Source organism: Eschrichtius robustus, chromosome 13 (assembly GCF_028021215.1).
Source record: "Eschrichtius robustus isolate mEscRob2 chromosome 13, mEscRob2.pri, whole genome shotgun sequence".
Lineage (NCBI taxonomy): Eukaryota > Metazoa > Chordata > Mammalia > Artiodactyla > Eschrichtiidae > Eschrichtius > Eschrichtius robustus.
The window spans coordinates 72,285,164-72,429,342 of NC_090836.1; the positions used below are offsets into that span (position 1 = coordinate 72,285,164).

Here is a 144,179-nt window from a genome sequence, read left to right on the forward strand (position 1 = left end):
TTCAATAAGTGGTGCTGAGAAAACTGGACAGCTACATGTAAAAGAAGGAAATTAGAACACTTCCTAACACCATACGCAAAAATAAACTCAAAATGGATTAAAGACCTAAATGGAAGGCCAGGCACTATAAAACTCTTAGAGGAAAACATAGGCAGAACACTCTATGACATAAATCACAGCAAGATCCTTTGTGACCCAGCTCCTAGAGAAATGGAAATAAAAACAAAAATAAATAAATGGGACCAAACGAAACTTAAAAGCTTTTGCAGCAAAGGAAACCATAAACAAGACGAAAAGACAACCCTCAGAATGGGAGAAAATATTTGCAAATGAAGCAACTGACAAAGGATTAATCTCCAAAATGTACAAGCAGCTCACGAAGCTCAATATCAAAAAAACAAACAACCCAATCCAAAAATGGGCAGAAGACCTAAATAGACATTTCTCCAAAGAAGATATACAGGTTGCCAACAAACACATGAAAAGATGCTCAACATCACTAATCATAACAGAAATGCAAATCAAAACCACAATGAGGTATCACTTCACACTGGTCAGAATGGCCATCATCAAAAAACCTACAAACAATAAATGCTGGAGAGGGTGTGGAGAAAAGGGAACCCTCCTGCACTGTTGGTGAGAATGTAAACTGATACAGCCACTATGGAGAATAGTATATGGAGTTTCCTTAAAAAACTAAAATCGAACTACCATACGACCCAGCAATTCCACTACTGGGCATATACCCTGAGAAAACCATAATTCAAAAAGAGTCATGTACCACAGTGTTCATTGCAGCACTATTTACAATAGCCAGGACATGAAAGCAACCTAAATGTCCATCGACAGATGAATGGATAAGAAGATGTGACACATATATGCAATGGACTATTACTCAACCCTAAAAAGGAACGAAATTGAAGTACTTGTAATGAGGTGGATGGACCTAGAGTCTGTCATACAGAGTGAAGTAAGTCAGAAAGAGAAAAACAAATACCGTATGCTAATGCATATATATGGAATTTTAAAAAGCGGTACTGATGAACCTAGTAGCAGGGCAGGAATAAATATGCGGATCATATAGTAGCTCTATTTTTTATTTGTGGTTGACTATGTAACTGAATATTTGGGAGATGAAAACAAGGTTGTGCTTTCAGGTGAACTCAGGGGATTCCCTTAACTAACATATCAGATTGAAGAGTTGCCAGTTCCACACATATGAAAGCCAAAGCAACTGCATCTGAGATTCCTTTAGAAATCATTCCCTGACCTCTCTTTCCCACTGGCCACGCTGCTCACACTCACTCCTGCCCTTAGACTGTACCTCTTCTCTATCCTCCCGTAATATTTTATTATTTCATTTAACACGCAGTTTATAATCGTGAGTTGTAGACCCACAGAGATGATGAACTCCTTAAGGGCAGGGAGTATGCTTTGTTCTTCTTTGTAAACTTGTTACCTAGTATTTAATAGTTTGAGTTAATTAATATATCTCTATGCTATGGAATGTTGCTTGAATGAATTGAATGGATGAATGAATGAGATGGTCATAATTTTGGCTAGGTAGTTCTTTCCTTCAGATAAGGCAGCCAGCTCTCCAGGACAGTTTTCATTTTACTATCTCCAAGCTGGTTTTGTTTTCCATCCTGATTATTTAACAGATCATATAAATCTGAAACACAGAGAAGTTAAGGTTATTGATATAGAAGATCACTCAGTAGCGCTAAATCTACAATTCCAGAAGAGTTGAAGGAATGAGACAGGTGGCCCGGTGGCTAAAAGTTTAGTCCTTTTTGTCAAAAAGACCCAGATTAGAATATGGATCCTCTTATTGACAGGGTATCCTTAGGCAATGAACATAATTTTTTCAGAGCGTCTGCTTTGAATAATGCCTATTTCACAATATTGCTGTGAAATAAGTTTGAACCAATGCTTTGCATATATTAAATAAATAATCTTAGATATATTTTAAATATGAGCACTATAGCTTTTAAGTAATTATAAATCAGACTAAAATATGTCATAAAAGAAACAAAGAAAGATGAAATGGAGTCCATATGACAGAGTGTATTAACAAATAAATAATAACTCATGGAGTTAAACTAGGAGGTAATTTCATGATTGGGTAAATATATCTACAAAATAGCTGGGGCCATAGTGAGTAAATACTCATTTGTGACTGAGACAGACCCACTTTATGATTCTTGTATTACTTTAATTATTAAGGGTTCTCCATTTCACTTTTAAAATTGTCAGGGTTTGGACAGTGAATTGTGGGGTTACTATATCATGGCACATGTGCTAATCTGGAACATTTTAGGAGGAACGTTTTGCACAATCTTATAAGCATTGTACCCTGAAATTTGCACAGGCATGTGTAGGAAGAGTTTCATCTTCCAGTATACAAAGATCTGGGTTGGTCAGCATTTCTGTTCCATCCAAATAATCAATTTTTATTTTATCCAAATAGTCAAGCGCATCTTGAATGTAAATATCTTTTTAGCAATTCACTTTAATGTTCTCTTACCACACAGAGTTAAAAATGTAACTCGGTTAGAAGCAGAATATACCAAATAACTCCTTAGGGTTGGATTTTTACTTGCTTTTTTCCTCTTTCACCTGCCTCTGATAACTTACTTCCACATACACTCATTTAGAAAAAGGATGTTTCCATTTCCATGGATTTTCCGAAAATCCATTTTTCTGGATTTACCATTATGATCTGAGATTCAGAAAGTTGGAAGACATAATGAGAAATGTTCATTTTCTTTCTTTCTCCCTTTTCTATAGAGAACACTTTTAAAATTTATTATGATTTCCAACAATCCCCTTTCCAACAATTACTCAATACAGGAGAAAAGTGTCGATAGGAAATTCTTCATTGTCATTTACCAGTCTTCTTTGTTGGCAACATGACAACAGTAACGTTACTTCAGGTGATTTCTACAAGTCTTTTCTCAGCTGTCATCTAAACAACAAAACAAGATGAAATAAAACAAACACAAATTAATTGCACAGTTATCCATAAATACAAAAAATCTTTGTTATCAAAGATAAATTATAATTTAGAAAGCAAACATGCAAATTATATTAAATAGATCAATTTTTGAAAGTACATTTCTTCAAAGTATTGTGCAGCTCTTTTCTCACTATAACTGTTAAAACGTTAGTGGTGAAATAAAGCTATATCAGACTATGCTAATGTACATTTTGAACTATTACTTATGGAAATACAGATAGAGATTCAGATCACATTATGAGAAATGTAATAATTTTCAAATAATTTTCACATTATCAGAAATTTATGATGGAAAGAACTCTAGGGAAATTTGCTTGGTGAATTATATGCACAAATTTATAGTTATTATAATTCCAAGAAAATTTGAAAGATTCAATAGTATTTCAAAAGATTTTAATCAGTGATGATGGCTTCTTGGAGGGTGAAAATGATTGTGAAATATTATTGTGCTAACCTATATCTGTAAGTACAACTAAAATTATGCTGAGTTGGACATTGACAGATTTCATATTCTTGCCTTGAAACAACTATCCACAGTCTGTTTAAGCACAAAACTCAGTAAACTTATAGGTAATGAGTAACTATTTTACTATAGTTTTGTACAATCTTAATGTTCCAGGTATTCAGAGCATTTGAAATAACAGCATTATCATAGAAAAATACATTAACTTTGTCCTCATGTTTAATAACCATTTGTTAGGAAATATCACTTTTAGAGTTTTTAATCAGTTATAGTGAAAATGAAGTGAGATGTTTTTATTTTAAAAGCTTTCCACCTTCTGGCTATTTGGCTTGGTTTTAAGTTTTGGATTTTTAATGTCTTTCATATTACAGATTAGATGTATGTTTGTTGACCATTTTTAAACCAGACTGTAACTCTTTGGTTTATTCTATATGACACTCTGCTACATAATCATTTTGGGCAGACCAACTCTTCACAGAGACCTAGAAATATCCAAAATTCCAAACTGAAATTATCAAAGGGTTGAAGTTAATGGTGGGACAAATGTTTCCAATATGCTTCCATTTCCTTCTTTGCATTTTTCGAGGCATTGAATCTTAGTATACACACTGGGATAAACTAGGGTGATTATAAAGGAAGCCTCCCTTTCTTCCATTTGACTAATCATCCAAAGAAATGCAGTTCCAGAAAAAACAACTATAAAATATGCCAGTCTCCCAGAGTCACCTTTTCAAAAAACAACTCTTACTCTGTATCTTCCCTTCATAAAGTGAAAGCTGGCTTCCAGCTCCCTCTTCAATCTGATTTCACACCCTGCTCTCCTTCGAGCTTATACTGCAGCCACATGAGTGACTTTATTCCTTTATGCTTGCCATGCTGCATCAAGATACCAAACTGATACCTTTAGCAAAAGTGCTTTTCTCCCTGTCTTTTACCTCTTATCTGCCACTCATCCTTTAGATCTCCGGTCAGGCGGTCCTTCCACAGGGAAGACTTCACTGACCTTCCGTTTGAGGTCAATTCCTCACTTTAAAGATTTTCTAGCACTGTGTACCTCTTTTGCAACATTGTAGAAGTTGAAATTAGCCATTAGTTTGTGTGATTACTCGATTAATATATGTTTCCCCCAGTAGAGAAGACTAGAAGAGGGCAGGGATCATACTGGCTTTTGCAGCTTTTGTGCAATGCCTGGCTCAGTAAACATTTGTTGAATGAATAAATGAAAAAACTCAGGTCCGTGTGTTTTATGGAAGAGGGAGAGTTTAGGCTATGATGGTTGCCTAGAGAAACTGGAATATTTTTACCTTTTGGGTCCAGAAGTGAAATGGTGGGGATATAATGTACTGCTCAATATAAAATTCCAAAGTTGCTAATAGAAAAGTGACAGACACACAGAATAATTAGTAACATGGCCACTTGCAGCTAGAAGAGAATGCTAGCCGTCTAGAATGGTTCCGGTTATATTCTGGGGTAAAATAAAAAATTTCCTTTCTAATTTACTCATCATAGCTTCCATTAATCCTTTATATTCTGGGTGAATCATGACATTTTCTCCAATCCACCCCAAACTGGGTGGTCTTAACATTGCCAACAATCTTTGTACACCACATTTTTATACAAGAGTAACTGTGTGTATTTCTGCATTATGGTTGCCATGGTTAGGGAATATTTCCTGAGAATGGTCTTTTAAAGTAGCTATCAAAATCAGGTAAACAGCTGTTTCAGAGTTGATAAGGCTGAGAATGTAGATAACATGCAGACATTGTTGCCAATGACTACAACAGTCTCAGGAGATCATGACTATTATATTTTCAATAAGATAATTAAAAATACCAGGCAGATCAATCTCTAAGGTACATGCTAGCAATCCTATCCATTACAGAAGCGGAAGCATACCCCTTAAAAATCAAAATTATATTCAAATATAATAAAATTTGTTGGATGTATAAAAAGAAAGTTCAATGAATAAAGAAGAGGAGAGAATAGTGTGGAATAGAGGCATTGGAGAAGTAGAAGGGAAAAAACTCTAAAATTAGAGGAAGATAAGAAAAAAAAGAAAACATGAAACTCATGTCATTAAGAGACTTCATGTCAAATTTAAAAAATAAAAATGTGAGCACATCCCTTCAGTAAAAGAATAAAATTATATTTCAAAGTACTATAATTATGCCTTGATTAAGTCAGTTCTACCCTTCTCTCAAGTGCAAAATTAATGACATAATTTCAGTTATTAAAGGATCAAATGGTTTAAAGATTTGTAAGATCTTCACAGAATATATAAGTCAATATATTACAAATGTGCAGCTTTTAAAAAAGCTATAACAAACTCAGCCTTTTAAAATTTAAAGTGTATAATCTTAATTTAGACACAGATTTATAAACCAAATACTTCATATTGTAAGCTAAATTAATCTCATCACTTTCTCTTAAATGTAGTCATTAGATATTGTTTACATATACATTATATATATACTAATTAAATTTCTTGCACTTTGAATGTATTTACAATTCCAAGGGTTATTTTTTTATTTTGTTTTTGATTTTTTTTTTTTTTTTTTTTGCCCTGAGATGCTTAATATTCAGGACTCCCTTGTCTTTATATGAAAATTATATACAGTTGACCCTTGATCGACATGTGTTTGAACTGCGAGGTTCCACTCATACATGGATTTTTTTTCCATAAATATGTACTATAGTATCACACGATCTGTGGTTGGTTGAATCTGTGAATGTGGAACGACAAAGGGCCAACTGTAAAGTTATACTTGGATTTTTTGCTTTGCCAGGGGTTGGTGCCCCAAACTACTGCATTGTTCAGGGGTCAACCATATACTGTTATGGACTGAATTGTGTACCCCCCAAATTTATATCCTGAAGCCTTACACCTCAATGTGACTGTATTTGGAGATAGGGCCTTTAAGGAGGTAGTTAAAATTACATGAGGTCATAAGGGTGGGACCTTAGTCCCATAAAACTGGTGTCCTGATAAGAAGAGGAAGAAACACTAGAGATCTCTCTCTGTCTTCCCATGTACACATGTGCAGAGAAAAAGCCATGTGAGGACAGAGAAGGAACGCAGCCATTTGCAAGCCAGGAAGAAAGGTCTCACCAGAAACTGGCTTTTCCAGCACCTTGATCTTGGACTTTTAAGCTCCAGAACTGTGAGAAAATAAATTTCTGTTGTTTAAGCCACTCAGTCTGTGGTCTAGTGTTATGGCAACCCTAGCAGTCTAATACACATAGCATTTTATTTTATAACACACTTGAACTACAGCCTAATGTTAGCACATGTTAGATTTAGCACAGACATACATACTTAACTAAATCAAAGAGATAAAAAATTAAAACTTGAAAATATAGCAGTGATATAGTTTTGTATTTTATGATATAGCAATATCATAAAGTAGCATACATACATTGAAGATGTTAACATTTTTTAATTAAAAAATTTAGTTTATTTGAAGAATCTCTGGTTCTTTGGAAGTGTTTTCTATCAAATTGCCTTTAAGTAATATCTGTGTACAATGTTTGACTGTCTTCTCTCATTTAGTATTTGGACAATATCCTCGTGAAAGTGATGAGGCAAAGTGGTAAGGAACAGAGAATTAAGATTTATTAAGTATCTACTGTAATAGATGAAATTTTTCCTTAAAAAGAAAAATCTTATTATATATTAAGGGAAATTATAGCTGACCCTTGAACAACACCGGGGTTAGGGGTGCTGACCTTCCACATTGTCAAAAATCCAAGTAGAATTTATAGTCGGCCTTCTGTGTATGTGGTTCCTCCATATCATCAATTTCACCTCCACATATTCAACCAGTTGGGGATCATAGAAAGTTTCAATTACTTACATCCAGGCAAGAACGTCTTTGAACAATATGGATCATTTGTATCAGAACTGGTCAGAAACAGAGCTTGAGAGGTTGAAGGACAGATCAGATTGAGAAGTCCAGGTTTTGAGAGTCACTAGCATATAAATGGTAACTGAAATAATGCACATGGGTGAAACCACCTGGAAAGAAAGAATAATGCAAAACAAAGCCACGGAATATAGTTGTTAAAAACATGACCACTGAAACCAGAAAATCTAGATTCAAATCCTGACTCCACCATTTACAAGCTATATAAAATTAGTCAAGGTTAATTTGGGGCTAATAAGTGTACATTGGTCTTAGGATTTTTGCAAGGATTAAGTGTAGTTATAAATGTAAAGCACTTAGAAGAGTGCCTAGCTAAAAGTAAGTATTCAGTATATAGTGTCTTGTATTAGATTGCAAGGAACAACAAAAGGCTACACTAACGCTTTAGGGGCTCCAAAATTGAAAGATGGAGAAGAAACAGCCAGAGGTAACAGGTAAAAGCAGAATATATAAATTCTAAGGAAGACAAATGAAGAGGGTGTCTCAAGAAGAGAAGACTCTTAGGACTTCAACTTCTCACCGAGATTTACCCTCCAACCTCAAAGAACTAACTCCAGATGAAATAAATGAAAAAACAGCCTCCAAGATATTGGATATCAGACAATAAAGATAATGATCCCTGCGAAGATGGGAAGCAAATGAGCCCTACAATTACCCAGCTTCAAAGAGATTCCTGGCTGGTGCAGGGAAGGGGCAATCAGGTGATACCAACAGATGAGACGGAGCTGAGAGTTTGAGAACAAGGTGGCCAGAATTCACATGACAGAGCACCACAGAGAAGAGAGCTGTGCATAGAGAGAACCCTAGACATCTGCAGAGGCCTTCCTTGAGTACTGCAGAGCACTGATCAGCACTCCTGAATGGGAGGATAGCACAGCTGGGGATGATTTGCCTGAAAGGATTACAGGATACATCACCTGAGGCTCACACAGGATGGAGAATGAATGCCTTTTCTCATCAACCAGACTGGGAAGCCTCGTAATTCATGGGACTTTACAAAGAGTACTCAGAAGGCTTTGCCTGAGTAGTGGGGATATTTAGTCTAAAAGGCTGCTCCTGTCTAACATTTTCTGAAAAACAAAACTAAAAATAACAAACTGTTTCCGACGAATTTAACTTTATTCCAGAACAAAGCTCAAGAATTGTAATGAGAATATTTAGCTTCCAACAAGGTAAAATTCGCATTTGGCAGCCAATGAAAAATGACCAGACATGCAAAGAAGCTGGAAAATACAACACATAATAAGAAAATCAATCAAAGTGAACACAGAACTACCAAATGTTATCATGGGCCGATAAAGACATTAAATTAAAACAATTGTAACTATACTTTAAACGTTCAGAAAACTAGAGGAGAGTTTGAAATGTTAAATAGAAATATGAAAGATTAAAAAAAAGACTAAAATCAAACCTCTAGAGATGAAAATTATAATGTCTGAGATGAAAAGTACACTGAATAGGAATAACGGTAATTAAAATGTTTTAAAAGACAAGATTAGTGAATTTGGAAACTAGCATTTGAAACTATGTAAAATGAAACACAGACAGAAAAAAATACTTAAAAAGATGAAAATATCATCCGTGAGCTGTGGAACAACTTGCAGTAGTCTGATATACATGTAATTTGAGTCCATGTAGGATAGGAGAGGGAGGGGGCAGAAAAAAATTTGAAGAAATAATGGCCCAAAATGTTGTGAATTCAATGACAACTATACACCTACATACATATCCATACATATGCAATGGAACGTTGTTCAGCCATTAAAAATATGATCTTGCCGTTTGTGACAGCACAGATGGACCTGGAGAGCTTTATGCTAAGTGACTTATTAGAGAAAGACAAATACTGTATGATTTTACTTATATGTAGAATCTAAAATAACCTCATAGAAACTCATAGAAAACTCATAGAAACAGAGATCAGATTTGTGGTTTCCAGAGGCAGAGAGTGCAGCATGGGGGCATTAGGTGAAGGTGGTCAGAGGTACAGCCTTCAATTAGAAGATAAATTTATTCTGAAGATATAATGTACAATAGTTAACAAGACTGTAGTGTATATTCGAAAGTTGCTAAGAGAGTAGATCTTAAAAGTTTTCATCCCAAGGGGGGAGAAAAGTCTGTAACTATGTTAGGTGATGGATGTTCACTAAACTTATAGTGGTAATCATTTCACAGTATATGCATATATTAATCATTATGTTGTACACCTTAAACTTATACAATGTTTTATGTCAATTATATCTAAATAAAACTGGAAAAATATTATGGCTTTTAAAAATCAAAATTTTGACTTTACATAATAAATATCTAAGAATATGTTTACTTCTCTCTATACAATGCATCGTGGTATCACCTCTTCCACTCCCTGCCTGAATGCAGTAATGAGTACTTAAGGAAATGGGTAGTGATTTGGAAACTAATCCATATTTATTTTTAGGATATTGTGTCCTCTAGCCTTAAAATATTGAAAGAGCATATTAATGATTACTACATACAGATATACTGCCCAGTTGTAAGCTGTTGGGTTTTCAGATTCTATTTTCCTTGTTTATTCAGATAGTCAGTAGGAGGCCTGGAATTGATGTTCCTTAGAAACAGTTGTTCATTCAACTTATTCACCTCTTCAGAGAGAGAAATCAATTTTTATAGTCATATACAAATACCATGAAGACATCAGTACACTTCATTTTCAGAAATAGTAAACCATAAATAGCATAAGTGGGTTTTATATTTCCTGTATTGATGTGTTTAAAATATCACAAGAGTACTAGTTGTAAAAGGTAAATTCAGTCAAGTGAGTCCCTAAAATCTGTATCACCAGGAAGCTAATTCACTCATTCAAAAAACATTTGCATATTTGGTACACGTCACTAACATATAAAAGTCACTAACTTTGCTTGTGCTGTGAAGGATACTAAGACAACAGACAGAAGGATAAGTGATATTCTTATCTTCAACAAACCCATAATCTACTAGGATTGTTGAGAAGTCTCCATAGTAAACTATAATGAAATGTCAGAAGGAAGTAATGGCAATAAAAGAGATATAACCAATAATTTAGAGAAGCCAGTGTGTACCAGTGTATTCAAAGATTATTTTATACTATAGGTGACATTTGCATCGAACTATGACAGGTTAACCATGAACAGGCAGAGATCATGAAGAACATTAAAGCTGAGAGGGAAATGATAAAATTTAGGGAAGAATAATTGAGGGACAATACTTAGTTCCCATGTAGCTGGAATATAAAGGATTTAGAAATGTTTAAACTTATCTACAGTATCATAGTTCATGAAAAATAGGGAAACATTATCTAAGGTACCTGAGTTGGAGTGACAAATAATCCTTTACAAAATAATAGGTAACAATATAGCATACAACAGTTTGAACCCTACTCAGATCATTTTAGTGCTCTCAGGCCTGACTTCCTCAGTCTAATAATATATATTGATGGATTCTGAGATAGTAAGGTCCAGTGTTAAAGCACAAGAGAATCTGGAAACTGCTCATTAAAGTAAAGAAGTAGAAATATTTCCGCAAGATCTGTTATTTTATGAAAAAAAATGACTTGGGAAACATGTACTTAAATAAGATCTTTATCTCTAAAAATGTATCTCACAGGGGAATTTTCTCTAATGTCATATTTCCTCAAAGAAGGGAGTCATATGATCTGCTACCAAATCTGTTGTGGAAGTCTCCACCAATAGTTAGCTCTAAATGTAGAGATAAAAAAATAAATAAATAAGAGCATGTCTCCTCAACGACTATTTCATACTTTCCTGTGCCCCTTAAATTTTATACCACTCTCATTTCAGCTGATAACACTCCTCATCTGTAATTGTAAGCATAGACATCATCAAATAGGAATTTCCTTCTTTTCCCGTCAGCAAATCTGTAAACTTACTTGTACTAAATCAGTCTGCTCCAAGTTCCCGTCTCTTATTAAGTGTCAGTGCTGGTAGCAAAAGCTAATGAGCCCATTTGTGTCCTTTGTCCCATTGTCTCTCATCTTCTCAAGAACCTCTTTTCATTACTATACACCTTTCTCCTGAGTTCTCAATCTATCCTTCTTTAGTCAACTATTCCTATTAACATTCAACCAATCTCTAATATTTTCCATTAATAATGCTTCTCTTGGCCCCACATCTTCTTGCAGTTACTCTACCATTTCTCTGCTACCCTGAATTTCTAAGCTTCTTAAAAAACAAGGGTTTACATATGACAGATTTATTTCCTTATCTCCCATTCACTCTTCAATCCTCCAATCTGGTCTCTGACTCGATCTCCATATTGTCAAAGGCCATGGACACTCTCCTCTCATCAGCACTCATCACAGTTGTTAATTCCTTCCGTCATTTTCTTTACCCTGTATTCAAGACATACATATGCTTCCTCACCTTCCACCCCAACCCAAGGTTCTTTTTTTTCTTCTCTGGTTATACCTATTAGACTCCTTTACTAGCTCTTTTTGTCATTACCGCTCTGCTCCAGGCTCAGGGATGAATGGACAATATGTAATTTTGCTGTCATAATTGCTCTCCTAATAACCAGGGTGCTAAAATGCCTAACATTTTAATGAGGATGCATGACTGAGTCTACTTGGCAGATGAATTATTTAGTTGGAGGGCATATGTTCTCAAATTCAGGGGTTATTCATTCACTTTTTCACTCAACACATATCATTTAGCACCTGCTACATGTCAGGCATTGTTATAGGTCCTGAGGATAAAACAATAAACAAGATTGACAAGATCCCTGCCTTCATGGAACATGAGAAGGTAAAGCCTGGGTAAGAGAATTGGAGATGTTTTGTAGAATTAAAAGCTTTATCAATATGGGTCAAACATTGGATTTTCATCAACTCATAGAGAATCTAAACTGCCCAGGTTAACCTAGTGTTTTCATCTAGGAATACATGCAAAGACATGATCTACCTGATCATGCCATGTCCGTATACCTCAAGGAATTCTTGCAATCAAAAACCAAGGGAAGATTCCTGTTCATTTTAAGATTTACCTTTTTAGGCAGACTTGGAAGGAATAGGACCTGACGGTTAAAAATAAACACCACTAATGGGATAATTGATTTGATTTAAAAACTACTATTTGGAGCAAAAAAAATGCAGTCCAACCTCCAAGATCAGCCCTCCATCATATTTCCTGCTAAAAATAGAGGTGAGCCATCCTGCTAATGAGAAATTTAGGCACAACTTGTGTAAAAATATGCCAGGACCTCAATTACAGAGTGTTTATGGAAGCAGGTGCTATAAGAGTATCAGGAATGTGACTTCATCTGATTTCTCAGCACTATGAGGCGTCCCACTCCCGTGTCCATCTCTCTGGGCTTGTGGTTCTATATGTGAATAACATGATTTGTTTCAAATCAGAGACTGCCACTCATTTTAATAAATAAAAATGTCAATTAGAATAAAATTAAAGAAGCTTTTCTTAGTGTGAACCTAGCTAGATCCCTTAATCTTTCTTTGCCTCTCTTTTTTCATTGAGAAAATATGACTGATAATGTCCATTCTGTCTAACTCATCAGGTTGTCCTGAGAGAATTATGGGATAAGGGTTAAATTTATGAGTTCTTATTAAATTATAAAATACATTAAAATATGAGTTACAACTATGACCATTTCATTATAAGGATATTAGCAATAGTACTGCATACTTTCCAGATTAAAGGATTTTACCTCTTTAAAAATGCCTTTATCTTTACTTATACTTTATTATTGTTTTCAAGTATACTTGGAAACTGCCTTAAATCCTTTCTGAGGCATCTTAAATGTTGAAAATTCAAATCAGTCTGAACAGCTAATTTGAACATGCATATGTTGTGGAAAGTGCAAGTTTATTCAATACACCTATTTGATGGAGATTTTGACTACAAGTTGTCATGAGAGTCAAATTAGATAGCCCTAGTCTAGATGATGCTAGCTCTCTTTAAAAGATATTTCTTTGAGTTTGACAAATAGCAATTACTAAGCATAACACCAACAGTGATAAATACTCCAATTTCAGCCTGTCAAAAATGAACAGAAGAATCGAGAGGAAACGCATGATAGGAAACATCTGGTCCCTTTCAGTCCTGCTGAGAGATGATGAGGATGTGCCTTTTGACAATAAATAAATAAATCATAAAATAAAACCTTAAAAGGCAGGGTTATTTTTTTTCATATTACCTTGTTGAACAAAAGGGTGACTATAATTTAAAAAATGAGATGGATGTATTCCAATGGTTAAAACACACTAAAAAAACTTTGAATAATTTTATCTCCATATTTTAATGAGAAAGAGATTAATAAGAAACCAAAGATAGAATTTTATTTAAAGGCCAGAACATTACCAAGGTATATCGAGGAGAGGTAAGATTCTAACCCAGTATCTGGTGACTTCTTTATGTTTTTATTTATTAGGAAACCTTTCATTTATAAGGTAAATTTAGGCATTGAAAGATATTTTCACTGAAAGTTCAGTTATTTTTAAGTGTTCAGTATTAAAGCAGAAAATGGTATGTAATTGGTCTGTATTCAAATGAAGGTTAGAATTGTGAACTAACTCCTTTCTGTCCCCTACAAAGTAAGGGTGCTGAAGGTTTTCCTTTCCACATCACTAGTCTTCTTTTGTACTATCACTGGCTTTCTAGGTATCCAGGCTCTCTGTTTGGCATGAGGTGCACGAGTGGGAGTGAGAAGATTCAATAATATTCTGGGACAGTAGCAGGAAGATTGATGATATTGGTGATTCCCCCAGTGTAGTGTCGGACATCACTCCTGTTTAGCTGATCAGCTGATGATACACGGCACTTAGAAGTACAAGAATTCTTATGTCTCACCTTGGATGGTGTGCTATACTCATTGGCAGGGTGATGGGATGGGCTTCTGAGGCTGCCTCAGTTTACACAGGAGCTCCTTGGCAAATCTCATGTGGAGACTTGACAGTTCTCAATGTTGACTATCAGGATTTTCAGGTCTGGTCCTCTGACCACAAATCCCTCTCCTTGGTCCGATCTCTTCTTTTCTCTCCTTGCCCAGCTTGGAGATTTGGGAGATGTGGCTCTTTTGTTATTGCTCTTATAATATGTTGTATTTGGCATGATATTCATGCTCTGCTCCCATCAAGACTTAACCTTTTGAGTTCCAAAATACCCAGCTCTTACAAATGAGAAATTAACTTTCAAGATTATTGTCTCTGTTTTAAGCTTTAAGAGTCTATTTTGACACCCAAGCTAGATTTTGAATATTCTCTGTATGCACACCATATTGGAACTCCACGTTTTCTACTTTCAACGTTTTAGTAGGGGGAGGGCCTCGTGATAAAAAATAATAAAAATAGTAATAAAAAAAGAGATTAGAGGGATAAATTGGTTAATATATCAAAAATATTCTCCCACTACACATAGTGGTGTACCTTAGAAAACAAAATAGCAAAACAGAAACAAACAAACAAAACCCATAATGTAGCAACAATGTGGTGGATCAGCTGATGCTATTAACTCACTAATGATAGCATTTAGTTATTATTTTTCTTTTAAGTATATAGCTCTTGCATAAACTTCAATGTAATTTAAACACAAAGGGGAAAAATGGAAAGAATTTTGAGCAGGCAGTATTCAAAATGAGGGAGCTAATCTATACTGTTTCTCATGTTTAAATAATAAAGTAGTAGACTTACTTTTTTAAAAAATTGTCTAAAAATTTTTTTGGTACCCCAATTTTTGGCAAATTTGATGGGTTTTAACAGGGCGGATGTCACAATATTAACACCATGAATGGACGTGCACAGTCCAATCAAAGGATGACTGCTTTAATGTTGGAGTGGGGTCCTGGGGCTCCTGATGTGCCAGGTATTACCTCTTTAGTTGCTGGATTGAGAAAAGATCAAGGATTCTAGAGAAGTGGAACCTGAACCAGGGTAACTGAAGCAGTAGAAAACTCATTGGGCTTTGCACAGCAGCTGTTTATTCAGCTATTTATTAACAACCCATACCAATGCCTACTAGCTGACCATCAGCTTTGGTTATCAGCCTATGACAATATGAATTTTCCTCACAGCCTCAGATGTTAGCACCATCACATGGCTCCATTTTTCTAAATCAGTAATATCAGGCTCAGTCCTACCAGCTCTTGAGCCAGGCAGGAAGTTCACTTCAGTCTCTGCCTATGCGGTGGGGAGGGGAAGTGCTTACACTGTTCCTTCATTTCTTCTACCTACCCTACTTATATCAATACTTCTCCTACCCACTTCCCCAGTCTTCTCTCTCTAGAATGTATATGATTGTTGTGGGGTGGAAGTAGCTAATCTTATTCAGAGAGGCTGCCATGTTAGGAAGCATAGCATTGAAATGATATTTTGATTCCTCCATTCTTTCCCTCTTGTGGCTCAAAGCCCAGCATCTTTTTCTGCCCTTCTGGGAGCATCCAACTTTACTCCTCCAGCAGTGGGCTTATAGCAAAGGATTATTATTTACCGGGGTAAGGATTTGGAGTTAGCTAGTGTTTGGAGTATTTGGACTTTTGAGGGACTTTTGCTAATAGATATAGGGAAAGGTGATTCTTTGAGTTTGTGGAAAGGAAAAACACAGCACAGGAGAAAATATATATTTTTTTGTCTTTATAATTCCCCCAAGTACACAACAACCCATCCTAGTCACTAAACTCTTAGCCTTCAAGATCAAGGATTGTGTTTTATTTGTGTATCTTCTCTTCTTAGAGCTTTGCCTCACACAGGTGGCATTCAGTGAATATTTGTTGAATTAATTAACTAAACAGAAAAATAATCTTAGCCTAAAACTCCTAAATGGTTTATTTCCTGGCAATTGTGAGCATTTTTTTGAATGAGCTACTAATTTTTTTTTTTTTTTTTTTTTTTGGCTGTGTTGGGTCTTTGTTTCTGTGCGAGGGCTTTTCTCTAGTAGTGGCAAGTGGGGGCCACTCTTCATCGCGGTGCGCGGGCCTCTCACTATCGCGGCCTCTCTTGTTGCGGAGCACAGGCTCCAGACGCGCAGGCTCAGTAGTTGTGGCTCACGGACCCAGTCGCTCCGCGGCATGTGGGATCTTCCCAGACCAGGGCTCGAACCCGTGTCCTCTGCATTGGCAGGCGGATTCTCAACCAGTGCGCCACCAGGGAAGCCCTGAGCTACTAATTTTTAAAGCAATCATTAAAGTTGTTGTTTTCAGAGGTTTGTTTGATAAAAGGGAGTTAGTAATTCTAAAACATTAGCACTATAATAAAAAGCAGGTATGAAAGGCCTTGTTCACCCAAGCTTTGAACTGAGTTTAAATAACTCAGTCAATTTTTTGTAGTCAGATGTATTTCTAAAAAGAGATAAATAAGCACTATAATTACTATCAGAGCCCTTCTGGTATTATCAGATAACAATTCAATGGATAATAAATAGCATATGATTACCTGATTTATCTTTTAGTCCCCTTGATTGTCCTTGCTATTTTTTAAAATGAGAACTAAGCAGCATGGAAAACTGAAATTTAAAAGACAAGTAATTATTCTGATTTACTCAAACATTAAAAGCTCCACCAATAATTACTCTTAATATGTTTTCATTAATTCATTTATTCATCATTCATTTGACAGAAGAAATTGAATTTTTATTCTGCAAAACACTTTCGTGTCTTTGTAATAGCCATCTCTCTTCTACTTATCATAGCTTAAGTTGGCTTATGGAATTTATATTCAGAGCCTTAACTAATATTAAAGGAATAGCATAGAGAATTTTATACGTACAGACATGGATGACTTTCCTTTAATGAAGACTGAAGGAGAGAGACTGAGGGAAATGCTGGGAGTTGGAAAGTTTCCTGGTAATGCTCTAGGACTTGCAAAGTGACAGCAGGCTAAGCCTAGAAAAAGGCAAATCAATTATCCAGAGAGAGTTGAGGAAGAGCCTTTAATATGTTAGACTAGCACTGTCTCATAGAAATAAAATTCAAACCAACTAAAAAATATTAAATATTTCAATAGTTACATTAAAAGAAGTAAAAAGAAGCAGGAGAACTCAATTTTGATATTTAGCTTAATATGTCCCAAATAGTATCATTTCTATATGTAATCAATATAAAATTATTAATGAGATATTTTACTTCTTTTAAATACTAATTCTTTGAATCTGGCATTTATCTTTCACTTACCATCTCAATTCAGACATTAAAAATTTTTATCAGAAATACGTGTTTGATATTTAGATGTCATACAATTTACAGTTGAAAAAGTATATTCACATACCTAAGTTGTTCCAACAGTTTTTCCAATAACTGAATTGAAGGATTTAAGTTTAAATTAATTAAAATAAACGTTTCAGTTTTCAGTAGCACTAGCTGCATTTCAAGTGGTGAATAGCCAGATGTGGTTACGGCTTCCCATACCGCTTACTGCAGCACTAGATTGAGAAATTTGAAGTAACAAAGGCAGCCTTAGAAAGAGAAACATTATGAAATGCCAGAGGCAGATAGAGAAAAGAGCAGGGTGTATAAAATTTACAAGCCAGGTAATCAGATGCTGAGTAATCCAGTACTGACTCTGTTAAGATCCACTTGCTCAATATTGCCCTTTCCAGTTAAAATATTCATAGCAAGAACAGAGTATGGTTTGAAGCAAATTTTCAAATCATTTAAAAAATGCTACTGCAAGAGCACAGAGAAATCTTGGATATCATTTAGTCCAATTCATTTTATAATAGTGAAACATGTCCAAAAAATATTATCCATTTATCTGAGTCTCAACCAGTTAAGACAAAGGCAGAGCTAGAATCTAGACCCAGGTTATACTGTGTTTTCTTTTTTTTTTTTTAACAACTTTATTGGAGTATAATTGCTTTACAGTGTTGTGTTAGTTTCTGCTGTATAACAAAGTGAATCAGCTATATGCATGCATATATCCCCATATCCCCTCCCTCTTGGGTCTCCCTCCCACCCTCCCTATCCCACCCCTCTAGGTGGACACAAAGTACCCAGCTGATCTCCCTGTGCTATGTGGCTGCTTCCCACTAGCTATCTATTTTACACTTGGTAGCGTATATATGTCCCGGACACTCTCTCACTTCATCCCAGCTTACCCTTCCCCCTCCCTGTGTCCTCAAGACCATTCTCTACTCCCGCGTCTTTATTCCTGTCCTGCCCCTAGGTTCATCAGAACCTTTTTTTTTTTTTTTTTTTTTTTTTAGATTCCATATATATCTGTTAGCATATGGTATTTGTTTTTCTTTTTCTGACTTACTTCACTCTGTATGACAGACTCTAGGTCCATCCACCTAACTACAAAAACTCAATTTTGTTTCTTTTTATGGCTGAGTAATATTCCATTGTATATATGTGCCACATCTTCTTTATCCATTCATCTGTCGATGGACATTTAGGTTGCTTTCATGTCCTGGCTATTGTAAATAGTGCTGCAGTGAACATTGTGGTACATGACTCTTTTTGAATTATGGTTTTCTCAGGGTAAAAGCCCAGTAGTGGGATTGCTGGGTCATATGGTAGTTCTGTTTTTAGTTTTTTAAGGAACCTCCATACTATTCTTCATAGTGGCTGTATCAGTTTACATTCCTACCAACAGTGCAAGAGGGTTCTCTTTTCTCCACACCCTCTCCAGTATTTATTGTTTGTAGATTTTTTGATGATGGCCATTCTGACCAGTGTGAGGTGATGCCTCATTGTAGTTGTGATTTGCATTTCTCTAATGATTAGTGATGTTGAGCATCTTTTCATGTGTTTGTTGGCAACCTGTATGTCTTCTTTGGAGAAATGTCTATTTAGGTCTTCTGCCCATTTTTGGATTGGGTTGTTTGTTTTTCGGATATTGAGCTGCATGAGCTGTTTGTATATTTTGGAGATTAATCCTTTGTCAGTTGCTTCATTTGCAAATATTTTCTCCCATTCTGAGGGTTGTCTTCTCGTCTTGTTTATGGTTTCCTTTGCTGTGTAAAACCTTTTAAGTTTCATTAGGTCCCATTTGTTTACTTTTGTTTTTATTTCCATTTCTCTAGGAAATGGGTCAAAAAGGATCTTGCTGTGATTTATGTCATAGAGTGTTCTGCCTATGTTTTCCTCTAAGAATTTTATAGTGTCTGGCCTTCTATTTAGGTCTTTAATCCATTTTGAGTTTATTTTTGTGTATGGTGTTAGGAAGTGTTTTAATTTCATTCTTTTACATGTAGCTGTCCAGTTTTCCAAGCACCACTTATTGAAGAGGCTGTCTTTTCTCCATTGTATACTCTTGCCTCCTTTATCAAAGATAAGGTGACCGTATGTGCATGGGTTTATCTCTGGGCTTTCTATCTTGTTCCATTGATCTATATTTCTGTTTTTGTGCCAGTACCATACTGTCTTGATTACTGTAGCTTTGTAGTCTAGTGTAAAGTCCAGGAGCCTGATTCCTCCAGCTCCATTTTTCTGTCTCAAGATTGCTTTGGCTATTCGAGGTATTTTGTGTGTCCATGCAAATTGTGAAATTTTTTGCTGTAGTTCTGTGAAAAATGCCATTGGTACTTTGATAGGGATTACATTGAATCTGTAGATTGCTTTGGGTAGTATAGTCATTTTCACAATGTTAATTCTTCCAATCCAAGAACATAGTATATCCCTCCATCTGTTTGTATCATCTTTAATTTCTTCCATCAGTGTCTTATAGTTTTCTGCATAGAGGTCTTTTGTCTCCTTAGGTAGGTTTATTCCAGGGTATTTTATTCTTTTTGTTGCAATGGTAAATGGGAGTGTTTCCTTAATTTCTCTTTCAGATTTTTCATCATTAGTGTATAGGAATGAAAGAGATTTCTGTGCATTAATTTTTTATCCTACTACTCTACCAAATTCATTGATTAGATCTAGTAGTTTTCTGGTAGCATCTTTAGGATTCTCTATGTATGTCATCTGCACACAGTGACAGTTTTACTTCTTCTTTTCTGATTTGGATTCCTTTTATTTCTTTTTCTTCTCTGATTGTCATGGCTCGGACTTCCAAAACTATGTTGAATAATAGTGGTGAGAGTGGGCAACAATGTCTTGCTCCTGCTCTTAGAGGAAATGGTTTCAGTTTTTCACCATTGAGAACGATGTTGGCTGTGGGATTGTCAGATAGCCTTTATTATGTTGAGGTAGGTTCCCTCTATGCCTACTTTCTGGAGAGTTTTTATCATAAATGGATGTTGAATTTTGTTGAAAGCTTTTTTGCATCTATTGAGATTATCATATGGTTTTTATCCTTCAGTTTGTTAATATGGTGTATCACATTGATTGATTTGCATATATTGAAGAATTCTTGCATTCCTGGAATAAACCCCACTTGATCATGGTGTATGATCCTTTTAATGTGCTGTTGGATTCTGTTTGCTAGAATTTTGTTGAGAATTTTTGTATCTGTGTTCATCTGTGATATTGGCCTGTAGTTTTCTTTCTTTGTGACATCTTTGTCTGGTTTTGGTATCAGTGTGATGGTGGCCTCATGGAATGAGTTTGGGAGTGTTCCTCCCTCTGCTATATTTTGGAAGAGTTTAAGAAGGATAGGTGTTAGCTCTTCTCTAAATGTTTGATAGAGTTCGCCTGTGAAGCCATCTGGACCTGTGCTTTTGTTTGTTGGAAGATTTTTAATCACAGTTTCAATTTCAGTGTTTGTGATTGGTCTGTTTATATTTTCCATTTCTTCCTGGTTCAGTCTCAGAAGGCTGTGCTTTTCTAAGTATTTGTCCATTTCTTCCAGGTTGTCCATTTTATTGGCTTATAGTTGCTTGTAGTAACCTCTCATGATCCTTTGTATTTCTGCAGTGTCAGTTCTTACTTCTTTTTCATTTCATTGTATTGCTATAAACTTCCTTCTTAGAACTGCTTTTGGTGCATCCCATAGGTTTTGGGTCCTCGTGTTTTCATTATCATTTGTTTCTAGGTATTTTTTGGTTTCCTCTTTGACTTCTTCAGTGATCTCTTCGTTATTTATTAGTGTATTGTTTAGGCTCCTTGTGTTTGTATTTTTTACAATTTTTTTCCCTGTAATTGATATCTAATCTCATAGCGTTGTGGTCAGAAAAGATACTTGATATGATTTCAATTTTCTTAAATTTACCAAGGCTTGATTTGTGACCCAATATCTGGTCTATCTTGGAGAATGTTCCATGAACATTTGAGAAGAAAGTGTATTCTGTTGTTTTTGGATGGAATGTCCTATTAATATCAATTAAGTCCATCTTGTTTCATGTGTCATTTAAAGCTTGTGTTTCCTTATTTATATTCATTTTGGATGATCTGTCCATTGGTGAAAGTGGGGTGATAAAGTCCCCTACTATGATTGTGTTACTGTCTATTTCCCCTTTTATGGCTGTTAGCATTTGCCTTATGTACTGAGGTGTTCCTATGTTGGGTGCATAAATATTTATACTTGTTATATCTTCTTCTTGGATTGACCCTTGATCATTATGTAGTGTCCTTCTTTGTCTCTTGTAATAGTCTTTATTTTAAAGTCTATTTTGTCTGATATGAGAATTGCTACTCCAGCTTTCTTTTGATTTCCATTTGCATGGAATAACTTTTTCCATCAACTGACTTTCAGTCTGTATGTGTCCTTAGGTCTGAAGTGGGTCTCTTGTAGACAGCATATGTACAAGTCTTGTTTTTGTATCCACTCAGCCAGTCTATGTCCTTTGGTTGGAGCATTTAATCCATTTACATTTAAGGTAATTATCAGTATATATGTTCCTAGTACCATTTTCTTAATTGTTTTGGGTTTGTTTTTATAGGTCTTTTCCTTCTTTTGTGTTTCCTGACTAGGAAGTTCCTTTAGCATTTGTTGTAAAGCTGGTTTGGTGGTACTGCGTTCTCTAAACTTTTGCTTATCTGTACAGGTTTTAATTTCTCCTTCAAGCCTGAATGAGATCCTTGCTGGGTAGAGTACTCTTGCTTGTAGGTTTTTCCCTTTCATCACTTTAAATATGTCCTGCCACTCCCTTCTGGCTTGCAGAATTTCTGCTGCAAGATCAGCTGTTAATGTTATGGGGATTCCCTTGTATGTTATTTGTTGATTTTCCCTTGCTGCTTTTAATATTTTTTCTTTGTATTTCATTTTGATAGTTTTTTAAACATGTGTCTTGGTGTGCTTCTCCTTGGATTTATCCTGTATGGGACTCTCTGTGCTTCCTGGACTTGTTTGACTATTTCCTTTTCCATATTAGGGAAATTTTCAACTATAATCTCTTCAAATATTTTCTCAGTTCCTTTCTTTTTCTCTTCTTCTTCTAGGACCCCTATAATTCGAATGTTGGTGCATTTAATGTTGTCCCAGAGGCCTCTGAGACTGTCCTCAATTCTTTTCATTCTTTTTTTCTTTATTCTCCCTGGCAGTTATTTCCACCATTTTCTCTTCCAGCTCACTTATCCACTCTTTTGCCTCAGTTATTCTGTTATTGATTCCTTCTAGAGTATTTTTAATTTAATTTTTTGTGTTGTTCTTCATTGTTTGTTTGCTCTTTAGTTCTTCTAGATCCTTGTTAAATGTTTCTTGTATTTTCTCCATTCTGTTTCCGAGATTTTGGATCATCTTTACTATCGTTACACTGAATTCTTTTTCAGGTAGGTTGCCTATTTTGTTGTCATTTATTTGGTCTTTTAGGTTTTTGCCTTGCTCCTTCATCTGGAACTTTTTTTTTTTTTGTCTTTTTTTTTCTTTTTTTTTGATGGATGATTCTGTATTCCTGTCTTACTGGTTGTTTGGCCTGAGACGTCCAGCACTGGAGTTTGCAGGCAGTTGGATAGAGCTGGGTCTTGGTGCTGAGATGAGGGCCTCCAGGAGGCCTCACTCCAATTGATATTCCCTGGGGTCTGAGGTTCTCTGTTAGTCCAGCTGTTTGGACGCAGGGCTCCGACCACAGGAGCTTGGGCCCGACTTCTGGCCTGGGAACCAAGATCCCATGAGCTTTGTGGTGCGGTTAAAAAAAAAAAAAAAAAAAAGGAAGAAAGAAAGAAAAAAAGGAGCATTTCAATATCAAAGAATAAAAACAAAATAAAATTAGAAAGATAAAAAGTATATCAGGAAAAATAAAACTGTAACTGAAACAACTGCAACAGGTAAAATAAAACCACAACAGAAAAAAGAAAAAATAAACGGGGGGAGGGAACAAGCCAAAAGGAGAGAACAGTAACAAAGTATAAAGAATAAAATAAAATTAAAAAAATAAAAGATTTATTAGGAAAAATAAAAATATAAATGAATCAACGAGGTAAAACAGAACCCCAATGTAAAAGAGGAAAAAAAAAAAAAAAAAAGCCCTGGCTATGGGGGTGGAATTTAGGTGGGGGTGGAACTTAGGCAGGGGAGGGGTTTAGGGTGGGGCAGGACCTAGGTGGGTGGGGGGCTGGTGTTTGAGCATGGGGCAGGACTTAGGCTCTGAACCCACTGCAGCCTGAGAAGGTCTTGGGGGCAGGGCCTAGTCTGGGCGACATTCAAACGTGTGGTGGGGCCTCTGCTTAGGACCTGCACGGAAGGGGAGAGGCAGCACAAGGGGAAAGGAGGGCCTCTGGAGTGTGGAGTTCTGGAGTTTGGAGGTAGGGCTCTGGGTGAGGGTGTGTGGGTGGGGTTTAGGCCCAGCTCGTTGGAGGGGGTCTCTGAGTGTAGAGGTGGGGCCCTGGGTGGGGGTGAAGTGGCAGGGCTTGGGCTCTGCACAGCAGGAAGGAGGCTTCAAGGGCAGAGGTTTAGGCCCAGAGCCCAACAGGCTCCCCTGTGCCTAAGTGGACAGGGAAAGCTCTAGCCACGCTCCCTTCTGTTCCTCTGCGCTCCTTCCCCACTGTATCCCCCAGGGTCTCCTCCATCACCGCTGGACCCCTAACCATGGGTGAGTCCCGCTGGGTGTAGGAACTCTTCCCCTCCCCCAGCTGCCCCTCAGTGGTGCCATCCTGGAGGTCTGGCCTTTACTTTTGCTCCCCCTTCCCTCCCTCCCACTCCCTCAGGACCCACACGGCTGGAGGGTGCCTAGGTGGACAGAGGATCAGGCCCGAGATCTCAGCAGTTTCCTGGGGGCCCAAGTGGGCAGGGTAAATCTGGCCACCCTCCCTTTTGATTCTCTGCCCTCCCAGTGGTTCCTCAATTTCCCTCTTCGGGCATGGGATCCCTTCCCATCCCCCAGCCGCCCCTCAGGGGTGCCAGTCCCGTCCCGCCTCCACTACTCCTCCCCCTTCACTCCCCCCATACTCCACGTCCTACCCAGTCACTGGGGGTTCCTCCCAACCCCTTAGTTGTCCACGGTCCTCGACCAGTGCCTGGTAGGTGCACTAGTTGTGAGGAGGTGCAAATTCCATGTCCTCTTAGTACTCCATCTTGACTCTGCCCCCTGTGTTTTCTATTGTATCAAATAGGAGTCTAATATAATATTAATATTAATGAATAATCTGCTAATACAATTTTAATCCATTTACCTTAGACATAATCCAGTTTTTAAACAACTGAACTATTCTTTATATGAATATTTGATGGTACTTTAGTTTTACAGTATGAACTCTAGTGATGCTAAGAGGGTAGATGTGATGTTAAGTGTTTTTATCAACAAAAATAAGAGTAACAAATAAATAAAGAGGGCAGGAGGAAACTTTTGGAGGTAATGGATATGATTTTGGCTTAGATTATGGTGATGGTTTCATGAGTGTAAACAAAAAAATCAACTCTGCTGGGTAAAAGACTTAAAAATTAAATGGAAAAAAAATGAATATAAATTCTTTTAGTAACAATGAGAAAAATACAATTTGGAATTAAAACTTTAGTCTTGAACCTAACAAACCAAGCATCATATAAATTATATGTAAGAAAACTCAATTTAAAACGCTTTATCTGATAAACTTGTGAATCCACTGCCATCTCCTGAACCAAGGTAAGGGAAGAATGTAGTTTGCCTGTTTGACTTGTCTCTGTGGATTGAATGCATACGTGACACACTTGTAATTACTCATCAATTACTTCCATACTTTGTATGTACTAGAATAAAATGTTGCAGGTGTTTTTTGTCTTTAGAGAATAATCATTGGTATGTTTTCAATCTGTGCCAAATTGAACACGTTCACACACCTTAATTGTTGTTCATCATTGAATATGCCCTATGCTATCTACATTACCCCTACAGACAAATTAATAAAGACTATTTAAGTTTTGAATTGTAGATAAATTATTCAACGGTTACATATATTAAGTGCTTATGGTTGCATAGACCCAGCTATTGGGAGTAAACTCATAGAAATAGTCACTAGATCTTTAGGAATTCATCCTCTACTTGCCTCTTTTACCCAAAAGGTTTATGTAAGAACAAGCAAAGTTTATTTATTCAGGGCAAGAGAGTCAGCCACCCTCACTGGTGTTCTGGCAGAGACTCAAAGGCAGAGAGAAGAGAGAGAAAGTTTTGTAGAAGAGAAAAGAGAAGGCTTCAGGTATGTTTTGATTGGAATAGTCTTTGGCAGGGGAAGCTGCAGACGGGCTACCTAGAAACAGGGTATTATGGGATTGGTTAGGGGTGCATATTTGGCTTTCTCTGGTTGATCTTGGAAGTGGAGATAAAAATTAGGGAAGCTGTCAGTTACTAATCAAGTCCTGGCCTAAAATGGCCAATTGATACAGGGGTTATTGTTTAGCTTCCTAGATTGTTACTAGAGATAGTGGTCTGACTTCCTAGAAATTTGACTTATAGATAGCTTCCTGAGCTGGTTACTATAGAGAATGTTTTGGTTTCCCGGGCTTTTTGCAGCAGGTTGTGGGTCAGAATTCTATTTTTGTATAGTCTGGCTATTATTCATTTGTATATTCAGTCTTTCAGTCTCTGAATAATAATGATTCACTGTGACACTTTTAACATCAATCAACTGGGAGTTTTTTTTTAAATTAATGACATTGCTTTTCTTCTTACAGTAATTAAATTTGCATTTATCTTGCTTTTGGTTTGTAATCCTGTTGCTCTGAGGTTGTATGAACTGCTCAATACATGTTAGGTTTTTTACAAGAGAAAAGGACAAAATACCTGCTTGAATGTCATTTTCTAAAATCATCAATCATAATCAGACACTTCTTTGAGTTTTAAATTGATTTTTAAGACCAAGAAAGGAATTTGAAAGTAGGAATAAATCTGCTTAAATAGAAGTGCAAACAAAATGCTTGGTCAAGAAATAAAAAGTGATATTTTCAAAATTTAGTTTCTTATTTTCTTTTTTGTCACAAATTAGGAAATGCTGTGATAAAATTTTCCTTCTTTTTAGAAATTTGATTATTTCAATGGTGTAAGCCCTCAGGACTAAAAAATTATGTGAAACATTTGAAATTTAAGTAAACCATGATCTTCCATTTTTGTTATCTAAATATGATTAAGCAAAGAGAGGAGATGACCTAGAAAATGAAACATATACAATAAGTTAGTCAGTTGAAGAGACAGTTTTTATATTTCTGGACTATTTCAATTGAGAATTATAGACTTCTAAGACTAGAGATTTTATTCATTTTATTTACTTACTTTTTTTTTTTTTTTTTACAAAAATACTTGAAGTTAATGAATGCTAAGTACCACAAGCTGGGTGGCTTAAAAGAACAGAAATGTATTTTCTTACAGTTCTGGAGGCTAGGAGGCTAGGGAACAGGGCCTGTTCCCTCTGAATGATCTATAGAAGAATATTTCCTTGCCTCTTCTAGTTTCTGGTGGTTGCCTGCAATCCTTGGCATTTCTTTGTGTCACCATAGTCCCAGTCTTTTCCTTTGTCTTTACATGACACTCTTCCCTGTGTCTCTATATGTCTCTGTGTCCACAATTCCCTCTTATAAGGACACCAGTCATTGAATTAGGGCCTGTCCTAATCCAGTATGAATTCATCTTGATAACATCTACAAAAACCGTATTTTCAAATAAGGTCACATTTACAGATACAGGGAGTTAAGACTTCAACGTATCTGTTTTGGAGAACACAGTTCAACAACATTGCCCAAAGTCTTAGCATGACTCTTATTAGATTTCCTAAATAGTTTTATCTTTTTAGCTTAAAGCTCTCATCATGATCAACTTTCTGGCAGTTATAAAATTTTCAGCCTGGTAAAGCCCTAAGAAACATAGATACCAGTATCATTCTATATTACACTTACCAAATGCCAGGCACTGTTCTAAGCATATATATATATAATTTCATTTAATTTTCACAAAGCCTCTATCTGTTTAGTACTATTATTACTCCATCTTCTTATAGGAGGTAAACGAGTGTTGTGAACTAAACTAAATCAATTTGATTGTTCACAATCATTGGATTGTTTTAGGTAGCTATATTAGATATTGGAGAATCAACTTTGCTGCAGGTGGCATGAATTATAATGAACTCAAGTCTCCAAGTGAATTTGCCTCATACTTAACAGCAAGAAGGTACAAAAATAACCATACCACCAGTTCTGTATGATTGATGAAATTCCAGTTCTCTATTATTTTAAGTACTCTGACAGCACATATCATGAAGGATTCATACTAGGCAAAAGCAGCATTATTACAGACAGAGTAGCAGAAATTGGCTAACCTATTTGAAGCCAAATGAGAAAATCCTCCAGTAAGTATCTTAACCTAGTACCATCAGAAGTCTTCTGAACCTGGGACATCATTCTGATGGGTATAGATTTTTAGACATGCTACATTCATGTGTACTTATATAACACTTCTACACAGTCAACATATCTTGAAAACTATCCATTCCACCAAAGCAGTGCACTTCTAATTGCTGATTAATTATTCCTCTGGTGTTGACAAAAACAAAACAAAAACCAACACACACACACACACATACACAAGAATATGACAAGCACTTAAAAGAAACTTGCCCAAAGTATACGAAAATCAATTTATGGAGACAAGATTTTAACTACCAAGCTATAGTGCCTATTGCAGAAATCAAAATATGGTGAATATGAAAAAATAATTTTTAAAAATACAGGTCTGGGCTTCCCTGGTGGCGCAGTGGTTGAGAATCTGCCTGCTAATGCAGGGGACATGGGTTCGAGCCCTGGTCTGGGAAGATCCCACATGCTGCCGGGCACCTGGGCCCGTGAGCCACAACTACTGAGCCTGCGCGTCTGGAGCCTGTGCTCCGCAACAAGAGAGGCCGCGATAGTGAGAGGCCCGCGCACCGCGATGAAGAGTGGCCCCCCGCTCGCCGCAGCTAGAGGAAGCCCTCGCACAGAAACGAAGACCCAAAACAGCCAAAAAAATAAATAAATAAACAATTAAAAAAAAAATACAGGTTTATTTATAATAGTCTCAAACTAGGAAAAGAAAACACAAAATGTCTATCAAAAGGTAAATAGACAAACAACATGTGGTAAGATATATCCACACAATGGAATTCTCTCAGCAATAAAAAAGAAAACTATTGATGCACCCAAAATATGGATGAATGTCAGGATTATGTTTGGTGAAAAAGTCAGACAATACAAGAGCGCATACTCTATTATCCACTTACATAAAATTCTAGAAATTGCAAAGTAATCTGTAATGACAAAAAGCAGATCAATGATTGACTATCACGGTGACAAAAAGGGACCAGGGTAAAGTGAGGGATGAATTACCAAAGGGCATGAGGGTACTTTTTTTGGGTGATAAACATATTTGTTCTTTTGACTTTGATGATGGTTTTAAATATACATACATATGTACATGTGTCAAAGCTCATCAAACGGTACCCTTTAATAAGCACATTTTACTGTCTGTGAAAGAAACCTCAGTAAGTTCTTAAAAAATGTAATCATTACGAGTGTTGTCTCTAAACCTGAAAAGAGAGCAGCCCAGAGCGAGCAGAGGAAAGAGCTGAACTCCTGCGACTTCATTTCAGATTGAACTCAAGATGCACTTGGAGAGGCATTGTGCCTCTCTCACCCCTGCCTAGATCTTAGTCATATGAGTCAAGAAATTGCCCTCTTTCGCCTTAGCCATTTGGGACCGGTATTCTGTTGCTTGTAACAGAGAGAACCCTAGCTGAAACAGAAATTTGGCCTGTCAGTCGGTTCTAGTACAGATAAATAAAATTGTATATGATAAACCTAGTTTAAAACTTAACTTTTTCAGTGATTAATGTGTCATGTGGCAGCTTATCGTTTACTAATTGAAAACATTTGGCCCAAATCAGTAGTTCTGTCAAGGGTCTTGATTTTCCTTGGAGATTTGTTTATTCCCCAGTAGGTTCTGACCAATACTTGCTACTGGATTTTGAGATGAGTCCCGTGATCTGAATCTCCTTTTGCCCAGAACAAGAGGGCTTGTGTCTAAGAAGGTTTAGATTTTCATAGACTGGGTCTCAGTATACAGTAATGCCTACATAACAGCAGTTGGCAGTTTTGCCTTGCAAAAATAGAAGAATCTCTCCAAGGTGCAAATGCCACTTCTCCCATGAAGCCTTTATCCTTTCTACATTTCCTTCTCCTCTCAAGAGAATGTAATTTCCCTTGATAGTGATATTTATTTTTCCTTACTTCTCCTCAGACTCTGTTTTTTTCCTAAAGGCTTAGTTATTTAGCAATATAAGGATCCATTTAAATGTACACTGGAAGATTATGTTGGCTTGCTGGAGCTGCTATAACTCAAACAACAGAAATGTATTTTCTCACAGTTCTGGGGGCTAGAAGTCCAAGATGAAAGTGTCAGCGTGTTTGGTTTCTTCTGAGGCCTCTTTTCTTGGCGCGTGGATGGCCACCTTCTCACTGTGTCCTTGCACAGTCGTCCTTCTGTCTGTGCTGTCTGTGTTCTAATCTCTACTTCTTATAAGGACTCCAGTCATATTGAATTAGGGCCCACCCTAAGAACCCCATTTTAATTTAATTACCTCCTTAAAGGCGTTATCTCCAAACACAGTCATATTCTGAGGTTTTAGGGATTAGGGCTTCAATGTATGAATTTTGGGGGGAGACAGTTCAGCCTATAATCCATGTTTTCTGCTCCTTATTCTTCTCTTATAAAGTGAAAGCTCTGAGAGAATGATGCTCAACTGTCAACGTATACAGCGTGCAATAAATATTTTGAACGTCTAATGATGCCAGGCAGGTTTACTTCAGAATTAAATAATCAAGTTGTCATCAATAATCATATGTCAAGTTGAAATGCCTGAACGGGTATATCTTATAAACCACACTCCATTACACATGTCAAAGTCATTTGATAGAACTAAATTATAAATGCTTACCTTTATATTTTCCCAGCATTACAAATTATCAACCTGATCAAATAAAATATCCCTACAGAGAATTTCCTCTTCTAATACGCCTCCTCACTCAAATACTTAAGCACTGTATACATATTCCCCACTGCCTGTGCGTTTGCCTTATTCTGCTTCATGTGCAATCAAGACATTATCTACCCTCTTAGCTTTATGACCTTCTCTTTTGCAATATGCAATATGAAACTCCTTTGAACTTACCTTTTAGAGTTTTCTTTGCAGAGTTTCCCTGTTGCCCTCTGATTCCCACTCTCCCCCTCAAGGGAGATAATACCCTCCTACATATAAGAGGGTAAGAAGTGGACGATTCCTTACGAGGCCACTGCCATTTCTGCCAGTGAGAAAATTTAGTAACCGCTGGGGTACAATGCCACAAAAGTATGCGGACGTTCAGTTTCTCTCCCTGAAACTGTGAGCTAAGATATACTCTGACTCATTTCATGCTCAGCACACGTCAGCCTATCATTTGCCTGACTGACATATGTCAAGCTGTACTGAGGCTGGAATTCTCAGAGGAGTTTATAGGACAATCTCAGCATGTGCCCCAAGACTATTTTCTAAAATATCTCAGTGCTGTAGAAAAAAGCACGAATAGAGGATAAAATATTAGGAGAGATAAAAAATAACTCCCATAAATTATTTTTCTCTGGGATCAAGATTGCAAGACTAAGCTGTTGCTCACTTTTTTCTTAGCCACTCACTGTCTGAACAAGTTTTATGCCTCTGTTTCCTCAAATGAGATATTAACATTCCTGAAAGAGTATATCATATAAAACCAATGATGGTAATGACCTTGAACATATGAAGGTTTATTATAAGTCCTGTATGCTTTCCACACACTAGGGAAAATAATCATTACATTCTCTATTAAGGTTCCTACCATACAGAATCTCCAAGAGAATTACAGTTCCTATAGCCAAAAACTGTAGGAGGCAATTTCAGTCTAAAGAATGATTCGTCAATTAAGCCAGGACTCCGGGGCTGAAATGCATTCTTTTTTAACTGTCAGTCTCTTTATCTCTGAAATTGGTTCACCATATCTACCTTTCTATAGTTCCCAAAATTTTCATAAAATAATTTTTAGCAGATAGGAACATTTTTACAGGTGATATTTTATGTAACAATATATAAAATAATTCACTGGACAGAAAAATTTAACTCTATAAAGGATTCTTTGGCCATATTCTCCACTTTTTTCTTCCCATTCAGGCTTCTCAGGTGATGAGAAGAGCAGGCCAATAAGACCTTGAAGAAAACATCTGCAGGAAATGTAGTTCATTCACCCCTAGAAGCCCAAGACACCCAAACATTCGCTGTTTCCAGACTTTTTTTCTTACTGTGATTTTTTGAAATATAACATAAATACCTTTCATATTTACAAAAAGATACTAAAATCAAAAGCTGTAATATGCTGTGTCCAAAATTGCAAATTGATAACACATTGTAGTGCCATATTACTTCAAAGATGATACAATTGAATTGAATTTCAGTGTGCATACTGTTTCACAGATTTATGTAACCTGAAGTCAGGGTATAGAGCCACTCTTTGTTAGGAACAGTAACATTAAGTTTAACTGTATATACCAATTCTGTTATATTTATAAAAGATTAATATGATTGAGAAAAGCTATAGTGGCATTGTTTTGCAAGAACGTATAACTTTTAAACACTACTGGAGAAAATACGATTTTTTCTCAGAGAGTAAAATTTTTCCTTTGTAAGCCTGGTTTCAATTTCTAAATAAATCCAGGGGGTAGAGGAGATAAGAAAATACGTTTTAAGGAAAATTGCAATAATTTTGTTAGGGTCATCTGGCAATTTTAGTATATTTCTGTGGTCCATTCAATCTCCCACCCTCCCAGACAATTTCGTACCCTTTTTCTTTCCTTAAACCTGAAATACTTCTTGCCTCTTATTCTGTGCAGATGATACCCGTTCCTTTTCCATTTGAAACATGGAAGAAATCAGAAGGCAGCTAATTTACGCTCCAGCATCTGCTAGCCTGCACCCATCTGCTTCCAGACATTCTTTTTCTTTTTTCACATAAATTTCACTTTATGTAAAACATATGAAAGAGGGTATTTCAAATCACACTAGACATAATAAATATATAACTTGCTTTGTTAAAAATCTACAGTATACATTCAAGGAAAGGCTAAACTTCCCATGCCAACTATATATGAGACAAAATCAAACATTTACAATAATCAGTTTCCTAAAAGTGCTATTTTTAATACCTATAAGAGGAAACTCATTCTAGTGCTTTGTTTCCACCCAAATGTCTATACATTCCTTTATTCAGAGAACCAGGTCCTTCTGTTACTAAAAATACATATCCAAAGCTTTTGTATCCTTTTAAATAGATTTAACATTTTCGCTCTTTGGGGGGAGGAACAGGGAAGTCCAAACAAACAGCACAGACCATCTTAAATTATTAGAGGTGATTGATTTTATAACATACCCTGTTTCAACTCAGATGTAAAATTTGATGAACGTGTTGATGAAAAAAAAAAAAAATCCCAGATATTTTTTAGTTCTCTGTAACCAATGGACAAAGGAAGAGCTAGTGCTCTTACCTAAAGCCAGCCTCTCTCTTCATGGCCAACACTTCTCACCCACTCAAGGGTGTTGCTCCAGTACTTTCTCCCTCGCTTTCTCTTCCACAATCAACTTTACTTCCCTCTAATGAATCATTCCTATCAAAACACAAACACACCATAGTATATCCACCTGAAAAATAAGTAATATGTTTGAATAAAAACCCAATTCACCTTACTTTTCTCTTGAGCTTCTATTCCATCTCTCTTTCCACTCCTCAGCAGTGTTACCTCCTGTGCTGTCTCCCCTACCATTCTTTTTATTCTTCCTCTAACTCACTGTAATCAGGTCTTCATCCCCATCACTCCTTTGTCACAGCTCTTTACACCACCTGGCATATTTATCATTCATTCAACAAAAATTGTGAGCACTTATTACGTGCCACATCTCTGCAGAGGTAATGAGTGGAGAACCTCAGAATGATATTTTTATTTCCTTCTGCCCTCGGAGTAAAGTTGTAAACTCTCCAAGGGGAGCATACCTGGATAAATCTTGGTTTACTTTCAGCAAAATTGTGCAGTTGAGCAAATCCTGTGCCCCTCAATTTCCTGTTTGTCAGAGGAGATGGGACGCACAGCCACCCCAAAACAGACCAAGGACATCTTGACCAGTGAGTACATTCAGTTGTGCCGTACTGCCCTGGGTGCGGCTCCGACAGTCACACTCTGAGTCTCTACACAGATTCAAATATGCAAGGAACCTCAATGCACAGATTCCTTTCAATCGGCTTTATCTTCATCACTGTCCTAGCCTCTAAGGCAGCACACTTAAATGCTAGATGGCTTCTAGACATTTAGTGTTTTATGTTATGTAACTTTTCTTTTTCATTTCTACTTTCAAGTGCCTTCACCATACAGACTCCAGAAGATTCCCTGATGATTTTGGCTTCCCTTTTAATATTTTATTACTTTTCTCGAAAATGCTTATAAAAAACCTTCAGTGGCTAGTGTAGAGAAAAGAAGTGATTTGGTAATTGGCTTTGGGCGCTGGGATATTGCTCTAGGAAGATACTTACCTACTTTATCGAAGACTGAGTTTGCCAAGGAATTTATAAGGTGGAAGATAGAGGGCCACTTTTTTTCCTTTCTCCTTCTCAAAAGGTAATTTTCTCCCAGATATATTTTAAAAAATGGAAATCACCTATTTAATCTTTGCTGACAAGTAATTTGAGTCCTAAATTTCAAATAATGCTATAAATAATAAACTATAATGACTACTTTCATACTCTAACCTCAAGTGATAAATGCTCTGCAGTTCCACTGACAGAAGTGTCATCTAATAAGTTCCAGGTTCCTTAGAAAGGCATCCTCTTGTATTGCAGTCAGTAGTCAAGTTGGCCAAAAATAGCCCTTCTATCCAGACACTTCGAGCTTTGTCTGAAGAGAAACCTCATTTTTCACAAATTCAAAGCACTTATTAGGTCAACTGGTTGTCTCTAGTGATTAACAAAGAACATAAGTGGAAGCAGCTCTGTGGAAACAGTAATGAACCTAACAATAGGATGTTACATTAAACAATCAAGAACTGCTTTAATTAGAATTATGAACACAAAAAAATAACAAAACTAAACTTACAGAGTTCCTTCTATTGTATAACACCAGAGCCTTATACCAACGATAGCAACCCATTTTCCAATGAGTTACAAATCTCTAGGCTGGATGCCTATAGGTATTATTATCAGTGTTTTTCAATCCTAGTCCTTTTAAAATTCCTCAAATGAAAATAAGTCAAGCATTTGATATAAAGCCACCTTTAGGAATTTTTAAAACAGGTTTTCTCCTCCGTAGGGTAGTAACAGATTTAAATCTTTCTAGCATACCTCTAACAGTTTATGCTGGCAACAATGCAATTTCGAACAGCAGATGGTTACTTGTATATCATAGAAAAGGAGGGAAAAAAGCAAGTGATACACCAACTGGGATTGCAGCTCTGGGAAAAGTTGCAAAATTCAGCAAAGCCTACGGAGATTGAATGTTTATGAGCAATAAGGAAAGGAAAAGTGAACAGGAGGCAAAAACTTTAATAGATAAAAAGGGAAAGGTTAATGTGGCAGGTGACATGGGCCTGTTACTCTTCCCTGAGGAGAGACCAAGTGCATTTGATAATTTCATTGCTGCATAATTCGTACACCATCGGAAGAGTACAGCACGGACACAACGTTCTGTAATGAGGCAGGTAGAGACTCATCATGCGTTCACCACCAAGAATATCTTCATATACCCTGAGAAAACCATAGGTCAAAAAGAGTCATGTACCAAAATGTTCATTGCAGCTCTATTTACAATAGCCAGGACATGGAAGCAACCTAAATGTCCATCGACAGATGAATGGATAAAGAAGATGTGGCACATATATACAATGGAATATTACTCAGCCATAAAAAGAAATGAAATGGAGGTATTTGTAATGAGGTGGATGGAGTTAGAGTCTGTCATACAGAGTGAAGTAAGTCAGAAAGAGAAAAACAAATACAGTATGCTAACACATATATACGGAATCTAAGGGAAAAAAAAGAAAAAAAAAAAAAAAGAAGGCCATGAAGAACCTAGTGGCAAGACGGGAATAAAGACACAGACCTACTAGAGAATGGACTTGAGGATATGGGGAGGGGGTGGGGTGAGATGTGACAGGGTAAGAGAGTGTCATGGACATATATACACTACCAAATGTAAAATAGATAACTAGTGGGAAGCAGCCGCATAGCACAGGGAGATCAGCTCGGTGCTTTGTGACCACCTAGAGGGGTGGGATGGGGAGGGTGGGAGGGAGGGAGATGCAAGAGGGAAGAGAAATGGGAACATACTGTATATGTATAACTGATTCACTTGTTATAAAGCAGAAGCTAACACACCATTGTAAGGCAATTATACTTCAATAAAGATGTTAAAAAAAAAAAGAATATCTTCACACTGCATGAGTCTCTCTGCACACACAGTCAAGCTCATACTCCTAGCCACTCCTAGCTTAGCTTTCCTTTCTTATCTGTTGATCCTAGTGGGTTTTTTTTTTTCTCATTTCATCATTAATCTATATCAATATACAAACTTACTAATAAATATATCACCTCTGTAGTGTATGGTTAATGCTCTAGTTTGCTCACAGCTTTAGCAGAGCATTCTGGCATATGAATGAGATTTGGAACACATTGGAACACATTGGCTGTAGAGTTCATTGGATTTCAGGGCAGCGCAGAAAAAGCTTCTATAGCTCATTTGATACCTGAGGCCCATTTTGTTATTTAATCTATATATTTCCTCATCTGCAAAAGGGGATACTTATAGTACCTGCCTCACAGGTTTGCTGTGAGGATTTAATGAGAAAACATAAAGCACTCTGTTGGCTACTCAGTGGTATTTTTAGTGTTATCATGTTAATATGATTTGCAGTGTGGGGATAACACTGCCGAGCTGTTACTTCCTGCAGACTTTTCTCTCTCTAAGAATTCCAGTTTTCCTCCAGTGCAGCAGATGATTTTCCAAACAATTAGAGCTAACATTTAGTGTTTATCTTGTACTAGGCACTATTCTGAGTGCTTCATATGTATTAACACATTTAATGGTCACAGCGGTGCTATGGTGAAGATACTAATACCATCCCTATTTTATATATAAGGAAATGGAGGCACAGAGAAGTGAAAACCTATTGTTCCTAGGGCAACATGGTTAAAACCTGGCAGAGCTCAGCTTCAGACTCATGCTCTCTGGCTCCAGGGTCCACATCCTTGACCACTTCCCTCCATGGCTGTCTACTTTTATTCTCACATTATCCTACCTCTGGGTCTCAGCACTTATGAAAGCTCTAACTCAGCTGAGCTTCTCAGCTGTTCTTTGACTTGATTACTTCCATCTCTTGCCCAGTAATTAACTGGTAGTTCTGTCTTCCTTTCAAGTGTTTTCAGTCTCTTCTGTTTCATTTTTTCAGTTGCTTTCCAGACAACCAGCTTTCCATTTTCTTTAAAATAAATAAACACAACTCTTAGATTCATATCATCATGTATAGGAATATTCAGATTTCTCCCTTTTTAGTCCATATTGAACTTCACGAAGTAACCACATTCTATGTGCTCCTTCCTTGTCTACTCCCACCATTGCCCTGGAACTGCTCTCTGGAAGTTCCTTTGGAAATCTAAAGATTTCCCTTGATTCACCTCTAATTGGAGGTGGGAAGGGGCCTTTGGAAATAAAGCCCACAGAAGCGGTTATTCCAGACAATGAGTAAATTAGGGTAAGCACTGGGGCAAATAGTATAAAAGACTTGCTTAAAAAATCAGTGTTCTTTGTTTTACTTCTATTGATTAGCTCTTCAGAAGCTACTCTTGCTTACTTAGAACTTAAATGGCTCATTCTTTTACATAAATCTTACCAGTATCTTTGGAATAACTATTCATTTCTCTATATTTGAGGATTTATTTATTTTTTGTTCATTCTTTTGACATTTCCTTAGCATTGTTCCATCACCCCAAACTCTAACAATCTTACCAAAAAATCCTTGCAAAAGAAGTAGATAATTAGCATAATAATTTCTGTGACCCTCCATTTCTTAAAGTGATTGACATTTAGGAACTAGTAGAACAGATTGTCATTAAACTATGATAATTATCTATGGACTTTGCAGGTAATTGCTGGTTTAAAAATAGTCATGTCTTGATACGGAGTATTGTTTAAAAAGAAACCTCAGCATTTATGAAAGGGCGTATTTTGATTGAACTGGCATTCATGCAACGTCATTTCCTGACAGGGTTGTAGGCTCCCCTTTTTAAGAGCATCTTTGTATCTCTCAGAACACTAGCATAGTGTCTGATATAGAATAAGCTCTCAATAATTGTTTGTTGAATGAATGCATACATTCATGGTGGGTTGAAAAGGCATAAGGGAGTATTTGCAGTCTCTCTTGCTTCCTATCCCCATGTTTCATTTAAGAATGATGTGGTATTCCAGGAGAAGAATCCCAGAAATGGAACTAAAAATGGCAAGGGGGTGGGGGGAACATAGTACGCAATATCCCCTCCTTCCACCAAGTTCTATTATAGCAGCTGGGTGTTTAGCATGAAATAATAGTTACATACTCATAATAATGCAAATTCTGAATGTTGATTTAAACACAGTTGTGCTAGAACTACATTGGATTCTGTATTAGTCAGGGTTCTCTAGAGAAACAGAATCGATAGGCTAGATATCTATCTATATATCTATATATAGTTATAGATACAGCTGTAGATGTACATATAGATATAGATAGATAAATATAGATGGTTATATCTATATATTTCCATAAAGAGATGTTTTTATAATAAATAAGCTCACACAATTATGGAGACTGATTTTTTTTTTTTTTTTTATTCTTTAATTAGCAACCTTGGGGGGGAAAAGGACATCAGGACTTAAAGGCAGAGGCAGAGACCCGAAACCAGCTGGGTTTTTCTTGTTAGTCTGGAGCAGAGTTTAAACCGGGGCAGACCCTCTTCAGCTCTGGCTGCAGCCCCCTCCCTACATCCTGGTCCCAGGCTGGTTGCAAACTGGCTTCACTTCATCTGAGGAGCTCACACAATTACGGAGACTCAAGATTTGCAGAATGAGTTGGCAAGCTGGAGATCTAGGAGAGCCAGTGGTGTAGTTCTAGTCCAAAAGCTGCCTGGTTAAAGACCCAGGGAGAGTCAGTTTTTCAGTTCAAATCTGAAAGCAGGAGAAATCCAATGTCCCAGTTTGAAAGCCATCAAAGAGAAGGAATTTCGTCCTACTCAAGGAGTTCAGCCTTTTTGTTCTACACAGGCCCTCAACTGATTAGACGAGGCTCACCCACATTAGGGAGAACAATCTGCTTGACTCAGTCTACCAAGTTAAATGTTACTCTCATCCCAAAACACCCTTGTAGAAATACCCAGAATAATGTTTCACCAAATATCTGGGCACCCCAAGGCCCAGTCAAGTTGACACATAAAACTAACCATTGTTGATGCTCTCATTGTATAGTGTATGATGGAGAGGAGCTAAGCACAGGGGATGGGGAGGGATGAGTAAGAAATCTAAACAGTTAATAAGCAAGTAGGTAACTCTAAGATGCATAAATCAGAAGCTAACAGTATAAGAATAATACCTGAAACTCTGTATTAGAGTACTTTATAAATATGAGATAGGATGAGCTTAGGACAGTACCCAGCATAGCTTAGCACTCAATACATGTTAGGTATTGTTTCTCAAATATTAGGATCCTTAATGATATACTCTGTCCTTTATTTTAATATTATTTTTATGTTTTATATATAAATTTCTCAAGTATTCTCAATTTTTAATATTAAGTAATAATTTTTCATGTAATATGCACTGAGAATCTAATACGTATGACACTCTATGAAGAGGATAAAAAAGACTTATGGTCAGTTCCTACCAAAGCACTGTGGTGAATTGTAAAAATGTGCATTTTGAGGTCATGCAGAACTAGTTCAAATACTGGACTCATCTTTTACTAATGTGAGATCTTACTGATGTTTTTCCACATATAGCGCTTTCAGTTTGTGAAACAGAATAGTAACACCTACCTCAGAATTTGTTGTATCATCTAAATGAATCTTACATGTATAATACTCAGCCTACAGAGGCAGGATGTATTCAAAGAGTACTAATTATTTTTATTTCCTATGAGGACTCAACAGACTGATTAAGAATATATATACTCTAGACTGATCTGGAGCAAGTAACTTAGTCTCTCTGTGCCTCTGTTTTCTTATCTGTAAAGTGAGGATGATAATACCATCTCATTATTATAATAATGAGTTTTGTGAGGATTAACTGAGTGAAAATTTGTAATGTGTAGAAAGCCCTTAAAGCAGTCCTAGCATTAATGGGAGCTATTTAAGTGTGATAATAATAATACCAGAATAATAATCATTGTTACTGTAATATTATTTGCCCCCAGAAACAGTATTATTAGTCGCAACTAAAACAAATAACAGCTATTATATTTTCCAATGTCTGGCTTTTTAAAAGCCATTTACAGACTAGTCTTATGCAATTTCAGGCAAGGTGTTATGGGGGCACTAGAGGGATATCAGGAGATAGGACTCTATTCTTATAAGAAATGCCTAAGAAATGACAGTGGATGCTGATTATAAGGAATTTTGTGGAAAGATTTGCCATTATGTTTGTATTCTATTTCCCTTCCCACTCCCCCAAAGCAAGGGACTCTTTAAGAGAAGAATTCTAAAGGCTTACATTGTGTTCCTGAATGTAAGGGAATAATGATGGGTACATAAAATCACTTCCCCAAAGCATTTTCAAACAAAAGGCCAGCTGAAGAAGCCTGAGGAAGCAGAGGAAGCAATATATGAAGTGGTGTGCTAGTACATGTTTAACAATTGCCAGACCCTCCAGCAGGGGAAAAAAATTTTTTTTTAAAGCCCTGATTTGGAGGACTTGCCAATTTCCATCATGTAAATATTCCCACCATGGTGGATTTCAAGTTACCACCATGAAGTTACTGAACACAGAATTGGGAATTGATGCTATCAGCTTTCATGGGCCCTAGGAGCAAGCTGCATTCCTACAGCAAGCATTACCTTTAACAGTTGAAGTTTCAGCAAGGGAGGCTATCAGAAGAAACCACAAAAGCATCCCACAAGAAGAAAAAAAGCCAGCATCCAATACAAAGACCCAACATTAAGTTACAACTGAACCCATCTCGTAAAGCTTTTTTACCCCTTTACCACTTCTCCATTCCCCTACACTCTGAAAACATTTAATAAACAGAAACCTCAATTAAACTGAGAGACCTGAAGGGGGAGCTCTTACACCCTGTGACAATAACAGAGCCCAGCAGAGAAGAAAGACTCCTCTTCTTTCCTGGTAGGAAGTCAGCCAATGAAAAGGCACGGACTCCTTATTTACTAAGCCCTCCCAACTTCCTTTTCCCCTCTATAAAAGCGTGTCCCTTCTCTTGCTGTGCCGGAGGACTTGCACATGGCTCACCACGGTTGCAGACCCCAAATTGCAATTCTCAGCTGATCCTGAATCAACCCATATTTGCTGGAGAAATATCTGGCAGTCTATTTGTTTCAGGTCTGTTGGCCTGACACTGTAGAGAACAGAAATGTGAGGTAAGAAGTGACAGAACATGAGGTAAGAAGTGTATCAAGAAAATAAAAGGGAAGTCAACTATGACATTCTTCCCCAGGGCAACCTGTGGCAGGTTTGAGCAGATGTTGGAAAGAAGTTTTAAATTGCATAATGGTCTGTATTTTTATGTGAAAGGCCTAGATTTTGTTGTTGTTGTTATTTTAAAGTTTTCTAAAAACTATAGAATCTACTGAACTTCATCTAGGAAAAGGAAATAGCAACAATAACAACAAGTCTTCAGATAAAATCCAAAAGGTAGAGGTGAAAAAAAGAGTTGCATTCTTCCTATGCCCAACCTAGTCTAACTGGTTCAATAAATTGGCTCTATAAGGAAAATAGAAGTCAATCAAGAATGAATGCCCAGTAAAGATATACTTTTAATAAAGAAGCATAATGGTCACAGTGAAGCCCAGCCTTACCTGGGCCAGCCTCTGCTATTACAATCACACTGTTAAAATTAATCACTCTCTTTGACACCCAGTGAAGGTTATTCTTCCTACAAAGCTCTTAGCACAGTCTTCCTTGGAATTTCTCTTGACTACCTAATGTCCTCTGACTGTGGGCACTTGGGGGTTGGAACTATGGTGTGTTGATTCTTTGTATTTCTGCACTGCTTAAAACAAGGTACAGTTTTTCACCTGTATGTAGTTGTGTACCATCCTGTACTTGGGAAACGTGTTTCCTTTAGTAGATTAAAAATATTCTTTGTTCTTTGTATGGAAGTAATTTGCTCAACAAGTCATTTTTTATTGGAAATGTAAAGGTCAGTTTAATCCCAATTTCAGTCAATAAAATCATATATTCTACTCAACTAAAATAAAAGATAATGGTATCTTATTATCCAGTGGGGAAGATTCACAGCCCATACAAACCTGACGAACCAGCTGAAATTGGAAAGAGCACAGTTAAATGGTTTGACACACTGTGTCCTTAACACCAACACCATAAAAGTATTAACCCTTTGGAAGAGTACCTTTCCCTTGGAATTTTATGCCATAAAGAGGATAACTTCTTAATTGCATGTGCAATATTACTGTTAAGAAAGAGAAATGTTGTCAGACATCCTATAATTTATGTAAATTAACATAAAGTATATGTTAATTACTATTTTGTGGTAACTAAGGAGAAGAACACCATCCTTTTCCAATGCTTTAGAACAAAAATCTGTTAGCTCTTGCTCACGTTCTTCCTGTGGTCTGAAATCTGTGAATCATTTCACCTGTGTAATGGGCTTATCCTCAATCATATCTATTTTGGAATTTCCTAGTTTGTTCTCTTGATGCATTTTCTTCTCAAACTTGCTACATGCACAGTTTTCCATAGTTTGTTTGACAGTAACACTATCAGCTTATAGTTGTTCTGGTCAAAAACCTTAGCATCATCTATGACCCTTTTCTTTTTCTCATTCTTGACACTTATTCTGTCAGGAATCCTGCTAACTTAACCTCAAAAAATATATATGGAATCTGACCCTTTTTGTTGGTCCAAACTATCATCTGAAATATTCACAAACTGGTATTCCTGTGTCTACTTTGTCCCTTCACTTTTTTTCATCTTATAGTGAACATTATTTTCTTACAAAAAATATTAGTCACTTTTAATTATTTAATAATGTGAGCTCCACTAGGGCAAACATCTTTCTCTGTTTTGTGTTCACTGATGTATCAAAGACACTTAAAACAGTACCTGGCATGCAGTAGGCACTCCTTAAATATTTGTTGAATGAATGAGTGCTTGGCCTAACAGATATATTTGGATAATGATCTACATTTTTACATGTACATGTGTGTATATATACATATCTCTATATATTTTTTACACACACATATATGTATCTGTGTATGTGTATATTATTTGTATAGAAATTTATTTTTCTGGTGGAATGACTGCAAATATATTTACTTTGGATCTTCCTAAACATATTTGTTTTTCAAAATTCCATTCTACAAAAAAAATTGACTTAACTTGTATCTATAAAGTTTAAATCCACACTTTGAATGAAGACTGGAGCACCTCAAACAGACTATAGAGAAAATATTAGAGGAATGGGCTTATGTCACTTATGGATATATCTACAAAATCAGCATGTTGTTTGTCTTATTTAACAGACAAATGACTGACCTCTCATTCAAAAATGTTTCTTTAATGTATACTGCATGTATGTTATTGTAAACAGTTTTTTACACACAAAAGTGAGTGAGACATGGGTATTGCTCTTAGGGATCTAATAAGTAGAGAGTTTTATGTAATGTTAAAATAATTATAGCATGTGAATCATAATGTAATTATTACCATGCCAGGAGCATATACATAGTGTTATAGCCACTCAAAGAAAGAAGGGCTAAATATGAAGTTTTGTGTTTTTATTTCCTTATTGTGCTGTTGTGATGGAGAGCAGCAAGGAAGCTTTTCAAGTTGGAAAAGCTTCCCTTCCTCTTTGAAATGAAATATCTATAAAAGTTTATTAAAATTTCATGCAGCAATTAAAGACATTTTGAAAGCATTATCTTTTTTTTAAAATATCAAAACTGTTGCACTTTGAAATGTGGGATGGTTAAATTTTTATAACATGAAAGACTATAAGAGCTTTGTTTTTGTTGAACATTGCAATATGGCTGTTTCAGCAAAAACATCCAAGTTAGGCACTAATTAAGTAAAAAGGGCCACCCATATAAAAGAATTCTAAATACCCCTGGAATTAAGGTAATTTATGTTTATGTAGGAATAATTAGCCCATTCCTAAGTTATAGAATGAAGAATATAAATTCATGTTCCAGAAGCAACAATCTCATGTAGCATTTACTTTTAACTGTGAAGAACACAGTGAAAATATATTTGCATTTTTGAAAGATAGTCTAATTTCTTAAACTTAAAATTTGTAGTTATTCCATTTGGCAATTTCTGGGTATAAATTTTATTCATTTGCTCCTTAACATAGCTATCTCTAAAAGGGAAAAGAAAGACTTTCCTAAGATATTATGCTTTTCTCTCAGCAAAGGCAAATCTCACAAGTTCAGAATATTCAGAAAGTTTTCCCTAATTCTACTTTTTCCTATTCCCACAGAATATAATACACTCCCCTAGTATTTATTATTCTTTTATTCTTACCATTTTACTTCTAACTTCCTTCACAAATTTCCCTGACTTTACTATGCATATTACTTCCTTCTGTTTTTTTTTTTTTTAACTCAGTTTATATTCTCCTACATATTAATACATCCACAGGGTTTTAGATTTGGAAGCACAAAAACTTTTTATTATTGCACTGACATCATCTATAAAGATCCAGTGGTATGCTGGTAAATTGGCTCTCAAAAGAAAAAAAAAAAATCCTGATTTATAGTGTTTGCCAATTTCTCTAGTGCAAGTATTCCCACAGTTTACTGATTTTAAGTTACCAAACCAGCTGACAAAATTCCTAAATATTTAACATTTGGCTTTCATAAGGTGATAGGAGCTCACTCAAGTATGTTGCAGGTATCCAACTATCTCTATTTAGAATATTTTTAGTGACCTGTAACTACTTCATGAAGAAGCTTATGTCCTGATGGGCTTCAAGTTTTAAAAGATCTCCCTCATATAGACTGAACATATTTTTCCCTGAAATTTACCTCTGAATTGGCATTAATCACAATTCAAAAGCTACAGAATGTAAATAGAAACTTTTTGCCATATGACGGTCATTCAAAGACTTTAAGGCAGCTTCTACTTCTATTAATGTCTTCTTTCACAGGTTAACCATGACTTCTTTTCCAACTGTTCCCCATGCCATGGTTTCCATAGTCCTTAACAACCAATTATATTCCTGGGGTGTACTATAATTAACTGTCAATGGGGTCTAGAAATTAACACATAGCTCCAGATGTGGTCTAGGCAAAGCAAAGGGGTAGAGAATTATTACTTTGCTTTCCCTGGCCACTATAATTTTGCTAATGCAGTTTGAAGATTCATTAGATATTTTTGGCTCCCGTATCACAGGATTATAAAACCAGCTTTATCCGCCCAAGTGTTTTTTTTTTGTTTTGTTTTGTTTTTTTACCTAAAATGCAATTAAGCCAGTTTTTTTTTAAATCATCCTGTACTTGTCCAGCTAATTTCTGAACCAGGTGTAGGAATTTACATTACTATTTCTTGCATTTCTTTTCAAATAACAATACTATTGAATTCATAGTCTATCAACCCCTCCTATCTTTATGTTTGTGATATTTTCAGATATAAAAGTATGCTTTCTCTGTTTTCATCCAAATACAAAATAATCTAAATTGTAAAGATGACAAGAATGAATGGAGAGCCTTCCTATGGGAAGCAGCATATGGAAAAACCCTGTGCTTTAGATGTTTTCATTTTCTCCTGAGATGTTCTCTTTTCCTTCTCTGACATCCATCATTCTGAAATGAGGAGCTGTAGCCCAGAAAACACAATCAGATTTTTTGCATCATCTGCATGGACTTAATTCCAAATGCTTGTTTGTCTCCAAAATGCATTGTTCAATTAGATAAAGGGCTGACAACTCCACCTGTACAATCCAAATCCCCTACCCCCAAAATTTCAGACTTCAACCTAAGACTTCAAAGTAACTAAAGATATAATTCATGTTCCTTTCTGAGATATCACTTATTTTCTCATGACTCAGCAAGGGAAGGAAGCGGCTTGGGCTTTTTTTTTTTAAATAGGTTTTGTCAGATTGCTTCTTAACCCAGATAAGAATTTCTTGGAAGATAACACCTTTCCCAGTTAGCTGTGGGGAATGTTTGTATAACTAACTCTATATACTTCAAGAGAAAATCACTAGTGCTTATTGTACATCTTTTCTCCAGGAAATAATACCACTCTCTCTGTGCTTATTTGCACGTTCTATTTATTTTGTACACATCAATGTGAATATATAGTTGTATCAGCCTGTGTTGTCATATACTTTGAAGTGTGTGGTAAGCTTATCTCCTTAAGTCACTTCTTAAAAACAAGATCTGTTTTAATTATTTTATACCTCACAAGGAACTGAAATTGCTTAACAAGTTTTGTTAATGTGCTTGCGTATGTATCTTAAGTGAGAATTTTCTCAAGGGACTAACTAATATAGTAATGATTATAAGATTGATTAAAATCTCTCTGAAAACATTGCTGTTTCTTTACTGAAGTAATAACAGCAACAACAAAGTTTTCTCCATCATTCCCAAATGAATTAGATATCAGAAAATAATTTCATCTCTAATTTTCATATTCTAACTGATATTTTAACAACCCCACTCCTCTTCTCACATACAACTTGGTCCTTCTTGTTTCTTGGTTTTATTGCTTCCACTTGTGATGCTTCTCTCTGTCCTTATTTTATCTATTCATGTCTCATATCAAACCCAGGCTCTAAGCAAAGCTTTTCTAGGAAGTCTGTCCTTATTAACCATGCCTGACCTTCATCAACCCTTTCTATGCATTCTCTCAAGCACTGATGTAAGCAATGTGAAGCACTAAATCATACTTACTAATATGTTGTTGATATATTAACACTCATTATTTTTCCATCTTTGTTGCATGCCTCCCCACTTACATAACACCCTCTACCTGGGTATGGATGTTTCAATTTAATCATATAACTCCCTGCTCAGAGTGCTGCCAGGGCCTTTGCAATAAAGCTAAAACTTCTTTGAATAAGATATGAAACTTCTGACTGCTCTCCGTCTTCTAGGCTCAACAGTTGATACACAGCTCCTCATATCCAAGTCTCCTGAGTTGCTCGATAAAGTTCCCAGAAACTGCTGTACCATTATTCTACACCTAGTGTGCTCCTGCCGCTTCCTGGAAAGACTGAAATCTCTGCCCCTTTTGGAAGAACATGTCTTCATCTTTAAATATCAGGTTCAGCCCAAGTATACTTTCTTGATGAAATCCAACCTGTGTCCATAACCATAAGAAGTGTTCCACTTTTCCATTCAACTGTCTTTTTCACCAACCATGACATTCTATAGGCAAGAGTCACAGAGCACGAGCTTCACAGTCACATAGACCTAGTGTGAATCCAGCTTTCCAGCTTTACAACTTTCAAGTTGTGTGATGTCTGATCTTAAACTTCAGTGTCCTCATGTGTCAGTGGGTATAACTTCTCCTTCGTAGGGTAGTTGTAAGGATCAAATGAGTGATACATGTGAAGAGTGCTTTGTAGTAATGCTGGCACAGAGTGAGCCCTAATAAATGACAGCTCTTGGGACCATAAGGTCCTTGAGACCAGGTCATTTTCGGAATCAAGGGTCTAATGCTTGTAAGTGCTCAGTAAACATTTACTGAATGACTGAAGTGAATACCTCTATCACAGGGAAGCAAAATATTCCCTGAGGATGAGGTTAAAGAGGAAGCAAGAAGCAGATTGTTTAAATCCTTTTTAGATTTAGTCCTTGACTTTAGGCCTGACTTATAAAATGACCCCGAGATTTTTACTAGGCTTTCCATACATTGATACATGAGTGATACGTGAGAAATGAATAGAATTTATAGGCAGAAGAGTGAGAAAGTTAGTATTAGAGATAAATATTTCAATTAAGAATATTTTTAGAGTTCTAATGAGACCAAAAGCCTTTTTTCAGGTGCTCACTCTTACATTAATTTTCAGATATAGGAAATGGTAGGAGGGAATCATTATTATGCATATATGACAAGTTCCTTAATAAAAACACATGGCAGTTGGAATTTCAAAAGGCCATAATAAAAATCAATAAAGTTGTTGAGAATGAGATATGCAAGCTGTTTTGTTGTGTTATAATTGAACCAGACTCAAGTTAAAAATAATATCCAAAAATACTAGGTCACTCTGGGATAATGTCTATAGGTAAAAGCTAACCAATTATATTGCATTTTGAAAGGCAAAAATACCAGCATTTATAAGTTCACAAACAAGTCTAATTATTTACATAGAACGTATTTATTATAGAGCAGATCTTCTTGTCTTTTGTTTATATGTTGAATAGCCTCCTAACGATTCTTCCCAGCTTCAGTCTTGACCTACCGGAATGACTCCTTTGAAAATTTGGCCAATATAATTAACCTAAAGCATAGTCCTGATCATATCTCATCTCCACTCAATAATTTAAAGTATTCTCTGTGGCCCTCAGAGTAAAATTTCAACAATATGAGTGTGACATTCAACGGTCTTTACAATCAGGCCCCAAGCCCCATTTAGTGTACTTCTCTCAGCATATCCTTCAAAGGAAAAATAAAAACAAAAACTATTGACTTGGCATTTTCTGATACAACCCATATTGTGTATCCTCTAAGTTCTTTCTAGAATGTCCTTCGCCCTCATCTCTGCCCTTTGAATTTTAGGCAAGGCTATGAAGTCATTCTAGGTAGCGTTATGCACACCCTACTTTTTCTTCCCATCATATTTAGTTTGTATATCTCTTATAATCTCCAGTTAATTTGTATATGAAAGACATTCTTGAAAATTGAAAGGTGATTAAAATTAAATGAAGTTGAATTTTCTCAAAAAATGGTAGAAAAATGAGTGAAAACATTTGTATTATTTTTCCCATATCACATGAAACTGAATAACACATAAATATTTATAGAGAAAAGTGAAACTTCAGATGACTAGTCTATAATCATGAATGTATTATTCTGCTTCTTCATTATAGAATTTCTTGCATCCAAGTATCTGTCATGCTGAAAGATTTTGCAGATTTAGCTCCTTCTCAGATTGCACTGGCATTGTCATGTATTACTCTCATTGCATTTTCAGTATGGTGAAGCAAATTGATAGCCACAGTACATTCTTGTTTGCTTTGTGTCTGATGAACCCTATTTTTCCTTCATGGTGATAACTTTCTAACAGTTATCATCGGAGGTCTTCCTTTTAAATGCATGTATTTTAATTATTTTTTAGTTTTAACTTAAAAATTAAAAGAAAAAGATCACTTGGGATAACTCTAAATTCAAAGGCTATATTACCAAACAAAACAATGTCATCTGTCAAGGTCAGTTCCACTTATGAAAGTACCTGTCCTCTTGCTCTGAGTAGTTATCTTGCTCTCTTCATTCACAGGGGAACTGGAATGAGTTCCTGAAAAGTACTGATGTTTTTAATTCACAAGATGTTGGTGGAGTCTCCTATTTTCTGAATTTCTCTTATTAATCTGAATGCACATTTTAAAGAAAGAAGGAAATATCATCACTACAGTATTTCAAAAAGCATATCAATTAATCATCCATAAATGAGAGGAAGGTATATTAGGATTATTATATTCTACCTTGCATTCTACTTATAGTTACACATTTCGTTCTCTCCTACTTGATTTGGAGCTCCTGTAGGTAAAACGCCTGCCTTCTCTATTTCATTTAGCACTGAAAGAACCAAATACTTTTCCTTATTAATAAGAGTAAGTACATTAAAAGTGTTGAATCAAATTGCATTTGATTAAATCTAATGACTGGATAGTTGTTTTGAGGAGAGGGGAAGTTTATTTATTTATTTTGTTGTTTTGTGACTATACACTATAACATTCAACAAAAGGCTCGAGCAATTTAAATTTAGAAATGTGTACTGCAATCAACATTAATCTTTATCACAAAAATTCCACTACCAAAATTCCACCTCTCTCATCAAAAATGTCAAGTCTCATTGCTGTTAAGAAATGAGACATTCACGTAGAAATCAAATGATGAAACATATCAAGCACCTGCTGCCTTTAGGCAAACTCTAAATTAAAGTTTTCTATATTTAGAAATACTACACGTCTAGATAGCAAAAGTGTAAAATCATTTTGTTCGGCAAGATTTTCCCACTTCAACTTCTTGATGTCTAGATACATGTGTGAAATAAGTCAGTCAATCACCATTCATTGGCTATGTGACAAGTACCCTTCTATTAGAGGGTTCACAAATTTATCGATTGGTCTTCCTAGGGCCTCCTTCTGACTGTAAAGCTACTAAATTACAATTTTCATAAAGGTAAAATTGTAACATATAAAATAAACATGTGCCAAAGTTTTATTTAATTAATTAATTAATGAGGGAACCAGTAAGATGTTATAATCAATTCAAAGGAGAATTTGGCAATCGGACCTTCAGAAATGCTGAAATTAATTTGCTAGTAGATTTAAAACTCCTTAATCTTTCATACAACAATATTAGGTCATATTTGATGTTATCCTTTCCATGGGGCAAAAATCAAGTTTCTTTCCTTGCTGGGCCATATTGATTTGCACTACTATCATTTTTTATAAGTTATCTTCTGCTTTTACAGAGATATAAAATGGCCTAATCGACAGAAAACCAGTTAAAGCTACACACCTTTATAAAATCAGTTAAAACCCAGAGGGTATACTAAAAGTGTATCTAATACTCTCCTTTGTCACTTCGGGTGTTTTTTTTCATGAAAGGGTATCTAATTTTGTAATGTGATCTTGATATTTAATCTTTTCCAGGATTTTTTCTCAGTAGTGGGGCCTATTGCAGTTTGTTTTCACGTTATTCAACAGTATGATTAATTTTTTAAGTATATAAACTTTTTTTTTAACATCTTTATTGGAGTATAATTGCTTTACAATGGTGTGTTAGTTTCTGCTTTATAACAAAGTGAATCAGTTATACATACACATATATCCCCATATCCCCTCCCTCTTGCCTCTCCCTCCCTCCCACCCTCCCTATCCCACCCCTCTAGGTGGTCACAAAGCACCGAGCTGATCTCCCTGTGCTATGCGGCTGCTTCCCACTAGCTATTTATTTTACATTTGGTAGTGTATATATGTCCATGCCACTCTCTCACTTTGTCCCAGCTTACCCTTCCCCCTCCCTGTATCCTCAAGTCCATTCTCTAGTAGGTCTGCGTCTTTATTCCTATCTTGCCCCTAGGTCCTTCATGACCATTTTTTTTTGTTGTTTTTTGGATTCCATATATATGGAATATATATGACATATATATGTGTCAGCATACAGTATTTGTTTTTCTGTTTCTGACTTACTTCACTCTGTATGACAGACTCTAGATCCATCCACCTCACTACAAATAACTCAATTTCGTTTCTTTTTATGGCTGAGTAATATTCCATTGTATATATGTGCCACATCTTCTTTATCCATCATCCCTTGATGGACACTTAGGTTGCTTCCATGTCCTGGCTATTGTAAATAGTGCTGCAATGAACATTGTGGTACGTGACTCTTTTTGAATTATGATTTTCTCAGGGTATATGCCCAGTAGTGGGATTGCTGGGTCTTATGGTAGTTCTATTTTTAGTTTTTTAAAAATTTTAATTATTTATTTATTTTTGGATGCATTGGGTCTTTGCCGCTGCACACAGGCTTTCTCTAGTTGCATTGAGTAGGGGCTACTCTTCATTGTGGTGAGCGGTCCCCTCATCACAGTGGCCTCCCTTGTTGCGGAGCACAGGCTCTAGGCCCGTGGGCTTCGGTAGTTGTGGCACACGGACCTACCTGCTCTGCGGCATACGGGATCCTCCCAGACCAGGGAATTGAACCCATGTCCCCTGCATTGGCAGGCAGACCCTCAACCACTGCGCCACCAAGGAAGTCCCTATTTTTAGTTTTTTAAGGAACCTCCATACTGTTCTCCATAGTGGCTGTATCAATTTACATTCCCACAACAATGCAAGAAGGCTCCTTTTTCTCCACACCCTCTCCAGCATTTATTTTTTGTAGATTTTTTGATGATGACCATTCTGACCAGTGTGAGATGATATCTCATTGTAGTTTTGATTTGCATTTCTCTAATGATTAATGATGTTGAGCATTCTTTCATGTGTTTGTTGGCAATCTGTATATCTTCTTTGGAGAAATGTCTATTTAGGTCTTCTGCCCATTTTTGGATTGGGTTGTTTGTTTTTTTGATATTGAGCTGCATGAGCTGCTTGTAAATTTTGGAGATTAAAGGGATATAAACTTTTGATGGGCAACACACTGGTTCAGGATTTAGCTTGATACCAGAATCATTCAATTTAGGAGGAGACTCAGGAATTTCTCATTCTATGACTTTTCTCAACTCAGTCCTTTTAAGTTAATGTTTTACCTTATTTTCTCTGCTCCTCTAGCTACTAAGGGTTTGTGATCTGGTTTAAACTACAGGTCTAAATTTAAAATTAAAAGGTTTTTCCAGTTCCCAAGATCAGAAACTCTTTCTATTTCTTTCTTAACTTCCATATCCAGAAGTTCTTTTAGTCTTATTGTTCTCAGGCCAGGGTAAATATCCTTGCTGTCAAATGGAGCTAAGAGTGGAGTGGAAGGGGAGTTCAAACAGATTTTCTCTAGCAGTGTATGTCAATGGATCACTTATTCCCTGATGAAAGAAAGGAGTAGTTCTACTTGTTGGGGTGGTGGTGAGGGGTAGATATATGCCTTTAGAACCACATCTTAACCAAATAGAATGATGACACTTTAAAAAAACACTTCAGAAAGCACCTTTCCACTTCAAATCAGAGGGAGCATTTGTACAGAGCTAGATTTCCAAGGAATCAACATGTGGGAGTATAGCTATGCAGGTGATAAACTTATTATTTTAGAGACTAATCGTATTCTATACTTGGTGACCTGAAGAATGACACGGCCAGATCATTTGCCAAGTATAGAAACATGGTTAGTCACTCCTTGAAACTATTTTCAAATAGTCAAATCACACTTTGTTTGTATAAATCAAATATGCTTTCATGTTCTGTTACTTAGCAGTGCTATCAAAGATGAATTAATGACAGGTAAGAATGAAGGCAAGGAGCCCAATTAAATGGCTATTTCAATGGTTCAAGTAAGATTTAATGACAGCCTGAAACTAGGGCAGTTGCTATAGGAAAGGAGAGACAGTTCGAAAGCATAATGATCAGAATTTGGTGAATTAAGTGTGAAGGAAAATGTCGGGTGTAAGTCGACTGAAAGTTTTTTCTTCCAGAGGTTTATGGCTTTATTAACACAAATACAATGTGCACACGAGCTGTCTATTCACTTTCTTCGCTGTATATCCTGGCATTGGAATTGGAGACTCTGATGGCCATCTGGGCTGCTCTTTCCATAATGGCTTTGTGGTCCTTGGAGGAGACATAAGGAGCAATCTCAGCAGAGTAAGATTTGTGGCACATCAGTAGCACTTCAAGGACCAGAAACTTCTGAAAGTCACTGAGCAGCATGTGCGTTGTTTTCATCTTGTTCCCATAACCAATGTTAGGCATCAACATCTCTGTAGACAGAGTTTTAATTAATTGAGGTTTTGTACCTGAATAATAGGTATAGGAAACAAAAGATGATGTAAAATTTGACCTTGATCATGTTGAGTTTGAAACACTATTAACTGTTCTGGAAGGTAGGTTCAGAGTCTAACCTGGAAATACACATTTAAGGCTGTTGAGCTTACAGGCTTTAGTTAAAACCATGAGTGATGATATTGCCGAAGAGGGCGTGTGCATGGAAAGAAAAGACTCATCATTAAGGGAATGATACTTGATAATAGAGCCAAAAAGGAAACTAGGAAAGATGAGTCAAGAGTTTATTGAGAAACTGTGGAGAGGTAAGTCGGTGTCAATTGAATCATTGGAAATAGTGTTTCATATTGTGAAACATACATATTGTGAACATATATATACATATATACATACATACATTGACATTATATATATAATATCTATGTCTATATCTATATCTACATCTATATCTATCTGTCCTGAAGGCAAAAAACCAATAGAAATTGGGAGAAGTTAAATATATAGGAAAAGAAGATAAACTTGTAGGTAAAAGCTCCTGGAAGAAGAAAATTTAAAGCTTATGCAAATATAAATCATTTTATACAAAGTGGGCAAGTAGCTGAGTTAGTTTGTGCCTGATGACCTCAATCTTATTTAAAAAATGCAGGTAAGCTTGTTAAATATGTTGAGGGTAGGCTTTGTGTAAAAGTTTGAAGAGAAAGATAAGTGTATGAAAGGTACTAAAAAGACAGGAAAAAGTAACTGACCAAGAAAAATAGAAGAATGGTTGAGTGTTTCTGTAGTCCCACTGAAATGGGATTCCATTCATTTATAGTGGCTTAAATCTAGGCAATTCCATGATTTTCTCCAGTAGTGGCAGATATGTGTATTAAGAGGTTGAGAATACTTGTTAGGGTGAGGCTCAGTGATTAACCAAACATCTAGGTATATCAGAGAAGAAAGTTTAATATGAAAATAATATACCGGGGAAAAAAGGACCAGAAATCAAAGAGTAGCTTATGGAAGTGAGGGTATGAGAGAACAGGGATGTTAGGAGATGGGAAATTTGAGGTTTATTATTAAAGAAGTGAAATTGAACTGAATTTGACTGGGTTTAAAGCAATAACAATCTGTGAAATCAGGCCTATTGGTAGGTCCTTCTTCTGGACTTTGAAATCACCACAATAAATTATAAAACATGGGATAGGGAAAAATATTGATTCAGATACCAAAACCTTTCATCAATATGAGATAGTGACTAAAAGATTTTTAGATTATTGTAAAAAAGGAAAAATAGAAAATGATGTATTCAGAGGTTATGAACTTCAAATAAAAAGAGAATATTGCATGAGAGTAGAGAGTAAAAGTTTGGAAATCAGTAGTGATAATCACCCTTACAGGCCTTATGGTATATGGGAAAACAAATATTTACTTTTGGGGAAAGATTTAAGAGAAGTGTTCTTTTAGTAAGGCAGGTAGAAAGCAAGTATTAAGAATATTGTTGAGAAAGAGTTGGCTTTTTGTTTTGTTTTGTTTTATGAATCTTTTAAAATATTAGACTAGTAATTCATTAGGCATATTTGAAAGGTGTGGGAAGGAGGGTAAGAAGAACAGTTCTATGTGAGAGGAGATTGGGTAGATAATATATAAAAGAGAGGTTTCCATAGTGAATGATGATCAAGATGTAAGGACCAAGGTTATAAAGCATTTTGCAATGATATGGTCATAAAGTTTGGAACTGTAATGTCAACTTGGGCACAGCCTCCTTGTGTCTCAGTAAGGGAGGCTCACATGGAAGCTAAGGCTTTTGGAGTGAGAGTTGTTGGAGTTTGGGTCTAGAGCATAGTGTTGGCCTTTATGAACAGTTTTCAGATGTTCCCCTTTTTACCACTAACCATCGTCATATAGTGTGATTTTCTCTTTTATCCCAGATCCTCTTTTGAGCAAGCTCTGGCTTTCTCAGTGTTCGTAATGTGGTACCCAGAAATAGCATACATAGTTATGTTCTGACCTAAACACAGAAGAGGGCTAAGATACCCTCCAATGCACATATGAGGATCTGTGCAGGGGAATACTGTGTTAGCTCCCTTGACATATTGTGCTATTGACTTAGATCAAAGTAACTCCCTATAGAGCCCAATACTTTTCTTTTTCAATATGATATATATGTATTTTAGATTTGATCAGACTGTAATTACTATTTGGCATCATGATTTCAACGTACTGATTTTCCTTCCCAATGTTGTGTTTTGAAAATTTTGATAACTTGGAATCACCAATGTTAATTATAAATGTGAAATAAGGCATAGTCAAGGATACAGTCTGTGGCATGATATTAAAGATCTCTTTTCAAGTCGACATCCATTATGTGTAGTGCTTTGTTCACTTAAAAACCACTTAACCATAAACCGTTATCATCTTCCCCAGATTTATGTATTACCTATAAGTGTACCATGAAAAACTTTGCAGGCAGCTTAATTAGTGCTATGCAGTCTCTTTACTTGAGTCCAAAAATCCCATAAATCTGCACTTCCTAGAATTTCTATGGTGTGATGAAACTATTTTGTTAAATCCACCCTTTGAAGGCTCTTGTTTCCCTATTCCCCCAATTCTCCTTGACACCTCTCACAACTCTAAATCTTTGGTCAGTTTTCTTGAGACAAGTATTTTTTTTTTTTTTTTAAGAAATTGTTTAAATTTATTTATTATTTATTTTTTGCTGTGTTGGGTCTTTGTTTCTGTGCGAGGGCTTGCTCTAGTTGTGGCAAGCGGGGGCCACTCTTCATCGCGGTGCGCAGGCCTCGCCTCTCACTATCGCGGCCTCTCTTGTTGCGGAGCACAGGCTCCAGACGCGCAGGCTCAGTAATTGTGGCTCACGGGCCCAGCTGCTCCGTGGCATGTGGGATCTTCCCAGACCAGGGCTCGAACCCGTGTGCCCTGCATTGGCAGGCAGACTCTCAACCACTGCGCCACCAGGGAAGCCCCGAGACAAGTATTTTAACTAAAGATTTTAATAGAAGGTTTCTAGAGTTGTTTCTGACTGGAGAGACTGTGGAAGATCTTGGAAAATAATAGAAGCTCGTGCCTGACTTATAAATAGCCTAAGACGATAAATATCTTTCTGTCCCTCAAGACTCATTCAAAGTCATTTATTCAACAGAGGACTTACTCTGTCCTATTTCTATTGAGGTCACTTTTTGTTGAATATTGTAGGTACCAGGCACTGAGCAGATACTGGAAATCCAAAGGTGAATACAATTTAGTTTTCATCCTTAAGGAGCTCACAGTCTAATGACAGAAATAGATATTTAAATAGATACTGCATGGTAACAGGTGTAAATAAAATGAGAATAGGTAAGACCTGAAGCACGTACCAGCTGGAACCTAAGTCGCTGGAACCTAAGTCTAAAAAAGTCATAGTGTTCTCAAATTAGTAATAGTTATATACAGTTTTGTCTGAAACTTTCCTCATTACATAGAACATTCTGTTTTGAGGCAAACACTTCAAGGAAGCATTTCGTCAGACCAGTATTGGCCCACCGACATGAAACTGCCACCCATACCTATATTCATCAACCAGTTATGTACCTTTTTGTTGCAGTTGTCTACTTGGGCTCAGTATAATACAGTCAGAGCATTCCTGGGCATAACTCAGAATACTAATTAGCAATCCAGTTCGGTCTCTATTTCATACGAACCTAAGGTCTGTTTCTCCACATATATTGTTCAGCACAAAGGAAAAGAAAATAAATTCATTGCTTTGTGGATGAGAAAGCAGGCCTAGGCTTGTTGACATCTGTCTGTGGCTTCCTTCCAAGCACTTACTTTCAAAAGCGAGATCTCTATCCTTTTGTTGATTTGAAAAAATCAAAAACAAATAAAAAAGCTATAGGAAACTTCCTTTGTGGAGGAAGAAACCACGTGTGAAGAATTTTCATCCACCATGCACTGCCAGTGTTAAATCTAAGTATTGAGGGCATCGCCTCATGATTGAATCTGCCTACAAGTGATTAAGGCCATAAATTACATAAAGAAAATGAACATACTGCTAAATAATTGCTCCAACACTAATTCTACCCTGTTACATCTTGCTAGGAATTCTTTGCCATCCATGCAATCCTATCATGTTTATTGCAATTTTGAAGCCTGGTCTAATAAGATTGTTTTTTTCCCCACTATATCCTACTCCTTTTTTACCTTTAAGGGTCATAAAGACCGGGTAATGAAAACTTTTAAATTACTCTGCAATTCCTGCTTATGAGGTGGTCAAAACTACCCAATTTTGTTAGTACATTAAAAAAGCCATATGAAAGAATTAAAGTTATATGTTGTGATGCTAGCGTCCCTATTACAATATTCTTTTTGGTTTCTATGAAAGGCCTTTCATCCTTAGAACTACAAACTTAAGAGACATTCTGCAGTGAAATAAGTTCCTTTCATGTTTTAAACATCAGACTGATTTACAACTCCCCATTGACATGAAGGTGCTCAAATTATCCCCCCACCCATCTTTCTTTTCAAGTTTAAGATGAACTAAGTGAATTTGCCTTTGGTGTTTTATAATGTCAATGAACTTTAAAAAGCTTTTGAACAAATGGTATTGCCTAGGCAGCCACCTGGGACTAGATCATCAGTTTCTTTGTGTTTCTATTCAATTGAAACTATCTCACTGATTCGGGCAGGGCTCCCCAACCTGGGTGCCTACATACTTCAACCATCGCCAACACTGTTCCCAGGAAGCTCGCCCAACTGCACTTTCCTTGAAGATCAGTTCTCTTATACGCCTTTCTCATGAAGAAGAATTACCACCAGCAGATGGGCTTACTACTACAAGGAGGATTTGGGCCCTCCTTCAAGTGAAGTCTCCACCCTATCAAATAAATCTCTTTCTAAGGCTCCTGTTGCGTACATGAAATTTTCGCAAGAGCCCTGCTAAGCCCCATCCTTTTACACCAGCATGGCTGCCGGCTACCCATGTCCCATTCAAATTAGAAACTGTCGCATCCTCCTCTCCTCAGGCATCAACAGATTTACGCACAACCACTGCTACTTCAGTTGCTCTGCAGCTAAATTGCCTTTGATGACCAAAAGTTGAGCTTGCGCATGAAGTAAGACTTTCAAAGCTTGAGCCTTAATTCACCAAACAGGGACAGAGCATAACTAATATAAAAATAATAGTTCTTTTCAATTCCGGGGTATTATTAGCTGTCACAAACAAAGCCGGCTTGGGCCTGTATCTCTCAGGAATGACAGACCTTGAAATAAACACGTGCTGCTTCATGAATATGTTGTTGAATCTTGAGAATCATTTTTTTTTTCCAGGGGTGATGCTGTTTAGAAGAAACTAGATGGTGCTCTCTTGAAAGGTTTAGCTATTTATAGGCATGCCATGTTAAAAGTTTCTTTTCATAATAAAGACTATAATAAGCATATCTGAAAAGGCACAAGCCTCTGTAAACAATTACACTTAAAACAGTTTTTGAAAGTTAAGTAGAATTTACTGCTTTAACACGGAACCCAAATGTTACCATTCTGATTTTTCCTAACATAGTTAAATGCTATTTCTCTTGCCCAGCAATAGTATATTTGTTTTTTTAGCCTTCATTACACTCTTTTATCATACTTAATCTTTTTGATGCCAATAATCATTGTCTAATTACAGTCTGATACAAATTAGATTTGTAACCTGGATATTTGAATAAATAACTGAATTGTATTTTATTATAAACAACTGTGTTTCACAGTTTATTATGTTGTTTTATATGCCTATAGGTAGTTATATACTATCTAAATTATGGAAACTTTAGAATGAGCTGACAATACTTTTTTAATGGAATATAACTATAAAAATAGAATGGTTTGTTAATCTACTTTCAACTATATCTTATTGGACATATAATATTTTCACAAATAAACGTTTCTTCCTGAATCCAAATATGTGCTAAACACACAAGTAGCCTGAAATCTAAATTGTTATGATTGAATTCCTAAATTATAGTTTTTAAGAACTGAGCTTGAACAGAAAAGTATTTCAATTAAGAAAAGGTCATGACATTGTTAGGGAAAAAATTTTTTTTCTCCACCCCTTTAGGTTCTTCTGGCTGATCTAAGAATGAAATTGACATGAGGCAGATTAACAGAAGAAAATCAAACAAGGTTAATAACATGTATACTTGGGAGAGACCCAGGAAAACTGAATAACTTGCCAAAATGGCTGAAACCCTCACTTAAATATCACCTTCAGCTAAAGACAAAAGAGGATGTTGGGGGTAGGGGTTTGGGACTTAAAGAAGAGGAAGGCAATGGACATGGAGTTAGAAAAGCAAATGTTTGGTAAATCAGTATTTGCTGGGCTATGCAGAGACAATGGGACACAGAGTGAACTCTGATCTCTGTTGAACCCTGTTTCTGCTCCCCACCACAAGTAGCTCCTATTCTTTGCAGATAACTCTGGTGATAGCTCTATTTCAGGAACATGCCCTCCACCTAAATTTTTTCTAGGCAATTAGTGGGGAAGGTCAAAGTTTCTTCCTGAGTTTTTTGGGCCTTGTTTGTTTTTAGCTCTGAATAATCCACATGCCAAAGAGACATTGGGGGTGGCAAATTTTGCTCCCCTACAATGTATCCCTGAATGTGTATGCTCATATACATCTTAGATTTAAAAGTTGTTTCCTACTACTAAGAAGGCTAGCAAACATGAGGAAATGGCCCAGACGGTGAAATTTCAGTATTCCACCAACTGGACCTGATCTTTATATTTACTTTCTCTTCTTATTTTTAACACACTGAATCTGCTGATGGCATTTTAATTCAGGCTGCCAGTGTTATTATCTTCTGAGATTATATAGGTGTTTTATGGAGATCTTTATTCCAGGGCAGCCAATTAACAAGCTGAATTGGGTTACAGGTTATTACCACTTGGAAGCAGGACGTGTTTGCTTCAAACTTGTTTTCTTCCCTGTGTTAGAGAACATGTGTGTGCTTGTAAAAATATCATTAATCCTTGAAAACATTTATTCAGCTGGACAATGGTTCTTCTCCTGTTACAATGTGAAGTTTATGGCTTTCTAAACAAAGATCAGGATGTTCCCAAAGTAAATATTAATAAGGGTACACCACCTTTAGGGAATCAAAACAAAAAACAAATAAACCAAAAAAATTTAAAAAAGCAAACCCACTCATCGAGTTACATATGTCTAATTCAATCTAGAAATAAATATATGTAGAATTAAGTAAGAACTCTGAATACAAATATGTGATTTTATTCACATTGGTCCTCTTTATATATAATGAGGCATTATGAGTTCTGTCCAAATATGCCCACCTTTATAAAAAGTATGGCTGAGAACACTAAATATATGACTTGTAGGTTTTTCTACACAGGGTGGTTGGATATATAGCAATAATTTAGTTTATCAGATCCACGAGAAAAATCAATATGGGAAAATTCAGATTGTAAAAAATGTTGGCTCTATGGGTTTTATTTTTTTAATTTTGTTATCTAGATTGACCAAGTAACAATGATTATTGCTGAATCTTCAATTAATTTTTAAAATAGAGACAGACTATAGCAAGATCAATAGGTTATATTTTATTGTTTGTTTACTTCTTAATTATCAAATATTTTAAGCCTTTAGTATATCCTAGACTTGGCCATCAACTCACTTTGCATGTGCTAATTCTATTCTAAATAATGATATGAAAGTTTCCTAACCTGTTTTTCCTTCCCCTTTTTTTGGCATGTAATGCCTACCTGGAGACTGGTAAGTGCTAATATTTTATTTAGAATAAAATCATTTTTGTAGTTCATAATAAGAAATTTTAAGTTGCTGTTTTGTACTAAATACAAATCATCTATTCATCCACCAATTTATTAATTCCCATATCTCCTCCCTCTTGCGTCTCAAAGCCCTGAGCTGATCTCCCTGTGCTATGTGGCTGCTTCCCACTAGCTATCTATCTTACATTTGGTAGTGTATATATGTACATTCACTTTGTTATAAAGCAGAAACTAACACACCATTGTAAAGCAATTATACTCCAATAAAGATGTTAAAAAAAAAAAGGAGCTGTGGTATATATCTACAATGGAATATTACTCAGCTGTAAAAAAGAAGGAAATAATGCCAAAAAAAATTTATTAATTCCTTCCACAAATATTTATTGTGTCTTTTATTTTCTAAATATGTTATAATAATTATTCCTGTTTCAATTCAAATCAGATTAAAATATATCTATGAATCTCTCTCCTTCCTGATAAATCAGATTACAGAACCCAATCCAGATGTGTTCGTTAGTCATACATTTAAAAATGGCCTCTCTGTCCCAGAAATCCAATAGTCTCTATGAAAGAAAATTGCTGATTCTCTTCTAAATACTACTTAATCTGAATTATCCTTAATATGCACCTAGAAAAAACTCTCATGGATATTTATCATAAACAATGTTTTAGTTTTGTGTAATATAAAAACCATGAAGAAGATTTTCAGTTTTTTAAATATGATCATATTTGAACTTATTTTATTCTTAGAGAGTCTTAGAATCTCTTCCAATCACCCAAACCATCATATAACGATAGTTTTTATGTTTTAGGGCCAGAGTTCATAAGTTTTTATATTTAATACTTTAAAAATTAGGAATAATATTCAAATAATAAATAATCTGACATCTCAGATAACTAATGCCTGTATCATAGTAGGCTCTAAAATTTCCTAAAACATTTACCTATAATACTATTATTTCTCAAACTCACCAAATGCGTTCTCATGTCCAACGTCTTCACAATATCTATTATTGATACACTTATAAAACCCAGGTTCATTACTATTTTTTAAAAAAGTAACATATATCATTCAGATGGTTCTTACTAATGGAAAGACAGTACTTTGTCCCTCTGGCACCATGCTAACTTGTCTCAAAAATTAACCACTATCAAGTTTCTTATGTATTCTTCTAGAATAATTTAATTAATATTTTAAAAAGATGTATGCAGATATCTTTGCAGTGATTCAGTTATAATTTTTATATGATATCTGTCTATATCAACAATACAGATAGTGATTCTTTCATCTGCATAAAAGCTATATACTGTTTCATTATATTGACATTATAAATCATTTAACCACTTTCCTATTTATTGGTCATTAATTCTTTCTAATTTGTTTTAATTATAATATTGCAATGAATAACTTTGAATATATGTTTTGATACATTCTTGCGAGTCAATCCAATATCACATTAATAGTTGTGAAATACTGGAACAAAGAGAACATGCATTATGCATTATGCATTATGATGGCCAAATTCCACTCAGAACACTTGCATCCTTTTACATCCCCCCCAAAAAACTTGTGACGGTGCTTATTTCCTTACTCTCTCACCAACACTAGATATTATCCAACTTTTCGTATTTGTCCATCTGATGGAAAAAACAAAGAATCTCATGTTTTATTTGTATATCTTTATGTATGAACGAGGTTGAAAATCCACACATATATGTATAGGTTTTTTTGAAAGCTTCTCTTTCTTAATCTTTTCAAATTTTAATTGCCATATTTAACATATTATTGTGGTTTTGTATACATATTATTTAACTTGAGAAAATGAGTTATTTGCTGTTTTATTTGCTATATGCACCAAATGTGCCTCCAATGCAAGGTCACAAATTCTACTTTTTTTTTTACTTTGGATTTTTTTTTATATAGAACTTTCTACTACCTGAACCACTGAATTTTGTATATTGATATAGATATATAATGGGAGTGTGGTGGATAGAGACAAAGAAACTCAGGGATCAGCTAGTTCAAACATCTTATTTTCTGCAGATGTTGAGACAAAAGCCTTCAGAGAAGTAAGTTTCCTACATAGTTTGTAAGAGAATGAAGAGAAGAATTCAGGTTTCCTGACTCTCAGTCTCATCCAACACCACACATTTATTATTAACCTGTATCCTTGTGGAAAGAGAAATTATTTAGTATACTCAAGGAATAATCAAATATAAACACAGATACCCAAACAGGACATTAGCTACCTAAGAGTTAATGTTTAAGTACATTTGTATCCTAACTATAAACTGCCCCTTGCTTTATAGAATGCAGATCTCAGTACCTTTATTCCATAGAAGAAGAGGAGGTTTATATCAGACCTTGAAGAGCAAATACCTTAAAATTCCTCATCATATATGTTTACTCTCCAGCCTCTTCTTCCTTTTCCTGTAGGAGTGGAGGTTCATGTTCTCTGCTTTTTTCCACATAGCTTCCAGATCTTGTCCCCATCTCTTTCTTTCTAAACATCCCAGTCTCAAATGCTAGCCCTTTTTGGGGGCAGAATAATTCAGATGTTTCTTGTTTCTGCTTCCAAACTTGCATTCACAACTTCCAAGGTGATCACCAACAGAAGTTCTGTTGCAAATTGACCTAACCCAAAAAAGTCATCAACAGCTCAAAGATCTTTTATTAGTAGTCCTCTGAAAAGTTTGTAGTAGTCAGAGTTTACTCTACCATGTAACATCACTACCAGCTTATAATGAAAGTTAACAAATTCTCAGATCATATCTGCCACACACATAGACATTAACTAAACAATCATTCATTCATGTGTAGACATAAAACCTTTTCATACAGATCGTTTGGCAAGATTCATGATATATTACTGGCTTTCAGGGCATGCTCACTTCACGTCATTCCAAAAAGCTCACTTGAAATTAGGCCAGAAGGAGAAATCTTTTAACCTAGTTGTCATCAGGCAACCAGAAGTCATGCTAATGATGGCAGGACATAGAACAATTTGGGAAATCAAATCTTGGGCTCCATTCCTAAATAAAGGCTACAGACCTGGCTGGAGTCTTATACACTATTCATGCCAAGGGAAGAACTATCTCTAAAGAATTTTAGCAAAACCACAGATCTTGAATGGCCTTAATTTTACCCATGGGAACCCATTTCTAACATTCATCATGCTCATTGATCAAACTATTAATATCATTTATTATGCTACTTATCAAAGCATCTGGTTTACATCAAGATATGGATTATTTAGTATGGATTAAGATCTTTCTGATGTAATGCTAACCCATCACCCTTGGGAGCAAATTCTTGATTAGAATGCTAACTGCATCAGGTTGTGACTTTAACTAACTCACATACTATACTCACTATTTAATGCTAAAGTACTTAAAAGTCCGTCTTTGTAACATCCATCCAATTATTACGATCCATTTAGAAGGCAGTTAGGAATAAGTAAAAACTAAAAATTTTCTGTTACATATTTTATATATGAAATTAACTTAGGTTTTATATGTTGAAATTGAGAAATGTAAAGGTCTGAGTTCAGTGAAGAGTGAATGTTATATTGAATGTAGCATTATGTAAAAGAAGAAATTCCAGGAAATTACTGAAGCCAGGAAAGGTGATTTTTCACAATTTAGTGGGGAACAATTTTCTGTATTATTTGGTAGGCTGTGAAAGAAGTTGTAGTTCATGAAATCAGATGATTATCTGAAGAGTTTTATTTAACATTTCCCAGGACAGTCAGGACAGTAACTCTATTTGATAATAACTCAGTATCTTTATTGAAGAAGTATTTTTAAAGAACATTTAAAAACAATTTAGCATCTAGATTTAAATAAACCATGGAAGAAGACAGAGTTTTGGTAAGATGAATCTAAATATCCACATTAAAAAGCTATTCATAAGATGGAAATACACAGAAATATGTGTATTCTAGTATTAATTCAGGGAGAAAAGTTGATCTTATCTGTGTCAGCCATTCTGCCTGGTATTTTATATATCCTATCTTATATAATTCTTATTAAAATATTGAGGCATATGTTAATTATTCATCATAGTATTCCATAAATTTTCTTAATAACCTCGAATATTATCAGGAAATTCTTTTCTGGTACCTTGGTACAATACTAAACTCTAGGCATATTTTTTACATTTTTTTAAACTTTTTGTTTTCTATTATCATCAGTGAGATAGAGGAAAATCAGTCTGTTAGATATTTTTAGAGAGTGTTGTAGGTATTCCATAATCAGGAACGTTTTCCTTCCCTAAGATGGATTGTATTTTTCAATCTTGTTCTCGTCTTAAGACAATGGACACCAAAGGTCAGAGAACAATCAAGGCATTCCAACAGCCTTTATTCTCCCCATCAAATAAAATAGTAAGTCATATCTAGATTTTACCTGTTTTGATAGTTGCTCTCTTCCCCCCAAAAAGAAGAAACTCCTTACTATAATCATTTAAATAGTTTTTAATGCAAAGCTGGCATTCTTTAGCTTTGGGGCATAAGTCAGAGGGTTCACCACAACTTATTAAAAAAAATCAGGGTAAGAAATACCAGTTGACTATTTCAGCAAAGGGACTGAGTATTTTGATGCTTGTGATTAACTGCACTGTGGTAGAAATTATGACTCTTGATGAAATGTAGGTACATTTCCTTTTGTTTAGTCTGAGATACAAAGGCTAAGTTTCTTCCTAAGGTATCTTTGGAAACATACATATTCTAAACAAAGGGACTTTACACAATGGATTTGCCAATTTTCAGTAGTCTTCCCCTATGGCTCAGTGACATTGGCACACTTTGGAAAGAATATTATTCAAAAATATTAAAGACAAATATCATGATATCGCTTATGTGTGAAATCTAAAAAAAAAAATAATGATACAAACGAACTTATTTACAAAACAGAAGCAGCCTCACAAACTTAGAGAATGTGATATTTATCTTCAGGAGAAAAAAATAAAAAGCGCTTACTTGAAATGTATTAAGAACAATTTTTAAGACTCACAATTTCTTTTTTTTTAGCTTTATTGAGGTATAATTGACAATAAAATCTTAAGATATTTAAAGTTAGTAACGTGATTTTATATACATATATATTGTGGAAGCTTTTTTCCCCATTTGGTTAATTGACACATCCATTACTTCACATATTAACTTTGTTGCCAGGGAGGGGGTGGGTGGGAGATGAGAACACTTAAGTTCTACTGCCTTAGCAAATTTCAGATACCCAGCACAGTCTTATCAACTACAGTTACCATGTTATACATTTCATCCTCATGCATCTTATATTTGAAAGTCTGTATACTTCTACCATCCTCTCCCTATTTCTCCCACCCCGCAGCCCATGGCAACTACTTTTCCACTCTCTGTTTCTATGAGTTTGACTTTTTTTTTTTTTTTTAGATCTCACTTGTAAGTGATACTGTGCAGCATTTGTCTTCTCTGTCTGGCTTATTCCACAGAGTATCATCCATGTTTTCCTAAATGGCAGGATTTCCTTTTTTAGTCTAAATAATATTCCATTTTATATATGTATCACATTTCCTTGATCCATTCATCCATTGATGAACACTTATGTTGTTTCCATACTTTGGCTGTTGTGAATAATGCTGCAAGGAACACAGGACTAAGATATCTCTTTGAGATAATGATTTCATTTCCTTTGGTTATATACCAGAAGTGGGATTGCTGGATCATAAGGTAGTTCTATTTTCAACTTCTTGAGGAGACTTCATACTATTTCCATAGTGGCTATACCAATATACATTACCACCAATAGTGAGCAAGAGTTCCCTTTTCTCCACATCCTTGCTAACATTTGTTATTTCTTAGCTTTTTGATAACAGCCATTCTAAGAAACACGAGGTGATACCTCATTGTGGTTTTGACTTACATTTCCCTGATGATTAGTGAAGTTAAGCACCTTCACTTTTCATGTACCTGTTGGTCATTTGTATGTCTTTTTTTGGAAAAAAAATGTCTATTCAGGTACTTTGCCCACTTTTTAATTGGGTTATTTGGTATTTTGCTATTGAGTTGTTTGATGTACTTTTATATTTTAGATATTAACCCCTTTCTGGACATGTGGTTTGCAAATATTTTCTCCCATCCCATAGGTTACCTTTACATCTTGTTGACAGTTTCCTTTGTTGTACTGAAGCTTTTTAGTTAGGAAGTCCCACACGCTTATTTTAGCTTTTGTTGCCTTTGCAAGGTATCATATTCAAAAAATCATTGTCAAGACCAATGTCAAGGAGCTGAATCCTGTGTTTTATTCGAGGAGTTGTATGGTTTCAGATCTTATGTTCGATTTTTAAATATATTTTGAGTTGATTTTTTGTGTGTGGTTTAAGATAGGGGTCTAATTTCTTTCATTTCCATGTGGCTGTCCAGTTTTCCCAACACCATTTATTAGACTATCCTTTCCCTGTTGTGTATTCTTGGCATCTTTGTCAAAAATTAATTGACCATTTATATATGGGTTTATATATGGACTCTCTATTTTGTTTCATTGATCTATGTATCTGTCTTTATGTCAATACCATATTATTTTGATTACTATAGCTTTGTAATATAGTTTAAAAACAGGAAATTTGATGCTTCCAACTTTCTTCTTTTTTCCCAAGATTGTTTTGTCTATTCAAGGTCTTTTGTGGTCCCACACAAATCTTAGGATTTTTTTGTTCTATTTTGTGAAAAATTCCATTCAAATTTTGATAGGGATTATGCTGAATCTGTAGATCGCTTTGGGTAGTATGGACATTTCAACAATATTAATTCTTCCAATCCATGTGCATGGAATATCTTTTCATTTATTTGTCTCTCTTTCAATTTCCTTTAACAATGTCTTACAGTTTCTAGTGAATAAATCTTTCACTTCCTTCATTAAATTTATTCCTAAATATTTTATTCTTTTTGATACTATTATAAATGGGATTGTTTTCTTAATTTATCTTTCTGATAGTTTGCTATTAGTGTATAGAAATACAACTGGTTTTTGAATATTGATTTTTGTATCCTGCAACTTTACAGAATTTTTTTCTATTGAAGTATAGTTGATGTACAATATTACATAAGTTACAGGTGTACAATATAGTGATTCACAATGTTTAAAGGTAATACTCCATTTATAATTATTATAAAATATTAGCTATATTCTCTATGTTGTACAATATATTCTTGTAGTTTATTTTATACATAATAGTTTGTACCTCTTAGTTCCATACCCTTATATTGCCCCTTTCCCCTTCCCTCTCTCCACTTGTAACCACTAGTTTGTTCTCTATATCTGTGAGACTGTTTCTTTATTGTTGTATTCACTAGTTTGTTGTATTTTTTAGATTCCACATAAGTGATATCATACAGTGTTTGTCTTTCTCTGTCTGATTTATTTCACTTAACATGATACCCTCTAAGTCCATTCATATTGTTGTACATGGTAAAATTTCATTCTTTTTTATGGCTGAGTAGTACTCCATTGTATATATACCACATATTCTTTATCCATTCACCTGTTGATGGACACTTAGTTTGCTTCCATATCTTGGCTGTTGTAAATAATGCTGCAGTGAACATTGGGGTGATTTTATCTTTCTAAATCAGCGTTTTTGGTTTTTTTCAGATATATACCCAGGCGTGAATTTGCTGGGTCATATGGTAGTTCTATTTTTAGTTTTTTGAGAAACCTCCATACTGTTTTCCACAGTGGCTGCACCAATTTACATTCCCACCAATAGTGTATGAGGGTTCCTTTTTTTCTCCACATCCTCTCCAGCATTTGTTATTTGGGTCCTTTTTGATGATAGTTATTCTGACAGGTGTGAGGTGATATCTCACTGTGATTTTGACTTGCATTTCACTGATGGTAGGGATGCTGAGCATCTTGTCATGTTCCTGTTGGCCATCTGTATATCTCCTTTGGAAAAATGTCTATTCAGTTCTTCTGGCTACTTTTTAAACAGGTTTTTTTTTTCTGTTTTTTTTTTTTTTTGGATGTCGACTTGTATGAGCTGTTTACATATGTTGGATATTAATCCCTTACCAGTCATATCATTTGCAAATATTTTCTCCCATTCAGTAGGTTGTCTTTTTGTTTTGTCTATGGTTTTCTTTGCTGTGCAAAAGCTTTTAAGTTTAATTTAGTTTCCACGTATTTATTTTTACTTTTATTTCCTTTTCTTTACAAGACAGAAAAAAAATTGCTACAATTTATGACAAAAGTGTTCTGCTTATGTTTCCCTCTAGGAGTTTTATGGTTTCCACTCTTACATTTAGGTCTTTAATCCATTTTGAGTTTATTTTTATATATGGTGTTAGGGAATGTTCTAATTTCATTCTTTTACATGTAGCTGTCCCGTTTTCCCAGCACCACTTATTGAAGAGACTGTCTTTTCTCCACTGTATATTCTTGCCTCCTTTTTCATAGATTAATTGACCATAAATGTGTGGGTTTATCTCTGGGCTCTCCATTCTGTGCCATTGATCTATACGTCTGTTTTTGTGCCAGTACCATACTTTTTTGATTACTGTAGCTTTGTAGTAAAATCTAAAGTCAGGGAGCATGATTCCTCCACCTCTGGTCTTCTTTCTCAAGATTGTTTGGCTATTTGGGGTCTTTTGTAACTTTACTAAATTTGTTTTTTAGTTGCAACAAATTTTTGGTGGAGTATTTAGGGTTTTCTACATATAATATCATGGTATCTGCAAATAGGAAAAAATATTGTTTCTTCTTTTCTGATTTGGATGTGTTTTATTTCTTTTTCTTGATTAATTGCTCTGGCTATGACTTTCAGTACTATGTTGAATAAAAGGGGTGAGAGTGGGCGTCCTTGTCTTACTTCTGATCTTATTGGAAAAACTGTCAGCTTTTCACCATTGAGTATGATGTTAGCTGAGGGCTTTCCAAGTACAGGCTTTATTATGTTGAGGTACATTCACTCTATACCCATACTGTTCAGAATTTTTATCATAATTTTGTCAAATTCTTTTTTTGAATCAATTGAGATATTTCTTCATTTTGTTAATGTGATGTATCACATTTATTTATTTATTTATTTGTGGACATTGAACCATCCTTGCATCTTTAGAATAAACCCACTTGATCATGGTATATGAATTTGTGCCAAGACCTATCAGTGTCCCAAAGCGGAGGATCACATTCAGCACCTAGATATAGGCTGCTTGGAAGCTGGACCCTCAAGCAGCATCTGGCACCTTCCAAGGAGAAACTGGGAGATGAGGGTTTTTGCATGTTCCCTCTGTACTGGGCCTGGGTATATAGCTGCGGGGAATGGTGAAACGAATGCTCCTGTAACCATTAAGAACTGCTTCTCTGTTTGCTACAGTCATGTGGGACTCATGAAAGCAAGCACCACTGGCTATCAGAGCCATGTGATCTTGGGATCTGTCCCTCAGGCAGCAGTTCATATACTGGAATGTAAACATGTGTATGAACTCCTTTTAGGGATATACTGGTAACTGGGAGCAGGCTAACAGGAGACAGCGGGTAAGATGTCCACTGGTTTACCCAGTCTCTACGGAGGATCATAGCTGGCCCCTAAATATGTGCTAAACTAGAAGCCTGACCCTCAGGAGGCAGATTTTAAAGTATGTGGATGGACCTCTTTCAGGGAAAGACTGGGACATGTGCATTTTTGGCTGTTCTCTCTGTGTTGAGCCCTGAGGGGATAGTTGTAGCAAGTGCTTTTGTACCTTTTAACAATTGCAGCATTATTTGCTATAGTCTTATAGCTCTCATGAGCACAAGCCTCTGGCTTTCAGAGCTAGATGTTTTGAGGACCTGTACCATGGGTGGGAGTCTTAAATGTTGGGGTACTAAATGTGGGCTGCAAGCCCCTCACTCCTCAGGGAAAAGCTGAGAGTCGGGAGTTCCTTCCTGATCGTATGGCACTGTGTGGAGCTATGGGGTTTATGGTGAGAGTGTGTCTCAACCTTTCCTATCCCTTCCCATGTGAGTATTTTCTCGTTTGCTCAATGTGTAGGAGTCACTCAGCTAGTTTCAGAATGTCTTTCGGAAACAATTGCTCCTTGTGTAGCTGTATAGTTGATGTGTCCGTAGGACAGGGGAATTCAGGAACCTCTATGTCATCATCTTGGTTGACCCTCCTTCCCAATTTCTTATATCCTTTTCCCTCAGGGAAAGAAAAGAAATCATTAGGTCAGTGGGAATTATAACTACAAAGGGAACTTGATTAAAAATTTCTTTGAATCATATATAATCACCAATATTATATATGTAATATAATCACCAAAATTACTAATCACGTTCTTGCAAAACAGAATAAAACAAAATGAAATAAAATATGGATTTCATTAACTGTTAAAATAAAATATTAACTTAGATATAAAATCCAGTGCAACATATTATCTAAGAAACATCCAAATAAAATCAATAATCTCAATTATATCCTTGGTTATATGTACAAAACTGAATATCTTCCTTGATGAGCGTTCTTGTATGTTATGTAGATAACAAGGAAAGGTGATTGTTATAGATATTGGCTATATTAATCAGAGATATTAATCTTAAAGTTTATCTACATCTATTGAACAATAGGGATTATCTTTTAATAACTTAAAGTACCACAAAGTCTTTTTAAGTTATTTCATTTGTTTGCTTCAATAACCTCCCAAGAAATACAGAGGGCATATGTAAAGAAGTCAAATTGATAATAATGTACTTCCATTTTCCTTTTCATTATGGAAAGATTTAATTGAACTATATTAACCTCTGTGTTTATGCTCTTATAGGAAACTGTCTGTTTTGATGCCTTACACATTTTCTGTCCCCTGCATCTTTACTCAATTGGCAGTGAGCCAATCCTTTTGAAAATACACATTCACACATATAATCGATACAAATATTTGTTTTTTTAAATGAGGATATTAATAATCAAGGTTATGGATGTTTAAAATGCTTTTTATAGTTACTGAAATCCAAAGTTAATTTATGCTTTTGAAATAAATTCACTAAGATTACCACAATTGAAATATTTGAAGAATATTATCTATTCATTTTCAGATAAACTTGTTTCTGAGGCGTATAACTTTCTTTTGTGATAGCCTCACAAAAAGGCAAACCCTCTTTGGTATTTCTCTAATACTGTAATGCTATGTGCAGCTGAACTTGTGGCAGTTACCTCAGTTGCTCAGTGTCCTGGACTGGTCTTTCACTGAAGTGTACTTTGGAAGAAGCTTATCAACATGGTTTCAGAAAGGGGTTAAGTTATCGTGTTGTTACAGTCCCTTTTTTGCTCTTGAAGGTGGGGAATTCATGGCAGAAACCAGTCTAAATTAAAGTCATTACATTTTCACTTTACTAGTCTTGCCAAATCCTTTCTACTTGCTGAGTTCTCACACCAAGGAATTCTTCTGAGTGATGAATAAAACTTTTATTTGTCTTTCCCATAACTTCCCTCCAAATATCCCTCTAATTATCTCATTTCCTTCCCCAGTGAACAATCCGTTCATAATAAGTGTTAACAATTTTATTTTGGAAAGATTCATTTATGTTTTGTTTATACATGAGTATTGCACAAAAACATTGGGAAGTGATTTCCTATGTATTTATCATGAGAGATGGTAATCAAAGTGTTTTAGGGTTTTAGGTATTTGCTTCTGATGTCATAAATGTTTTCCTGGAGATTGTATTTTCAGGACAGTTTATGCTTTTATCTTAATGTAAAAGAGAGTGCAGCTTAAGTTCATGATTTACCGCCACAAACGTTTTTGGATTAGATGAAAAATGGAATGATATACTGATTTTTAAACAGTTTATGGTACTTAAAGCCAGTAAAGCAAAGTGATTGTATTAATACAGGGGGTATATGCGTGTATTCCAAATAACTCAGTGTGACATCCATTTTCATAGGAAATCCAGATATGAGGACTATCTCACACAAAGTGGCACCCCATTTTAGGTGCTCCTTAAGACATTAACCCTCACCCCCAAAAAACATATATCAGTACATTAAATGTGAATGTCTTTATTCTCAGAGAATTTTCATATGAGTTCATGTAATTGTGTTATGTATCTTTGATCTAGATGATAATTATATTAAACAGCAGTCATATTAAAGGGCAAAATATGTAGGTTTTAGACTATGTAGAAAGAAATACTGAATAATTTTGATTGAATGATCCAGTTCAGAGCTCAATTATGTCAACTAATAATTATCTCAAATAAAATAATCAGATTATTGAAAAGTTTTACAGTCTTTTAATTGGAATTAAAATGAAAACTAGAGGGAATTTTATTGTACTCGAGTTATTGTATCTGAATACACAATATGAATTGAATAACCTAATTGTCATAAAATATTAATCTGTTTTATGTAAATTTTGCTTTCTTCAATTAAGATCTTATTTTTAACATGTTTTCCTAACTTCTCCAAAGCAAATCACTTCAGCTATTAAATATTAAACATATTTGAGTCAGGAAATACTTTTGGAAGAAAAAGAGTACGTCATTATTATAATAGAATTCTGCTAGTATGGAGCTGGTATATATTCAGTCTCTACTGATACCGTTTCTAGCAGAATCACTTGAAATGCTATGCCAATTGCTAACAAAGACTTACTGATAAAAACTAATAAAGACCTCAGTCTGACTTTCTTCTTCTCTTCCAAAAAAGCTATTGAAGGTCATCCAAAAGGTATTGTACAGCTAATTCTTCAGTCAGCCAGCATTCCTTGTCTCCTCATGTTTCCTGGCCTCTGAAAAATAGTGCTTGTATTTAAAGTATTCACACTGAGTTGAAATTTCTATTTGTGTTCTATTTACATAAACTACAAGCTCCCCCCCCCCAATTTTTAATGATCAAATAGTTAATTCATCGTTGAAAAATTGTTTTTGCAAGTTCAGCAATAAACACAAGATACAAGACTCTCTAAAATATGTTAATTAATTTAAACATGTTTAGCTGTATAATTTGTCTCTGAAATTCTCTGGAACTTAATAACACAGATAAAAAGGTAGAAACAGTTTAAAATCAGGTCTTAAGAGGATTAAAATATGATTGTAGTCCTCACTAAATGGCTGAGTTAAAATACTGATAGTATTTTGAGAGCTGAACAAATAAGAGATGAATGTAGTTGACATTAAAAAGTCTCTGCTGAATAGGTCTCATCATTGGTTTCATCTAAATAAGCTAAGTGTTTCAAACTCTGTTATGTTTTCTGTAACTTTATTTTCTTCTCCCTCCCCTCTTGAACAATATAATGTACCTGTCAAATAAGAAATTACCGTCAGGTAGGAAAAGAAAAATGTGTATTTGATCTATCAATTAATGTCCAGACAGTTTCCTAGGGAAATATATATTTAAATAAAGGCTTCAAAATTTGGAGATGTAAATCCAGTACAGTAATAGTATTAGGGATGATACTGTTGTAAAGAAACTCAAGGGTGGACTGAGAGGACATTAAGAAAAGACTAGAACATAAAATATTGTGAAGAAAGAGACAAAATCACAATTTTATAAACAGAAAAGGTATTGGAGACTTAGGTGGTTTTTTTGGAATGGAATTCTAGTTTCCCCAGTCCCTAATTGAAATGAGATTTCTAGCTCAGTATTTAAGACAGCATTAGAGAAATAGTCTTGACCTGGCTGATTAATGAAAGACACTTGGACAAGAAATATGTTGTAGCAGTTGATGGGATAACTCCTGCCCATCTTCTGGTTTCAGGGTATAAAACACTTTGGTGATGTCTTTTCCGACTCACAAAGACTTGTTTATGTACCACTCCTTTGAGCTGCTCTCAGAGCACACTCTGCCTGCTTTTATCACAGTATGGGAATTTTGTGCTTACTTGTTGGGCTCCCCACAGTCTCTTCTTCATGATCATATTCCTTTATCTACCACTTAGCACGTAGCTGGCATTCAATAAGTACAAAAATCAAAGAAAGGATAAAAGGATGAGAGAAGGAAAGAAAAACATACAGAAGATAGGAAAAGAGGAAGGGAAGGAGGAAAGGAGTACATTCAGTAAAAAAGACACTATAGGGAAGGGGAAAGTCATCTTTTTCTAAGGGAGTATTCATGGGGGGAATAAGAGGCCATCTGCCCATCAATCAGACAGGCAATGGCAAGCAGTGTAGGACAGATGTTACAGCCAGAGTATCTTCACATTGCCTGCAGTGAGGAACAGTTCAGGAATTTGAAATCCAGGGAAGAGAACATGGATTTACAGTTGGAGCAGAAAAACAAAACCAAACCCCAGTATTCTCTGTAGTTTCTGTAAGAGAATAATTTTCTTGCAAAGTGTATGCACATTTTTACTGTACGCCTGTGTTTATTGTTTTGTAAAGATATATTCATACTTGAATGAAGAGGCTAAGTAAGAAATCCACTTCCCAATGTGTGAAGAGAAAGTTATCTCTTGAGGGAGTCATCATAAAATATAGAGAAATAGGCCAAATTAAGTTTATTGGTAATGATTCCAAATCATTTCAACAAAAGTGAGTCACCTGATAAATATTTTTCATGTCAGAAAAATTGTATGCAAATCAATTCACTGTTACTCTTACCCAGTTATTAACAAAAATATATATATGCCTTACACTTTACATTAGATTTTGGATTATTTACATATTTTATTTTTAATATTTAAATTAAAAAATTTTTTCATCACTCAAAAGGACTGTACCTCAAAATTTGCTCTGTTCACTTTGTACTAACTCATTTGTCCATCTGTTGTAATCACTGGTTCATATCCATTGGCATATCTTTCTACATGATTGGTCATATGTCAAGATAACCTTAACGTTTCTGCATAAAATTAGAAGAGCAACACAATCATGAATCAAATAATTTTAGAAGTAAATCATTTCATAATTTACATATCTGTGTACAGCCTGATTATTAAACCACATTAAAATCGTTTCTGAGAAAATCCCTCTGAACTGTGTTGAAGAGAAATGCTCTGCTAATTGTAGTTTCCAAATGATAATGTAAGGCAAAGCCCAGAAAGCAAGAATCATGCCACAACATGATTGTAATATACCTCACTCAATTAGGAAGACAAAAAAGAAAACTCGGCATGTATAAGTCAAGTATTTTCTTAATTTGTTTCCCAGAGACAGAATGCTTGATGCCAGGCTTTCCAGTTTAAGAGAACATTCTGACACTTGGCAGTCTCATTATTAATAGTTGGAACTTTGAAAAGTGTAACGAACAGAAATACTGTATACGTCTAATTTATGTCTTCTCTCCACATACAAAACATATTGAGTTAGTATTCTTTTATAATGAAAAAGAAGGTTGAATTTTAATGAGATGTGGCTTAATTGTTGTATGGAATGTCTTTATTTTTAATTCACTTTTGTAATAGTATCTTGGATACAACAAAAAAAATGCTCTTTATTAAAATTAAAATCAATAAAGTCTATTTTCAGTTTAACTTTACCCAGATTGTAACTCATTTCAGCCAGTAATTTTGTATGCTTTTTTGGCACATTTATCATAATTGTAGCTTTGACACATTATACAATTTAGAAGGGTACTTTTGCTTGACAAAGATGAACTAGCTGAACAGATAAATGCTTGGCTACATTTTATGTCCTTAGGATCAAGACCTTATATAATGAAGTAGCATTTAATGGCAGGAAGTAAATTAAAACACCTTTTTAAAAAAATTAATTAATTAATTAATTTATGGCTGCATTGGGTCTTCGTTGCTGTGCGGACTTTCTCTAGTTGTGGCGAGCAGGGGCCTACTCTTCATTGTGGTGTGCGGGCTTCTCATTGCGGTGGCTTCTCTTGTTGCGGAACACGGGCTCTAGGCTCAGGGGCTTCAGTAGTTGTGGCTCATGCGCTCTAGAGCGCAGGTTCAGTAGTTGTGGCACACAGACTTAGTTGCTCTGCGGCATGTGGGATCCTCCCAGACCAGGGCTCGAACCCGTGTCCCCTGCATAGGCAGACGGATTCTTAACCACTGCGCCATCAGGCAAGTCCCCCATGAGTTTTGTTGTTTTTTTTTTAACATCTTTATTGGAGTATAATTACTTTACAATGGTGTGTTAGTTTCTGCTATATAACAAAGTGAGTCAGCTCTACATATACATATATCCCCATATCCCCTCCCTCTTGTGTCTCCCTCCCACTCTCCCTATCACACCCCTCTAGGTGGTCACAATGCACAGAGCTGATCTCCCTGTGCTATGCAGCTACTTCCACTAGCTAGCTATTTTACATTTGGTAGTGTATCTATGTTCATGCCACTCTCTCACTTCGTCCCAGCTTCCCCTTCCTCCTCCCCATGTCCTCAAGTCCATTCTCTACATCTGCGTCTTTATTCCTGTCCTGTCCCTAGGTTCTTCAGAAACATTTTTTTTTTTTTTTAGATTCCATATATATGTGTTAGCATACGGTATTTATTTTTCTCTTTCTGACTTACTTCACTCTGTATGACAGACTCTAGGTCCATCCACCTCATTACAAGTACTTCAATTTCGTTCCTTTTTAGGGTTGAGTAATAGTCCATTGCATATATGTGTCACATCTTCTTATCCATTCATCTGTCGATGGACATTTAGGTTGCTTTCATGTCCTGGCTATTGTAAATAGTGCTGCAGTGAACATTGTGGTACATGACTCTTTTTGAATTATGGTTTTCTCAGGGTATATGCCAAGTAGTGGGATTGCTGGGTCATATGGTAGTTCTATTTTTAGTTTTCAAAGGAACCTCCATACTGTTCTCCATAGTGGCTGTACCAATTTACATTCCCACCAACAGTGCAAGAGGGTTCCCTTTCTCCACACCCTCTCCAACATTTATTCTTTGTAGATTTTTTGATGATGGCCATTCTGACTGGTGTGAGGTGATATCTCATGGTAGTTCTGATTTGCATTTCTCTAATGATTAGTGATATTGAGCATCTTTTCATGTGTTTGTTGGCAATCTGTATATCTTCTTTGGAGAAATGTCTATTTAGGTCTTCTGCCCGTTTTTGGATAGGATTGTTGGTTTTTTTCATATTGAGCTGCATGAGCTGCTTGTATACTTTGGAGATTAATCCTTGGTCAGTGGCTTCATTTGCAAATATTTTCTCCCATTCTGAGGGTTGTATTTTCATCTTGTTTATGGTTTCCTTTGCTGTGCAAAAGCTTTTGAGTTTCATTAGGTCCCATTTGTTTATTTTTATTTTTATTTCCATTTTTCTAGGAGGTGGGTCAAAAAGGATCTTGCTGTGATTTATGTCATAGAGTGTTCAGCCTATGCTTTCCTCTAAGAGCTTATAGTGTCTGGCCTTACATTTAGGTATTTAATCCATCTTGAGTTTATTTTTGTGTATGGTGTTAGGGAGTGTTCTAATTTCATTCTTTTACATGTAGCTGCCCAGTTTTCCCAGCACCACTTATTGAAGAGGCTGTCTTTTCTCCATTGTATATTCTTGCCTCCTTTATCAAAGATAAGGTGACCATATGTGTGTGGGTTTATCTCTGGGCTTTATATCCAGTTCCATTGATCTATATTTCTGTTTTTGTGCCAGTACCATACTGTCTTGATTACTGTAGCTTTGTAGTATAGTCTGAAGTCAGAGAGCCTGACTCCTCCAGCTCCGCTTTTCCTTCTCAAGATTGCTTTGGCTATTCGGGGTCTTTTGTATTTCCATACAAATTGTGAAATTTTTTGTTCTAGTTCTGTGAAAAATGTCATTGGTAGTTTGATAGGGATTGCATTGAATCTATAGATTGCTTTGGGTAGTAGAGTCATTTTCACAATGTTGATTCTTCCAGTCCAAGAACGTGGTATATCTCTCCATCTGTTTGTATGATCTTTAATTTCTCTCATCAGTGTCTTATAGTTTTCTGCATATAGGTCTTTTGTCTCATTAGGTAGGTTTATTCCTAGATATTTTATTCTTTTTGTTGCAGTGGTAAATGGGAGTGTTTCCTTAATTTCTCTTCCAGATTTTTCATCATTAGTATATAGGAATGTAAGAGATTTCTGTGCATTAATTTTGTATCCTGCTACTTTACCAAATTCATTGATTAGCTCTAGTAGTTTTCTGGTAGCATGTTTAGGATTCTCTAGGTACAGTATCATGTCATCTACAGTGACAATTTTACTTCTTCTTTTCCAATTTGGATTCCTTTTCTTTCTCTTCTCTGATTTCTGTGGCTAAAAATTGCAAAACTGTGTTGAATAATAGTGTTGAGAGTGGGCAACCTTGTCTTGTTCCTGATCTTAGTGGAAATGGTTTCAGTTTTTCACCATTGAGAATGATGTTTGCTGTGGGTTTGTCATATATGGCCTTTATTATGTTGAAGTAAGTTCCCTCTATGCCCACTTTCTGGAGGTTTTTTATCATAAATGGATGTTGAATTTTGTTGAAAGCTTTTTCTGCATCTATTGAGATGATCATATGGTTTTTCTCCTTCAATTTGTTAATATGGTTAATCACATTGATTGATTTGGGTATATTGAAGAATCCTTACATTCCGGTGATAAACCCCACTTGATCATGGTGTATGATCCTTTTAATGGCTGTTGGATTCTGTTTGCTAGTATTTTGTTGAGGATTTTTGCATCTATGTTCAACAGTGATATTGGCCTGTAGTCTTCTCTCTTTGTGACATCTTTGTCTGGTTTTGGTATCAGGGTGATGGTGGCCTCCTAGAATGAGTTGGGGGGTGTTCCTCCCTCTGCTATACTTTAGAAGAGTTTGAGAGTGATAGGCGCTAGCTCTTCTCTAAATGTTTGATAGAATTCACCTGTGAAGCCATCTGGACCTGTGCTTTTGTTTGTTAGAGGATTTTTAATCACAGTTTCCATTTCAATGCTTGTGATTGGTCAGTTTATATTTTCTATTTATTCCTGGTTCAGTCTTGGAAGGTTGTGCTTTACTAAGAATTTGTCCATTTCTTCCAGGTTGTCCATTTTATTGGCATATAGTTGCTTGTAGTAACCTCTCATGATCCTTTGTATTTCTGAAGTGTCAGTTGTTACTTCTCCTTTTTCATTTCTAATTCTATTGATTTGAGTCTTTTCCCTTTTTTTCTTGATGAGTCTGGCTAATGGGTTATCAATTTTATCTTCTCAAAGAACCAGCTTTTAGTCTGTTTTATTGATCTTTGCTATTGTTTCCTTCATTTCTTTTTCATTTATTTCTGGTCTGATCCTTATGATTTCTCTCCTTCTACTCACCTTGGGGTTTTTTTGTTCTTTTTTCTCTAATTGCTTTAGGTGTGTGTTTAGGTTGTTTATGTGAGATTTTTCTTGTTTCTTGAGATAGGATTTTATTGCTATAAACTTCCCTCTTAGAACTGCTTTTGGTGCATCCCATAGGTTTTGGGTCATCGTGTTTTCATTGTCATTTGTTTCTAGGTATTTTTTGATTTTCTCTTTGATTTCTTCAGTGTTCTCTTGGTTATTTCATAGTGTATTGTTTAGCCTCCATGTGTTTGTATTTTTTACAGTTTTTTTTTCTGTAATTGATATCTGGTCTCTGAGCACTGCGGTTGGAAAAGGTACTTGATATTATTTCAATTTTTAAAAATTTACCAAGGCTTGATTTGTGACCCAAGATATGATCTATCCTGGAGAATGTTCCATGACCACTTGAGAAGAAAGTGTATTCTGTTGCTTTTGTATAGAATGTCCTATCAATATCAATTAAGTCCATCTTGTTTAATGTGTCATTTAAAGCTTGTGTTTCCTTATTTATTTTCATTTTGGTTGATCTGTCCATTGGTGAAAGTAGGGTGTTAAAGTCCCCTACTGTTGTTGTGTTACTGTTGATTTCCTCTTTTATGGCTGTTAGCAGTTGCCTTATGTATTGAGGTGCTCCTATGTTGGATGCATAAATATTTACAATTCTTATATCTTCTTCTTGGGTTGATCCCTTGATCATTATGTAGTGTCCTTCTTTGTCTCTTGTAGTAGTCTTTATTTTAAAGCATATATTGTCTGTTATAAGAATTGCTCCTCCAGCTTTCTTTTGATTTCCATTTGCGTGGAATATCTTTTTCCATACCCTCACTTTCAGTCTTTATGTGTCCCTAGGTCTGAAGCTGGTCTCTTGTAGGCAACATATAGATGGGTCTTGTTTTTGTATCCATTCAGCCAGTCTATGTCTTTTGGTTGGAGCATTTAATCCATTTACATTGAAGGTAATTATCGATATGTATGTTCCTATTACCATTTTCTTAATCGTTTTGGATTTGTTTTTGTAGGTCTTCTCCTTCTCTGGTGTTTCCTGCCTAGAGAAGTTCCTTTAGCATTTGTTGTAAAGCTGGTTTGGTGGTGCTGAATTCTCTTAGCTTTTGCTTGTCTGTAAAGCTTTTGATTTCTCCAACAAATCTGAATGAGATCCTTGCTGGGTAGAGTAATCTTGGCTGTAGGTTTTTCCCTTTCATCACTTTAAATATGTCCTGCCACTCCTGTCTGGCTTGCAGAGTTTCTGCTGCAAGATCAGCTGTTAACATTATGGGGATTCCCTTGTGTGTTATTTGTTGCTTTTCCCTTGCTGCTTTAAATATATATATATATATTTTTTAAAGACACCTACAGCCTGGGCAGCCCGAGCCGCGGCAGCCACTCCGGGTCTAAGCCCAGCGCCCGCTTTTCCAGCCCCCTAAATATTTTTTCTTTGTATTTAATTTTGATAGTTTTTTTAACATGTGTCTTGGTGTGTTTCTCCTTGGATTTATCCTGTATGGGACTCTCTGTTTTTCCTGTACTTGTTTGTCTATTTCCTTTTCCATATTAGGGAAATTTTCAACTATAATCTCTTCAAATATTTTCTCAGTCCCTTTCTTTTTCTCTTCTTCTTCTAGGACCACTATAATTCGAATGTTGGTGCATTTAATGTTGTCCCAGAGGTCTCTGAGACTGTCTTCAATTCTTTTCATTCTTTTTTCTTTATTCTGCTCTGTGGCAGTTATTTCCACTATTTTATCTTCCAGGTCACTTATCTGTTCTTATGCCTCAGTTATTCTGCTATTGATTCCTTCTAGATAATTTTTAATTTCATTTATTGTGTTGTTCATCACTGTTTGTTTGCTGTTTAGTTCTTCTAAGTCCTTGTTAAACGTTTCTTGTGTTTTCTCCATTCTATTTCCAAGATTTTGGATCATCTTTACTATCATTACTCGGAATTATTTTTCAGGTAGACTACCTATTTTCTCTTCACTTGTTTGGTCTGGCGAGTTTTTACCTTCCTCCTTCATCTGCTGTGTATTTCTCTGTCTTCTCCTTTTGCTTAACTTACTGTGTTTGGGGTCTCCTTTTCACAGGCTGCAGTTTCGTAGTTCCCGTTGTTTTTGGTGTCTGCCCCCAGTGAGTAAGGTTCGTTCAGTGGGTTGTGTAGGCTTCCTTGTGGAGGGGACTGGTGCCTGTGTTCTGGTGGACGAGGATGGATCTTGTCTTTCTGGTGGGCAGGACTTTGTCCGGTGGGGTTTTTTTTGGGGTGTCTGTGAACTTTTTATGATTTTAGGCAGCCTCTCTGCTAATGGGTGGGATTGTGTTCCTGTCTTGCTATTTGTTTGGCATGGGGTGTCCATCATGTCGTTGAGTGGAGCTGCATCTTAACATTGAGACAGAGATCTCCGGGAGAGCTCTCGCCAATTGATATTATGTGGGGCCAGGATGTCCCTGGTGGACCAATGTCCTGAACTTGGCTCTCCCACCTCAGAAGCTCAGCCTGACACCTGGCCGGAACACCAAGACCCTGTCAGCCACACTGCTTATCACAACTCCACAGCCAAAGGCAAAGTGTTTCTCTCAGCTCCAGGTCACAGTGCCCCAGGGAAGTATACAGATTGGCTTGCCTCCCACAGACGTCCAGAGTGGCCCGGATGAAGCCACAGAGCATCTCATGTCTCACTCTCCTATCCTACTTGCTCTACCGATTTTGGAACTGTTGCCCCATTTTTAATCATGAGGGTTTAGAGCTCTGTAGCAGATGCTGTTACAGTTCAGCCTGTTATCCCATGGATCCCTTCAGCATTTTTGTCAAAATGCCTTTTTAATTGAACTAAAATAATCATGCTTAATTTCACCACTGACAAGCAGATCTTAAAATGGAAGCTTAAATATTTTGTTTAAGGTATGGAAGACATTTTTTCCCATGGGAATAATTTAGGCAAACAAATAAAACATGAAGTTACATTTATAAATAGATTTTATGATATTATATCTTTAATAATTAGCTGGGAATTTATAAAAGTATATTTACAAATTTTCTCTTAAACTGTGTTGAATCACAATGTACTAGCAACCCTGTTATGCAATTAGATAGTTTCACAATAGATAAAAAGTTGACACTATTTCCATTGACTATGAATTACTTTGAAGTTTATAAAATTAAATATTTCTAAATAACTCTAATCTAATTTTCTATTTCCTATTCAGAATTTGGCAAACACAGAATTCTTTAGCTAGTATTTGCTTTAAGTCTTATAAAAAGGCATTTGATATAATATAGAGCATATTAACATTATAAAAACAAAATTCAGTGAAAGAAAACGTATATGTTGAGAGCGGTTGAAAAATGTAACTAAAATTTTACATTAATCTCATCTAATTTAGGTAATAAGTTGGCAAACAAAAGTTTTGCTTACTAAGTTGATAATTTTGACAGCTCTGATTATTTGAATAAGTAATGGATTTTATCACAGAACTTATTAGTAGATTAATTTAATAGTTGTAGCAATAATAAAAGCCTATATTTTATAATATCTTTGATTTCAAGACAAGAATAGATTAGATAAATATAGTACGTATATATCCAAAGAAATATAAAATAGTTCTGAATTAACAAAATAGAGGGGAGACCCTACATATTTTACTGTAGATTTTGACAACTTTGTGTTTATTTTAGCTATATTGCATTTATGAATGAAAATATTCTGATTCATTTTATCAAATGAATAACACATGACCTAATGTGAAGAGTTTACATTGCAGATAGTGATTTTTTTTTTTGGTTTCAGTGAAGTATTTTATACAAAAACTTTTCACAATCATAGATCATGCCAGTATGTGACAAAGAATATAATGAGATTGATTCATTTGTCTTGTTCCCCAAAATGATGTGCATTACCAGTAAATTGGTCACTTTGAAGGAACTGCTGATCATAAAAATGACCAGGATGAAAACCCTGCCCTATGGTTTTATTCCCATTGTATATGTAAGTACAGTCATCATTGCAGCTAAGAAATGCCAGAAAAAGGAAAAGACTAAATTTAAAAAGTACAGCTGCAAGTTATTAATTCCTGATTTATTGAAGCTATACAACCCTAGGACAGTAACAGGCATATAACAGGTATTACAGAACACCTACTGAATAAAATGACTATCTGACCTTATTGAATATCCAGTGTGATGGGGAACTCATCACACTTGCAAGTAAGTTTCTATACACTTAGTTATAGCTAATGAGTCCTTATTTCTATTACTTGGGCAGAATTATTGTTGAAATAGTCTGAGACCTCAACAGATGACCAGTTAGAAATGGGGAAATGTTGGAATTGGGAGGTACTAAACCTCGGGGAGCTGACGTTGGTATAAAGAAGAATGATATTCAAAATAGACAGCAAAAATTCAAATCACAGTGTGTCTAAAGATATATATTGAATATGTATTGATTTTGGAAATTGTCAGTATTTGAGAAAATTTTTTCTTCGGTTTCAATTTTTTATTGATATATAATTTAAATGACAGTAATACCACATATCTTATGTGTAATGAATTTTGATGAATATATATATACCCAAGTATTGAGTGCCTCAATCAAGATAGAGTTTCCTCCTGCTGGTTTCCAGTCAGGTCTTCCTAATCCTAGCACTGAGCCTACCATGGTTTCTTTCACCACAGAAGGGTCTTCCTTGTTCTTGAACAGTATCTACATACAATTACAGAGTATATACTCTTTTGAGTCTGTTTTATTTTCATTCAAAATTACGTTCATGTGATTTACCCATATTGTTGCATGTATCAGCAGTTCAGTTATCTTTATTGCTCAGTTGTGTTCCACTCTATGACTATGTCACAGTTTGTCCATTTCCCAGCTGATGAATATTTGGGATGCTTTCAGTTTTTATTTATTACAAAAGAGGTTGTTATGAGCATTCTATACAAGTCTTTTCTAAATTTTTATTTATTTTTTACAAGTCTCTTTATAAATACAAGATTTTGTTTCTTTTGGGTAAATTTCTAGAAGTAGAATTGCTAGGAAATTTTTTTTAGCTTTTCAAGAAACTAGACAACCCTTTTCTAAAGCGGTTGCACCATTTTGTACTCCCAGTATCAATCTCTGAGGGTTCTAATTGTTCCATACCCTTACAAACACCTTTTTAAAAATTGAGATATAATTGACGTATAACATTATATTGGTTTCAGGTATATAGTATAATGATTTGATATTTGTATATGTTGTGAAATGAGCATCATAATAAGTCTAGTTAACATCCATCACCAAACATAGTTAACATATTTTTTTTTCTTGTGATGAGAACTTTTAAGATCTATTCTTAGCAACATTCAAATATACAATAGAGTATTTTTTTAAATTTATTTTATTTTATTTATTTTTATTTTTGGCTGAATTGGGTCTTCGTTGCTGCACATGGGGTTTCTCTAGTTGTGACAAGGGGAGGCTACTCTTGGTTGCGGTGCACGGGCTTCTCACTGTGGTGGCTTCTCTTGTTGTGGAGCACGGGCCCTAGGCGCACGGGCTTCAGTAGCTGTGGCACGCGGGCTCAGTAGTTGTGGGTCGCGGGCTGTAGAGCACAGGCTCAGTAGTTGTGGTGCACAGGGCTTAGTTGCTCCGCGGCATGTGGGATCTTCCCGGACCAGGGCTCGAACCCATGTCCCCTGCAATAGCAGGCGGATTCTTAACCACTGCACCACCAGGGAAGCCCTGCAATAGAGTATTATTAATTATAGTCAATATGCTGTACATTACATCCCTAAAAACACTTTTAATCTTAGCCATTCTAAAGGTGGGAAATGGTATCTCATGGCAGTTTTAATTAGAATTTCCCTGAGAACTAATAAAATTGAGCACTTTTTCTTGTGCTTATTGGCTACTTGCATATTTGTCTTGTTGTTTAAAGCTCTGCTCTTTTTTTAATTGGGTTGTTTGTCTTTTTAGTATTGAGTTATAGGAGTTCTTTCTATATTAGTTATATGTTATATATATTCTTATATTATACCCTTCCATATTCTTTATATATACTAGATATGTCTTTTATTAGATACATATATACTATAATATTTTCTCCCAGTTTGTGGCTTACCTTTTCATTAATGTTAACTATTTCTTCTGATAACAAAATTTTTAAGTTGATGAAATATAACTTATAAATATTTTCTTGTATGGTTTTTGCCTTCTGTGTCTTACCTGAGAAATCTTTGCCTACCCAAAGTTCATGAAAAATTTCTCATGTATTTTGTCTATAAGAGATATAGTTTTAGCTTTATATTTATGTCTATGATCCTTCTTGAATAAAATATGTATGTGAGTGAAGTGCGAGGGGAATCAAAGTTTTGGGGTTTGTTTTTGTTTTTTCCATATGGATATCCACTTGGTCAGGAACTTCTCTCTCCCCCATTGAATTTATTGTTACCTTTGTTAAAAACTGACTGTTGAAGCAGTGGTGTAAAGGTGACAGGACACCTGGATTCCTCACTTTCCTTCTTTTTCCATTCCTGGGCTGGAGGAAATCCTGAACATATGGAATCCCAATACCAGGCAGCCAGGACCATATCCACACCCCCCTAATGTTGGGTACCCTGGAGGTTGCAATCCTGCCCATCCACCACCTGCCACCCCTACCTTTCCTCCAGGCCCCTTTCCCACTCCCCCAGGAGCACCCCAGGGGAATCCAGCCTTTCCCCCTGGTGGGCCCTGTCATCCTGTGCCACAAGGGTATCCAGGATGCCAACCCTCAGGCCCCTACTCCCCTCAATACCCACCACCTTCCCCTGGCATGTGTCCTGTGAATCCATTGACTCCTGGCATGGTAGGACCAGGAATGGTGATTGACAAGAAGATGCAAAAGAAAATGAAAAAAGCTCATAAAAAGAAGCAGAAACACCACAAACATGGCAAGCATTCCTCCTCCTCCTCCTCCCCTTCCTCTTCCAGCAGTGACTCTGACTGAATACAGGGCCTAGACCCTTCCCTCAAGCCTCTCCAGTTCTGCTCTCCCATCAAGCTTCAGATGCCATCTTGTACTGGGGGAAATTAGCCCTTGTGTCCCTCCCCCCGCCATCCCTGCAATCTAAGCCTCACTCTGCTGTTCAACCCTAACTGGCTAGGGAAAATGGGAAAAGAATTGCCATGGGCTAGCAAAGGCCTTCTTCCCACTGCTTGGATAGAACTTTTAGCTGGTGAATTTTTCAGAACTATATTTTGAAGATGGTGAGATTTGAGCTAAATGCTGAAGACAAGTCTAAGATCTGTAAAATGTGATTTTTTACTTTCTTTTGTAATACTCATGATTGGGGAGATGCTGTGGAAATTTAATTATGGAAGGAAAAAAACGACCTGTACCTTTCTTGTAATTGTGGCATGCTTGGCAAATAAACATTTCCCAGCAGGCCGTTTATTGATTGCACTCACTGCAAGGCTGCTGGGAAGTGGAGTCCATTTGGCTGATGAGCTCTGACTGCCATTTTGGAAACTGATCTCTACCCCTTAGCTCATTATGCTATCTCAGGTCCTGCTCTCACTCTCCAACTCTCAGTCCAAATAAAGCTGTTTCTCCTGGAAACAAAAAACAAAAACTGACTGTTAATACATCTTTATATTTCTAGACTTTCTATTCTGTTTCATTGATCACCTTGTCTATCCTTATTTTAATACCATACTGTCCTGACTGCTATAACTTTAAGTCTTGAAATCAGGAAGTGAAGGTCTAACAACTTTGTTCTTCTTCAAGGTTGTTTTGTCAATTCTAGAATCTTTGTATTTCCTATAAATTCTGAAGCCAGGCTCTGATTTATATAAAAAATACTAATTGGCTTTTGAAAAGAATTACATAGAATCTATACAGACATTTTGAAGAATTGGTTTCTTAACAATTTGTCTTATAATGCACGAACATGCACAAACATTATGTATCTCTTCATTTATTTTGGTCTTCCCTCTTTTCTCTTCAATATTTTGTATTTATAGTAGAAGGATTTGCATATGTTTTGTTAAGTATTTCCTGTCCTTGAATGCTGTGTTTTAAATTTGATTTCCTAGTTTTCTGTTGCTAATACGTAGAAATACAATTAATTTTTGTGTATTAACTTTGTATTCTGTGCTAAGTTCACTGTTCTAGTAGGTTTTCTTTTAAGATTCCTTTGGAGTTTTCTACATAAACATAATGTAATCTGTGTATAATGACAATTTTACTTCTTTTGTTTTAATCTGAATGGTCTTTTATTTATTTTCCTTACCTCACACTAGTATTTCCAGCTCAGTGTTGAATAGGGGTAGCAAAAGTAAACATATTCACCACATTTCTCAATCTTGAAGTGGAAATGTCCCATTTTTTACCATTAAGTATGTTAACTATAGGTTTTTCATAAATGTCCCTTATGAGATTGAAAATCTTTCTTTCTCTTCCTTGTATACTGAGTACATTTATCATGAATGGCAGTTGAATGTTTTTTAATATTTTTTCTGTATCTATCAATATGCTCATGTATTTTGCTTTTTGTTATGTTAACATAGTGAGTTTGTTTGATTGATTTTCAAATATTAAACCAACTTTATATTGATGGAACATATCCAACCTGTTCATGATATATTTTTGTGTATGTATATAAATATTGCTGGATTCAATTTGCTATTTTGTTAGACATTTTTGCATCTATATTCACAAGGAATATGACTCTGTAATATTTTTTATGATGTCATTTTTAGAATTCATTATCAAGTTTGTGTTGATGTTATAGACAAGTTGGAGAATGTTCCCTCCTCCTATCTCTTTCTTATATGTTTAATACTATTTACTGGGGATGGGCTATGACCCTGGGATTTTCTTTTATGTTTGAATTCATTTTTCATTAACAGATATAGGGCTATTCAATTAAGTTTTCCTATTTCTTCTTGTGAAAAGAATCTATTCAAAAATTCAGAAATCATACTTTACTAAGAGCTGCCAAATTTGAACTTTGAAAAGTGACAGTGTTAAGCTGACAACTGGCCTATGACTTTCTAGGATTCCATACACTGGTTGGATGTTTGAGCTGCAGTTCCTAAGGGGGAGGCGGGAGGGGGGCAAGAGCCAAGCCAGTTGAGATCTCAGACACACAGCTGGATTTCGGGGTAAGATTTCATTTCCTGTGGGGAGACTGAAGCTAACTAAAGAACCAGAGCAGGAATTTCAGTTACACTGAATGAGCAAACACAATAGAGGTTTTAAAAAAAAAATTCTGCCTTGAGGATTATGTCAACTGGAACATAGATGGAAGTGACACAAGACCTAAACAAATAATAAGTATTTAATGCAAAAGGGAACTAATCTGAAAAGGCTTTAATAAAAGGGGAACCGATCTCAAAAAGTTACATACTGTCTGATTCCATTTATATAATGTTCTCAAAATGACAAAATTATAGAGAAAGAGAATGCACAAGTGGTTGCCATGGGTTAAGAGCATGATTAGAAAGAAGGCAGCATGAGAAAGTCTCTTTGTAGGGATGTAATGATGGTGCTTTATGTTGATTATAATGATGGTTATATAAATCTATACATATGAAAAAATATCATAGACTTACACACAACAGCATAAAATAATGAGTGCATGCAAAATACAGTAAAATTTGAGCAAGGTCTATAGTTTGGTTAATTCTACTATACCAATCAATTTCCTGGTTTTGATAATGCACTATAATTACGTAAGATGTCACCATTGAGAGAAGCTGGGTGATGGGTACAAGGAATCTCTCTGTACAATTTTTGCAATTTTATGTGAATTTATAATTATTTCAACATATAAGTTTAAGCAAATTTAAAAATAAATTAAAAAGGGAATTTGTTGGCTCACAAAAGTTAAATATCCATGGTTATCCTAGTACCAGAGTTTCAAATTATATTACTAGGACCCACTCTAAGAAAACATCTTAATTCTGCTCTCTTTCTTGTTGGCTTCTGTCAAAGATTTAATGAAAAGACAGGAGCTTCCCAGACAAGTACATTTTGTGTGTATGTGTGTGATGGGGGTGGGGGGTAGTTAAGGAGGACACAAGTATCTTCTTCCAGCGATTCAAACATAAAATTCTGTGTCTAAGTATTACTGGACAAAATTGGGACATATGATCATCCCTAAGCCAATCACAGTGCCCATACCCAGAGTATGCTGTTGAGTCGACCTCATAAAAAGCACAGCGAATTGAGACTGTGGGAGGGGTGAGTCAAAGGTACCTCAAGGTATTGTTACCAAAAGACAGAATAGACACTGGGTTCCCTGAAGAACCACTAGGAGGGCATAAAATTACTCAGAGCTCATGTCAGGTGTGCCAGACACTTAAAAGAATATGGTAGGCTCACTATTCTAGAATGCACTCATCATTCAAGCAGAAATCTTAATACACTGTCTGACTTAAACAACATTGGTTTAGAAACTGCGTGGCATTTGAGAAGACAGAAATTGACATATTAAAGTGGAAAATACTTTCCTCTAAGTCTCATTCATTAATCATATACAAAATATGCTTTCGAGAGCTGCATAAAATAATTCTAATTGTTATTTAATTTAGAGTTCTTTAAGTTAGGCAAATATCATTTTACCCTGAAATCTCTTTTTTACAAAGCTAAACTTCTTTAATTTTTATAGGACTCCCTTATATATCATGGTTTTCAAATGTATTTCTCTTAAAGAACTGTGTGTATTATTCTAGATGTGGCCTGACAAGCACAGAGTAAAGCAAAACTCTTACCTCCCATGTTCTGGACACTGTATCTATGCTATTAGTTAGTTTGGTGGACATCTTCACTATGTCACTGACTCATTATATTTGCAGTCGACCAAAACTCTTCCTTAAATCTTTCCTACATATACTTTTATTTATTTGCACCTTTTCAATATTGAACTTGTAAAGATTTTTAAAAATAATTCATTCTTTTACTTTGGTGTTGAAAAAATTTCTATTTTAAATATCACATTCTCAGATTTTCCCCCTGTAGTTTTAACCACCTAGGATTATCTTGCAGTCAATATCTTCAACTTTGTATGTCAATGATATTCCCAGTGTTTTCTCATCAATAAATTTCAATTAACATGTTATCTGTATCCAACCCTATTTATCATTATATATCTTGGTCAAGAAACAGAACTTTCACATAGATTTAACACTTTTGGGATCTGGGCGTTAAGTCCATCTGAGTATTTTATTGTCAAATATGGTTTGAACTCTCTATGTGTTGAAAACAGCTCCAAGAACCCTATGTGTTGCTTAATCATCACAACAATCCATGAGGATGTAATATTGTCATCCCCATTTTACAGATTAGAAAACTGAGTCACGCAGAGTTTAAGTAACTTTCCCAAAGTTGTACCATTAGTAAGTAGCTGAGCCAGGACTCTAATTAAGGCAAACTGACTCTAGAACCTGTTTTCTTCCAACCTCATCACTTTCCCTCACCACTCATGCCTACAAGAATATCACGTGCAGTCTCTCAAAAGGCCATACTGAAATTCATATGTCATTAGAACTCTAGAACCAAGTCTGAATCACTAAGATTATCACTAGTTTCCCAATTTATAATAGTCATGGCTGCAAAGAAATGAGTAGAGATGTATAAATATTCACTAAACCATGTGCGCTGTTACAAGCCTGAAAGGGACCCAGAGGACATTATACTCTGGGTTACAGACTTATACTCACCTAACTTTTAGCTGCATTATTCAATATAAGAACTATTCTATTGTGAGCTGGACAACACAAATTTATTATGGAAAATCTCAAGCCAAGTCCATAATCTTGTTTTTTGCTACAATTATGATATCAATATTTGTTTAACTACTTCAGGTTCAAGGTTACTTTGACCTTTCCTGCTATTTCTGCTCCCAAGAGATCTGCCTCAGAATTCTGTTCTTATATTCCTTAAATCAAGAATTCCTCTTTTCATCTCAAATTTGTCCTAGCAGGTGAAATTCCCCTCATCTTCTACCTCTACAAGTAAGAGGAATTTTGAGTAGAACTGTTATTCTTAGGAGTCATTACCAATACCATGTCTTCAAGGACCTGAAAATAATATATACTCAAAATCTGAAAATTTTATCAAGGCATTAACAATGAAATAAAATAAAGAGAAAAATAAATTGGAGTCATCAAAAGTTTATGGTAACAAATCCAGACACCTGTACCCTGAAACTCTGCCTATTATGAGCTCTTACCATCTATTCTGGTTTGCATTCTGTTCTCTCCTCTCCATTATTCTGGAGGAAAAATTATCATGTTAGTTAGACCTTGTATTTGTTAGATCTCTACTGGTAAAAGCATCAGAAACTCAATTAAAATCAGCTCAGAAAAAAAAGAAAGATCACTGGCTTCCTTAAAAAAACCCAGAACTACAAGAAAGCCAGAGATTGTGCTAAAACTGAAACAATTAAGAGAACTCTAATGCCACCATCATCCAGTCTTTCTCTTTCACACATTTTGTCCTTCTTTCTTTTTCTTTTCTTTCTCTGTAGATTGGCTTTATCTTAACAAAGCTAATTCTTTTAAGACATCAGAGACTTTTACCTGGCAGCTCTAGGAATTTCATTCATTTCACCATCAGAGAGTAATGGCCCCTTTTTCTTTAATTCTAATTACAAAAATCCTTGGGGAAAAATGTTGATTGACCTGACATGAGTCTGTACCCATTCCTGTGGATAATGGATTGGGTTTCCATGATGGAAATATCCCAGTACTACCTGAGGATGGAGTGGAGGAGGAGCTATTCCCACCAGAAAGGGGAGAGTTCCTTCTGGAATAAGGGAGCAGTGTTCAACAGGCAAACAGTATTTGCCCAGTGCATGCTCTCTTATCTTTACTGCTTTATTTTCCTTTTTTACCCACACTAATAAAGATATTCCTCCCCTATGCTATATTCTCTATATTCCAAGACATGAGGAAAAACAACCTTTTCCAACTCTGGAATTTATCTACAAAATAGGCATCTCACACTATCAAGATCTTTTTACTGTCTTTTATTCAAGTCCCAAAGCACTTTCTTTCCAGTTTTTACCTATCTCACAGTGTTCACAGGCAAATAAAATCCCTGCCAATGAAACTACCCATGGCTACTTATATCTACCCAGAATCACCTAAATATTCAGTATAGACACAGCTTAGGTTCTAGCTCTGGGATCTTTACTATATAAAATTAAAGGATTATATAGCATTCCCATACATTAAGTTTGCAGTTTGATGAATTTAGAAGGGATTAGGTATAAACCACATAATCAGTCAAAAATATGAATCACCTGTGTTGCTTAGCTTGCAGGTATTTCAAAATGAAATAAAATTAAGATTGCAGGTATTTTAAAAAGTTAATTACTTTTAAGTTGTTCCAAGACCACAGGTTACACCCCTAACTCCTGCAGCTGGTCAAAACATCATGCATGGAAAACAGAAATGATTCAAGTCATTCAACTCCACAAAAAGAAAAGCAATAGAAAGCATTTTCTTTCCTTTGAGTTATTAAGACCCCAGTTTTCAATGTTATTTTCTCTACACTTTTGTAACTTGCCATGAATTATGACATATGTCATAAACATTTTGTACTAACAAGAACTACAGTAATAAAGTTTCTAAATAATTCCTTTTTCAGTAATTTTATGTAGATCCAAGTTCATCCCATACCATAATACATTATTCCTATTTACATCTTTTCAATATTCCTCCTTGAATGGGAGGGAAACTAGTGACCTTATAGTGAGAACACAGGTTTAAAACCACTGAAGAGGGCTTCCCTGGTGGCGCAGTGGTTGGGAATCTGCCTGCTAATGCGGGGGACACGGGTTCGAGCCCTGGTCTGGGAAGATCCCACATGCCGCAGAGCAACTAGGCCCGTGAGCCACAACTACTGAGCCTGCGCGTCTGGAGCCTGTGCTCCGCAACAAGAGAGGCCGTGACAGTGAGAGGCCCGCGCACCGCGATGAAGAGTGGCCCCCACTTGCCGCAACTAGAGAAAGCCCTCGCATAGAAACGAAGACCCAACACAGCCAAAAATAAATGGATAAATAAATAAATAATAAAAATAAGGAATTCCTTAAAAAGAAAAAACAAAAAAAAAACCACTGAAGAATATTTAGTAGGATGGACATGACCAGATTTGCTTTCACTGAAGAGCACACTGGCTACATTGTGAAAAGCAGGGAGACAACTTACAGGCTGCTGCACGCAGTAATTCTGCAGAGAGATGAGAAAGCCAAGACCAGAAACAGCAGCAGTGGTAATACATGTCTGAAAGTGGATTGATAAGATACAACAAAAGTCTCATAGGCAGACCACTTTCTAAAAATCGCTCAGAGAAGTTGACTTTACGTTAATAAGAAATTAAATATTTATTGTGCAGTGACCTCATGCAGGGTACTTTTATGGACACTGCTGATATAGTTACAAACAAAACACTAAAAATCCCTGCTTTTATGAAGCTCACGTTCCAGGTGGGCATGTGAAGAAAACAAACGATAGTAATAAGTTCAAAGTATACTACATTTGATACTGATAAATACTATAGGGAATAATAAAACAAGGAAGGGGGTTAGAGGTACAGTATCTGAGAACTGAAAATGTAGATGTTCCCCAAGAAGAGCTCACTGAGAAAGTGGATTCGAGAGTAAAGTCCTGAAGGAAATAAAGAGCCAAGCCAGTATAAGGGAAAGAGAATTTCTGGCAAAGGAAATATCTTTGAGGCAAGAAAGTGGTGTTCTCTGGGATGTCAGCATGACTGAAGAAGAGGAAAGGAGGTGAGAACAGCAGAAGATGAGATGAGAGAAATACAGGGTTTGCAGGGTCCAGATCACACAGGGCCTTGTAAATTGTGTCAGGATTTAGGTTTTTATTCAGAATAAGAGGGAAAAGCATTGGAATCATTTGAACATAAGAGTGGCATGATCTGACTTTTAACAGAATTACTCTAGCTATTGTATTGATAATAGACTGAGGGGAGGAAAGGAGGACAAAGGAGGAAAAAGCCTCATCCATTAGGAAGCTACAGAATAATCCAGGTGAGAGATGATGGTGGATTAGATCAGGAAGATAGCAGTGAGGTGGTAAGAAATGGCTAGATTCTGAATATATTTTGAAGGTAGAGGTAGTAGGACGTGCAGATGGACCAGATAAAGGAATGAGAATAAGAGATGGGTAAAGAACTTTGCCAAGGATTTTGGACTAAGCAATTGGAAGACAGGAGCTGGAGGCCGTCATTCAGCCCATGATAAATATATATCCTTTGTAATGTAAGAGTCCAGCAAAGCATTTCTAAAAACTGTACCGGAATTATTAAGCTACACCTATTAAATAGTATTACTGAGAATCTGTGGAGAATATTATTGACAAAGAAAAGTAATGAGATCTGGGTGGAGAATATGATACTTATAACACTAAATGAATTTTCCGTTTTAACTGTGACATAATAAACAGATCACTTACCTGGACTTTGTTGCTTAGGCTATGGACAGAAATGTTATTAGTAATAATTATTATTAGATTCTCAGGAGACTACATTCATTTATGCACGTGCAAAAATATTACAGAAGTTTTAAATACAAAAATAATGCAATATATTTTGTTAATATTGTGTATTATTATATAATGTTATGGAATATTTGTCTGTATCTACTTTGTTTTTTTTATTTTTCTAGCATAGACTTTTATTATCTCTTCATGTAGCCATAATTTTGAAACATCTTTTTCTATAGGGTCAATATAAAGATAATTTAGTCTTTCTTCTAGTTAGTTAACCAAATTTCATTTTTCATGATAGAGAATTTAGAAAATTTTTTTTGTAATTTTAACCATCAGAGGTTTTAAGCTGCATTATAATGTAATAAAATAGTTATGACATTTTGAAACTCTGCTGGTCCTTTTGTTTTTTCTTTCAGTGTACATGTCTGGCTTTCACTAGAATATCTTCTGTCATACTTAAATTTTGGCAAGATTAATAATTCTGAAAAAAAATGTAAAAAATTAATCTGAAATTAAGGCCTACCCATGAGCACTTCAAATGCATGTTCTAATTGTCTCTGTGTAGTATTGAGCTACTCAGTTTTGTAAACAAAGGACTTATACTACATATTTTGAATTATTGACAAATGTGTAGTAGTCTCATCACTGGAACACTTGTTTCTTCAGGCTGTTTGCTGCATTGGTGTCAATTTTCAACATCATTTTATCTGAAACTGCTAGACTTTATCAAGACAAAATGTGTTAGATAGGTTAAGACACGATCCCTATACATAAAACATGAAGGTTCACATCCAGATGTACTCAAGATTTGTAGTGCTGCTGTCAGTCTGCACCCACCCAACAAACATAAAAACTCTGATAATTTCCATTTTGTACAATTCCCATTATAAAGGAGGGTGCACATATAATTTGCTGCTTGAGTGAATATACTCCTGACAAAAGAGGACTTATGTGTTTGCTAGGCATTGAAGCAACTAAAATCTACTGCTTAATATTTGCACATATAATGACTAGAAGAATTTTCCATGAACTAGTTATGGTTCTGGTTCTGTATATTTCAAATTTTGTTTCTCCTTTACCATCCACATGCATCTGGTGCTAGGAGATAGAGGACATAGTCATACTGTAATATTGCCTCTGTCAGGCACCTTTATGAGTCCATGATTTGCACCTGGTAAGTCAATGTGGCGAGTGATGGAAGTCTTTCTGAAGGTCATTCTAACTGTGGCTGGCAAGAACTTAATTACACATAGAAATGACTATAAATCAAATAATAATATCCTACCAAACCCAACTAACTGTCAATTCAACTCATTTCCCTTTATCCAGATCCAAAATAGTGCCTGTGACCACGCCAAAGTCCACTATCAAAGGGGAAGTGTGATCCAGGCAAGGTCAAAGTAATAAGATGTATGAAATTGTAAGCATATTATACATCAGATATACTAAGATATAATTGTAATACATACAAAATTGTGAGTTCACACAGATGAATTCACCATTTGTAGCAGTGCTATATGTATGCCTTACAAATACAGGAATTCTGATTAAATGTATCTTGTGTAATTCCATAAAAAATGGAAAAAAGATGGTGCATTTATAATTATAGTACTGAGCATATAAGAAATGTTCATATTGTGATTATATCTGGCCCTATATCTCACAATGCCAGCTGAATCTGAAAAACCCAATTTGTATTCAGATAAAGTATGCAATTATAAATGTTACAACATGACATCTTTTCACATCATGTGGTACCCTAGATATTAAACACAAATGTCATTCTTTTTTTATCCCTAAATAGTATCAGAATCCAGATGAAATCCATGTAAAATAACATATTTCAACCTATTTTTAATAACTCGGTGAAAATGAATTTAAATATTTATGAAGATAGAGTTTAGTTTTGAGTATATTATTCACAAGCCTATCTCTTTCATATAACCAAAGCTCATGGAAAATATCAATCAAGGGTCATAATTCTATCCACTATTATTTATTAAACCCTCAACAGAACTATTTTCTATAAACGGATGTTTTGTATTATGATTGATTGCCAAGTGAGATAAACTGACTCAAAAATTGCCAGCCATTTCAGTTTCTGGTAGGGGGCATATCAGAATTAATTTGAACAGATACTTCTTATTCAAAGCAAAGCAATATAGAGTCTGGCCCCTTTCCTTTTGAGGTTCAACATTATTAAAATATCTTTGATGAAATGAGAAGGCCTGACTGAGGTCATCTTGCACATGTGGACAGCAGGTACTCAAAAAGAGGAATTTACTGAAAGGATGGAAAAATATGGATTAGTGACCTGGGCTCAAAACCAACTTCTAGAACTGTGTGATTGAGACCAGATTCCGCTTCTGACCTGGCCTTGCTGGTACTATTATAGCTTGCCTTCGGGAAAATGGCAACGTGTAAACTTATAAAGCCATGTGATACAGAACTGCTATTTTAGAAGCCTAGCTCTTCTTTTATTATGGAGTAACTATTGCTAATCGTAGTATGAAGGGAGAGAGAATTTTTCTACCCTACCGCTGTCCACTCTCTGAAAAACTGCTGCAGACCAGCAAGTAAAAAGAATATCTAATTCTCTACAGGTTTGCTAGTTCTCACTGTGTAGCTATAATCACAGTACAAGAGATCAGGATTCTCTGACAACTTGAGCAGGCTTTCTGGTTTTCTATCCTTCAGTAATAATAACTAATTTGGGTTTCATGGCAGGGAAAAAGAATGCCGGCAAGGAAATAAAACCATTCTCTCCACCTGTAAACTGGAGCCTGGGATGATTTAATTTGAATGGTCTCATATTGTGCTCTTCTATTGCTGGAGATGCATAGAACATTTTATAACAAACTCTTAAGCCCAACCTTGGAGGAAATGAATGACAGAGTTTTGACTGATAAGATAGAACCCTAGAGGCTAAGTATTATTTCAGATAATTTTGTTTCTAAAATTTGGTGGAATTCTTTATATTACCTGATAAGTAGCCAGATGGATATCTGAATGTTTTTATATTTAATTGTGATATTTAAATTATTTCTATATAACTCTTGATTAAATAATGAGTATTAATATAAATTAAACTTGTAAAGCATCATGACATGACATAGAGCATAGATGAGATTATCCAGAGAGTGTGTGGCATGAGAGGAGAAGGGACAAAGATGAAGACCACATGAACACTGAGTTTCAAGAGTTGGATAGAAGGGCCTGCTAATTAGACAGAGAAGGGGTAGATGGAGGAGGAGACCAAACAAAAGGAGGAAGTAGTCAAAATGGCTGTATTGACACCTGGAAAGCCACTGGTAATTTGTGAACAGAGTGTGATGGCATGTTATATAATGTGTGTGTGTGTATGAAAAGTCGAATGGTTAAATGAAAAAGTGCTTTATAGTTGAAAAGATATGAATTTGTAACTTGGGTCTGATACTTATTAGCTGGATGATTTTGTGTTGCCTCGGTGTCATCATTTTTTAAAGAGAGACATTAATGCTTAAAGTGGCTTTAGGGAATAAACTGAATATTATGTGTATACTCCCTAGCCAAGTTTAAGTACTTACTAATGGTAGCTATTGGTACTGTTAAGAAGTAGCTTAGATCCTCCCTCCTTCTAATGACTTTATTATTAATAATGAAATTACTCATGATAATAATAATGCTAAATGCTATTGACAGACTATCTCTACTAATCAGGTTTTCTTGATGGCTAACATGAAATTTAATTAACTTAAGCATTAAGGGAATTTATTGGAAGAGTGTGTCATGTAGCTTACAAAATTATATAGGAAACAAAGGTGCTGAGATCAAGCAGGCAGTCCAGGAGACACGGCATAGTCAAGATGCCAAAAGCTTGTCACAGAAGGCATCTGCTCAGGACACTGAAGCTTGGCCAGACAGCTAGACATTCCTTATCACCTCCTGACACTCGCTGCTGTGATACTGCATTGTCTACTCTGCCACTAGTGCTATTCCAGGGCTGCTCAACCTCAGCATGATTGACATTTTGGATCAGACTTTGATTTGTGGGGCTTTCTGGTGAATTGTAGGATGCTTAGCAGAGTCTCTGGCTTCCGCCCACTAGATGCCAGTAGCCCTTCCCAAATCTTGACATCAAAAATTTCTCCAGACAAAAAGGGCCCCAGTTGAGAACCACTGTGCTTTGCAAATATCTCTGACTTACACCTTTGCTTCCCTCTTTCAAAATTCAAATATAGAACAGGGGCATCCACTTAGTTATACCTGGGTCACACGACCAGCCTCTAATCACCAGGAAAAAGGAATATTGCTCCAATTTAATTTTCCTTGTTGGGGACACTCGGTTCCCACTGTTATATATGAATTGTGTTAAAATACTGCTCCACAAAAACAACAAATATCCATGGAGTCCCCTCTGTGCCAAAATTATGCTAGACCATTTACAGTGATTTATGATCTTTACAACAACACTTTAAGGCAAATATTGTTAGAATTATTTAACTGATGCACAAAACGGTGCTTTAAGACTACATATTTTGCCCAACACCACACAGATGAAAAACCAAGTTTGTCTGATGCAGATGTCCATTATCTTCTATCAGGTCAAATTCAACTCCAGTTTATAACAAGCCCACCTCAAGTTGCTGTCTTTTCATTTTGTTTATTACTTAGAGCAAATGGTTTTTAATTATATTGAACTATAATTTCTTCATTGTGGGAATGCTTCCACATGGTGTTTACAGTAGTGAATTATTGCAGGATTGTTTTTGCCTTATGTCTCTATTCAATGAACAAAGAACATTGCCCATTTTTTTCATTCCAAAGTCTTCTACTGTCACTCAAGTCTAAGTTGTTTCAGTGTCATGTATACAAGAAAGAATTTCAGTTCTGAAAAATCCTTGAAGATGCTCTTCAGATGACATCTGAATAAAAAATGTCAATTCTAGGTTTCCACTTTCCTAGGAGAGTTCTTTTTTTTTTTTTTTTAACATCTTTATTGGAGTAGAGAGTTCATTTTTACATCCTAATTCTGTATAAACTTGCCAACTCATGATTTCTCCTCCAAACTAGCAACCTAGTCCAAAATCTGTCAAATTGAGTAAGTCCCAGTATGGAAGCTTGCTGGCTGTACAACTAAAGTATCTTGAGGACACTGCCCAACTGGCCCATGTATTTTGGGCTATGATGACTCAGTTTAGCAATATTTATCGTATAAACATTATTAAATGGCTCTTTGTTGACCACTTAGTTTTTGGCTGCTTGGTAATCTCTGTAAATACCTTATTGTCTTATTCTGTTTGGGCTACTATAACAAAAACACCATAGACTGTGTGGCTTAAACAACAGCATTTATTTCTCACATTTCTAGAGTCTAGGAAGTCCAAGATCAAGGCTGGCAGATTCATTGTCTGGTGAGAGACTGCTTCCTGGTTCATAGATGGTCTTCTCCTGTGTCCTCACATGGTGGAAGGGGGAAGGGAGTTCTCTGGGGTCTCTTTTATAAAGGGCACTAATATCATTCATGAGGGCTCACCCTCATGACCTAATCACCTCCCACTCCCCTAATACCATCACATTGAGGATTAGGATTTCAACATATGAACATTCAACATAAAGATTCAGTCCTTTGCATTTATTTTCCTTTGTATATTATCCTCTCCACACCCATGCATTTATTATTATTAGGTCATTTATAGATGTTTGGCTTCAACAAATATAAACTGCACCAAATAAACATGCAAAAATCAATAAACATTTAATACAGTTTTGTCATCAATAAATGTTTTGGGGACTTCCCTGGTGGTGCAGGGGTTAAGAATCTGCCTGCCAACAACAGGGGACACGGGTTCAATCCCTGGTCCGGGAAGATCCCACATGCCGCAGAGCAACTAAGCCCGTGTGCCACAACTACTGAGCCTGAACTCTAGAGCTCGTGAGCCACAACTACTGAGCCCATGTGCCACAACTACTGAAGCCTGCTCGCCTAGAGCCTGTGCTCCGCAACAAGAGAAGCCATGACAATGAGAAGCCTGCCCACTGCAACGAAGGGTATCCCCTGCTCACCACAACTAGAGAAAGCCTGCGTGCAACAACGAAGACCCAGTGCAGCCAAAAATAAATAAATAAATATTTTTTTTAAAAAATGGTTTTGACTACATGCCAATCCACTTGCCAAAACCAGAAATATTATAGCATCCATCACTGATAATGATCGTTTTTGGACTAAGAAGTCTGTTGCTCTCATTATGATCCAAATGCTTTCATTCTCTGGTGACTATCATGCTTTTTAAGTTTTATCTTTCTACATGAAATATAGATAAGAAGAATGCGAGACGTTGGCAAAAGAAAGAAATTTAATCTCAGTGGATTTCACTCTCCTTCCCATAGTGTATCCATGTCAGCCAAGTTGCCAAAATGTAAGGGTAGCATAACAATATTAATAGCCATTCTTAATTGAGTGTATACCAGGTTACATGTACTGCACAAAGTGGTTTATATGCCTTATTCATTTATTATTCAAAAACCACGAGGAAATAGGTTTATTCTTCTAGTTTTATAGCTAAGGAGTTTGAGTTACAATAAAACTGAACATGAAGCAGGTCAGTACCACCGCCATGTCCTAACTGCTGCTTTCTAGTTCAGAAGCCTAGTTTACATTCTTGTTACAGAAGTGTTACTGCTTTAGGAGAGCAAATCGTTAGTAGTGTTATTTGGACTAAAGGGGAAAAACAAAAAAACAAAAAACGAGTTCAGGTAAGAGGACTATCACTAGGAATTTACTTATTTATTTTTGCATGTGATATATATATATATATATATATATATATACATATATATATATATATATATATATATATATATATATATATATATATATATATATATATATATATATATATATATGCCAGGATATTATACTTGCTCTTGTAACCTCTTTACAAGCATTAACTAATTCAGTTCTCATACCAACTTTCTGAGGAAGGTTTAATTATTATCACCATTTTAGGGTGAGGAAAGTGAGATACACAGAAGTTAATAGCTTGCCTAAGTCACAGTGCTGGTAAGTGGCAGAAGTGGAATTCCAAACCAGGTGGTCTGACTCCTACACTCTTGGCCTTAACTGCTACTGTATGCTGAGGTGAGGCGAGAGTGTCACACATTCTCATGTTCTCACCTCCTTTTTAGTAGGCTTAAATTCCATGGTGAATTATAACCGATCCCTTGCACAGCAGTTTTTCCTTACCTACTTGATCTTTTACATCAACTTATAAATGTGTTATTATATCTCTTCTCAAAAAGAACAAAATTTATATTACTCCCATTTCTCTTTGGAAATACTGCCCCATTTTCCTACTGGTCTTCACAGTAAAACTCCTATAAGGCATTTTTCTATATTTATTATCACCAATTTATCTTCTTCCATTTCTTCTTGGACCACTACAGGTCTTTACCCCCCATGCTATATCAAAAGGGCAGTAACCAGTGTCATCATTGATCATTGTTCAATCCAGAAATTAATTCTTAGCCATCATACTTTTTGACTCATCAGCCGTTTCTAAAACTTAAAATACTTATTTTTTCACTTTTTCTTTCAGGACACCAACCTCACTTGGTTTCCCACCTAACTTTCAGGCAGCTTTGTCTTAGTCTATTTTTCTGGTCTCTCCACATCTCCTCCAACCTTTAATCAGTAGAATGTCCCAGGACTCAGTTCTTGGACCTCTTCTCCTTATATTTATATTTTTCTATTCATATGTACTCCCTATGTGGTCTCATCTAGTCTCACAGCCTACTAACATCTATACAGATTATTCCTAAATTTTATTTCAAACCCATACCTCTCCTCTGAACTACAAACATATACATTCAATTGCTTACCCTACATCTGCATTTCAAACTTAACAGGTTTAAAAGTTAGTTCCTAGTCTTTTTCTCCCTGTACCTGTTCCCATTCCCCTCCCCCCCAACAACATTCCCCCTCCATTCCACCCCCCCATCCTCACTCCCCCACCACTGTCAACCTGCTCTACCCATAGTTGTCCCATTCCATTCCTTGTGTGATGGGCTTTATCACACGTTCCACAGAGTATCTTGTTTGCCTCAAAATATAGCCATAAATTCACCACTCTTCATGACCCTCCTTCTTTCACTCCCAACCACCTGGATTGTGCAGGTTTCCTAATTGTGTCCATACTTCTGCCTTTACCACGCCAGTCTGTTTTTACACACAGAAATGGGAGTTATCTTTTAAAAACACAGTTAGGTCCTCTGCTGAAATTCTTCCATTGGCATCCCAACTCAAGAGTGAAAGTCTAAGTTCCTATAAAGTGGATGGGCCCAACTTGACTTTGACCTTTTCTCCTGTGTCTCTGCACCTGGTTCCGTCTCCTCCTCCCCTTTGCTGTTCCTTGAATGTTTCGGACATTCTCTCCCAGCAGAAACCTGCTTTTTCCTCAAATGAAACAACTATACCCGTGTGGCTCATTCTCTCGCCTCTTTCAGGTCTGTGCTCAACTGCCATCTTCTCAGTGAACCTCCTCTAGCAACCCAGCCAGACAGTCGCATCCTCTGTCACCTTCAGGCACTCACTGTACTCCTTTCCTGCTTTGGTTTTCCCCTTAAGGCTTGTCAACAGTGAACACATTGTACACTTTATACATTTTAAAAAATCATCACACAGAATGTTAAAAAGACATCAAAGGTAAAGCTTTAATGAAATTAATAATTATTATATTTGAATCAAGGATATTTTTAAGTGACACTGGCCCCCCTATTGGTGCCTGGCAGTGAAGAGCACAATGGCTATCAGTAAGTTTCGGGACACTGCCTTGATTCCTGCTAAGGTACCAGCGTACCATTGCTTTTGTATATCAGTGCAAGTGTCAATACAATGAAAAAGACAAACAGTGTCTTAATAGTGTTAAAAAATAGCTTTGACTTTGTGAATGTTCTGAAAATGTCTCTGGAACCCACAAGGTTCTGAGAACCACATTTTGAGAACTAATAGGCAAAGTGCTTTGGAAACTCAGAATAAATGTAAGGCAATATAAATATAAGAAGCTTACAACTGTAATAACTAGGTTGATATCGCCAACATACTGAACAATCAAATATTCAAGAAGAAATGCAATTAAATAGCAAACATCTTCAGATGCAGTGCCATTAACTAAAAACAAGCCCTCAGAGTGTAAAGAGGAACAGAGCATCAGAACTTCAAAAACAGAATTTCTCAGTTCATGGAAAATGTTAAGGTAGAGGCAAAGTTTAGAAAATCTGGAAACTTTAAATGACTTATCCTCATTTAATTGTTGACAATGATAAGACTGACTTCTTCCCAGTATGCTGTGCTATTTCGGAAATGACACTAGCACAATTCTTGAATCTATGTGTCTAACTCAGATATTTCTCCTCAATACAGAGTCATATAGCCTTTCAACTACTTTCTGGGCATCTGTCAGAGTACTTGTCACTCTATTCATTTTCTGAACACTCTACTATCCCACAAACTCCTTGGGGAAAAACAGCACATTATTCCTTTCTATGCCCCACACGTGTGCAGCCTAGCATTTAGTACAATGGCTGGCATATGGTAGTTAACATTTCTGAAAAATTTTCTCTTTACCCTTACTTTAGTAAATAATAGCTTTTACTGTTCTAAGGTCTTTCCATGTGTTCTCATTTAACCCTCACCACATTGCCGTAAGGTAAATATATTGTCTAAATTTTATGAAAATAATTGTAAAATACTCCAAGGCAATGAGTAATTTGGCCAAGTTGCCAATGCTAATAAGCAGTGAAGCTCAGGGTGAGCCCACTCTCACAGCCATGATGAAGTGTGTAATAATGCTCAATAACTGTTAATTGAGTGAATAAAAGTCACTTGGAGGGTCTTTAAAAACATGTATGAATAAATCTTGTTTTGGTGGATCTTTAAAGACATGTTTGTTTCGTTTATTGAATTATGGGGAAGCAAACTTTCTTATAAATTATATCAATTCTGTCCTTAATTAAAAGTATTATGAATTTTTACCTAGGGGAAAATGACTTTATGTGGAATGTTTATATTGATATGACTGTTCTGAGGATATTTATATTCACTCATTTTTTTCTATCTCATCAAATATATTTATTCACTATTCATAAACAGTAGGGAGACTTCATCTTTGAAAGTTAGTACTATATTAATAAATGTTTATAGCCAAAATATTGAGATAGAGTAGATGGAAAGCAAACTGCATTTTTGCTTTAAAATTCTCAGGTTGTTTTTCCTGGGCAAGTAATGCATTACTTTCTTGAGTGTGGAAATTGTTTTGTATGGGGTTTATAATAAGAGAGATATACATTATATTTCTCTTGATAATGACTGGGGTGGTGTACACACAAAACTAAACTTGTCGGATGCTTGTGGGTCAAATAATCATCAACTTAATAGCTCACACTTCAGGGAGGATGCTTTGGAAATTTTATTCTGATGGAGTCAGTGATCATTCGACTTACTTTCTATCCAGTTACTAGCATTTACTTAGCTTCAGAAAAGATTTCTTGATATCTCACATCACATACTTTCTTAATTTTGTATATATACATAAGAATCTGTCACTATGTATATAATTTTGCTATTTATCATCCTTCCCTAGCTCTCCTTTTTGGATGAAATGGAGTTTTACATATCACCACTGCCCCAGAGCATTTGATGGGAGGATCAAAGTTGTCAAACTTCTCTTTTTTCTCCAACAATGTGTTTTCCCAAAAGTTCTACCAAATAATAAATACTATGCCGTATCCATCAGAAATCCTAAGCACACTGTAGATGACTAGAAAGATTAATATCCAAGGAAAGATGACAGGACTCAAATAGCAAAGAAGCAGACTTCACTTGTGAATCATACACCATAAAGAACAAGAGCCTTCAAGTTGGACACATGTTGGTTCATATCTGGGTTCTGTCACTTTTTTAGGCAATTTAGAAAGCTTCTCTGAGAACTAGCTTATAATTTTGTAAAACAGGGATAACCAGCTATAGCTTTGTGAATTTAATATATATAATCATATATAAATATATATAATCTATTACTGATTATTATCATATATAGTTAATATACAATATGATATATACTATGCCACATCATATCATATATACCATATACCATATACTGAAACTGCCTATTGCATAGTAAATATGCAAAGTATGTAAATACTCAAATATAACTACCATTAGTTCCAAGTTATAAATTGGAATAAGCAGAAGAAATGTTTATAGGGGCTTCCCTGGTGACACAGTGGTTAAGAATCCACCTGCCAATGCAGGGGAAGTGGGTTTGAGCCCTGGTCCGGGAAGATCCCACATGCCGTGGAGCAACTAAGCCTCTGCGCCACAACCACTGAGCCTGTGGTCTAGAGCCCACGAGCCACAACTACTGAAGCCCGCGCGCCTAGAGCCTGTGCTCCACAGCAAGAGAAGCCACCGCAATGAGAAGCCGGTGCTCCACAACGAAGAGCAGCCCCCGCTCGCTGCAACTAGAGAAAGCCCGCATGCAGCAATGAAGACACACGCAGCCAAACATTAATTAATTAATTAATTAATTAATTTAAAGAAAAATGTTTATAGCTTGAATATAGGTTTGCTATTACAGATTAGCTAGCAGTGGAGCTAACAGTTCTAAAGTCACATACATACACTACCAAATGTAAAATCGATAGCTAGTGGGAAGCAGCCGCATAGCATAGGGAGATCAGCTGGGCACTTTGTGTCCACCTAGAGGGGTGGGATAGGGAGGGTGGGAGGGAGACGCAACAGGGAGGAGATATGGGGATATATGTATATGTATAGCTGATTCACTTTGTTATCAAGCAGAAATTAACATACCATTGTAAAGCAATTATACTCCAATAAAGATATTTTTTAAAAAAATCTAAAGTCAAAGAAGACAAGTTTTTAATCAAATGTTCAATTGCTGACCATAATTTAAACCACAGTTGAGTAAAAAAAGTTATCTTTAATGTGTAAATAATAATCAGCAAAATTTTGGCTTTGATATTTTAGCTTATATAGTTTTTGTTTTGCTTTGTTTTGTTAGTGGTGGGGTTAACTAGTGGACAAAGCTTGCTTTGAATGGTTCTTCATGGTCTATAAGGCACAGAAGCACACAGAAATGAGGCCATTTGAAGGACATTTCTATCAGAGGTGATGAAACAGTGAGGATTATAAAAAATCTTTGAACCAAAGGAATGTGTGTTCACCTTTATAGATCATTAATTTCATTTACAACAGATCAATAATCTAGTCCCTAGTCTATAATATTGGTAGGTTAATGGAACCAGATGACATTGATATTGATTACAAAATGTAAGAGGCAACCATTTTTCAAGCAAAAATATAGAAATTAACAACCTTCTCTTCAAAATCAAATCTCTCTGATCTTAAAAGGTGATTTTGCCACAGTGCCTGAATGGTTAAATAACTTTTGCACAGCTAATTAATCATGGATCAAAGATTATATTGATATAAATGCTAGAATCACCATAAATTTGACTGGTGCCAAACCTCAGGCCTTTTCAATTGTTAAATTTGTATTATACTGTTAATGTTTATAGCAATGTTAACAAAAGGTTTGTAATGCTTATAAAACTTCCTGGCACACAAATATCCATCTTAGATCTGATTCCTGGGAAACCTGATATAAGATAGGTTGTATCAGGAATGCTCCTAAAGGCAGGCACAAAAATGGGATTTTGTAGATGGGACACCAGCTGGAAATAAAGACTCCATCACTGATGGTAGCTGACAGCTCCTAGCATGCTATAGTGGTGCAATTGCTAAAAATTTTACTGAGGACAAACTGGGGTGAGATACACATACAAGGAATTGTCCTTGGCTGTTGCAATACCTCATATGACTCTTAGAAAAAATAAAAAGTCAATGGCTCACATTAAGTGAAGTCTACTTACCATAATTACTATGGCCGATGGTGGAAAATAGAATAGAAAAGCTCATGAAAGTGAGCATAGTAGGAGGGCAGAACACACAGGAGCCACCTATGTTCTGTGAGAGAACTGGTAAGAGTTACAGGAAGAAATACTGTAACTGAGTAGAATAGTTTAAATAGTGCCTTGCTAACATAGTATCTTAATTTTTTTTACTTCAGTTGTTACTGAAGCTACACATTTTTAATATCTATCGATCATATATTATCTTACATTGTGAATTACCAGTTTATGTTCTTTGTAAATTTTACTATTGTGGTATTTGTATTTTCTTTTTAACTTGTAAGAGTCTTTTGTACAGGAAGGCCATTACCTTTACCTGCTATATGTAGCACATATATTATTACTGTATTTTTAAAACCATTCATTTCAGTTTCGGTATTTTTGATACAGAGCTCTCCTAAAAATAATTGTGTCCTTCAAACCATTAATTTGTTGCTGTTGTTTCTTCATTTGTTTTTATGTCTAGTAAAGCTCTTTCCCATAATTAGAAAAATAAACACTCATCTGTATATTTCTTGAATCTATTTTTAATTTGTGCATTAATTTTTATATTATATCTGTAAATTCTGAAGGACTTTTAGTGGCAGGCTAAGGAATCTTGGAAAAAGAGGGGAAAACAGCCTAACCGAATTGTTATATTGTCAGTAAACCAATCTAAAGTTTACTGAGTGCCTATAGCAAGCCTGACACAGTGCTGGTTGGTTTACAGACTGGTCATAAATGTAACACCACTATTAACATGGTATCATTATGCTTGGTTTATAGATAAAAAATCGAAGTCCACAAAGTGTAATAGTTTGATCAATGACACCCAGTTAGTAAGTGGTAAGGCAGAAATTTAGATGGTTCTGTTTGACCTAAAGCTCATGTTCTTTCTATTACAGCAATATTCTATAAGCAGTAGGGAGGCTTCTGGACTTTTGAGTGGAAAATGACATGGTCAGAACTGGGCTGTAAGAAAATCATTTTAACAATAGTTGACATGGGAAATTTTTGTTAGAAAAGGACATTCTGGAGGCTATTGAAGTAGATCAAGTCAAGGATTATGAAATCCCTGTGTTTGAATGCAAGTAGTAGCTGGAAATTACAGAGGAAGAAATAGAGAAGAGATATTGTAGAGAGAGGATTGGCAGGGCAGGATAACCCACTGAGTGCTGGGGAAAGAAAATAGACGTGCTAAAGATGATTAGAAAGTTTCCAACAATTTAACTTGAAAGAATATATGAGTAGTTTTTCAAATATGAAGTTTTTCTAAGGAAGATTATAAGGTTAATTTTGGATATCCTGGAGTACCAAATGAAGAGGGAAAGTCCTACGTGATGGTGTAAACTGTGGGATTGCATCTTGGGACAGGAAAAAAGGGTTGAAATTGAGTTATAGATGTGGGAATCATCTGCCTTGATACAATAGAAACCATGAGATTGCCAAAGTTATGAGTTGAAATGAGAAGAATCGCGGGCAGATGCTTGGAAAATGTCTGCATTTAAGTGGTGAGAATAGGACAAGACTGTAGATGCGAAAATAAAGGAGTGTGTAGAGAAGTAAAAAGGGAAACAAAGAGTTTTTATAAAAAGAGAATAATCATCTGTTGCAAACAATGTAAATACTTTTAAATAACATATAACCTACACCGTCAGTGTCATGCCCATAGGCCCTCACACTAACCAGGTTTGTGCCTGGCTGCTGGAATTCCCAATCCCAGCAACTGCATTACTCTGTCTGCGAGCTTTCTCTGGTCACCAGCACCTGTTATCTGTGCTCACGCCATAGGCTAAGAGTGTCAGAGAATTCCCTCCCAACCCAAGAAGCCCTCAACCAATTAACGGGACTTGGTGTATAAGCGCTCCAGCTCCCTTAGGTCTTGAGAGGTTACCTCTGAGGCACGTCTCCCACACTGGCTACGCCAGTTCCCCAACATGCTTAACTTTAAGTTATTCTCAGGAGAAACTTACCTGGTGACAAAACTTTATTGACTGTCTTCTCTTTTATCATTGCCCTGGTAGTGTTTCCTAGAATCATTTAAGAATGTGTTCTCAAACTCAAATCTACCTCAGGATCTTCTGGAAGAACCCAAGTGAAAACAGAACATGAAAAATGGTAAAGGATATTAGTCTTAGGGACAGAGAAGTCATTCCTGACTTCAGGGACAGCCCTCACAGATGAGTGGAAGACAAATTGCATGTAAGAAAACTGAGAATGAGAGAGTACTTGGAGATGCCAGGTAATTTGATGTAGAGGGAAGTTGAGAGGATTAGATCCTGGTCTGAGCCAAGAGTGGGCTTGAGCCTTGCTTCTCAGCCTAGAGTGAGGTGAAGAGAGATGTTGAGGTTCTGAGAAAAGTACATGAATTCTAGAATAGCTGCTGCAGATAACATGATAAGCCATTTATCAAAGTTAAAAATATTTTAAGATACCATTAGGTAATGAAAAGAGCATTTTTTTTTCAATCCCTGCATAGGGATTCTGGCCTTACCTTACTGTGTAACCACATGCAGGACATTTAACTTCTCTGGCCTCATTTTCTATCTGTGAAATGGGGATAAGGCTCATCAATCAAATATTTGTGGATTAAATGCAACAACGTATAGGGTTTCCTGGCACATACTAAATAATAAATGTGAGCTGTTAACCTATCTGAGGGATGAAAAGAATCCAGCTGCAGTGCGATTGCATAGTTCAGAATGGCAATATTCAGCTCGGTGTTATGTACCTTTAAAAAAATCAAAATGTTGATCTCTATTACCTAAATCTTGAGATAAGAAATACCTGTTTGTTCCAAGTTTTCCTTTCTCAGGGGTTCTATGAGACTCACGGGTCCTATTTTGATAATCTACTACATTTGCCTGGCATGCGCTTTAAAAGGTAACAAAAATAATGGTTGCTTCAGCTTTGGCTTTATGGATGTTTTACATGGGTATTATTTTTCAGGCAATGAATGGTATCTGATTATTCTGGGACTATCTGATTTGACTTGAGGCTTCCTTCTCAGATTTTATTTACAAATCAAAACAATGTACTGAATACCAAATTAAAAAGAATTTTTCAGGCACACTGTTACGCCCCCAAAGGAAGCAACAACCTCAAGTGAACTTCCTTGTTCTTAATACATATTCTAATTTCTTTAAGTTTTTCTCTTTTAAAAGTAGATTTTATATACTCAAACATTCTTTTTATTATTAGGATTGATGAGACATGGCATTACAGCAGAAAACACTATTTTACTGTTGTTTCTATAGCTGTGAATCAATCATGTGAATTTTTTGTGCACTGTATCTCCTAAAGAGCATGGAAGGGAAATATTCACATAATCATTACACTTCAAAGTTTATGGGGTCAGTTGCTCTTATTAGACACTAGCAAGTAGGAAGCAAAATGTTTAAGTATCAGCTATGATGCTTCTGACTTTTGAATATGGATATTCTGGTCTTCTACTTGCAGATTGCAAGTTTTTTTTCTCTTTACAAATCCAGATTAAAGTAAATTTCAATGCAGAAAAGAATTTTAAAGGTTATCAGAAAGCATTTTGGCTGTATTGAATTGCACCTGAAACGATATAAAAAATTATGCAAAGAAAGCTTCTTTTGGTAATTGTAGTAGAATATGGATTTATACCCTTATGTTCATTTAAATTATTCAACATTATCTTATTGAAACTTACTATTTCATATGTTCTCTACTAGACATAAAAGTCACAAAAATGAAAAACTCACAGTGCCTTCCCTCAAGGATTTAACCATCCAGGGAAACTATTAACCTGTCCACTTCCCTTTTATGAATATAAATTATAAAAATGGGATTTCCTTTGTCAGGAATTCAGCCAGCATAAAAATAGTTTTTTCTTCCTCTGATTCTGTGGCTGCCAGAATTTTGGCAACAATCCGAGCCCTGAACCAAGCCATCAACACATATAGCACAGAATACTAAAATAACCTCCTAATCTCCACTGGAATAATTCTAGACATCTTAAAGTTTATGTTCTCTCCAAAACCTTCTCGTACCCAAGATTTTTCCATTCAATTCAACAGTGTGCTTAGACCCAAAAGCTAGAAATCATCCTTTATCCCTTCCTTAACACCCCTAATCCAGTACATCAGCAAGTATGCCAGTTGTAACCACTTATCATTTCTGCCATTTACCTTATCCAAACATTATCATTTCTCACCTTGGCTAAAACAGTAACTTCACAACTGATCTCTTTCTTTCCACTTTCACTCTTATGTCCACTCAGCCACTAGAATAACTTTTAAATTATGTAAATCAGTCATATCCCACAAAATTTGATCATATATCATATGTCATATCCTCTCCCACCTCCAGTCCTGCTTTAAATACTCCAGTGGCTTCTGTCCCAATTAGAATAACATTTAAACTCCTTACAACATCCCACAATCTGTGACCTCACCCATCTCTTAATGTCTTCTTTCACTCCTCCATTTTTTCTCTCTGCCACCCTGGTCTTACTTTTCTTAAGAATGCCATTGATTTTCTTCTTTTTTTTTTTTTTTTGTTTTGTTTTGTTTGTTTGTTTTTTTTATACTGCAGGTTCTTATTAGGCATCAATTTCATACACAGCAGTGTATACATGTCAATCCCAATCGCCCAATTCAGCACACCACCATCCCCACCCCACCGCAGTTTTACCCCCTTGGTGTCCATATGTCCATTCTCTACATCTGTGTCTCAACTTCTGCCCTGCAAACCGGCTCATCTCTACCATTTTTCTAGGTTCCACATACATGCATTAATATAGGATATTTGTTTTTCTCTTTCTGACTTACTTCACTCTGTATGACAGTCTCTAGATCCATCCACTTCTCAACAAATGACTCAATTTCGTTCCTTTTTATGGCTGAGTAATATTCCATTGTATATATGTACCACAACTTCTTTATCCATTCGTCTGTCGATGGGCATTTAGGTTGCTTCCATGACCTGGCTATTGTAAATAGTGCTGCAATGAACATTGGGGTGCATGTGTCTTTTTGAATTACGGTTTTCTCTGGGTATATGCCCAGTAGTTGGATTCCTGGGTCATATGGTAATTCTATTTTTAGTTTTTTAAGGAACCTCCATATTGTTCTCCATAGTGGCTGTATCAATTTACATTCCCACCAACAGTGCAAGAGGGTTCCCTTTTGTCCACACCCTCTCCAGCATTTGTTGTTTGTAGATTTTCTGATGATGCCCATTCTAACAGGAGTGAGGTGATACCTCATTGTAGTTTTGATTTGCATTTCTCTAATAATTAGTGATGTTGAGCATCTTTTCATGTGCTTCGTGGCCGTCTGTATGTCTTCTTTGGAGAAATGTCTATTTAGGTCTTCTGCCTATTTTTGGATTGGGGTGTTTGTTTCTTTAATATTGAGCTGAATGAGCTGTTTATATATTTTGGAGATTAATCCTTTGTCCGTTGATTCACTTGCAAATATTTTCTCCCATTCTGAAGGTTGTCTTTTCGTCTTGTTTATGGTTTCCTTTGCTGTGCAAAAGCTTTGAAGTTTCATTAGGTCCCATTTGTTTATTTTTGTTTTTATTTCCATTACTCTAGGAGGTGGATCCAAAAAGATCTTGCTGTGATTTATGTCAAAGAGTGTTCTTCCTATGTTTTCCTCTAAGAGTTTTATAGTGTCCAGTCTTATATTTAGGTCTCGAATCCATTTTGAGTTTATTTTTGTGTATGGTGTTAGGGAGTATTCTAATTTCATTCTTTTACATGTAGCTGTCCAGTTTTCCCAGCACCACTTATTGAAGAGACTGTCTTTTCTCCATTGTATATCTTTGCCTCCTTTGTCATAGATTAGTTGACCATAGGTGCGTGGGTTAATCTCTGGGCTTTCTATCTTGTTCCATTGATCTATGTTTCTGTTTTTGTGCCAGTACCATATTGTCTTGATTACTGTAGCTTTGTAGTATAGTCTGAAGTCAGGGAGTCTGATTCCTCAAGCTCCATTTTTTTGCCTCAAGACTGCTTTGGCTATTCGGGGTCTTTTGTGTCTCCATACAAATTTTAAGATGATTTGTTCTAGCTCCATAAAAAATGCCATTGGTAATTTGATAGGGATTGCATTGAATCTGTAGATTGCTTTGGGTAGTATACTCATTTTCACAATGTTGATTCTTCCAATCCAAGAACATGGCATATCTCTCCATCTGTTGGTATCACCTTTAATTTCTTTCATCAGTGTCTTATAGTTTTCTGCATACAGGTCTTTTGTCTCCCTAGGTAGGTTTATTCCTAGGTATTTTATTCTTTTTGTTGCAATGGTAAATGGGAGTGTTTCCATGATTTCTCTTTCAGATTTTTCATCATTAGTGTATAGGAATGCAAGAGATTTCTGTGCATTCATTTTGTATCCTGCAACGTTACCATATTCATTAATTAGCTCTAGCAGTTTTCTGGTGGCAGTTTTAGGATTCTCTATGTATAGTATCATGTCATCCGCAAACAGTGACAGTTTTACTTCTTCTTTTCCAATTTGTATTCCTTTTATTTCTTTTTCTTCTCTGATTGCCGTGGCTAGGACTTCCAGAACTATGTTGAATAATAGTGGTGAGAGTGGACATCCTTGTCTCGTTCCTGATCTTAGAGGAAATGCTTTCAGTTTTTCACCATTGAGAATGATGTTTGCTGTGGGTTTGTCATATATGGCCTTTATTATGTTGAGGTAGGTTCCCTCTACGCCCACTTTCTGGAGAGTTTTTGTCATAAATGGGTGTTGAATTTTGTCAAAAGCTTTTTCTGCATCTATTGAGATGATCATATGGTTTTTATTCTTCAATTTGTTAATATGGTGTATCACATTGATTGATTCGTGTATATTGAAGAATCCTTGCATCCCTGGGATAAATCCCACTTGATCGTGGTGTATGATCCTTTTAATGTGTTGTTGGATTCTGTTTGCTAGTATTTTGTTGAGGATTTTTGCATCTATATTCATCAGTGATATTGGTCTGTGATTTTCTTTTTTAGTAGTGTCTTTGTCTGGTTTTGGTATCAGGGTGATGGTGGCCTCATAGAATGAGTTTGGGAGTGTTCCTTCCTCTGCAATTTTTTGGAAGAGTTTGAGAAGGATGGGTGTTAGCTCTTCTCTAAATGTTTGATAGAATTCACCTGTGAAGCCATCTGGTCCTGGACTTTTGTTTGTTGGAAGATTTTTAATCACAGTTTCAATTTCATTACTTGTGATTGGTCTGTTCATATTTTCTGTTTCTTCCTGGTTCAGTCTTGGAAGGTTATACCTTTCTAAAAATTTGTCCATTTCTTCCAGGTTGTCCATTTTATTGGCATAAAGTTGCTTGTAGTAGTCTCTTAGGATGCTTTGTATGTCTGCGGTGTCTGTTGTAACTTCTCCTTTTTCATTTCTGATTTTATTGATTTGAGTCCTCTCCCTCTTTTTCTTGATGAGTCTGGCTAATGGCTTATCAATTTTGTTTATCTTCTCAAAGAACCAACTTTTAGTTTTATTGATCTTTGCTATTGTTTTCTTTGTTTCTATTTCATTTATTTCTGCTCTGATCTTTATGATTTCTTTCCTTCTGCTAACTTTGGGTTTTGTTTGTTCTTCTTTCTCTAGTTTCTTTAGGTGTAAGGTTAGATTGTTTACTTGAGATTTTTCTTGTTTCTTTAGGTAGGCTTGTATAGCTATAAACTTCCCTCTTAGAACTGCTTTCACTGCATCCCATAGGTTTTGGGTCATCGTGTTTTCATTGTCATTTGTCTCTAGGTATTTTTTGATTTCCTCTTTGATTTCTTCAGTGATCTCTTGGTTATTTAGTAACGTATTGTTTAGCCTCCACGTGTTTGTCTTTTTTACGTTTTTTTCCCTGTAATTCATTTCTAATTTCATAGCGTTGTGGTCAGAAAAGGTGCTTGATATGATTTCAATTTTCTTAAATTTACTGAGGCTTGATTTGTGACCCAAGATGTGATCTATCCTGGAGAATGTTCCGTGCGCACTTGAGAAGAACGTGTAATCTGCTGTTTTTGGATGGAATGTCCTATATATATCAATTAAATCTATCTGGTCTATTGTGTCATTTAAAGCTTCTGTTTCCTTATTTATTTTCATTTTGGATGATCTGTCCATTGGTGTAAGTGAGGTGGTAAAGTCCCCCACTATGATGGTGTTACTGTCGATTTCCTCTTTTATAGCTGTTAGCAGTTGCCTTATGTATTGAGGTGCTCCTATGTTGGGTGCATATATATTTATAATTGTTATATCTTCTTCTTGGATTGATCCCTTGATCATTATGTAGTGTCCTTCCTTGTCTCTTGTAACATTCTTTATTTTAAAGTCTATTTTATCTGATATGAGTATAGCTACTCCAGCTTTCTTTTGATTTCCATTTGCATGGAATATCTTTTTCCATCCCCTCAATTTCAGTCTGTATGTGTCCCTAGGTCTAAAGTGGGTCTCTTGTAGACAGCATATATATAGGTCTTCTTTTTGTATCCATTCAGCCAGTCTATGTCTTTTGGTTGGGGCATTTAATCCATTCACGTTTAAGGTAATTACCGATATGTATGTTCCTATGACCATTTTCTTAATTGTTTTGGGTTTGTTTTTGTAGGTCCTTTTCTTCTCTTGTGTTTCCCACTTAGAGAAGTTCCTTTAGCATTTGTTGTAGAGCTGGTTTGGTGGTGCTGAATTCTCTTAGCTTTTGCTTGTCTGTAAAGCTTTTGATTTCTCCATCAAATCTAAATGAGATCCTTGCCGGGTAGAGTAATCTTGGTTGTAGGTTCTTCCCTTTCATCACTTTAAGTATATCATGCCACTCCCTTCTGACTTGCAGAGTTTCTGCTGAGAAATCAGCTGTTAACCTTATGGGAGTTCCCTTGTATGTTATTTGTCGTTTTTCCCTTGCTGCTTTCAATAATTTTTCTTTGTCTTTAATTTTTGCCACTTTGATTACTATGTGTCTCGGCGTGTTTCTCCTTGGGTTTATCCTGTATGGGACTCTCTGTGCTTCCTGGACTTGGGTGGCTATTTCCTTTCCCATGTTAGGGAAGTTTTCGACTATAATCTCTTCAAATATTTTCTCTGGTCCTTTCTCTCTCTCTTTACCTTCTGGGACCCCTATAATGCGAATGTTGTTGCGTTTAATGTTGTCCCAGAGGTCTCTTAGGCTGTCTTCATTTCTTTTCATTCTTTTTTCTTTAATCTGTTCTGCAGCAGTGAATTCCACCATTTTGTCTTCCAGGTCACTTATCCGTTCTTCTGCCTCAGTTATTCTGCTATTGATTCCTTCTAGTGTAGTTTTCATTTCAGTTATTGTATCGGTCATCTCTGTTTGTTTGTTCTTTAATTCTTCAAGGTCTTTGTTAATCATTTCTTGCATCTTCTCAATCTTTGCCTCCATTCTTATTCCGAGGTCCTGGGTCATCTTCACTATCATTATTCTGAATTCTTTTTCTGGAAGGTTGCCTATCTCCACTTCATTTAGTTGTTTTTCTGGGGTTTTTTCTTGTTCCTTCATCTGGTACATAGCCCTCTGCCTTTTCATCTTGTCTATCTTTCTGTAACTGTGGTTTTTGGTCCACAGGCTGCAGGATTGTAGTTTTTCTTGCTTCTGCTCGATTTTCTTCTTTTTTAATACAGGCTTTTCAGCAGTAATTTTTTGCCTCTAAGCACAGCTTTAGCTGCATCCCATAAGTTTTGGTATGTTTTGTTTTCACTTACAATCATCTTAAAATGGTTTCTAATTTTCCTTGTGATTGTTTTCTTTGACTCATCAGTTATTTAGAAGTGTGTCACCTACTTTCCACATAGTTGTGATTTTCCCAGATTTCCTTCTGTTATTTATTTCTAACATCATTATTTCATGGTTATATAGCATACTTTGTATAATTTCAATCCTTTTACATTTATTGAGAACTGTTTTAAATAGTCTATATTGGAGAATGTTCCATGTGCAATTATAAAGAATGCACATTCTACTTTGTAGGATGGAATACTCTATAGATGTCTATTAAGTCTACTAGTTTATAATGTTGTTCAAGTCTTATTTTTCCTTGTGAATCGTCTTTATAGTTGTTCTATTTACTACTGAAACTGGGGTATTGAAATCTCAAGTTATTATTCTTAAATTTTCTATTTATCCTTTTAATTTTGTAAGTTTTTGCTTTACGTATTTTGGGGATCTTTGTTAGTAATTGTTAGTAACAATTTTTGTCTTAAAATCTACTTTCTCTGTTACTACTTTGTCTGATATTAGTATAGCTGCTGCAGCTCTTTTGGTTACTGCTTATGTGGTATGTCTTTTCCATCCTTTTACTTTCAATCTGATATATGTCTTTTAAGTGGGATCATGTTTTAAAATCCATTGTGTCAATCTCTCCTTTTTGATTGGAATGTTTAATCCATTTTTGTTTAATGTAGTTACTGATAAGATAGAATTTACATCTTCCATTTTGCTGTTTGTTTTCCATTTGTGTTACATCTTTTTGTTGTTGTTCTCTATTTATCCTTGCTGCTTTTAATTTTTTTGCTAAAGAAATATTTTCAAGTATACAACTTTAATTCCCTTAGTGTTTCTTGTACTAGATTTTTTTGAGTTATTTTCTTAGTGGTTGACCTGGGTAATACAATTAAAATTGCAATTTATAGCAACCTAGTTTGGATTAATACCAACTAATTTCAATAGTATACAAAAGCTTTACGCCATTCCCTCCCCATTCCTTTGTGATCTGATTGTCATACAAATGACATCTTTATATATTATATGCCCATGAATATAGACTTATAATTATTACTTAATGCAGTTGTTTTTTAAACTTAGGAGAAAAAAAAGTTACACACAAAAAGCACATTTACACTATCTTTTACATTTTCCTATGTAGCTAGCTACTTCTTCACTGATGCTTTTTATTTCTTCATGTCAGTTTGAAGTACTGTATTGTTTCCTTTCATTTCAGCCTGAACAAATCTTTTAACATTTCTTACAGGTCAGGTCTACTAGTGACAGATTAGCTGTTATTTCTTAATCTGGGAATATCTTAATTTCTCCTTCATTGTTGAGAGTAATTTTGCTAGATATAGAATTATTGGTTAACAGTTTCTTCCTTGCAGCCCTTTGGATGCCTCCTGCATTCCAGGTTTATGGTGAAAAACCATCTATTAATCTTACTGACCATCTCTTTTATGTGATGGGTCACTTTTCCCTTGCTACTTACAAGGCCTTCTCTTTTTCTTTGTCTTTCAACAGTTGGATTTTGATATGTCTATGTGTTGATCTCTGTGTTTATTCTCAGTGCTGTTTAAATTTCTTGGGTATGTAAGCTTCTTGGGATTAATTTTTTTTTTTTTTTTTACCAAATGTGAGATGTTTTTGGCCATTAATTCTTCATATGCTCTTTCCGCTTTTCTCTCTCTTCTTTCCTTCTGGGACTCCCAATATGCATACGTTGCTATCCACAGGTCTCTGAGCCTGTTTATTTTTCTCCGTTTTTTTTCTTCTGTTCCTCAAGCTGGATAATCTCAATTGACCCATTTTCAACTTCACTGATATTTTCTTCTTCCAACTCATATCTGCTATTGAGTCCCTATAGTGCACTTTAAAAAAAAAATTTTTTTTATTTATTTATGGCTGTGTTGGGTCTTCGTTTCTGTGCGAGGGCTTTCTCTAGTTGCGGCAAGTGGGGGCCACTCTTCATCATGGTGCACGGGCCTCTCACTATCGCAGCCTCTCTTGTTGCGGAGCACAGGCTCCAGACGCGCAGACTCAGCAATTGTGGCTCACGGGCCTAGTCGCTCCGCGGCATGTGGGATCTTCCCAGACCAGGGCTCAAACCCATGTCCCCTGCATTGGCAGGCAGATTCTCAACCACTGCGCCACCAGGGAAGCCCCCTATAGTGCACTTTTAATTTGGTTGTTGTACTTTTCAACTCCTGAATTTCTATCTCCTTATTGATAGTCTCTATTTGGTAAGACATTGTTCTACAACTTTCTTTTAGTTCTTTGCACATGATTTCTTTTAGTTCTTTGACTATATTTAAAATAGCCAATTTAAAGTCCTTGTCTAGTGAGTACAACAAATGTGCTTTCTCAGGGTCCTAGGGACAGTTTCTATTAATTGCTTTTTTGTTCATATATATGTGCCTAACTTTCATGTTTCTCTGCATGTCACACATTTTGTAGAAAACTGAACATTTTGAATAATATAGTGTTGCAACTCTAGAAATCAGATTTCTTTTCCTAAGGTTATTTTTATTCCTATTTCTTCTTATTGTTGTTGTTGCTACTATTTTTTTTTTGCTTAGTGACTTTTCTGAACTGATTTCATAAAGTCAGTATTCATTGTCATGTGTAGCCATGGAAGTCTTTGCTTGGTTAGTTTAGTTACTAGCTAATGATTAGATAGAGATTTCCTTGATTGCCTTCTACCAATATGTCTCCTAGGCTTTCTCAAGGGGCTGAGTGTATGTTGGGGTACACGTTCAATGTTCAAACAGACAATTTAGAACTGTAACTTAATCTTCATTTCCTGTTTTCCCGGTGCCTCATAGTCATCTGGACGTGAGAGCTTACAGCTTTCTCAGATCCTTCGTGGGCATCTACACAGCCCCAAGCATGCATGTGCCTTTTAGATTCCCAAGAATATATTTTCACTTTTCAAACCCCCTATGGACAGTTCACCCATCAGATTTTCCTTTTAAGTTTGTTGGTCAGCTTGTTTGCCCTATCTGTTATTGCTGCCACAGGCAACTGCAACATTAAACAATCGCTGCTAATTGTTTTCCATGAATGCCCGAAGGGAAAGGCTGTTCACCCTGGGTGAGGTCTGAATCAAGTCAAATAGAGATAGGTCCCATAAATGCAGTTTTTCAGGAAACTGAAAACAGGTCAAATAATGACAAGTCTTTGGAAATTGAGCTTTAGTGGAACTCCAGTGCTATTCTGTCCCCTCTAATTGATGCTAGGCTGCTTGTATTCACTGTGATTGTACGGATCTGATGTCAGCTACTACAAAGCTGGGGAGAGTAGAATGAGAATAGGGCAAGTTAAAAACAGCTTGGTGCTTTGTGACCACCTAGAGGGGTGGGATAGGGAGGGTGGGAGGGAGGGAGATGCAAGAGGGAAGAGATATGGGGACATATGTATATGTATAACTGATTCACTTTGTTATAAAGCAGAAACTAACACACCATTGTAAAGCAATTATACTCCAATAAAGATGTTTTTAAAAAAAAACACATAATTTAATGCCCTTTTTTAGATTTAGCCATTTATCTTGAATAAATGCTCCCAGAATCTTGCAAGCTTTCAGCTAACTTCCAGAGTTCCCCGAAAGCTGATTTTTGCCAGTGCTTTCATTAAGTGAATAGGCTAATTTTGAGTCCCATCTTAACACAAAGAAATTACAGTAGATTCAGTTTTTTACCTCCTTCTGTTTTGAACAGAAAGAACTGTGCAGCAAATTATAAAAGTTTTGACATGGTCCATCTCAGACACATTAAACTGTCATTAACATGTTTGAACAAAAAGAGAAAAAGTATAAGGCCTATGAAGAGGTCCAAAAGAGAAAAATATGTCTCTGTAATCAGAGTAAATTGGCCCCAGTGAAATAGAGAACATACGTTAATTGAAAGAATTTTTTTTTTCATATCGCTCAGTGCTCAACTTTATTTTTTTAATTTATTTTTTTATTTTTTTATACAGCAGGTTCTCATTAGTTATCCATTTTATACATATTAGTGTATATATGTCAATCCCAATCTCCCAATTCATCACACTACCACCCCCCAGAAAGACATTTTTAAAAAGAAAAGTATATTTTAAAAAGGGCAAAGTGTTCCAACAAAGAACAGATGATAAATGGCGTCAGGATACTGCTGAGAGGCATAATTAGAGTTCACAATTGTCCAAGGACACATTATTATATGAGATCCTTTACCTATTCAACTTTCTCTAGACATACATGCATTATTCTCATTTATGGCTTTTTAAGTGAATTTGTACAATAACTAGATCCAGGAGGTATGAGGATAAAGAATGGAATAGGCACTTCTTATGTTCAGATTTCTTCACTTGGGTAAACATTACAAATACAGGTACTTTAGAGCACAGACTTTAGAAAGGTACAAATCTAATTTCAATTCCTGCCTCTTCTTCTTAATAGTCCTGTGACATTAAAAGAGTTACTAACTATTTAGAAACATCATTTTCTCCCTATGTAAAATGTAGAGGTTATGAGAAATAAACTAAATAATGTATGTAAAGCTCTTAGCTCGGTTCCTAGCTTATGAGTGCTAAATAAATGGCAGCTATGATAAGTGTATTGTCTGTATTAAATATCTGTGCATATAAATAGGAGTTCTCCTAATTCAGCACTTTTCATAATAACATAATTTTAAATAAGGTCTAGTCCACATGTGAATGTAAACCACATACAACTTGATCAGTAGTTAATACGTACAACACAATAAGAAAGCAGTAAGAAAGTATGATTCTATCACTCCTATTTCCCTGTGTTATTGGGGAAAATAATCCAGAGCTGTTTAAAATGAGAGGCTGAATAATTTTGTTCACTATCTTGTTGTTTCATTTCTCTTGTTTCATTTCTCCGTGATAAGCCTGAATTGTTTTTTAATGCAGCATAATTTTTTTCTTCTTTTTATATCATGCTTGTTTTTGTTTGGTATTAGATCAGTATATTACTGTAGAAAAATGTTGCTATCATTCAGTTTGGCTTCTGCATCATTAGTCTCTCAAACTCAAATGCATAATTTATATCTGCAGGATTGCTATTGCTATAGCTATTTTTTCTTAATTTCTGTTTCATAGATTCACTAAATACTACATTTTCTCTTCTATAATAACAGTAATAATCATCATCATCACTACTATTCATTGAAGATTCTCTATGGACTAACCACAGTCGCAGGAATAATAATACCAATGTCTACTGTTTATTGAGAAAAATTTCGTGTATATCTCAATCTTTACAACAAATCTATTAAGGAATTATTATTCTTACATTATAGATGAGAATACTGATATTCAGAAAGCTACATAGGAATAAAATTGGACAGCTTTAACTGGAATTTTTCTATTTCCAAATACATATTCTTTCTATCTTACCATATAACCACTCCATCCAAAAAGATTTTCCTTGCAATCATGACTGTTACAAAAATTTTCTACACTGAAAAATTTTCTGCATCAATTTTCTACATTGATGTTGAAGTGACATTATGTGTTGCTTTTAAATATAAAAATAAATAGTTTTCAAATTAAATATTGTCTCTAAGATTGTCCTGTATTAGTCAGAACTCTATTCTCATTGATCGATTCTTGCTTCCTCTTCTCAAGCATATCTTGTCCTTCCTACCATATTCCCTTACCCACAGCATCTGAGGTTAAATATATTTAATTATTTTATGGTTATTTACATATAAATTATTAAACATATAAGTATATTCCCCTCTCATGTTTTTTGTTCCATAAGCTTTCAAATCACTTCCAACCCTATGTCAGTTAGTATGGTCAGTCACACATACACACACACACACACACACACACATTTACAGACATATATGCCTACCACATACATACATACACAAAATGCTACTGAACAAACTATCCAAAAACTCAGTGGGTTAAATAATGTTTTAATTTCTCACAGTCTGGGGATCAACTGAAGGTAAGCAGATTTGACTGGACTCAGCTTGGAGGCTGTGGTTATCCCAGCTGTTTGAATTCATGCATCTAGAGATAGCCTGATGTACTTTGGGCCTTGCTCTGTTTATCTTTCTTCCTTCTGCAAGTTGGCTTGCTGGGCATATTCTCCTCTTTGTAATAGTATATTTGCAAGAGAGGGACATCAATGATACAAGCACTTTTCAAATCTCTGCTTGTATCGCTTTTACTAAAATTCTCCTGGACGCACCAAGTCTCATAGCTGTGTCCATGGAAGTAGGAAGGAGGGGGGAGGATAATTTTGGACAAGATTTAATACCACCAGACAGAAATGCATTATATATTTCTAAAAATTACCCTAACCAGTCAGAGTCTTGGACACAAATGTAGACTACTTTAATTGGCATTACATCTCTCATATCTGGATGACACCTGACATACAGATATACTCTGGGGCCAATTCACCCTTGTCACAGTTCAGGAAAAGGCATCACCACACAATTTACCATCAGCCTTATCAATTAAGAGTGAAAGAATGTTCAGATAATTTGGTCTTCCTCCCTGTAATTAATGATGACAGAAGATAGGGGTAACTCATTAACATAGCCTTCTTATTTGCTTCCACACAAATACATAGATGATCTCTCTCCAAGTTCACATTTTTAGGGTGGGTCTGATATAAAGAGTGCTTAATTCATTAAAAACATATGGATGAGCTAAAGAAAACTGAAATCGTCAGTCATCAAATCACTAAGGTTAGTGCAGAAGCACGTCTTTAACAGTGTGGAAGTTGTTTTCAAACTATGTTTTCTGTCCCCAAATATTATAATTCTGACTTCTGTATATTCTGCCCATAAAGAACTACAAAAAGATAGTAAAATAAGGCAAGATGGTAAATTGTGACTAATAGAAAATTTGTGGTGATAATTTGACTTAAAGTTTAAATAATCGTGTTTATAAAACAGATAAGCCAGACGCTTTTCATTTTGAGATATTTATATGAATCTAATTTTCTAAATTTATTTGGCCTAGAATTAGAGGCTATGTTTTTTACAAGGTCAACAGTTATTAATAGTATACTCTTAGGATCGTATAACACTAAAATCATTCAATTATTTACATATTCCTAGGTATGTACACGTTTATCTTCAAAGCATGCATATATAGATTTTATGACTCATTTGATTGTTTTACATCTCTTTCCATATGCTGACTATGTCACTAACACATATACCAAAGGCATAAACATTAGTAACTTTATAAAAGTATAATTTAAATAACTTTAAACAATTAGTCTCTCTTCCATTTGACAGTATTTCTTGAAAATATCCAACTCTCAGGTTGATGCTATGGTAACTGTCAGTGTTACTAGTGGCAACCAAGAAAAGCAATCTTCAGGTTCAGCAATAAAAAGACATAAGAAAACAATTGGAAAAAATTTTATCAGTTTACTTCTAACAATACTATGAAAAATAGCAGAGAGAACATTTTGGAAATGTTCAAGTCTTGTGTCAATTTGTTGACATGATTCTAAGACTAGTTTACTTTTCCTAGAGAAAACTGTTTCAGCCAGAATTACTTTAATAGTTTTAATTTTTATCTAAATGTAGTTGTTGATGCATTATTTACATTACTTATATCATTTGAAGCAAAATTGTATAATTTTTGATGGTTTATTTTATTTTTTTAAATGATTTGTGCTTCTCTTACAGTAGAAATACATGTCACTTTGGCATAAAACAAGTAAATTAATGCTGAATATTAATTATATATTTGATTTAAACCACACAGTTTATTTTGAAAACCATGTAAGAAATTATTTCAATTAACAAAATTTTGCTTTTAAAATGGTTTTAATTTAGTGAAAAGATAAGGAACCTTATTTATTCAATTTCTAGTTCCACTAAAATTTTTTAAATTTTTAAATATTTTTGATACTGAAATCAGGTATGACACTAAATGGACCTTGAGCACATTATGCTAAGTGAGATAAGTCAGGCAAAGAAAGACAAGTACTGTATGATATCATTTATATGTGGAATCTAAAAAAGTTATACCTGCATGAAAACAGAGTAAAATGGTGGTACCAGGGGATGGGGCATGGGAGTATAAGAGTGATGGTGTTTAAGGGTACAAACTTATAACAAGTACTAAATAAGCCATGGAGATCTGATGCACAGTATAATGAATATAGACAATAATATTGTACTATGATGATATAATGTGATAAATATTGCTTCAAAGGCAATCATATTACAATATATAAAGGAATCATAGTAACATGCTATATACCTTAAACTTTCAAAATATAACATATCAAATTTATCAAATTAAAAAAAAAGAATTTTTAATTTGTGTGTGAGAGATTATGCACAGATGAATTAGAAGAGAACAGTACTGAAGACATATATTTATCTAATTGTCCTCAGCTGAATTATTTGAAAAGGCAGCAAAATTTAATTTAAATTATGTTTGAATCCCTGATTGTCCCTTAAAATTTGTTTCAAAGATTATACTATGGTACATTCTTCAAACAAAAATTATTGTGTATACCAATTATTCTCTGTCACAAGCCCAGCAAGTGAGTTTAGGAAGTAGAATAACTAAGCCCCTTCAGAGGTCAGAGAATTTACAAAGCTTGGAAAGATTGAAGATTCATCGATGTGTCACAAAAAACAATCACTCAAGCATTGAATAGGCATCCATCCAAAGCTTCCAAATGATTTTTCCAAGAGAAACTGTTTAATTTCTAGCATTGAAAAAAAAGAATGAGGTAGGGTTTACTAAAGAGGAAATACACATAAAATTCTAGAATTCTTTGATATACTGTCTTTCAAGCTGCAAATAAATTCAACATCATGAGCATGTACTATCAAAGCAGGAGTCACCTGATGTGTGTACTTGTAGCAGTTATTCGGGAGACCATTTAGACTAAATAACGAAGACATTTAAATTTTATGATATTAAAGATTAAAATGGTCTGCAGTTATATGGAAACATATGCTGTTCTGTAGTTGTCTTTTTAAATGTTTATATTTAAGGTAATACTTTATTCTTCTCACCGAGCTTCCAGAAAATGGATGATGATGTGTCTTACAATTAATAGTGTCTATGAACTGAGGAAATATGGTCCTTATACTTCACAAAGCAAAATCCCAGCCCAAATTACATTTTATTTGTAAATGCTTTTTCTAAAATGATTGATATCACATTTGCTACCTTGAAAAGGCAGACATTTTTCATATGACTCGTGTGATCTATTCATTTGTGTAGCAAAACTTCTATCATAGACAAGGCACGGGTAAACTTTTATTGAACTTCATCTTCACTTTATCGTATTACTAATTCAGTACAGTAAGTCCCCTACTTAAAAACCTTCAAGTTGCGAACTTTCAAAGATGAGAACGTGCGTTCCGTCAACATCAGGCGTGAGTGAAATCGCAGCTTGCCCTCCGTCTCCTATTGCTGACGATCCTTCAGCTCTGCCATCTCCCACCTCCTCTCCCTCCTCCAGTCAGTAACTCTTCTTGCCTGTTCACTCGATGCCAGCCCCTGTATGCCAGCTGTTGTACTGTACTACTGTGCTTTTCAAGGTACGGTACTCTAAGATTAAAAAATATTTTCTTTATTTTTTGTGTTTGTTTCTTATGTATTATTTGTGTGAAAAGTATTATAAACCTACTACAGTACAGTACTGTATAGCCAATTGTGTTAGTTGGGTACCTAGGCTAACTTTGTTGGACTTACTAACAAATTGGACTTAATGAACACACTCTCGGAACAGAACTCGTTCCTATGTAGGGGACTTACTGTAATATATTTTCTTTTTCTACTTCTTTCTATGCATCCTGCAAGTTATAAGGCCTATATTATTCTCTGTTACTCTATATTTCTTATTGTAGTAACTGGGCAACGTTATAACTCTTCCAGGACTTCTCGACCTCAGCACCAATGACATCATGAGTCAGATAATTCTTTGCTGTGGGAGGTTGTCCTTTGCATTGTAAGATATTTAGCAACGTCTCTGGCCTCTACCCACCAGATGTCAGTGGCAGACTCCCCTTCTCCCAGTTGTGACAAGCTAAAGTATCTCCAAACGTCACAAAGTGTTCTCTGGAGAGCAAAATCACTCTGGCTGAGAATCACTGATCTATTGCAGTGCTTAAGGACTTGATGAAGTTCACATGTGGAACTATGATTCAAAACCTGAATTTATCCATTGCTTATAGTTTGTGTGATCTTGGGCCTCATGTTTATAAACTCTGAAATATAAATAATACATTTCTTATAGAATTATTAGAATTAGATGGATAATATATGTTTTAGAATAACAATTTATACCTTTTACTATAAAGAAGATTTAAAAGCATTTAAAGACAAAAGGAAGAGGGATCATATTAAAAAGTATATATTTATTATTATTTTAGCTATTGAGCTGAATTTAATAATAATTTTTAAAATTATTTGGTATATCTTATAAAGTCATTATCAGCATATTTTTTTCTCCCACCTGTTGTTCTTTTCATGTATTTCTTTAGACCTGATACTTTGTAGAGATACAGAACATTTGGCTACCTTATTAGTTTTAATTCCTCATGTAATTAAGTAGAATTCTTGAGTCAAACCTCACACCTACTGTAATTATACTCAATTATGCCTGTTAGTTTATGCTTTTATTATCCATCCCAACTACTACTCATTACTTTCAACTAGGTATATTTCTCTACGTGTACTGGCCACTAAAATTTCTTCCTGCTTTAATAAGGGACTAGTTAGGTACTGGGAATAGTGTCTATTTGGTTGTATCTTAACTCTTATTGGTCAATATAACTTAAGCCTATCAAATTCTTATTCTCACCAGTCTTAAATATTAGCCAACCTTTGGTGGCCTGGTCTGACTTAGGTGACCTGGAAACAATGGAAGCAGGGAAAACTATTAGGAGACTATTTCAGTAATCTATAAGAATAATGAGATTGCAATGAAAAAGAGATGGATATAAGAAATATGTAGATAAAATCTGATTGAATGTCGTTGATGGACAAGATTGTGGCATCTGAAGTAACTGAAGGGTTGTGGGACATCTATAACCTATTTGATTAAGGAATTATAAGAGTAAAGAATAGCAAAAAATGATGAGGTATTCAGTTTGGAACAAGCTAAGTCTGAGAATTAAATGGAAAATCCAGGCCCAAATATCTAGCACGGAGTTAGATTAGACCTACATAATATCTAGAACTTAGTTTTTAGCCAAAGCTAAACCTTTGGAGAGAGATATATATACACACATACATATATATACACACACACACATATATACACACATATATAACCAATTTTATATATATATATATCTATATATATCTCCAATATAATGTATGTATATGTATATATTTTTTTATGGTCCATCTTAATGCCTTAACTACTATACATACATAAACACACACGTGTATATGCAAAAATCAAATCCTCAGGCACTGGAATTATTAGTATCATGTAAGTCCTCTCAGATAGCCCTAGGAATTTTTAAGGTCTTAAATAAATGAATATTACTTGTGGAAAAAATACCAACCATCAATGATTGTAAATGGCAAGAAGATGACAATATTCTCAACACATATTACTACAGTTCACAGACCATGGCTTTGTGACAGCTGTATAATTTTAGTGAAATTACGAAGTAGAACAAAGCACTGTAATGTTGGGAAAAAGTGCTTCAAAATCAGTCTTTGAACTGTAAGACTTTATATAATAACACAGTTGCTACTGACAAATACCATCCTCTCAATTCTTTTTTTTCAGTAGGAGGAGCTGTCATGTATTTCCTCTCTCACATTAATTTCTAACTTCCTTTATACTAACATAACCAATCAGATCTGAATTTATGACCAAAACTTACTGCTTCTTATTTCATACCTCTCAAAATTTACTTTTAATAGTTTAGTTGAAATTTCAAATTCTTCTACAAAAGTTCAGTTTAATCCAACATCCTTCAGATATTTTTTCTTCCATTGGTCTCTTTCACTAATTTGATAAGAGTTTATGAAAAGAACTGACACAGATGTTTTAAAATAATACCTACATTTGGTGATCTAACACAATGAAGATATCAGTAGGATATTGAGTTTGCTTTCAATCAGAAGCAAAGAAACATGATTTTAAATTAAAGGAGATTTGCTAATTCCATATTTATAGCTGACCTTTACATAATGTAATCGTCCAGTTTGTGAATTAATACTATGGAAAATCTAATATAAAATAAAATCAATGTATGTAGCTGTAGTATAGACAGACACACACACATATATAATAAACTCCCAGTACTTATTGTATGAATTATAATATATATAAAAAAAACAGTTTATTTTTAGATCTCACAGTCCCTTTGAGTCTACCCATCGGGGAGCATTTTTCCTTTTCCCTGGATAAAAAGTAGGACATTTCCATAATATTCAGTTTAATCTTAAATAACAAAAAGTCCTCCTGTTACTTTAACTAATTAATATGACCTCAGTTCTGTAATTAAAAGTGCCCAGTCTCATGTCACAATAAAACTTTGAACTTGCTTTAAAGTTAAAACTTCTCTCTCACCTAAAAGGGGCTTCTGCTAATGGAAACAGGAGAAGGAAGACAAGGTACTTCTTCTATTTTTTCCTTAGTTTAAGTTTCCATCGTTCCTCCTCTGTCTGATACACTTCAATTTCTGACTCTCTGGAGATAAAGCAAGAGGACAGCTAAAAAGCAAGAAAATAAAAGTTCTTACAACACTTAAAGTGTTTGTAAGACGGCTTAATGTTCTCTGCGTCTGGTAGATGTTGTAAACTGATAGATTTCATAGAAGACTTTTTCCCCTCTCACTTATTCTTTATTTTATTTAAAATAACAAATGAATGTAATTGCATATATTACTTAATAGATAGTCCAAGCATAACTCCTTGCTTTACCGTTAGTACTTTTTCTACCTCTTACTTTTTCTTCAAGCCCATTCATCTTTTACTAACTTAGAAGTGCTTGAAATTCACTCCTACTTTTTCATCCTTTTCCCCATGCTTAGAAAATGTGTCTGTAAATTAGACAACAAAAAATTTTAACTTTTACTTCATCAACCCTAAATACTTTGTATAAGTGACTCAACAGTTGTTCCAGGTTATGATTTATTGTCTTGAATCCTTTGTTGTTCCTGTCACTGGAAATGTTTTAGTGTGTTTTCTGTGGAGTAGTACTGAATTTTCTTCCTAATGGATGCCCTATATAAACATCACAAAGAAGCTTCACAGGTGAATTCTATCAAACATTTAGAAAAGAACTAACACCTATCCTCAAACTGTTCCAAAATATACCAGAGGGAGGAACACTCCCAAACTCATTCTACAAGGCCACCATCACCCTGTAACCAAAAACAAAGATGTCACAAAGAAAGAAAACTACAGGCCAATATCACTGATGAACATAGATGCAAAAATCATCAACGAAATACTAGCAAACAGAATCCAACAGCACATTAAAAGGATCATACACCAGGATCAAGTGCGGTTTATCCCAGGAATGCAAGGATTCTTCAATATATGCAAATCAATCAATGTGATACACCATATATTAACAAACTGAAGGATAAAAACCATATGATCATCTCAATAGATGCAGAAAAAGCTTTTGACAAAATCAACACCCATTTATGATAAAAACCCTCCAAAAAGTAGGCATAGAGGAAACTTACCTCAACATAATAAAGGCCATATATGACAAACCCACAGCCAGCATCGTTCTCAGTGGTGAAAAACTGAAACCGTTTCCACTAAGATCAGGAACAAGACAAGGTTGCCCACTCTCACCACTATTATTCAACATAGTTTTGGAATTTTTAGCCACAGCAATCAGAGAAGAAAAAGAAATAAAAGGAATCCAAATCAGAAAAGAAGAAGTAAAACTGTCACTGTTTGCAGGTGACATGATATTATACATAGAGAATCCTAAATATGCTACCAGAAAACTACTAGAGCTAATCAATGAATTTGGTAAAGTAGCAGGATACAAAATTAATGCACAGAAATCTCTTGCATTCCTATACACCAACAATGAAAAATCTGAAAAAGAAATTAAGGAAACACTCCCATTTACCACTGCAACAAAAAGAACAAAATACCTAGGAATAAACCTACCTAGGGAGACAAAAGACCTGTATGCAGAAAAAAGTAAAACACTGATGAAAGAAATTAAAGATGATACCAACAGATGGAGAGATATACCACGTTCTTGGATTGGAAGAATCAACACTGTGAAAATGACTATACTACCCAAAGCTATCTACAGATTCAATGCAATCCCTATCAAACTACAAATGGCATTTTTCACAGAACTACAGCAAAAAATTTCACAATTTGTATGGAAACACAAAAGACCCCAAATAGGCAAAACAATCTTGAGAGGGAAAAACGGAGCTGGAGGAATCAGGCTCCCTGACTTCAGACTATACTACAAAGCTACACGGTAATCAAGACAATATGGTACTGGCACAAAAACAGAAATATAGATCAATGGAACAAGATAGAAAGCCCAGAGGTAAACCCATGCACATATGGTCACCTTATCTTTGATAAAGGAGGTAAGAATATACAATGGAGAAAAGCAGCCTCTTCAATAAGTGGTTCTGGGAAAACTGAACAGCTACATGTAAAGGAATGAAATTAGAACACTCTCTTACACCACACACAAAAATAAACTCAAAATGGATTAAAGACCTAAATGTAAGGTCAGACACTATCAAACTCTTAGAGGAAACCATAGGCAGAACACTCTATGACATAAATCACAGCAAGGTCTTTTTGACCCACCTCCTAGAGAAATGGAAATAAAAACAAAAATAAACAAATGGGACCTAATGAAACCTAAAAGCTTTTGCACAGCAAAGGAAACAATAAACAAGACCAAAAGACAACCCTCAGAATGGGAGAAAATATTTGCAAATGAAACAACGGACAAAGGATTAATCTCCAAAATATACAAGCAGCTCATGCAGCTCAATATCAAAAAAACAAAGAACCCAATCCAAAAATGGGCGGAACACCTAAACAGACATTTCTCCAAAGAAGATATACAGATTGCCAACAAACACATGAAAGGATGCTCAACATCACTGGTCATTAGAGAAATGCACATCAAAACTACAATGAGGTATCACCTCACACCAGTGAGAATGGCCATCATCAAAAAATCTACAAAGAATAAATGCTGGAGAGGGTGTGGAGAAAGGAAACCCTCTTGCACTGTTGGTGGGAATGTAAATTGATACAGCCACTATGGAGAACAGTATGGAGGTTCCTTAAAAAACTAAAAATAGAACTACCATATGACCTTGCAATCCCTCTACTGGGCATATACCCTGAGAAAACCATAATTCAAAAAGAGTCATGTACCACAATGTTCATTGCAGCACTATTTACAATAGCCAGGACATGGAAGCAACCTAAGTGTCCATCAAGGGATGAATGGATAAAGAAGATGTGGCACATATATACAATGGAATATTACTCAGCCATAAAAAGAAATGAAATTGAGTTATTTGTAGTGAGGTGGATGGACCTAGAGTCTGTCATACAGAGTGAAGTAAGTCAGAAAGAGAAAAACAAATGCTATATGCTAACACATATATATGGAATCTAAAAAAAAAAAAAGTTCTGAAGAACCTAGGGGCAGGACAGGAATAAAAACACAGACGTAGAGAATGGACTTGAGGACACAGCGAGGGGGAAGTGTAAGCTGGACAAAGTGAGAGAGTAACATTGACATATATACGCTACCAAATGTAAAATAGATAGCTAGTGGGAAGCAGCTGCATAGCACAGGGAGATCAGCTTGGTGCTTTGTGCCCACCTAGAGGGGTGGGATAGGGAGGGTGGGAGGGAGATGCAAGAGGGAGGGGATATGGGCATATATGTATACATATAGCTGATTCACTTTGTTATACAGAAGAAAGTAACACAGCATTGTAAAACAATTATACTCCAATAAAGATGTTAAAAAAAATAGATAACCAACAAGGACCTACTGTATAGCACAGGGAACTTGGCTAAATATTCTGTAATAACCTAAATGGGAAAAGAATTTGAAAAGAATGGATACTTGTATGAGTATAACGGAATCACTTTTCTGTAAACCTGCAACTAACACATCATTGTTAATCAACTACACTCCAATATAAAATAAAATTTTTTTAACTTAAAAAAACAAACAAACAAACAAAATCACAAGGAGTCTTAATGCCAGGATCCCATCACTCACTCCTCCAAATGGTCTTCTTGGGCCAAATTAAAAATGATTATGACCCAGCTCTCTCGCATGGCTCATATTTAGAAAACACTCATGCTTTCTTTTCTCCCACCACTCTGTGAGTAAGCCCTACCAAAATGCTTCAGCCCATTTCTGCTTTCTGGATTTTTTTCATACATGAGCTAGAGAGGAGTCCACTGTGTCTTCCTATTGCAAGAGACATGGGTCAAGCACTCTAATATTGAAGCTCTGCTACCTTGACCTGATATAAAGAGGTAAGCACTTACGCTATCAATCTCTCAGTAGAAGGAGAAGCACAGATATCGCCAAAGAATTTCCATCACAGATCCTCTCCCAATTTCCTTTTCACTGGCCTGTGATTCGTACCTTTGATGTGGGTGAAAGATCGAGACTAGTGAAACAAATCCTTGCCTTCCCTTTGGAAATGTGCTTTGTGTTCTGACTTATAATCTGATATATGGGATGTCTTATAACTTAGTGCATCACCCAGTATTTCTAGTTCAACATCCTGCTCTACATGTTACACACTGAGGCAATGGCTAATTGACACCAAGGCAAGACGTGTAACTTATAACATAGAAAATTATCTATGCAGGATCTGAGGAAATGTTCCTCAAAATACCTTACCTCCTGAACTTAAAAAAAACATCTGAATTCCTGTCATAATTGTAATTTAATCATCCTTTTAGTTTAAGGCAGTAAAACATCTGTTAAAATCTGAACGTAATTATCAGCAAATAATAATAGAAAAGTAATTGTTACCCACAAGATCTTACATTAGATTTATTTTGCTTAGTAGTCATCAATAGTTGAAAGATCAATGGGTAAAAATGGTTAAACTCTTTAAAGTGGTTAGAATCCAGGGCAGAAGAGCCTAGATTTGGGCAAGAGAATCATGAAACTTCCAAAGTTGGCGTAATGTCTCAGTCAATATAATAAGGTAGGATATCCCTCTTAAAAGTTTGGAATTGACAACCTACAGCATGAGGGCACTCTTATGAGGGTGGCAAAGCAGAAAGAACAATAGAAAAGACGGTGGACACAGTGAATTTCACTAAGGCTAATGTGTACCGTCCAGCAAAAGACAAGATTATAAACAAAGTTTTTCTCAGAAAATACTTTTTCTAAAAAAGAAAAAAAGAAAATACTTTTTCTCTTGTAAAATGATTTCTAACATGGACAACTCCATTATGTTTAGGAAATTCTATATTAATAACAGTATGGGAAAAATTAACAATGATTCTAGGGTATCAACCAGAGGTATACCCACTAGACTATAATATATTATATATAATCAATCTATTATCTCTATATCCATCTATAATATATATTTCCAAAATTCCCAACGTGAACTTACTAGGCAGTTTAGCCTACCTTCTATAATAGCAATTGCAATTCCCAATGCCTTAATAAAAATAGTTTATAAATTACTCATATGATTATTGGGGCTCTGCTTCACATAGCTATTCAGGGACCCAGGCTCCTTTCTTTTAATTATTCCACCATTTATATACTTATCGAATCCTCCATTGGATTAGATTAAGATACTCTGTATCTGGTTGGCAGAGGAGAGAAGAGCGAGGGTAAAGATAGTGTGAAATATTTAAGGAGTTATGTCTACAGATGTTGTACAATACTTCTAACCACGTTCTGTTAGCTAAAGCTCAGTCACATGAATATGTTTCCAGGAAGAAAACAGTAAACATAGTATTGCCTCTGTTATAATGAATGTAATGACTCCATTGTTTGTAAAAACAGTAAATAACAGTATTAAATTTTAATAAGGAAGGCAAGTAAAAGTGTTTTAAATTGATTTAGAAAATATTAACTGTTAATGTTGAAAATTCAACAGAGTACATTTGTAAGAATAGTCAAGATTTTTGTCATAGCTTTCAAAAAAATGATATGCAAGTAAATATATGCAATAAAAAATATAGACTGCCACTTACTGGTTCTAATAGTTTTTTGACTGAGTCTTTAGGGTTTTCAATATAGAGCATCATGCCATCTGCAAACAGTGACAGTTTTTCTTCTTCCTTTCCAATTTGTATGGCTTTTATTTCTTTTTCTTGTCTGATATTTGCTAATATTTTTGTTGAGGACTTTTGCATCTATGTTTATCAGGGATGTTGGCCTGTAATTTTCTCTTTTATTTATTTACTTTTATTTTATTTACTTTGTTATACAGCAGGTTCTTATTAGTCATCCATTTTATACACATCAGTGTATACATGTCAAACCCAATCTCTCAATTCATCCCACCACCACCCCCACCTGCCTCTGCTTTCCCCCCTTGGTGTCCATACGTTTGTTCTCTACATCTGTGTCTCAATTTCTGCCCTGCAAACCGGTTCACCGGTTCTAGATTCCACATATATGCGTTAATATACGATATTTGTTTTTCTCTTTCTGACTTACTTCACTCTGTATGACACTCTCTAGGTCCATCCACGTCTCTACAAATGACCCAATTTCGTTCCTTTTTATGGCTGAGTAATATTCCATTGTATATATATGTATATATATATGTACCACAACTTCTTTATCCATTCGTCAGTCAGTGGGCATTTAGGTTGCTTCCATGACCTGGCTATTGTAAATAGTGCTACAATGAACATTGTGGTACATGACTCTTTTTGAATTATAGATTTCTCAGGGTATATGCCCAGTAGTGGGATTGCTGGGTCATATGGTAGTTCTATTTTTAGTTTTTTAAGGAACCTGCATACTGTTCTCCATAGTGGCTGTATCAATTTACATTCCCACCAACACAAGAGGGTTCCCTTTTCTCCACACCCTCTCCAGCATTTGTTGTTTGTAGATATTCTGATGATGCCCATTCTAACTGGTGTGAGGTGATACCTCACTGTAGTTTTGTTTGCATTTCTCTAATAATTAGTGATGTTGAGCAGCTTTTCATGTGCTTCTTGGCCATCTGTGTGTCTTCTTTGGAGAAATGTCTATTTAGGTCTTCTGCTCATTTTTCGATTCGGTTGTTTGTTTTTTTGATATTGAACTGCATGAGCTGTTTATATATTTTGGAGATTAATCTTTTGTCTGTTGCTTTGTTTGCAAATATTTTCTCCCATTCTGAGGGTTGTCTTTTCGTCTTGTTTATAGTTTCCTTTGCTGTGCAAAAGCTTTTAAGTTTCATTAGGTCCCATTTGTTTATTTTTGTTTTTATTTCCATTACTATAGGAGGTGGATCAAAAAACGTCTTGCTGTGATTTATGTCAAAGAGTGTTCTGCCTATGTTTTCCTCTAAGAATTTTATAGTGTTAGGTCTATAATGATGTTTGCTGTGGGTTTGTCATATATGGCCTTTATTATGTTGAGGTAGATTCCCTCTATGCCCACTTTCTGGAGAGTTTTTAGCATAAATGGGTGTTGAATTTTGTCAAAAGCTTTTTCTGCATCTATTGAAATGATCATATGGTTTTTCTTCTTCAGTTTGTTAATATGGTGTATCACATTGATTGATTTGCATATGTTGAAGAATCCTTGCATCCCTGGGATAAATCCCACTTGATCATGGTGTATGATCCTTTTAATGTGTTGTTGGATTCTATTTGCTAGTATTTTGTTGAGGATTTTTGCATCTATATTCATCAGTGATATTGGTCTGTAATTTTCTTTTTTTGTAGTATCTTCGTCCGGTTTTGGTATCAGGGTGATGGTGACCTCATAGAATGAGTTTGGGAGTATTCCTTCCTCTGCAATTTTTTGGAAGAGTTTGAGAAGGATGGGTGTTAGCTCTTCTCTGAATGTTTGATAGAATTCACCTGTGAAGCCATCTGGTCCTGGACTTCTGTTTGTTGGAAGATTTTTAATCACAGTTTCAATTTCATTACTTGTGATTGGTCTGTTCATATTTTCTGTTTCTTCCTGGTTCAGTCTTGGAAGGTTATACCTTTCTAAGAATTTGTCCATTTCTTCCAGGTTGTCCATTTTATTGGCATAAAGTTGCTTGTAGTAGTCTCTTAGGATGCTTTGTATTTCTGCAGTGTGTGTTGTAACTTCTCCTTTTTCATTTCTAATTTTAACGATTTGAGTCCTCTCCCTCTTTTTCTTGATGAGTCTGGCTAATGGTTTATCAATTTTGTTTATCTTCTCAAAAAACCAGCTTTTAGTTTTATTGATCTTTGCCATTGTTTTCTTTGTTTCTATTTCATTTATTTCTGCTCTGATCTTTATGATTTCTTTCCTTCTGCTAACTCTGGGTTTTGTTTGTTCTTCTTTCTCTAGTTCCTTTAGGTGTACGGTTAGATTGTTTATTTGAGGTTCTTCTTGTTTCTTGAGGTAGGCTTGTATAGCTAAACTTCCCTCTTAGAACTGCTTTTGCTGCATCCCATAAGTTTTGGATCGTCGTGTTTTCATTGTCATTTGTCTCTAGATATTTTTTGATTTCCTCTTTAATTTCTTCAGTGATATCCTGGTTATTTAGTAACCTATTGTTTGGTCTCCATGTGTTTGTGTTTTTTATGTTTTTTTCCCTGTAATTCAATTCTAATCTCATAGTGTTGTGGTCAGAAAAGATGCTTGATATGATTTCCATTTTCTTAAATTTACTGAGGCTTGATTTGTGACCCAGGATGTGATCTATCCTGGAGAATGTTCCATGCACACTTGAGAAAAAAGTGTAATCTGCTGTTTTTGGATGGAATGTCCTATAAATGTCAATTAAATCTATCTGGTCTCTTGTGTCATTTAAAGCTTGTGTTTCCTTATTAATTTTCTGTTTGGATGATCTGTCCATTGGTGTAAGTGAGGTGTTAAAGTCCCACACTATTATTGTGTTACTGTCGATTTCCTCTTTCATAGCTGTTAGCGGTTGCCTTATGTATTGAGGTGCTCCTATGTTAGCTGCATATATATTTATAATTGTTATATCTTCTTCTTGGATTGACCCCTTGATCATTATGTAGTGTCCTTCCTTGTCTCTTGTAATAGTCTTTATTTTAAAGTCTATTTTATCTGACATGAGTATTGCTACTCCAGCTTTCTTTTGATTTCCATATGCATGGAATATCTTTTTCCATCCCCTCACTTTCAGTCTGTATGTGTCTCTAGGTCTGAAGTGGGTCTCTTGTAGACAGCATATCTATGGGTCTTGTTTTTGTATCCATTCAGTGAGCCTGTGTCTTTTGGTTGGAGCATTTAATCCATTCACATTTAAGGTAATTATCGATATGTATGTTCCTATTACCATTTTCTTAATTGTTTTGGGTTTCCTTTTGTAGGTCCTTTTCTTCTCTTGTGTTTCCTGCCTAGAGAAGTCCCTTTAACATTTGTTGTAGAGCTGGTTTGGTGGTGCTGAATTCTCTTAGCCTTTGCTTGTCTGTAAAGCTTTTGATTTCTCCATCGAATCTGAATGAGATCCTTGCCAAGTAGAGTAATCTTGTTTGTAGGTTCTTCCCTTTCATCACTTTAAGTATGTCACGCCACTCCCTTCTGGCCTGTAGAGTTTCTGCTGAGAAATCAGCTGTTAACCTTATGGGAGTTCCCTTATATGTTATTTGTCATTTTCCCCTTGTTGCTTTCAATAATTTTTCTTTGTCTCTAATTTTTGCCAATTTGATTACTATGTGTCTCGGTGTGTTTCTCCTTGGGTTTATCCTGTATGGGACTCACTGCACTTCCTGGACTTGGGTGGCTATTTCCTTTCCCACCCAAGTGGGAAGTTTTGACTATAATGTCTTCAAATATTTTCTTGGGTCCTTTCTCTCTCTCTTTTCCTTCTGGGACCCCTATAATGCTAATGTTGTTGCATTTAATGTTGTCCCAGGTGTCTCTTAGGCTGTCTTCATTTCTTTTCATTCTTTTTTCTTTATTCTGTTCCGTGGCAGTGAATTCCACCATTCTGTCTTTCAGGTCACTTATCCATTCTTCTGCCTCAGTTATTCTGCTATTGATTCCTTCTAGTGTATTTTTCATTTCAGTTATTGTATTGTTCATCTCTGTTTGTTCTTTAATTATTCTAAGTCTTTGTTAAACATTTCTTGCATCTTCTCAATCTTTTCCTCCATTCTTTTTCCAAGGTCCTGGATCATCTTCACTATCACTATTCTGAATTCTTTTTCTGGAAGGTTTCCTATCTCCACTTCATTTAGTTGTTTTTCTGGGGTTTTGTCTTTTTCCTTCATCTGGTACATAGCCCTCTGCCTTTTCATCTTGTCTATCTTTCTGTGAATGTGTTTTTTGTTCCACAGGCTACAGGATTGTAGTTCTTGCTTCTGCTGTCTGCCCTCTGGTCAATTTTCTCTTTTTGTAGTGTCTTTGGTTTTGGTATCAGAGTAATGCTGATCTCATAGAAGGAGTTTGGAAGCATTCCTTTCCCTTGAATTTTTGGGGGGCTTTATTTTATTCTCTCATTTGGAACATATTCCTCTGTCTTCTCAATTTGTTTGTGTTTCTCTGTCTCTGAAATTACGCAAGACAGTTACCTATCTGGTCCTGAAGGTGTGTCCTTATGTGGGAGCATCTCCATGTAGCCAGTGGCCTCAGTGAGAGAGCCAGATCTGAAGTAATCATGGGCTGTCTTCTCCTGGGGTCCACTGGCACATGCTGCCTTGATGGGTGGTCATGCCAGAGTTGGAGGGGCTAGAGTTAGTGCCAGGTGTGAGCCAGAGGTTTTCCCAGGCTCAGGAGCAGTCACTGCCTTGTTATGGGACAGAGGCATGGCCCAAGGAGCTGAAGCCCCACTTCTGAGCTGGCTCCGCTTTTCCCCAGTGCACACAAAGCCAGTCTTCACCTTATCAGGGAGCAGTGCTAGAGCAGAAGAGACTGGAGCAGGAGTCCTCTGTGGGCATTGGGATACACTGGGGTAGTCTTGGAAGGCTAAGCAGAGTACCAGGCAGTTCAGTCTTCTGCCTGTGTACTGGGACTGAGAGCAAGCAAGCCTGTGCATGCACTCTTCAAGAGCAGTCTCAGTTTCTTACTGCCCTCAGGTAAGCCCCACTTGTTTTCAAACCAGTTAAGGGGGTTTGTCTTCCCAGGGGTGAACCCCAAGGCTAGGTGCCTAATATGGGGCTTGTGCCTCTCACTCCCCAGGGAAGGTTCCCCAAGCCTGTGATATCTTCCTGTTTTTCTGGGTCACCCGTAAGGAGTGTGGGTCCCAACTAGATCGCTCCTCCTCCCCTCCTACCAGACATTTTGTGGTTCTTTCTTTATAGCCTCAGTTGTAGAAGAGCCATTCTGCTAGTCTTTGTGTCATTTTAAGCGAGAGTTGTTCTATATGCAGTTGTATTTTTGATGTATTCATAGGGGAGGTGAGCTCAGGGTGCTCCTACTCTTCCATCTTTATCCCCCTCTCCTAGCTAGCACATTTCTATCCCTGACACTATCAGTGTAGGTACTGATTAAGGCTGTATCCTTGACCGTTCATCATTCCCTCCCTATTTATCTGTAGCGATCATATTCTCTACTCTGTTTCAACCATCATTTCAATATAAATGGTTCTTAAAATTTTGTCTCCATTAATTATATCCATCTGAAATTCCAGACCTTTTAAAATTACTATGTGAATGTGGATTTTTGTTAAGCTCAATTTTGTGACCAAATATTTACACTGTATATCTTGCCATCATGGCAAATTCCACAAAAAAAACACAAAAGTCAGATTTTTTATCAACTTGGCTCTTACTACTAAATTACTTTTTTAAGTTAACAATACTAGTGTTCTCTCATGAATTCATTCCTTTTCACATGTTAGTTTGTTTTATTTTATTCCATTATTTTATGCCTGGAGCTGAGCTATTATGGAAGACACAAAAAACAAATGAACTTTGAGCCTTGTCTTAAGGGGAGAACTTGACAATTAACCAGATGTGTAACACAAATGATAAATTTTCTAGTTATGGGTATGAAAAGCATACAAAGGACATACATAAATGTCTAATTGAAAACTAAACTGAAGGGTCAGAAGATGCCTCTAATCTCAACCTGTATGATCTCAGAAAAGAGGACCACTGAATTTTGTTTTGAAGTTTGTTAGTTTGTCAGCAAAAAGAGTTTGGGAAAAGAAAGAGCTTCCCTGTCAGAAGGAATAGCAAATATAAAGACATGAAGTCACTTGAGCATGAAACATTCTTAACCTAACTCCTACTCTTGCCTTTCCTCCCATAATCAATTTGTCACAGAGTCTTCTACTCTGACTTCAGGACATTCCTCTCACTCTCTCCATTTCCTTTGCTACCACTTGAACTTTCATTAACTCTTTTCTGTATTTATCTCTTAAATTCTTAACTGATCTTCCTGCATTTCGTCTCTTCTGATTCGAACTCATCCTACACACCAAAGTCAGATAACTGTAATTATGTGAGAAACATGAACTGAATTTGGTCTTAAAGTTTGAATTAGAGCTTGTCACTATTCCAATTCAAGAATGGATATTTGAGTCATTCACTAAAGTAAAAGAGACAAGAAAAATAAAAGTTTGTATCTTGCTAATGTAACCTGAAGAGAGATAGCTAGATAGACATAGATGATAGATAGAGGATTGATAGATAGATAGATAGATAGATAGATAGATAGATAGATAGATAGATAGATAGATAAAGATACAGAACAGAGGACTGTACCATGGAGCAAAATAAGAAGGGAAAGTTTGTTCCAGAGAGTTCAGCAAAAGTCACAGAAAGGAGTTGCCATTTGAAGGGATTCGATGTTTGAGTAAAAAAAAAAAAAAAGGAAATAAGAAAAATCTTATATATGTTAATATATATCTTGGGAATGATGAATGACCTGCTTACACTAGGAAATATTATGTGCAAATCTGAATCTTTGGGGGTAATTTTCAGAGCTCCTAGTAAACTCTAGAGTGAATGCTGAACTTCTTAAGTTGAAATCAAAGGTATTTGTGATGGTTTCAGTGACCTTTTAGTTATCTCCTTCTACTTCTTTATATAACCCATTGTATTACTCAGGGTTTTCCAGAGAAATAGAATCAATAGGATGTCCATGTATATGTGTGTGTGTGTGTGTGTGTGTGTGTGTGTGTGTTTGTATATATAGAGAGAGAGATTTTAAGGAATTGGCTCACATCATTATGGAGTGTGACAAATCTAAAATCTGTAGGGTCAGCCAGCAGGATGGAGACCCATGGAAGAATTGGTGTTGTAGTTCAAATATGAAGGCCATAAAGCTGTAGACCTGGTGTATTAGTCAGCCCTGGCTGCAATGACAAATTACCATAGACTGAGTAGCTTAAACAACAGAAATTTATTTTCCCATTGTTCTGGAGGCTGAAAAGTCCAAGATCAAGGTATGGCAGTGTTCATTTTCTAGTGAGGGTTCTCTTCCTTGCTGGCAGATGGCCACCTTCTTCATATGTCCTTATAAACTGGAGATATCCTATCCTATTCTCTTCTCTTGTC

General features: G+C 35.7%; 1 protein-coding gene across 1 annotated transcript; it reads left to right on the forward strand.

Annotated features, from left to right (window-relative positions):
• The first annotated feature begins 24,501 nt into the window (after positions 1–24,501).
• On the forward strand, positions 24,502–87,589 carry LOC137775840 (uncharacterized). Its single transcript, XM_068561967.1, is given in 5 exon segments — positions 24,502–24,661; positions 46,994–47,174; positions 48,933–49,035; positions 86,888–86,957; positions 86,960–87,589. Coding segments are annotated over 5 exon segments (954 nt in total). The 3' UTR covers positions 87,400–87,589.
• The last annotated feature ends 56,590 nt before the right edge of the window (positions 87,590–144,179 follow it).